Source organism: Pantherophis guttatus, chromosome 3 (genome assembly GCF_059756535.1).
Source record: "Pantherophis guttatus breed Tessera chromosome 3, ASM5975653v1, whole genome shotgun sequence".
Classification (NCBI taxonomy): domain Eukaryota; kingdom Metazoa; phylum Chordata; class Lepidosauria; order Squamata; family Colubridae; genus Pantherophis; species Pantherophis guttatus.
In genome coordinates, this window is record NC_142065.1 from 8,865,433 (window position 1) to 9,009,611 (window position 144,179).

Consider the following 144,179-nt stretch of genomic DNA (forward strand, 5'->3'; position numbering starts at 1 on the left):
TGTCTCGGCCAAATTGTTTAATTCGGTTTTATTCTGTTTTTAAATTTTGTATTTATGTGTTTTATTTTGTGGCTGTTCACCGCCCTGAGTCCTTCAGGAGTAGGGCGGTATATAAATCCAATAAATGAAAAATGAAAATGAATGAATGAAATGAATGAAGGAGAGAAGCACCCTAGAACTAAGGAGAAATTTCTTGACCGTAAGTCTAATGAAGAGAAGGACCAAGGATGATGAGACAGCTATCTTCCAGGACTTGGGGGGGCTGTCACAGAGAAAGCACCTGAAGGTGATGGAAACTAATAAGGAGAGAAGCAACTTAGAATTATGGAGGAATTCCCTGACAGTGAGAACAATTCATCAGTGGAACAACTTGCCTCCAGAAGTTATGGATGCTCCAACACTGGATGTTTTTAAGAAGATGTTGGATAACCATTTGTCTGAAGTGGTGTAGGGTTTCCTGCCTAAGCAGGGGGTTGGACTAGAAGACCTCCAAGGTCCCTTCCAACTCTCTTATTCTATTCTAAACTCTGGGAAGCTTACAACGTAGGCATGTTACTTAGGAGATGATTTGGGAGGATTTCTAAAAGCAAGAAGTGATGAGGCCAACTAATTCATTCATCGGCGGAAGAGATCCAGGATTGTTTTGTTTTGTTTTTTTAAATTAAAAATCCTTGCTTTCAGGGTTTCTGAAAAGCCCTTCGTGAAAAATTCAGCGGAACCCAAGAGGACCGGATGTGGTCCCCACCAGCCTTGCTATGTTAATTCCGGGTGGAATTTTCTATTCCTGGCCATCCGAGCAGACAAATCCAGCTAATGACAGTGGCGGATTTAGTCAAAGAAAGTATTGAGATGAATGATATTTGTGCATGCGTGTGTGTGTGTGTGTGTGTGTGTGTGTGTGTGTGTGTGAGACTAGCCACACCCCCTGCCCCTTATCTATCCACCAATTCCTACTGAAGAGCCTAAAAAAAGGTCATTCTTTTGACACTCTAAAAATAGAAGCAACATGAAATCACGGCAAATGGCACACAATGACATGCCCTGATGGATTCTTAAGAGACACGTTTGTTTTTCAGCAGAAAGGAAGAAGAAGAAGCAGCGAGAAGAAAACAGATGGGAAAATTGTGGAAGTTGTTGGAGGTCAGCTTTTGACAGAGTAACGGAGTTGGAAGGGACCTTGGAGGTCTTCTAGTCCAAACCCCTGCTCAAGCGGAGACCCTATCTCATTTCAGGCAAAGGGTTGTCCAATCTCTTCTTAAAATTCTCCAGGGTTAGAGCACCATAACTTCTGGAGGCAAGCTGTTCCACTGGTTAATTGTTCTGTCGGGAAATTTCTTCTTCAGCCGGTCTAGCTCACCACTCCCAAGTTCAGAATAACATGATTGGAAGGGATCTTGTAGGTCATCTAGTCCAACCCCCCACCCAAGCAGGAGACCCTACACCATTTCTGACAGATGGCAGTCCAGTCTCTTCTTGAAAGCCTCCAGTGATGAAGCTCCCACAACTTCCGAAGGCAACTTCTGTTCCATCGGTTGATGGTTGATGGTTCTCACTGTCAGAAAACTTCTCTTTATTTCCAGGATGAATCTCTCCTTGTTCAGTTTCCATCCATTATTCCTTGTCCGGTGTTTTGGAACTAACTTGACCCCTCCTCTCTGTGGCAGCCCCTGAGATACTGGAACACTGCTAACGTGTCTCCCCTGGTCCTTTTCTTCACTAGACTAGCCAGGCCCAGTTCCTGCAACCGTTCTTCATATCTTTTAGTCTCCAGTCCCCTAATCCTCTTTGTTGCTCTTCTCTGCACTCTTTCCAGAGTCTCAACATCTTTTTTAGAGTGTGGTGACCAAAACTGGATGCAATATTCCAAGTGTGGTCTTACCAAGGCTTAACAATGGAAATTTTGGGCTCAGTTGTGGTCATAAGTCAAGGACTATACTTCAGCAACATCTGGAACGGCTATAGATTTCCAACAAGTATGTTGGAGACTAAGTAAAAAATTACTATGGGAGAAACAGCTCATTTGACAATAAGGTAGTCCCCAATTTACAACCATTCTTCAGCAACCGTTCAACATTGCAATGGCATTTTAAAAAGCAACTTACAGTACTCGCACAACCATGACGGTAGCCTCATGGTCACCTGATCAAAATTCAAGATGCTTGGCAACTGGCATGTACTTATGACAGTTTCAGTATTCCAGAGTCACATGATCACCTGTTGCAACATACCCGGCTGCCTTCTGATGGGGTGAGCTAGATTCACTTAACAACTGTGTCACCAGCATTGACAGTACAGATTGTATTTGAGGCAGTAGATGGTGTACTGTCCCACGATCTATCCATATTTGTAAAATATGCTCCCTTTCTTTGTCTATTTTAATTTGGTCTCTGACCGCAATAAAGCTTACTTGTACTTGTACTTGTGTGATGCGTTTAACTGCAGTGATTTGCTTAACAACCGTGGGGGGAAAAAGGGTCGTAAAATTGGGCATGTCTCACTTAACAACCGCTTTGCTTAAGAACGGAAACTCTGGTCCCAATACCGGTTGTAAATCGAGGACTACCTCTACTGAATCTGCAGGTCAGTATTTTCTATCCCGCACCTCTGCACCTCTATAACTGTCTGGTTTGGCTCTGCAACCCAACAAGACAGACGCAGACTTCAGAGGATAATTAGAACTGCAGAAAAAACAATGGCTACTAACCTGCCTTCCACTGAGGACTTGTATACTGCACGAGGCAAAAAGAGGCCTGTGAAAATATTTACGGACTCCTCGCATCCTGGACATAAACTGTTCCAACTCCTACCCTCAAAACAACGCTATAGAGCACTGCACACCAGAACAACGAGACACAAGGACAGTTTTTTCCCGAATGCCATCACTCTGCTAAATAAATAATTCCCTCAACACTGTCAAACTAGTTATTAAGTCTGCACTACTATTAATCTTCTCATTGTTCCCATCACCCATCTCCTTCCACTAATGACTGTATGACTGTAATTTTGTTGCTTGTATCCTTACGATTTATATTGATATTGTTTCCTGATTGCTTATTTGTACCCTATGACTATCATTAGGTGTTGTACCTTATGATTCTTGATGAACATATATTTTCTTTTATGTATACTGAGAGCCTATGCACCAAGAGAAATTCCTTGTGTGTCCAATCACACTTGGCCAATAAAAATTCTATTCTATTCTATTCTATTCTATTCTGTTCTGTTCTGTTCTATTCTATTCTATTCTATTCTATTCTATTCTATTCTATTCTATTCTATTCTATTCTATTCCTCTTTCCACATTTATTATGTCCCTTGAACGAGTGTCTTAACTTCAAATAACAATCACGTCATCAACCTTCGTGCACGCTGTTCCGTGGTCATGGAGAAAATTAAAGAAATATCACATTACAAAACGCTTTTAATTTTATTTTCCCCCTCGGATTTCGGGTGTCAGTTGAAAGACAAGACAATGTTCAGACTTGAAATCAAGAGCTGGAGATGTGAAGGGCAATATTTTGATTCTTGCTACGAAGCCAAGTTTCCAAACTGTGCTTTGTTAGTTGAAAACGATCCAGGGATTGACAGAACGGTATGTTGGTCCAAATTCCTATCAATTTCTCTGGGCCAGGGGGGGAAAAATAATAATTTCATCAGAGGTGAGTTTTACATAATTTTACCACCGGTTCGCCATGCACCAAAAATGCCTTCCACGTATGTACCAGTGATGGGTTTCAAAATTTTTTACTACCAGTTCTGTGGGTGTGGCTTAGTGGGCGTGGCTTGGTGGGCATGGCAGGGGAAGGATACTGTAAAATCTCCATTCCCACCCCACTCCATGGGAAGGTTGCTGCAAAATCTCCATTTTCTCCTGACCAGCTGGGACTCGGGAGGCAGAGAATAGATGGGGGCGGGGCCAGTCAGAGGTGGTATTTACCAGTTCTCTGAACTACTCAAAATTTCCGCTACCAGTTCTCCAGAACTGGTCAGAACCTGCTGAATACCACCTCTGGTATGTTCGCACCAGTGGTGAAATCCAAATTTTTTTTACTACCGGTTCTGTGGGCATGGCTTGGTAGGCGTGGCGTGGCGTGGCGTGGCGTGGCTTGGTGAGCGTGGCAGGGGAAGGATACTGCAAAATCCCCATTCCCTCCCTACTCCTGGGGGAAGGATATTGCAAAATCCCCATTCCCTCCCCACTCCTGGGGGAAGGATATTCCAAAATCTCCATTCCCACCCCACTCTGGGGCCAGCCAGAGGTGGTATTCACTGGTTCTCCAAACTATTCAAAATTTCCGCCACTGGTTCTCCAGAACCTGCTGGATTTCTCCCCTGCTTGAGTTCCTCTTCTTTGTTCCTCACTTCCTCAGTGTATCTCAACCTTGGCAACTTTAAGATGTGTGGACTTCAACTCCCAGAATTCCCCAGCCAGACATGAAGTCCATACATCTTGCTGAGGTTGAGAAGGTAATAGATATAAGTGGGGGGGGGGAACCCATCCAATGTTTTTTAGGGTTCAAGGACAAGGATTGGATCTTCCACAGCTGGCAAAGTGGATGCTGATCTCAAAATGTTGGGGAGACAGGGAGGAGGTGACTTCATTCATCTCCTTCCATAACTTCGAGCACCAGAGTCCGAGGTCCTGTCACAATGAGGTTGCTCACAGTCTGATAATCCAAATGTAAAACATACATTCCATTCACTGAGTAGACAAATTGGCAGACCTGAAAGAGGAAGAAACAGAGACGAGTAAAACACCCCTGAACTAAACAACACTTTATCTATCATCCCTCTCTCTCTCTCTCTCTTCTCTCTCTTTCGCTCTTTCACTCTCTCTCTCATCTCTCTCGTGTATCTATCTTATATCTATCTACTAATCTATCATCTATCTATGTCTCATCTATCTACAGTAGTGGCCAAAATTGTGGAAACCTTTTGGGAAAAGTGTATTTTTGAGGTTTGATGGCTAATAACACCACTTTTTTTTTTTTTTTTTTTTGGGGAGTTTCAAGATAATCCTATTCCACTGCTGGAATGGCCTGGGAATAGCCCAGACCTTAACCCAATTGAAAATCTGTGGAGCAGACTAAAGAAACTTGTTAGTCAGAAGTGACTCAGCAATAAAACCCAGTTAATAGGAGCCATCATTCAATCTTGGTTTCACATTATAACAGCTGCAGAACTCAAAGACTTGGTTCACTCCATGGGAAGACATTGTAAGGCCATAATTCATGCTAAAGGTTACCCAACTAAGGATTAGCTGACATGGTGATCATTTTTGCATATCTGATTTTTTCCATGGTGATAATTTTTGTATATCTAATTTTTTCTACATGTTTCACTTTTCTTCTTTATACTGTAACTTCTATTCTAAAAGTAAATCCTTCATAAAAGTGATTGCATGACATTCTTGATTAAATTATCTTTCCATTGATATATAATTTTATGGTACTACTCCCCCCAAAAAAGTGGTGTTATTAGCTAGTTTTAGAAAATACACTTTTCCCAAAAGGTTTCCACAATTCTGACCACTACTGTATCTACGTCTCATCTATCTCTCTTCTACTTCTATCTTCTACTGCCCCCCAGTAGTAACAACGTTCCGTCAGCTAGTAGAATACTCAGCATTCCTTGGAAAGATAATCCTTAAACTAAGGATGCTGGGAAGTGCCCCAATCAAGGAACTCAAAGAAACAAACACTACACAGGCTAATCCTTGAGGGAGATGGGCAGTTTAGACATACGATAAACAAACAGACAGACAGACAGACAGACAGACAGACAGACAGACAAGAAACTACCAGGAATCTTCTCACCAACACTGACAGGGCAAGCCACTTGTACATAAACAGAAAGTAAACCCCACTCCCTTCTAGCACTGATGATGTTATCTAGTTGGGTCATGAAATGTTTGCAAGAAAATAACCATGAAACCCATAATTCTAGGCAAGCTGGAGATGTCTGGGATAGTAAAGATTCCAGGCGCTAGTATTGAAAGTAAAGATTTCCCAGGCGCTAAATTCATTTGAGTTTGGATCACTGGAGCATGGCTGGCCCGGTCCTCCAAGAGAAAGGGCAATATCAGCTTCCTGTCCATGCTAGGAAGTTTTCCACCTCCCAATCTGATAAAACATGATGGATGGAAGGTCCTTTGTCTGGGAAAGGAATCAGAGATGAAGATCCTATATACCTAATTCATGAGACTCAAATGTAGTACCTTCATGCCAGCAGCAGCAGCTGGTCCTCCTGGATCTACGGCTTGGATGTGGCATGGCTGACCTCCACGGACTACAAAACCCCAGCCAACTGCATCCCCTACAATCTGCAAATGAGAAGGTAAACAAGGAGGAGGAAGGAGATGATAGAGGAGGAGGAGGAAGGGATGAGAAAGAGGAGGAGGAGGAGGGGAGGAGGGAGGAAGAGGAGGGAGGAGGAGGGGAGGAGGGGGAGGAAGGAGAAGGAGATGGAGGAGGGGAGGAGGAAGGGAAGAGGAAGAGGAGGGAGGGAGAGGGGGAGGAGGGGGAGGAAGGAGAAGGAGATGGAGGAAGAGGAGGGGAGGAGGAAGGGAGGAGGAGGAGGAAGAGGAGGAAGGAGGAGGAGGAGGAGGAGGGAGAAAGAGGAGGAGGGGAGGAGGAGGAGGGGAGGAGGAAGAGGAATAGGAGGAAGGAGGAGGAGAAGGAGGAGGAGGAGGAGGGGAGGAGGAAGGGAGGAGGACGAGGAAGAGGAGGAAGGAGGAGGAGAAGGAGGAGGAGGAGGGGAGGAGGAAGGGAGGAGGAAGAGGAGGGAGGAGGAGGAAGAGGAGGGAGGAGGAGGGGAGGAGGGGGAGGAAGGAGAAGGAGATGGAGGAGGGGAGGAGGAACGGAAGAGGAAGAGGAGGGAGGGAGAGGGGGAGGAGGGGGAGGAAGGAGAAGGAGATGGAGGAAGAGGAGGGGAGGAGGAAGGGAGGAGGAGGAGGAAGAGGAGGAAGGAGGAGGAGGAGGAGGGAGAAAGAGGAGGAGGGGAGGAGGAGGAGGGGAGGAGGAAGAGGAAGAGGAGGAAGGAGGAGGAGAAGGAGGAGGAGGAGGAGGGGAGGAGGAAGGGAGGAGGACGAGGAAGAGGAGGAAGGAGGAGGAGAAGGAGGAGGAGGAGGGGAGGAGGAAGGGAGGAGGAAGAGGAGGGAGGAGGAGGAAGAGGAGGGAGGAGGAGGGGAGGAGGGGGAGGAAGGAGAAGGAGATGGAGGAGGGGAGGAGGAACGGAAGAGGAAGAGGAGGGAGGGAGAGGGGGAGGAGGGGGAGGAAGGAGAAGGAGATGGAGGAAGAGGAGGGGAGGAGGAAGGGAGGAGGAGGAGGAAGAGGAGGAAGGAGGAGGAGGAGGAGGGAGAAAGAGGAGGAGGGGAGGAGGAGGAGGGGAGGAGGAAGAGGAAGAGGAGGAAGGAGGAGGAGAAGGAGGAGGAGGAGCAGGGGAGGAGGAAGGGAGGAGGAAGAGGAAGAGGAGGAAGGAGGAGGAGGAGGAGGGGAGGAGGAAGGGAGGAGGAAGAGGAGGGAGGAGGAGGAGGAGGAAGAGAAGAAGAAGAAGAAGAAGAAGAAGAAGAAGAAGAAGAAGAAGAAGAAGAAGAAGAAGAAGAAGAAGAAGAAGAAGAAGAAGAAGAAGAAGAAGAAGAAGAAGAAGAAGCAGCCAACTTTATCTATATATCCACAAAACGTTATTGCTTGATTCTTCCTTTGGCCAATACTTCTACAGACTTTGTCTGTGTTTGGAAACTCAACATGGTTGGGCCTGGATGGACTCAGACAGGAAAGCCTAGGAAACCCCAGGCTACAGTAGGATAGGAAGTCAAGATGCATCTTGGAAAAAAGGCCAATGGCAAATGACTCTGATACCCATATTGAGAAAAATATATGGGTGTTTCCACAAAGTCCTCCAAAATTAAGGATGGGAAACTGGGTAGGTCATCCTTGGTTGATTCTATGAAAAAGTACCATCATTACAGCGGTGAAATCCTCTGAAGTCTGCTACCGGTTCTGTGAGTCTGCTACCGAGCGCACGCTTTGCATGCATGCGTGCCTGAGGCGTGCCCGCGCAGCACTAAAAAAGGAACATTTTGAAGCCTTCCGAGTCTGCAAAGGTAAGTAGAACAGCGAGAGGGGGGTGGAATCCGCTGTGCCACGCGATTTAGATTAGCTAGAAAGCAGGAAATCCGACGATTCTAGCTAATATAAATCACACGTCAAAGCTGATCGTCGCCCAGCTGATCGTCGGAAATACAGGTTCGCCCGAACCGGTAGCATTTTTTACTACTGGTTCGGGAGAACCGGTCCGAACCGGTAGCATTTCACCCCTGCATCATTACCACTTGGGTGCAGTGGTGGGTTGCCCCCGGTTCGGACCGGTTCGCAGGAACCGGTAGTAAAACCAGAGGGAGGCCCCGCCCACCACCCCGGATGTCGTCATCAGTGATCTGTGCATACTCAGAAACCCAATCCTGTTGCGAACCAGTAGTAAAGGTAAGTAGAAATACCCACCACCCCCCGCTTGGGTGGCAGACCACCAGTCTTAAAATAGAGCAGTATTTCTCCACCTTGGTCTCTCTGAGAGGTGTGGACTTCAATTTCCCAGCTGGCTGGGGAATTCTGGGAGTCGAAGTCCACACTTTTTAGAGCGGCCAAGACTGAGATAGACTGAGAAATCAAAAGCCCTGCTGAAATAAAAGAATGGAAGATGATTGATCCCACCATTTGTCAAAGACGTGACATGGATGTGTCCATCACTTCAGTAGGAAATGACCTGGCAGTGAGGTGAAACTTTTATCTACAAATACCGACAGTAAGGCATGTTCTGAGTTACAACTCACAGCCAGAAAGATGGATTTCTGCCACAAAGCTAACTTGGTGACCTATAGACTCACTGTCAGTGTTTTCTTGATATAAGGTGCTCCGGGTGTCAGAAGTTCTTCATTGGTGACAGGTTTCTTCAAGACTTGCGTGGAAAGGGAGAAAAATTGAAGATTGGATTGGATTGGATTGGATGAGAGAGATATTCTAGCTTTTCAAATAATCACATTTGACAATTTATTCTCAGTTGCATTAAGATTAAGAGAAGGAATATGGGTATTTTAGAAAGTTGATTATTACAGTAGTATTCTAAAAATATTGGTATTATTTGCTTAAATTTAGAAGGTGGTTGTTGAATCTCTAGGCGAGATAGACAGCACATAAATTTAATGAACAAATCAATAAATCGTTACTGATTATCTTTAAAACTAAAAGAAAGTTGCAGACCCTTCAAAATGTTGGTTGTAATTATTGGTCACTTTTATAATTTGTTTTGATCAATGGTGAAATGTAAAATCTGTTACTACCGGTTCTGTGGGCGTGGCTTGGTGGGGGGGGGGTAATGTGACTGGGTGGGCGTGGCCAACTTTTTTTTTTTACTTTTAAAACCATTTTTTTTACAACCTCTTAAAGAGGTTGTAAAAAAAATGCTTTTAAAAGCCTCTGATGATCCCAGCTGAGCCATGCAATCATCAGAGGCTTTTTTTTTTTTACTTTTAAAAGCATTTTTTCGGCCGAAGAGGTTGGAGAAAAAATGCTTTTAAATTTTTTTTTAAAAGCCTCTGATGATCATGCAGCTCAGCTGGGCATTGGGGGGGGCAGGGATTTTTGCTACCAGTTCTCCGAACCACCCGCCTCCATCGCTACCGGATCGGTCTGAACCGGGAGCATTTCACTCCTGGTTTTGCTATTCCCTTTCCCTGTTATGTTCGCTTGTATTTTAACGTTTGACTTTGAAATTTAATAAAGATTTTTTTAAAAAAAAGGAAATGGGAAAATATCATAGGCAGATCTGTTACCTGTCTACCTGTTACATTACAGGTAGTCATCGACTTACAGCCCAAAATTTCAGTTGCTGAGCCAGACACTTGTTAAGTGAGTTTTGCCCCCATTTTATGACCTTCCTTGACACAGTTGTTAAGTGAATCACTGAGGTTGTTAAGTAAGTAACACGGCTGTTAAGTGAATCTGGCTTCATCCCAGTGACTTTGCTAGTCATAAGGTCGCAAAAGGGGATTCCAGATTTGGATCATGTGACCGTGGGGACGCTACAAGGGTCATTCAATGTGAAAAATGGTCATAAGTCAGGTTTTTTTCAGTGCTGTTTTAACTTTGTGCCTTGGTGGCGCAGCAGACTAAAGTGCTGTTAAGTAGCACGAGCTGCCTGCAATTACTGCAAGTTCGAATCTCACCAGGCTCAAGGTTGACTCAGCCTTCCATGCTTTTGAGGTAGGTAAAATGAGGACCCGGTTTGTGGGGGCAACAAGCTGACTTTGTATAAAATAGAACACCGCTTAGGGGGGGGGCGAAAGCCCTACTAAGCAGGTATATACAAAAGTATGAAGGCTTTCTAACAATTCCAGTTTCAGAGCATCATCAAGTTTTTGATATAGTTCTCCGGGGAGACCATCAGGGCCTGGGGTTTGTTTGTTAGAAATTCTAAATGATGTTATTGCTGGCATAACAATCCCAGACTCCTGGAGGGAAGCGTACCTGACGATCATTTTGAAAGAAGGTGCCGACCCGAAGCAGATCTCCAACTATAGACCTATCTCACTGCTTAACGCAGATTACAAATTATTTATGACTATAATAGCGGAGAGATTCAAGAAAATTCTAAACCGATGGATACATAAGGATCAAAATGGTTTTCTCCCAGGGAGACAGATTAGAGACAATTTGAGAACAGTCCTAAATACCATTGAATATTATGAACAACACCCTGGAAAACAGATGGCTTTAATGTTTGTCGATGCCCAAAAGGCATTCGACAATCTGAATTGGACCTTCATGATAAACCAAATAGATCTAATGGGATTCGGGACTAATTTTAGGAGGATGATAGAGAATATTTACCAAAATCAGAGGGCAAATATATTAGTTAACGGAGACAGAACCCAGACATTTCAGATCCAAAGAGGAGTTAGGCAGGGATGTCCCCTATCCCCCTTACTTTACATTCTAGCATTAGAGGTCTTACTTAGAAGGATTAGAACTAATGAAAATATCAAAGGCTTGAAGATTAGGAAGGAAATATTTAAAACACAGGCTTTTGCGGACGACGTTGCCTTCATAATAGAAGACCCATTAGACACCGGCTCAAAAATAATGCAGGAAGTTCAGAATTATAGAGAAGTCGCGGGCCTTAAACTTAATAAGAACAAAACCAAAATAATTGTGAAAAATATGACAAACCTACAAACGAAAGAATTAGAAGATTTACTAGGCCTCCAGGTAGTTAAGAAGATAAAATATCTGGGAATATGGATTACGGCGAGACTTTCTTCATTAAAAGATGATAACTATATCCCTTTATTGCAGAAAACTAATCAAGACCTTGATAGGTGGAGGAGGCTTAAATTGTCCCTGACTGGTAAAATTGCGGCGATCAAAATGAATATTTTACCGAAATTTCTATTTCTATTTCAAAATATACCGATATCACTAGATAAAAAAATTTTTTTGGATCTGAATAAACATATCAGGAATTTTTTGTGGGAGGGTAAGAAATCGAGGATTTCTCTCAAGACACTTCAAGGGAAAAGAAATTTGGGAGGGTTCGGGCTCCCTGACTGGGAATTATATCAAAAGGCGGCAAAAATAATTTGGATAAAGGAGTGGATCAAATTACAAGAAGGTAGAATTTTGACACTAGAAGGACACGATCTCCTTGAAGGATGGCACGCTTACCTCTGGGATATAAAGGATAGGAAGAAAACTCATTTCTATAAACATAAAATTAGAGAGACATTGATCCGTACGTGGCTGGAAATTAGACAGAAGATATATATTAAGGTTCCTAGCTGGTTGTCGATTATGGATGCTCTAGTGGCCCCAAATAGAAGAGCGAACTATAAAATGGGCACATATAAGGATATCTTGGATGAAGAAGGGAAGCTCAAACCCTTGGAAGTATTGAGGGACCAGGGGTTTATTCTGGATTGGTGGAAATATCTTCAGATTAAGTCTAGATTTCAAGAAGATAGAGATAAATGTGGTATTGAAATGAAATATGGATACTTTGACAAAATTATTTGGGGACCAGATAAGAAAATGCTATCGAAAATCTATAACTTTATATTAGATGAGGATAGAGCCGAGACGATAGCTAAAAATCAGCTAAGCATTTGGGAGAAAAACTTAGGATATGGCCTTAATTTCAATGACTGGGAGATAGCTTGGAACAGAAATCTCAAAATAACGAAATCGGTAACATTCAGGGAAAATCACTACAAAATGTTGCATAGGTGGTACCTAGCCCCGGACAGGCTGGCCAAAATATTTCCAAATTCCTCTGCTTTATGTTGGAAATGTGGAAAGACGGTCGGCACCTTTTACCATCTGTGGTGGACTTGCCCTGAGACCAAAAAGTTTTGGTTAAAGATTCGACGCTGGCTCTCGGAAATAATGGGACAAGAGATAGCCCTGGCCCCGGAATCCTTCCTCTTAGGTATGATTGAAGATGGTCTCGACAACAATAAAACCCAACTGGCAATTCAAATTATTACTGCGGCTAGATTAGCCTTTGCGAAACTCTGGAAATCCAACTCTACCCCCTCTGAAGAAACATTAATAAATAAAATTCTAGAGTGCGCAGAGATGGCCAAATTGACGAGCGAGCTAAAAAATGAAGAGAACTCTAAGTACTACGAAGTATGGGGAATTTGGTATAACTGGTTAAAGAATAGGATAAAAATATGATAATAGGCTACGATTTGTTAGACACCCGAAATAGACTTAATTGAATAGAAATGTAGAGAATTGTATAGAACTGTATATTGTATAGTTATGGATGGAATCCACTTAAGGTTTGATCTATGAAATGTGTAAACATTGCACCTCGGATCAAGATTGTGATTGTACATTGTCTTTTAAAAAATTGGAAAATTCAATAAAGTATTTATAAAAAAAAAAAAAGTATGAAGGTAAGTATTGCTTAACGCATTGTAAGCCCCCCTGAGTCTCCGGAGAAGGGCGGCATATAAATCGAACCAATAAATAAATAAATAAATAAATAAATAAATAAATAAATAAATAAATAAATAAATAAATAAATAAACTTTGAACAGACACTAAACAAATGGTTGTAAGTCGAGGATTACCTCTATACAATCACCACCTGTGAGGCCGCCTCTTCTTTCATGTTCCACTTTTTTAAAAAAGAAAAGTAAACGTAAGGAAGAATGAAGAAGCTTCTTGGGTGACAGAGCTGAAGAAGCTTCTTGGAGGGGAAGCGAAACGTCTTCAAAGAAAAACCAGAAAGTCCGGTTGCCTCTTGGAAAAAAAAAAAGCACCTTTGGGACAACCAGGACCTGGAGGACTGAGAACCTCCGTAGACATAAGGAAGAATGGCTCACCAGATTTAGGATTGCACTCCACAGCAGGCACCAGTCCCAGGTTTGGGGAGAGGTTGTAATAGAGACTGGATCCTCCAGCCAAGGAGGTCACACTGCTTCTTCGGACAGCCGAGACAATTTTGATTTCCTTATTAGTTTGGACTGAAAAATAAACAGTGTCATGCTTAGTGCAGAGACATTGACCACTGGACAATGCAAATGGATTCTCCACAACAGGGGTGGGTTCTACTTAGCTTTACTACCGGTTTGCAACGGGATTGGGATCCCGCTCGCGCTCGCGAAGCTTCTGCGCATGCACAGATCGCCGATGATGACATCCAGGGTGGTCGGCGGGCCTCCTGCCGGTTTTACTACCGGTTCTTGTGAACCGGTCCAAACCGAGGGCAACCCACCACTGCTCCACACCCTTATTATGGCTAAAAGACTAATATGCACGGTAAAGATAGGTCTATGGTCCCCTATGGTTTTTTCCATTCTACTTTTTCACTTATTTTTAAGCACTTATTACGCATTTTTATAACCTATGTTATACAGCCTTCTCTGTGGGGGCTCCTGCCCTCTGGAACGAATTGCCCCCCCGAGATGCGGAGGATTCCCGACTTACGCACTTTCCGCCAGGCCCTCAAGACGCTTTTATTCCAACAAGGCGGGCTGGCCTAATTTTTTAAATTTTTTAATGGTCAATTCTTAATTTTTAAATGTCTAAATCGGGTGGTTTTATTTTAATTAGATATGGGCCAAACTATTTAATATTTTTTTAAATTGTTTTTAAATTTTATATTTGTGTGTTTTGTGCTGGCTGTACGCCGCCCTGAGTCCCTTTGGGAGAAGGGCGGTATATAAATAAAATAAAATAAAATAAAATAAAATAAAATAAAATAAAATAAAATAAAATAAAATAAAATAAAATAAAATAAAATAAAATAAAATAAATATTTGGATGTTGGGTTCCTGTATTGTTTTTTTCTTTCTCTTGGGTGTGTCTGTCTCTCTGTCTGTAAATTTATGCGGCATTTGACCAAAACTGCAGCATTTCACATTCTGCTGTGAAACGAGTTTTATTTCTTTAGCCTTTCCAGATTAATAAATAGCATTCTTTTCTGAATCTGGGCAAATTGTAGTCATAGCAATAAGAGCACAGGGTGAAAATATAAATGGATTTGTTGTAGCTCAGGCCTTAGAGCCTAGCCTGCCTTGCTATTCTAAGCAAATTGAGGGCCAGGAGCTGAGATAAGGGAGAATTTGTCCCGATTTCAAATTTTCGTGCAAAAATATATTCAATTGACATCTGCCCGGCATGGTTCCTTAACCACCAGCCACCTGCCTCCTGAAAATCATTTTTTTTTCCCCAAACTGTTTTGTTGACATTCACAGTTCTCTTTTCTATAGCTATTCAAGGAAATATATTCAATAAAATGTATTCTGGAATGCATGCCTTGAAGAAAACCTGCACAACCTCTATATGATATTACGGCAATTTGTTTGGCCCAAATGTGTCATTATTAAAAAAATTTTTAAAAAGTAGGAGCAAAATCGAATACTTTGGGTGAAACATGTTCAAACAAGCATGCATATTTTCCGCAGGCCGTTAATGGAGAAAGTATACAAGCCCAGGCTTTGGCAGATTCTCCTTTATTTGGAGAATACGATTTGCAAAGCAGGAAAAAACAAACAAACGTGAGAATATTAGGAATGTGCAGTTTTTCCAAAATTGGTTTTTCATGCATGTATATGCATGTATGCATTTATGTATTAAATAAATGGGTATTCCAGCCCAATTCACACATAGGTGATGGCAGGTGTCTTACAACATTTAATTATTATTTTTTTTAAATCCATCATCTAAGGAATGCCAATGATAGCAGAATTGTTTTCATGGAGAGATAAAATAGTCATTCCAGAAGTGCTGGGGTAAATGAAGAGGTAGAGCTGGATAAGGGAACCAGAGGGATGTCTTATTCAAGGGATATTTGTCCTTCTCTATTCCTCCTTCCTTCTCCTTCCTTCCTTCTTCTCCTTCGCCTTTCTTTTCCTCACTCCTTCTCCTTCCTCCTCCTGCTCTTTCCTTCATTTTCTTCTATTCCTCCTTCACCCTTGCACCTTCCTCCCCACTTTCCTTCCTTTCTTCTTCCTTTCCTTTCCTCCTATTTTTCTCCCTCCTTTCTTTTCTTTTCCTTTCCTCTACTTCTCCCTTCTCTTTCTTTCCAACCCTCTCCCCTTCCCTTCCCTTTCCTCTACTTCTCCCTTCTCTTTCGTTCTTCTTCCTTTTCTTTCCTTCTTCCCTCTACTTCTCCCTTCTCTTTCCTCCCTCCCTCTTTCCTTTCCTCCTATTTTTCTCCGTTTCCTTTCTTTTCTTTTCTTTTCCTTTTCTCCTATTTTTCTCCCTTTCCTTTCTTTTCTTTTCCTTTCCTCCTATTTTTCTCCCTTTCCTTTCTTTTCTTTTCCTTTCCTCTACTTCTCCGTTCTCTTTCTTTCCAACCCTCTCTCCTTCCCTTCCCTTCCCTGTCCTCCCTTCTCTTTCCTTCCTCCTCTTTTCCTTTCCTTCTTTCCTCTACTTCTCCCTTCTCTTTCCTTCCTCCCTCCCTCCCTCTTTCCTTTCCTTTCCTCCTATTTTTCTCCCTTTCCTTTCCTTTCTTTTCTTTTCCTTTCCTATTTTTCTCCCTTTCCTTTCTTTTCTTTTCCTTTCTTCTGCTGCTCCTTTCTCTTTCCTCCCTCCTTCCCACTTTCCTTTCCTTTCCTCCCTTTCCTTTCTTTTCTTTTCTTTTCCTCTACTTCTCCCTTCTCTTTCTTTCCTCCCTCCTTCTTTCCTTTCCTTTCCTTTCCCTTCTTTTTTCTTCTACTTCTCTCTTCTCTTTCCTTCCTCCCCTCTTTCCTTCTTTTTCCTCTCCACTCCTCCCCCCTCTCCTTCCTTCCTTCCTTCCTTCCTTTCCTCCTTCTCCTATTTCCTTCCTGCCCCACTCCCCCTCAATATCTTCAGATGCAGGTACCTGACAAGAAGCTGGAGGGGTCTTGCTCGGGGTTGAGCTTGCGGAGACAGAAGGGGCTGTCGGGACTGTCCGAAAGTGACCTGTGCAAACTTTCACTGAGCAGTTCTGTGAGTCGCCTCCTACGGCGGAAATTGATACGAAACTGGTAGAGGAGATCCCGGTCATAAAAATGGCACTGAGCGGAGACTGTGGAAAGAAAGAGCATACCGGTAGTCCTTGACCTCCAGCCATTCGTTTAGTGACCATTCAAAGTTACAGCGGCACTGAAAAAATGACCGTTTGTTCACACTTAACGTCCATTGCAGCATCTCCATGGTTGCGTGATCAAAATTTGGCAACTGGCGTTGGTTTTCCTTGTAAGAAGATCCTGGGAAGGTCACAATAGCAGCCACATGACCATGGAGATGCTGCAACCTTCAGAAATACATGCTGGTTATCCAGCGCCCGAATGTTGATCACATGACTGTGGGGATGCTGTAATGGTCATAAGCAGTGGTGAAATCTAAGATTTGTTACTACCGGTTCTGTGGGCGTGGCTTGGTGGGGGGTGGGGTAATGTGACTGCGTGGGCGTGGCCAAATTTTTTTCTGTTTTTTACTTTTAAAACCATTTTTTTATACAACCTCTTCGGCGAAGAGGTTGTTAAAAAAAAATGCTTTCAAAAGGCTCTGACGATCCCAGCTGAGTTGCCTGATCGGCAGAGACTTTTTTTCTTTTAAATGCCTCTGACGATCAGGCAACTCAGCTTGGATCGTCAGAGGCTTTTAAAAGAAAAAAAGGGTTTTTTTTCTTTTAAAAGCCTTTGATGATCCCAGCTGAGCCGCGCGATCATCAGAGGCTTTTTTTTTTTTACTTTTAAAAGCATTTTTTCGGCCAAAGAGGTTGTAGAAAAAATGCTTTTAAAGTAAAAAAAAAAAAGCCTCTGATGATTGTGTGACTCAGCTGGGCATGTGGGGGGAGGGGCAGGGATTTTTGCTACCGGTTCTCCGAACCACCCGCCTCCATCGCTACCAGATCGGGCGATCCGGTCCGAACCGGCAGCATTTCACCCCTGGTCATAAGTGCAAGAACTGGTTATCAGTGCAAACCCCATTCCCTACTAACCACGGGTGCCATTCAGCAGATTCTGACAGCTTCTGGAGAACCGGTAGCGAAAATTTTGAGTAGTTCGGAGAACCGGCAAATACCACCTCTGGCTGGCCCCAGAGTGGGGTGGGAATGGAGATTTTGCAATATCTTTCCCCTGGAGTGGGGTGGGATTTTGCAGTATCCTTTCCCTGCCACGCCCACCAAGCCGCACCCACCAAGCCACACCACGCCCACCAAGCCACGCCCACAGAACCAGTAGTGAAAAATGTTGAATTCCACCACTGCTACTGATGATATTACCTAGTTTGGTAAAGAAATGTTTGTAAGAAAACCACCCAACTCAGAGAGGACCAAGAAACCTACAGTTCAATCCTCAGCTACAAATATTTTCTTCTATCCCTTATTCAGTCTCGTGCGGCAACTTCTCATGGATATTTCCGGTGGCGTATACCTTGCTGGATAATCCCATGTTCAAGGAGGGTTTGGCAGAGCTCCGTAGCTTCTTTCCGGTTGGCAACCTCCCCTTCCTCCACCAGCCAGTCAACCATCTCACACCCCAAAAAGCTCCTCTGGTATTTAACCAGGTTCTCTTCTCTGGCTTTGAGAATGGAGTTGTCCATGCCAATCAGCCTACAGTCAACAGACAAGAAGACACCGAAACAAGGATAGCTCCTGAGTTAAACAAACCACAAATCCTATTCAGACATGCAGCAAATCCAGGTCCAATTGGGCAGTAGTATGTGTGGTCCTCAATTTACAGCAGTTCATTGAGTGACCATTCGAATTTACTACGGCACTGAAAAAAGTGACTCATGAGCATTTTTCACACTTGATCAAAATTCAGACGCTTGGACACTGGTTCATATTTATGACGGCTGCAGTGTCCCGGGATCACACGATCCCCTTTTGCGACCTTCTGACGAGTTAATCAATCAGGAAGTCAGATTCCCTTAACAGCTGTGTGTTACTAATTTAACAGCTGCAGTGATCCACTTAACAACTATAGCAAGAAAGGTCATAAAATGGGGCAAAACCCGCTTCGCCAAGGTGTCACTCTAACCACAGAAATTTTGCACTCAATTTGTGGTCGTAAATCGAGGACTACCTGTACTTTAGCAGTCAGGTAAGGAAGGATAAAGGAAAAAAAAGGTAAAGTTGATTCTGACTCTAGGGGGCACTGCTCATCTCTGTTTCTTAGCCGAGGGACCAGGGGTGAAATGCTCCCGGTTCAGACCGGATCATCCAATCCGGTAGCGATGGAGGCAGGTGGTTCGGAGAACCAGTAGCAAAAATCCCTGCCCCCCCACATGCCCAGCTGAGCCGCTCGATCATCAGAGGCTTTTTTTTTCTTTTAAATGCCTCTGACGATCCCAGCTGAGTTGCCTGATCGGCAGAGGATTTTTTAAAAACCCTCTGCCGATCAGGCAACTCAGCTGGGATTGTCAGAGCCTTTTGAAAGCATTTTTTAAAAACCTCTTCACCGAAGAGGTTGTAGAAAAATTGTTTTAAAAGTAAAAAGAAAATAAAAAATGGAATCATAGAGTTGGAAAGAATCTCAGTGGCTGGCTGGGGACTTCTGGGAGATGAAGTCCAGACAACTTAAAGTTGTCAAGTTTGAGCAAAACTGGCCTAGAGGCCTATCACTTTTTTTTTCAGTGCCATTATAATTTTGAACGGTCACTAAACGAGGACCACCTGTAATTCCAAGCAGTGTCAAATGAAAAAACGAGGTGGCAGAAATGAGCTTGTCTATAAAGAGTTTCAGAAGGATTCTAATTCATCTATCACCACTGGAGGGCAGTGCAGGCCTATTTTATTCCTCTATTTATTGCTTTAATTTTTGGGCCTTCCAGTCAGGCTTTTTGGCTCCTGAAAAAGTGCCTGAATTAGTCCTCAGATCAATGCTCCGAATGCTACCAAAGTGACTAGTCCCTGCCGTTTTCTTCCCTCAGTGACACCAATAATGACAATGACTGAAGAGTGGGGGGGGGGGATAATTGCCAGCTCTGCAGCAGCAAATTTTGGCATTTCGTCCTACCTTTGCATAGTCACTTAGAGATTTTTTAAAATTATTTTTTATAAATAATTCAAGGCAGTGAACAAGCCTAATGCTCTTTCCTCCTCCTATTTTCCTCACAACAACAACCCTGTGAGGTGGATTGGGCTGAAAGAGAGGATGGCTGGGCCTCAAATCACCCAGCTGGCTTGCGTGCCTAAAGTGGGACTAGAACTCATAATCTCCTGGTGATTGGCCCAAAGTCACCCAGTCAATTTTCATGCCTTCTTTCTTTCTTTCTTTCTTTCTTTCTTTCTTTCTTTCTTTCTTTCTTTCTTTCTTTCTTTCTTTCTTTCTTTCTTTCTTTCTTTCTTTCTTCCTTCCTTCCTTCCTTCCTTCCTTCCTTCCTTCCTTCCTTCCTTCCTTCCTTCCCAAAAAGGGAGGGAAGAAGGAAAGGTGGAAGGAGATAGGAAATAAGGAGGGAGGGAGGAGATGAGAGGAAGAAAGGAGATGAGAGGGAGGGAGGGAGGAAAGGAAGAGGGGGAGGGAGGGAGGAGATGGGAAATAAGGAGGGAGGAGATGAGAGGAAGAAAGGAGATGAGAGGGAGGGAGGATAGGGAGGGAGGGAGGGAGGAGATGGGAAGAGCCTTAGTAGTACAGTGGTCTAAAGCACCCTGTTATTAAGAACAGCTGCCTGCAATTACTGCAGGTTCGAATCTCGCCAAGGCTCAAGGTTGACTCAGCCTTCCATCCTTTCTAAGATAGGTAAATTGAGGACCCAGTTTGTGGGGGCAATAAGCTGACTTTGTATAAATATACAAAAGCATGAAGGCTATTGCTTAGCGCATTGTAAGCCGCCCTGAGTCTCCGGAGAAGGGCGGCATATAAATCAAATTTAAAAAAAAAAAGAAAGAAAAGAAGAGAGGGAGGGAGAGAAGGGAGGAAATGGGAAGAAAGAAGAAAGGGAGAGAGGGAGGGAGGAAGGAAATGGGAAATAAGGAGGGAGAGAGGAGATGAGATTAAGAAAGGAGATGAGAGAGAGGGAAGGAAGGAAGGAAGAAAGGGAGAGAGGGAGGGAGGAGATGGGAAGAAAGAAGAGAGGGAAGGAGGGAAGGAGGGAGGGAAGAGATGGGAAGAAAGAAGAAAGGGAGGGAGGGAGGGAAGGAAGGAAGAAAGGGAGGGAGGGAGGAAGGGAGGAGATGGGAAGAAGGGAGGGAGGGAAGAGATGGGAAGAAATAAGAGAGGGAGGGAGGGAGGAAGAAGGAAGGAAGGAAGGAAGGAATTCCCATTTATCTCCTTTCCTATCCCCTCAAAATTAAAGCCCAGGGAACTGTAGTTCATGGGTCTCCACCGAAACCTCCGGAGACCAGGAAGGCTGGAGGGCTCACGTACGTCTCGTAGAGGCTTTGTCCTCTCAGGAACACCTTGACTTCCTTGTTGAGCGGGAAGGTCCCATCATCCTTGCGGAAGCGATAGAGCAGCTTAGCGTCCTTGTAGTCCGAATGTTCGTCACACACTGAAAAGCGTTTAAGACAAGTCTTAGCCCCTTCCAAGCTTTGAGGCCCAAGTCAGACCATTCGCTCCCCCAAAAGCAGGCTGGCCTCCAACAGAGACAAAAATGCCAGGTTACATTTGGTATGATACAGGGAGTCCTCGACTTACAACAGTTCATTTAGTGACCGTTGGAAGTTACAATGGCACTGGAAAAAGTGACTTATGACCGTTTTTCAGACTTGCGACCATTGCAGTATCCCCATGGCCATGTGATCAAAATTTAACCGCTTGGCAACTGATTCATATTTATGACGGTTGCAGTGTCCCTGGGTCACATGATCCCCTTTTGTGACCTTCTGACAAGCAAAGTCAAGGGGGAAGCCAGATTCACTTAACAATCAGGTTACTAACTTAACAAATGCAATGCTTCACTTAATAACTGTGGCAAGTAAAGTCGTAAAACGGGCCAAACTCATTTAACAAATGTCTCACTTAGCAACAGAAATTTTGGGCTCATTTGTGGCTGTAAGTCAAGGACTGTGTGTGTGTGTGTGTGTGTGTGTGTGTGTGTGTGTGTGTATCTATAGACAGATAGATAGACAGACAGACAGACAGACAGATAGATACTATCTATCTATCTATCATTTATCTATCTATCATCTATCTATCATCTAACTACCTATCATTTATCTATCACCTATCTATCTATCTATCATTTATCTATCTATCTATCATCTTAACTATCTATCATTTATCTATCACCTATCTATCTATCATTTATCTATCTATCTATCATCTATCTATCTATCATCTATCTATCTATCATTTATCTATCTATCATCTAACTACCTATCATTTATCTATCACCTATCTATCTATCTATTATTTATCTATCTATCTATCTATCATCTATCTATCTATCATTTATCTATCTATCATTTATCTATCTATCTATCTATCTATCATTTATCTATCTATCATTTATCTATCTATCTATCATTTATCTATCTATCTATCTATCATTTATCTATCTATCATTTATCTATCTATCTATCATTTATCTATCTATCATTTATCTATCTATCATTTATCTATCTATCTATCTATCAGTTATCTATCTATCATCTATCTATCTATCTGAGATGATAGATAGATAAATGATAGATAGATAGATAGATAGATAGATAGATAGATAGATAGATAGATAGAGTGATGGGTTGCTCCCGGTTCACACCAGTTCGCAAGAACTGGTAGTAAAAATTTGTAGTAGTTCGGCGAATCAGTAATAACATTGGCTGGCCACGCCCCCAAATCGATCCCCGGCCCAGTCGCCGCTCGCTTACCCCGCCCATCTCATCAGAGGCTTTTTTTCTTTTTTACTTTTAAAAGTATTTTTTCTACAACCTCTTCAGCTGAAAAAATGCTTTTAAAAGTTAAGAAAAAGGCCTCTGATGATCGCGTGTCTCAGCTGGGATCTTAGAGGCTTTTAAAATCATTTTTTCTATAGCCTCTTTGGCCGAAGAGGTTGCAGGGGGGAAAAAATGCCTTTAAAAGCCTCTGGCGATCCCAGCTGTGTTGCCTGATCGTCAGAGGCTTCTAAAAGCATTTTTTTCAGCAACCTCTTCAGGTTGTAGAAAAAATGCTTTTAAAAGTAAAAAAAAAAAAGTTGGCCACGCCCTCCCAGTCACATTAAACCCCCCCCCACAAGCCACGCCCACAAAATAAGCTACATCCACAGAACCGGTAGTAACAAAATTTAGAACCCACCCCTGGATGGATGGATGGATGGATGGATGGATGGATGGATGGATAGATAGATAGATAGATAGATAGATAGATAGATAGATAGATAGATGATAGATAGGTAGGTAGAAGATAGAAAGATAGAAAGAAAGATAGATAGATAGACAGACAGACAGATACTATCTATCTATCTTTCTATCTATCATCTATCTATTAGATAGATAGATAGATAGATAGATAGATAGATAGATAGAAAGACAGACAGACAGACAGACAGATAGATACTATCTATCTATCTATCTTTCTTTCTTTCTATCTATCTATCATCTACCTACCTACCTATCTCTATCTATCATCAACCTACCTACCTATCTATCTAGCCATCATCTATCTATCTATCATCTGATAGATAGATAAATGATAGATAGATGATAGATAAATGATAAATAGATGACAGATAGTAGATAGATAGAGAGATAGAGAGATAGATAGAGATAGATAGATAGATAGATAGATAGATAGATAGATAGATAGATAGATAGAGATAGAAAGATTAGATGCTTTCACTAAAAGATAAGACAGAGATTATGATGAATCAGTTCATTTTATTTTGCTTTAATTTGGTTTATCTTATATATGTATCCAAGGCAGGATTAGAACTCACTGTCTCCCAGTTTCACGCCTGATGCTTTCACCGCTATGCCAAACTGGCTCTGTGAGTGTTAATAATTAACCCTAAACCAATTGCACTTCCCTTAGAGCCCCATAGCAGCATTTCATTTATTTGCAGATGGATCTGCAGCAGGCTGAATAAAACTTAATGTTTACCGAGCTGCGGTAAATTCAGGCAGGAGGGACAGATCTGCAAACATTCCCCCCATTGGAGAACAGATGGCCCCGTCCATTAAATCGCCCTCCTTGCTCTTTTTATCTACCAACTCATTACTGAACTTGGAAAAGGGTTTACAGTACATATGACGCTTTTGAATGTACAGGTAGTCCTAAACATACGACCACAATTGAGCCTAAAATTTCCGTTGCTGAGCGAGACGGTTGTTAAGTGAGCTTTGCCTCATTTTACGTCCTTTCTTGTCGCCGTTGTTAAGTGATTCGCTGCAGTTGATATGTTAGTAACATGCAGTGGTGAAATGTAAAATTTGTTACTACTGGTTCTGTGGGCGTGGCTTGGTGAGGGGGGTGTAATATGACTGAGTGGGCGTGGCCAACTTTTTTTTTTTTTTTTACTTTTAAAACCATTTTTTCTACGACCTCTTCGGCTGAAGGGGTTGTTAAAAAAATGCTTTAAAGCCTCTGACGATCCCAGCTGACTTGCCTGATCGGCAGAGGCTTTTTTTCCCCTTTAAAAACATTTTTTTCTATAATCTCTTTGGCTGAAGAGGTTGCAGAAAAAAATGCTTTTAAAAGCCTCTGACAATCCCAGCTGAGCCGCGCGATCATCAGAGGCTTTCTTTTTACTTTTAAAAGCATTTTTTCGGCCAAAGAGGTTATAGAAAAAATGCTTTTAAAAATTTTAAAAAAAGCCTCTGAGGATTGCACGGATCAGCTGGGATCATCAGAGGCTTTTAAAAGCATTTTTTCGGCCAAAGAGGTTGTAGAAAAAATGCTTTTAAAAATTAAAAAAAAAGCCTCTGAGGATTGCACGGATCAGCTGGGCAATGGGGGGGGCAGGGATTTTTGCTACTGGTTCTCCGAACCGCCCGCCTCCATCGCTACCGGATCGGGCGATCTGGTCCAAACCGGGAGCATTTCACCCCTGGTAACACGGTTGTTAAGTAAATCTGGCTTTCTCATTGACTTTGCTTGTCATAAGGTCTCAAAAGGTGATCCTATGATGATGGGATAGATGGTATGGATTTGTGACATTTGCATTGTCCTGGGGTCATGTGATCTAAGAGGATGCCACCAAGAGGAGGGGGCTTATTATTTATTTTCCAAAGCACCAGAGGCCAGGAGAAGAAACAATGGATGGAAACTAATCGAAGAGAGAAGCAATCTTGAATTAAGGACAATTAACCAGTGGAACAGCTTGCCTCCAGAAGTTGTGAGTGCTTCATCACTGGGAGAAGACAGCTACTTATCTGAAATGGTATAGGACTGTGATGGCGAACCTATGGCACGCGTGCCACAGGTGGCACACTGAGCCATATCGGTGGGCACGCAAGCGTTGCCCTAGCTCAGCTATGGTGCGCATGCGCGAGCCAGCCAGCTGATTTTCGGGCCTTTTGGGCCCACCGGAAGTCAGGAAACTGGCCATTTCCTGCCTCCAGAGGGCCTTCGGAGGGGTAGGGAAGGCTGTTTTTGTCCTCCCCAGGCTACAAGAAAGCAGGGAGCAGGGAGTTGGACTAGAAGACCTCCAAGATCCCTTGTAGCTCTATTCTGATTGATAGGTTACCATTTGTAACCTTTCCAGATGGCTTCTGACAACCAGAGGCAATGAGGGAAGCCAGATTCTCTTAACCATCCTATGATTCATTTAACAACAGTGACAAAAAAAGGTCGTAAAATGGAGCACAAACTACTTAGCAAGTGTCTTGCTTAGCAATGGAAATTTTGGGCTCATTTGTGGTCGTAAGTCAAACCTGTAGTGCACCAGAAAGTATTTAGAACAGTGTTTCTCAACCTTGGTAGCTTGAAGATGGGTGGACTTCAATTCCCAGAATCCCCCAGCCAGCAGCGCTGGCTGGGGGATTCTGGGAATTGAAGTCCACCCATCTTCAAGCTTCCAAGGTTGAGAAACACTAATTTAGAATTCTTTATTGGCCAAGTGTGATTAGACACACAAGGAATTTGTCTCCGGCGCATAAGCTCTTAGTGTACATACAACAATAGTGATAGATCATTATCATAGTCGTTGTAAAAATACATTCATCATAAAACATGAGATACAACACTTAGTGATAGTCATGGATACTAAATAAGCAATCTACACAGAAGAACTTATATAGAAGTTGATATAGTTGTATATAGAAGAACTTGATGTATCTGCTGTGGTCATCAAAATAGGGATGTCCCATGGACTGCAAGGGGATCCAATCAGTCAATCCTAAAGGAAATGAACCCTGGCTGTCCTTTGGAAGGACAGATCCTGAAGCTGAAGCTCCAATATTTTGGCCACCAAATGAGGAGGGAGGAGAAGCCCCCTGATGTCAGAGAAGATGGAAGGCAAAAGGAGTAGAGGACGGCAGAGGATGAGATGGTTAGATGGTCTCATCAACACAATGAACATGAATTTGGGCAAACCACAGGAGACGGCAAAGGACAGGGTAGGGATGGGGGTGACATGCTGTGGTCCATGGGGTCACGAAGACTTAGCAACTGAACAACAATAATTGTCAAAAGATGATGGAAGCTGTAGGCAAGTCCTAAAAGGTGGAATTAAGCATTGGCTCATGGACTCCACCTCAAACAGCAAGCTCTGTTCAGAACAGACAAAGAGGTGGACTCCATCCTCATCTAGAAGTCTAGGAAGATTCTCAGTCATCCAGGCCATGAAAACCAGCTGTCTTCTCTGTCCAAAATGTGGACCCCTCTTTGTTGAAAGAGGGGTCAAAGAGGCCATCCATGTCAAAATTGAACAGCCCTCTCTCAACAGAGGGGGAGGGATACAACATCATCTATCTCCAGTCTACGACACAGTCCTTTCAACAGTTCCAAGAAGACTCCACACTCATTTTCACCACTCAGGTGACCCTGAGGACACAGATAAATCTCCAAGTGGCCTCAATGACTGGCTAAAAAGGATGCTAACGACCAGCTGTCTGCAAGGAGTATAAATCCTTCCATTCCCCACCATCCAGTCAGAGCTGAAGAAGCTTCTTGGATAAGAAGCGAAACATCTTCAGAGAAAAACCAGAAAGTCCAGTAGCCTCTTGAAAAAGAGCGGGACATCCTCACCTAGGTACCATTTATGAAAACCATCCCCAGAGCAGGCTGACTATCCTATTCAGGGATTGTCTGGGGGTTCGCAGGGGTTCGGGAGAACCTCTAGCTAAGATTCTGTGCAGTTTGGAGAGCCCCCAAATCCCACTCCTGGCTGGCCCCGCCCACCCTGCCTTGCCCCTCCCAAGCGGCCCATTTTGGATGCAGGTAAGGGCAGGGCGCGTGTGGACGCTCAGGGAGGGCAAAAAACGGGCCTACTGGAAGTTCGGGAAGGCCGGAAACAGGCCCGTTTCTGGCCTCCAGAGGGCCTCCGGAGCCTGGGGAGGCCATTTTCGCCCTCCCGGAGGCTCGAGGAAAACCACTGGAGCCCAGGGAGGGAAAAACACACCCTCCCGCCATGGTGCAGGAGGTCGACTAGGCCACGCCCACCATGGCCACACCCACCCAGCAACCAGGCAGAGAACCCCTTGCCAAAATCTTTGAACTCCGCCCCTGGTCCTATTTGCTAACTGCCTACAGCCCTGAAAATATGCATAGGTATCTGTGGAATGTTTGATTCCTGTCCGTGAAGGAAAATCCATCAAGGAAGACTTCAGTTCCTCAGATTTGGGGTTTGGCCACTCCACCTACATGAAATTCTCAGATACACAGAGAGCTGTTGGTCCAAGCTTTTGTTGACTGTTCCTGCTCGGCCCCAGAAAGTCGTGAGGAAATATCCCACAACCTTCATATTTGGATTTTGAGCCACCTCCAAATAGTTTGAAGCGTATTTGGAGATGGGGATAGACCCAGGCTTTGTGGAGGGGCCTCTGCCAGATAAATCTTGAAAAGGGGATATTCATCAAGGAAGAAACACCTAAATTTGTTTCCAGTGAGCATTTCTACCTCAATGGTTGACTTCTTCATGGTGGGCTTGTTGAGAAACCGAAGTCCCGTCTTCCCTTTTAAAGAAACAAACTTTTACCCCTTCAAGAATTTCCAGCTGTCTGCAAAGAAAACCCTCCTTTCCCAAAAGAACAAGATTTTGTTTTAAAATTTTCTTATTTTATTTTTTATTTTATTTTATTCTTGGTTCTTCACTCACATCCTTAAGGACTCGAGGATCTGTTCCCCCAACTTCCTAGGATAGACCAATTTATGCTTTTCAGAAAACAAATAATAAAAAGACGCGTACAAATCTCTTTAGCAGGAAGAGATTTGTAAGTAAAGTAGAAATATAAAGCAACTTTTGAACGCTTTACAAAGAAGACTCAGAAATGCAAACTCCCAAATGATTAGTGAGAATCTGTTGCATTTCACCTAATAAGGAAGTAATTACGGAGCATATTTGTGTATTTTATTTGGTGTTTGTTTATTGTTTTTACAAATAATTCAAGGCAGTGAACACACCGAATATACCTTCCTCCTCTTATTTTACCACAACAACACTGTGAGGTGGGTAGAGCTGAGAGAGAAGGACTGGTCCAAAGTCATTTTTCATGTCCAAGGCAGGACTAGAACTCACAGTCTCCTGGCAACTGGCTCACAGCCATCAAGCTAGCTTTCATGCCTAAAATGGGAGCAGAATTCAGTCTCCTGGTGATTGGCTGAAAGTCAGTCAGCCCTTTTTCCTGGCTAAAGCAGGACTAGAACTCACAGGCTCCTAGTGATCGGCCAAAAGTCAGCCAGCCCACTTTCCTGCCTATATCAGGACTGGAACTCACAGTCTCCTGGTGTTTGGCTCAAAGTCAGCCAGCCCTGTTTCCTGCCTAAAGGAGGACTAGAACTCACAGTCTCCTAGTGATCGGCCAAAAGTCAGCCAGCCCACTTTCCTGCCTATATCAGGACTGGAACTCACAGTCTCCTGGTGTTTGGCTCAAAGTCAGCCAGCCCTGTTTCCTGCTTAAAGGAGGACTAGAACTCACAGGCTCCTAGTGATCGGCCAAAAGTCAGCCAGGCCACTTTCCTGCCTATATCAGGACTGGAACTCACAGTCTCCTGGTGATTGGCTCAAAGTCAGCCAGCCCTTTTTCCTGGCTAAAGCAGGACTAGAACTCACAGGCTCCTAGTGATCGGCCAAAAGTCAGCCAGCCCACTTTCTTGCCTATATCAGGACTGGAACTCACAGTCTCCTGGTGTTTGGCTCAAAGTCAGCCAGCCCTGTTTCCTGCCTAAAGGAGGACTAGAACTCACAGGCTCCTAGTGATCGGCCAAAAGTCAGCCAGCCCACTTTCCTGCCTATATCAGGACTGGAACTCACAGTCTCCTGGTGTTTGGCTCAAAGTCAGCCAGCCCTGTTTCCTGCCTAAAGGAGGACTAGAACTCACAGGCTCCTAGTGATCGGCCAAAAGTCAGCCAGCCCACTTTCTTGCCTATATCAGGACTGGAACTCACAGTCTCCTGGTGTTTGGCTCAAAGTCAGCCAGCCCTGTTTCCTGCCTAAAGGAGGACTAGAACTCACAGGCTCCTAGTGATCGGCCAAAAGTCAGCCAGCCCACTTTCCTGCCTATATCAGGACTGGAACTCACAGTCTCCTGGTGATTGGCTCAAAGTCAGCCAGCCCTGTTTCCTGCCTAAAGGAGGACTAGAACTCACAGTCTCCTAGTGATCGGCCAAAAGTCAGCCAGCCCACTTTCCTGCCTATATCAGGACTGGAACTCACAGTCTCCTGGTGATTGGCTCAAAGTCAGCCAGCCCTTTTTCCTGGCTAAAGCAGGACTAGAACTCACAGGCTCCTAGTGATCGGCCAAAAGTCAGCCAGCCCACTTTCTTGCCTATATCAGGACTGGAACTCACAGTCTCCTGGTGTTTGGCTCAAAGTCAGCCAGCCCTGTTTCCTGCCTAAAGGAGGACTAGAACTCACAGGCTCCTAGTGATCGGCCAAAAGTCAGCCAGCCCACTTTCCTGCCTATATCAGGACTGGAACTCACAGTCTCCTGGTGATTGGCTCAGAGTCAGCCAGCCCTTTTTCCTGCCTAAAGGAGGACTAGAACTCACAGTCTCCTAGTGATCGGCCAAAAGTCAGCCAGCCCACTTTCCTGCCTATATCAGGACTGGAACTCACAGTCTCCTGGTGATTGGCTCAAAGTCAGCCAGCCCTGTTTCCTGCCTAAAGGAGGACTAGAACTCACAGGCTCCTAGTGATCGGCCAAAAGTCAGCCAGCCCACTTTCTTGCCTATATCAGGACTGGAACTCACAGTCTCCTGGTGATTGGCTCAAAGTCAGCCAGCCCTGTTTCCTGCTTAAAGGAGGACTAGAACTCACAGGCTCCTAGTGATCGCCCAAAAGTCAGCCAGCCCACTTTCTTGCCTATATCAGGACTGGAACTCACAGTCTCCTGGTGATTGGCTCAAAGTCAGCCAGCCCTGTTTCCTGCCTAAAGGAGGACTAGAACTCACAGTCTCCTAGTGATCGGCCAAAAGTCAGCCAGCCCACTTTCCTGCCTATATCAGGACTGGAACTCACAGTCTCCTGGTGATTGGCTCAAAGTCAGCCAGCCCTGTTTCCTGCCTAAAGGAGGACTAGAACTCACAGTCTCCTAGTGATCGGCCAAAAGTCAGCCAGCCCACTTTCTTGCCTATATCAGGACTGGAACTCACAGTCTCCTGGTGATTGGCTCAAAGTCAGCCAGCCCTGTTTCCTGCTTAAAGGAGGACTAGAACTCACAGTCTCCTAGTGATCGGCCAAAAGTCAGCCAGCCCACTTTCTTGCCTATATCAGGACTGGAACTCACAGTCTCCTGGTGTTTGGCTCAAAGTCAGCCAGCCCTGTTTCCTGCCTAAAGGAGGACTAGAACTCACAGGCTCCTAGTGATCGGCCAAAAGTCAGCCAGCCCACTTTCCTGCCTATATCAGGACTGGAACTCACAGTCTCCTGGTGTTTGGCTCAAAGTCAGCCAGCCCTGTTTCCTGCCTAAAGGAGGACTAGAACTCACAGGCTCCTAGTGATCGGCCAAAAGTCAGCCAGCCCACTTTCTTGCCTATATCAGGACTGGAACTCACAGTCTCCTGGTGTTTGGCTCAAAGTCAGCCAGCCCTGTTTCCTGCCTAAAGGAGGACTAGAACTCACAGGCTCCTAGTGATCGGCCAAAAGTCAGCCAGCCCACTTTCCTGCCTATATCAGGACTGGAACTCACAGTCTCCTGGTGATTGGCTCAAAGTCAGCCAGCCCTGTTTCCTGCCTAAAGGAGGACTAGAACTCACAGTCTCCTAGTGATCGGCCAAAAGTCAGCCAGCCCACTTTCCTGCCTATATCAGGACTGGAACTCACAGTCTCCTGGTGATTGGCTCAAAGTCAGCCAGCCCTTTTTCCTGGCTAAAGCAGGACTAGAACTCACAGGCTCCTAGTGATCGGCCAAAAGTCAGCCAGCCCACTTTCTTGCCTATATCAGGACTGGAACTCACAGTCTCCTGGTGTTTGGCTCAAAGTCAGCCAGCCCTGTTTCCTGCCTAAAGGAGGACTAGAACTCACAGGCTCCTAGTGATCGGCCAAAAGTCAGCCAGCCCACTTTCTTGCCTATATCAGGACTGGAACTCACAGTCTCCTGGTGATTGGCTCAGAGTCAGCCAGCCCTTTTTCCTGCCTAAAGGAGGACTAGAACTCACAGTCTCCTAGTGATCGGCCAAAAGTCAGCCAGCCCACTTTCCTGCCTATATCAGGACTGGAACTCACAGTCTCCTGGTGATTGGCTCAAAGTCAGCCAGCCCTGTTTCCTGCCTAAAGGAGGACTAGAACTCACAGGCTCCTAGTGATCGGCCAAAAGTCAGCCAGCCCACTTTCTTGCCTATATCAGGACTGGAACTCACAGTCTCCTGGTGATTGGCTCAAAGTCAGCCAGCCCTGTTTCCTGCTTAAAGGAGGACTAGAACTCACAGGCTCCTAGTGATCGCCCAAAAGTCAGCCAGCCCACTTTCTTGCCTATATCAGGACTGGAACTCACAGTCTCCTGGTGATTGGCTCAAAGTCAGCCAGCCCTGTTTCCTGCCTAAAGGAGGACTAGAACTCACAGTCTCCTAGTGATCGGCCAAAAGTCAGCCAGCCCACTTTCCTGCCTATATCAGGACTGGAACTCACAGTCTCCTGGTGATTGGCTCAAAGTCAGCCAGCCCTGTTTCCTGCCTAAAGGAGGACTAGAACTCACAGTCTCCTAGTGATCGGCCAAAAGTCAGCCAGCCCACTTTCTTGCCTATATCAGGACTGGAACTCACAGTCTCCTGGTGATTGGCTCAAAGTCAGCCAGCCCTGTTTCCTGCTTAAAGGAGGACTAGAACTCACAGTCTCCTAGTGATCGGCCAAAAGTCAGCCAGCCCACTTTCCTGCCTATATCAGGACTGGAACTCACAGTCTCCTGGTGATTGGCTCAAAGTCAGCCAGCCCTGTTTCCTGCCTAAAGGAGGACTAGAACTCACAGGCTCCTAGTGATCGGCCAAAAGTCAGCCAGCCCACTTTCTTGCCTATATCAGGACTGGAACTCACAGTCTCCTGGTGATTGGCTCAAAGTCAGCCAGCCCTGTTTCCTGCTTAAAGGAGGACTAGAACTCACAGGCTCCTAGTGATCGGCCAAAAGTCAGCCAGGCCACTTTCTTGCCTATATCAGGACTGGAACTCACAGTCTCCTGGTGATTGGCTCAAAGTCAGCCAGCCCTGTTTCCTGCCTAAAGGAGGACTAGAACTCACAGTCTCCTAGTGATCGGCCAAAAGTCAGCCAGCCCACTTTCCTGCCTATATCAGGACTGGAACTCACAGTCTCCTGGTGTTTGGCTCAAAGTCAGCCAGCCCTGTTTCCTGCTTAAAGGAGGACTAGAACTCACAGGCTCCTAGTGATCGGCCAAAAGTCAGCCAGGCCACTTTCCTGCCTCAATCAGGACTAGAACTCAGTCTCCTGGTGATTGATCCAAAGTCACCCAGTCAGCTTTCACAATCTAGAACTCCTAGTCTCTGGTTTCTAAGCTAAGAATTAATATTGTTATAATAATAAACCTCGTTAAAAAAGACTGGTGAATGCCTCTTGGTTCACAAATGTTTCAGAGGTGTCCTTGGAAAAGGAATTTTTGGGGCTTAAATAAATTTTTTTTCCCCCCAAAACTTGAGAGTCTTCCTTTTGTTTATACCACTCAATCTCCTGGACTTGTGCCTGATTCAATGGCACTTAAACGTAAATATTATTATTCATTCTGTACTTTTATGTTCCTCCTTTATATTTTTACTGGCCTTTGAGATTATCCTCCTGTTTTGTTAAAAACCCTCCTCTTTCATTACAGGTAGTCCTCGACTTACGACCGCAAGGGCAGCCAAAGGGCCAAATGTGGCTGGGGGGGGGCATAAAAGGCCCCGATTTGGTCTAAGACAGGGGTCTCCAATCTTGTCAACTTTAAGGCTTGTGGACTTCAATTCCCAGAATTCCTCAGCCAGCTTTGCTGGCTTAAAGTCTTAAAGTTGACAAGGTTAGAGACCCCTGGTTTAAGAGAACTGCCAGAACATTTGCATAAGGCATTTTCAGGTCATTGGGAAAAGTCCTCAAAGGTAACCAGAATTAAGAAGCTCACCAACCGTGGTGAAGAATGTCATGGTCCATGAGCTTCTGCATCAGCCGGATGCCTGTCTCACGGTCAGGGGCCTCTTTGTGGTCAATCAACCAGTCGATGAGCTCCTTGGCCACGAAGCAATTCGGGTAGGTGCGGAGGTGATAACGGCGATCCTTTATAAGCTTGCCGTCATGAAGACGAAGCCTAGGAGGGAAAAATAGCAATAGCAATAGCAATAGTACTTAGATTTATATACCGCTTCATAGTCCTTTACGGCCCTCCAGAAGTGGTTTACAGAGTCAGCCTATGGCCCCCCAACAATCTGGGTCCTCATTTTACCGACCTCGGAAGGATGGAAGGCTGCCAGGTCACGTCCGAACTCATGGCTATGGGCAGAGTTAGCCTGCAATACTGCATTCTAACAGTAAGTAAGTAAGTAAGTAAGTAAGTAAGTAAGTAAGGAAGGAAGGAAGGAAGGAAGGAAGGAAGGAAGGGCAATAGCATTAGCACTTAGATTTATATACCACTTCACAGTGCTTTACAGCCTTCTCTAAGCAGTTTACAGAGTCAGCCTCTTGGCTCCAACAATCTGGGTCCTCATTTTACCAATCTCAGAAGGATGGAAGGCTGAGTCAATCTTGAGCCGGTCAGGTCACGTTCGAACTCATGGCTGTGAGCAGAGTTAGCCTGCAATACTGCATTCTAAACGTAAGTAAGTAAGTAAGTAAGTAAGTAAGTAAGTAAGTAAGTAAGTAAGTAAGTACAGAAGGAAGGAAGGAAGGAAGGAAGGAAGGAAGGAAGGAAGGAAGGAAGGAAGGAAGGAAGGAAGGAAGGGCAATAGCAATAGCAATAGCAATAGTAATAGCAATAGCACTTAGATTTATATACCACTTCACAGTGCTTTACAGCCCTTTCTAAGCAGTTTACAGAGTCAGCCTCTGGCTTCCAACAATCTGGGTCCTCATTTTACCAACCTCGGAAGGATGAAAGGCTGAGTCAACCTTGAGCCAGTCAGGTCAGGTCCGAACTCATGGTTGTGGGCAGAATTAGAACTGCATTCTAACCATAAGTAAGTAAGTAAGTAAGTAAGTAAGTAAGTAAGTAAGTAGGGAGGGAGGGAAGGAAGGAAGGGAGGGAGGGAGGGAGGGAGGGAGGGAGGGAGGGAGGAATAAAAATAATAAAGGGGGGAAATGAATGAATAAATGAATGAATGAATGAATGAATGAATGAATGAATGAATGAAAAAATAAATAAATAAAATGAAAAACCCATCAGCCAATTACTGATGGAGAAGATGGACTGTTCATTTTAAAATTCCACTATGAAGCAAAGTTTAACTGAAACTTGAACTAGGCAACCTAACCCCAAACCCTCCAGATTTATGGCTCTAGAATCCTGGGTGGAACCTAGGAGCAATGGAGGGGAGCGTCTCCAGGGAACAGGTTCTTCTCCAAAACTTGGCCTGAAGCCCAGAACGTCCCAAGCGATGGCTTTGCTCCGTCAAGGTCTCTCTGAGGACAGAAGAACAGCCCTGACCTACGGTGAGAACATTAAACAAAAATAAATCACGCAATATCTGATTCCACCAAGTTTCTCCAGGGCCATTTTTTCAAATTCTGTTTTGGTTTAAACAAAAGACCGACGCTTCAGAGACTCAGACGTCTCTCGTCCTAGTGGGCTAAAATCTCATTTTGATATTTTTGACCAGAATTTATTCCTCTACGCCAGGGGTGGGCCTCTACGCCAGTGTGTTAATAAGAGTGAGTTTGTAGTCTGGACATAGACTACATAGGCGTAGAGTAGAGGTGGGCAACTATGGCCCTTTTATGACTTGTGGACTTCAACTCCCAGAATTCCTGAGCCAGCCATGTTAGCTCAGGAATTCTGGGAATTGAAGTCCACAAGTCATAAAAGGGCCATAGTTGCCCACCTCCGCTCGACGCCATGTCCAGACTACAAACTCACTCTTATTAACACACTAAAATATTTATCCTTCTTTGCTTGACTGGGAAAAGTGAGGAGTAGGTGAAAAGAGAAGGATACTTTCAGGGAAGTGGTGGGTTACCCCCGGTTCAGACTGGTTTGCAAGAACCGGTAGTAAAACCAGCGGGAAGCCCCGCCCACTGCCCCGGATGTTGTCATTGGTGATCTGAGCATGCACAGAATCCCGTTGCGAACCGGTAGTGGTTCAGGAGTGGGTTTCACATATTCTTGTCACCAGTTCCCGTGCGCATACGCCTTCCGTGCCCTCGCTTCATGCACTCATGTGCCTTCTGCGCAAAATGTGGCTAAATAGGACAGCATTACATCCGGGTGGGTGGGTGCCCACTCGCAGTCTCCGCTATCAGTTTGCCCGAACCGGACAGAACTGGCTGAATACCATCTCCCTGAGTCTTCGGAGAGGGGCGGCATATAAATTGAATTAATTAAATCTCTGGATACATTGCCTCTTTACTTTTAAGATTTGCTGAGGGTATTCTAAAAATAAGCCCGCGGTGTCCATTTGCTTTCTAAACCAGCATTTCCTTAACCCTGGCAGCTTTAAGATGTGTGGACTTCAACTCCCAGAATTCCCCAGTCTCCTTGATAAGTTTCCATCTATTGCTTCTTGTCCTGCCTTCAGGTGCTTTGGAAAATAGGTCGACTTCTTCTCTGTGACAGCCTCTCAAATGTTGGAAGTCTGCTGTCATGTCTCCCCTGGTCCTTCTTTCTCTCTCTTTTTTTTTAACAGTTTATTTATATATTTTCACATTACATATCTAAGTACTTAGTGAACAGTGTATTGTCTGGATCAATTTATTTATATATAGTAATACGTTTCCCACTCCTAATTTCTACCTCTGCCATCCAATCATTTATAAAACAAGCCCCATGTTCGAAAATACTCTCTGTATCTTCTTTTTTCTTTTATTTTTAGTGTCAATCTGTCCATTTCTGTACAATCTAAATTTTTTTTTAATTACATCGTCCTCTGTAGGTGTTCCCTCATTTTTCCAGTACTCTGCAAATACAATTCTTGCTGCTCAGCAGTGGGTTTCACATTATGCTACTACCGTTTTGCCCCGCATGCACTCACCTCATGCGCACGCCTGCCTTCCACGTATGCGCCTGGCCTCAAAAACATGCCTAAATAGGATGGCTAGAGCCGGGGTGGGTGGGTGGAGCAGGCCCACCTGCGATTTCCGCTACTGGTTCAGATGAACCAATCTGAACCGGCTGAACACCAGCTCTGTTGCTGCTGTCAAAACCAGAGGTGCATTTCAGTAGGTTCTGACCAGTTCTGGCGAACCAGTAGCGGAAATTTTGAGTAGTTCAGAGAACCAGTAGTAAAAATTCTGACTGGTCCCACCCCCATCTATTCTCTGCCTCCCGAATCCCAACTGATCAGGAGGAAATGGGGATTTTGCAGTAACCTTCCCCTGGAGTGGGGAGGGAATGGAGATTTTACAGTATCCTTCCCCTGGCACGCCCACCAAGCCATGCCACGCCCACCAAGCCACCCACAGAACCCACCACTGGTCAAAACATGTAATATTAAGTATAGGTTCCCTTTATCATACTTTTCAGGTACTATGCCTAGCAAAATTATTTCTGGCTTCTCATCTATATGTTGTTTTAATGTTTTTTCCAACCATGTATCTATTTTTGTCCGCTTCTAGTCCTTCTCTTCATTAAGTTAGATATACCCAGTTGCCGCAACACATTTTCGCATCTTGCTTCATTCTGTGGAATCTCAACCAGGAACTATAAATGTTCTTTGTAAAGGACAAATATAACCAGCTAAGAAATCTGGTTTGACAAGAACTGGTTTTTCTCTCAGAAAAACCCATTTAAACCAAAAGTGACTGTTAATTTACAATGAACCCCGATTAGCCTCAAATCCAGATTGTCAGAGATAAAAACGAATGGGTTGGCAAAAGAGAAAAAGTGTCTATGTGAAAAAGAGTTCAGCGGAATTTATCAAAATAAAGGAGATAAAGCAAAATAAAGCAAAGGAACTCTGGTGGCTCTGCAGACTAAAGCACTGTTATTAACATCCACTTACATCTGCTGCCTGCAGTTACTGCAAGTTCAAATCTCACCAGGCTCAAGGTTGACTCAGCCTTCCATCCTTTCTAAGGTAGGTAAAATGTGGACCCAGATTATGGGGGCAATAAAATGACTTTATAGAAATATACAAAAGTATGAAGGCTATTGCTTAACGCATTGTAAGCCGCCCTGAGTCTGCGGAGAAGGGCGGCATATAAATCAAATTTAAAAAAAAATGTCAAACTGAAAGTCATTGATCCACAGATTCCCCTATGGAAAACAAAGACAAAGATTCAAAGAAGATCCCACTTATATATAGTCCCGGAGAATTCCTGTAGAGGTAGCCCACGATGTTCAACCAGAATTGAGACCAGAATTTCCATTGGTAAGCAAAGTGGTTGGTTGTTTTTTTTTTTTTTGAAAAAATAGTTTTTATTAAACATTTTTCACCTTTAAAAACAAAAAACAACAGAAGAAAAAAAAACAAGAGAAAACAAGACAAACGTAACCATGTAGAGTCGTTTTACAGCCTTCCGTATCAGCATATATGTTCTGTTTTTATAATTCGTACTTCCGATCAGTTATAACAACTATAATGATGTAATAACAATTAGAACAATACTAATTACTCATATCTACATTATACTTACGTTATAACCAGTAATTTAGATTTAATAATAATTGGTGATTTTGGTTAATATTTAATCAATATTAATTTAAAACTCCTACTTCTTGTTTTGGCTTCTGTTCTCTAACCACTTATACATTCTATTCCAAACTTTAGAATAATCCGATTCTTCTCTTTCTTTGAATCCATGGTCATTTTGTCCATTTCTGCACACTCGAGTATCTTTCTAATTACTATTTCATCTGGGGTGAAATGTAAAATTCGTTACTACCGGTTCTATGGGCGTGGCTTGGGGGTGGTGGTAATGTGACTGGGTGGGCGTGGCCATTTTTTTTTTTTTTTAACTTTTCAAAGCATTTTTTCTAATGCTTTGAAAAGGCTCTGCCGATCAGGCAACTCAGCTGGGATCGTCAGAGACTTTTCAAAGCATTTTTTTTACCACCTCTTCGGCCAAGAGGTTGCAGAAAAAAATGCTTTGAAAAGCCTCTGACGATCCCAGCTAAGCCGCAGGATCATCAGAGGCTTTTTTTTTTTTTTTTTACTTTTAAAAGCATTTTTTCGTCCGAAGAGGTTCTCCGAACCACCCGCCGCCATCGCTACCGGATCAGGCGATTCTGTCTGAACCGGGAGCATTTCACCCCTGATCTGAGGGTGTATTAATCCGTTTCCAATTTTGCGCAAAGGCGATCCTAGCAGCAGTTAGTATGTGTACTGTTATATATTGAAAACTTTTATCCATTTTTAGATCTAATATTCCTATTAAAACCATTCCGGTTTCAATTCTATCTTTTGTTCCATAATTTCTTCCAGCCATTTCTTGATTTTGCACCAGTATTTCCTTGTATTGGGGCACGTCCACCACATATGGTAGAACGTGGTTGTTAGGTGAGTCACTCCTGATTGCACAAAATTTTACCACGGTCATTAAGGGAATCATTGAAATTGTTAAATGAATCGTGCGGTTATTAAGCCAATCCAGCTTCCTCCATTGCTTGCGGGAAGCTTTCTGGGAAGTTCGCCCAGGGTGAATCATCTCACGTGACCCTGGGATGCTTCAATCAAATTTGGATCCCATCATCATGGGAATGCTGCAACGGTAGTAAGTCACTTTTTTCAGGGCCGTTGTAAGTTTGGTCACTAAACGAACGGTTGTAACCCGAGGACTACCTGTATATGTCATGTTCCTTCTGCAGGCAAAAATTCTTTAGTGCAAGAAATGGAAGAGGCATGAAGACTGTACATAGTGCATAAAATGAAACTATGCACAGTCTTCATTTCATAAAATGAAATGTGGGGTGAAAAAAGGAAGGTTCTACATTGAGGCAAGAAAAACCAAATGCCCAGGTATAGTATAGGTCAGTGATGGCTAACCTTTTTGCCATCGTGTGCCAGGAAGGGGGAGGTTCACGTGCGTGTGGGCCCACACGCATAATTCTATGCACCCCACCTCGTGCATGCACACGTGACCCTCCCTCCCCCCCCCCACTCCTGGCACGCGATGGCCCGGTAGGCCCATTTTTCTTTCTCACCTGGCTCCAGATCCTTTCTATGCATCTGGGGAGGGCGAAAATAGCCTTCCCAGTCCCTCCGGAGGCCCGAAATGGCCCGTTTCCCGACTTCCGGTTGGATAGGAAGTGATGTTTTTTTGTCGTTCCCAGCCTCCAGAGACTCCTAGAGAGGCTGAGCTGGCGTGCCATAGGTTTGCCATCACAGGTATAGGTGGTACCTGGCTCAATAGTAGTAACTGTGAGAGAGATCTTGGAGTCCTAGTGGACAACCATTTAAATATGAGCCAGCCTTGTGCAGCAGCTGCCAAAAAAGCCAACACAGTTCTAGGCTGCATAAACAGAGGGATAGAATCAAGATCACGTGATGGAGTTAATATCCACCTTATAATGCCTTGGTAAGGCCACTCTTGGAATACTGCATGAAGTTTTGGTCGCCATGGTGTAAAAAAGATGTTGAGACTCTAGAAAGAGTGCAGAGAAGAGCAACAAAGAGGATTAGGGCAGTGGTCCCCAACCCCCGGTCCGCAGACCGGTGCCGGGCCGTGGAGTACCTGGCACCGGGCCGCGCAGCGGCCGGGGGACATGAACGCTGCAGCGCAAAGGCTCCTGGGCCGTGCGCAAAAGCTCCTGGGCCGTGCGCAATGGGCCGTGCGCAAAAGCTCCTGGGCCGTGCCCCCACCCCTGCGCGCGCTCAGCGGGCCGCAGCGATAAAAAGGTTGGGGACCACTGGATTAGGGGACTGAAGGCTAAAACATATAAAGAATGGTTGCTGGAACTGGATACGTCTAGTCTTATGTAAAGAAGGACTAGGGGTGACATGATAGCAGCGTTCCAGTATCTCAGGGGCTGCCACAAAGAAGCTATTCTCCAAAGCACGTGAGGGCAGGACAAGAAGCAACAGATGGAAACTGGTCAAGGAGAGAAGCAACCTGGAACTAAGAAGAAATTTCCTGACAGTGAGAACAATTAACTAGTGGAACAAATAGCCTCCAGAAGTTGTGGGTGCTCCAAGACTGGACGTTTTTAAGAAGAGACTGAACAGTCATTTGTCTAAAATGGTATAGGATTTCCTGCCTAAGCAGGGGGTTGGACTAGAAGACCTCTAAGATTCCTTCCAACTATGTTATCCTGTTATTTGGTTGAGAAACACTGGTATAAACCATTTTCATTATTTACAGTAGGTTGAATGTTATTCTGTTATTACCTTTGTACAATTACTTTTGCTGCCTAGGCAGGGCTGAGGGAACAAACTAAATCCATTTTCCCTGGCTGCATACACACGCAATGCTGGCACAGCTTTTCGCACCCTGCCCCAATCAGGAAGATAAGCTTGGCTAAGACACCTGTTCTCAAACAAGAGGTGACCTTTTACAGCTGGCAGTTCCTTATCAGAATCTGAATTAATTGTCCGTTCATTGGCTCATTTGTGCCTTTATCTTCAGATGAAAGAACAGGGCATGTAAGATCAACAGTGGGACCCTGGATGGCTTTAGAGAAGGACACAATTCATAGGCCCTGAACCAGGGGTGAAATGTAAAATTTATTACTACCGGTTCTGTGGACGTGGCTTTGGGGGGGGGGGTGGGTAATGTGACTGGGTGGCCATGGCCAACCTTTTTTTTTTTTAACTTTTCAAAGCATTTTTTCTAATGCTTTGAAAAGCCTCTGCCGATCAGGCAACTCAGCTGGCATCATCAGAGAGGCTTTTTAAAAAATATCTCTCTGCCAATCAGGCAACTCAGCTAGGATCGGCAGAGACTTTTCAAAGCATTTTTTTTTACCACCTCTTCGGCTAAGAGGTTGCAGAAAAAAATGCTTTGAAAAGCCTCTGACTATCCCAGCTGAGCCGCGCGATAATCAGAGGCTTTTTTTTTTTTACTTTTAAAAGCATTTTTTCGTCAGAAGAGGTTGTAGAAAAAATGCTTTTAAATGTAAAAAAAAAAAGCCTCTGATGATCCTGTGGCTCAGCTGGGCAGGGAATTTTTGCTACCGGTTCTCCGAACCACCCGCCACCATCGCTACCGGATCAGGCGATCCGGTCCGAACTGGGAGCATTTCACCCCTGCCCTGAACCATATGGAATTGGGTACACCACATCTGCATTAACACCTTTGGCCTCCATAGGGGGCACCTGTTATAGGTTTGTGGTGTCATAAAAATATCCCAATAAAAGAAAACAGGAAACAGTAATGCAATAAATAAGTCTTACTTTAAGATTTCAGAGGTTTATTTCATGAGCAATTTAGAACATGAATAGCCATCATAACACAACTTACATTAATTTCTTGTTGTTAGTTGCAAAGTCGTGTCCGACCCATTGCGACCCCAGGCCTTTCTGTCCTCTACCATCCTCTGGAGTCCATTTAAGCTCATGCTGACTGCTTCAGTGACTCCATCCAGCCATCGTTCTGCCCTTCTTTTGCCCTCAATCGTTCCCAGCATTAGGCTCTTCTCCAGTGAGTCCTTCCTTCTCATTAGGTGGCCAAAGTATTTGAGTTTCCTCTTCAGGATCTGGCCTTCTAAAGAGCAGTCAGGGTTGATCTCCTCTAGGACTGACCGGTTGGATGGCCTTGCAGTCCAAGGGACTCACAGGAATCTTCTCCAGCACCAGAGTTCAAAGGCCTCCATTCTTTGGCGCTCAGCCAAACATTGCATTAATAACCCATTGCAATGAGGTCCAGAGACGATAGCTAGGTCCAGCAAGGAATAGCTACAGCCAGTGGCCCTGAACTCATCCCAAGACATTCTTTTTATACTTTTCTGCACACATTTCAGAACTTACTTCCTTGTACTTTCTTACTGACAGACAATCCTCCACATATACCCGTGTACATCTCAAACCGCTATCCATCGACTACTTTCAGTTCCCTATTTTCTCGCAGTTTCAACGTTCTGATTCCAAATATATTTCAAAACTACGTACTTTGCAAAATCCCATTTCACAGCAACAGCTCAGCAAGGTTCCAAATAGTTCTGATACACTTTGAAATCTTTCTATCTAAAACTTTGGTTCATGAAGCTTTTTAGGGCCTGCTATATCCCTATGGACCTGGTAGTCCAATAGGCTATTTGTCCGTTTCTCACAGTGGGCTCCTTTCAGATCCAAAGAGAAAGGTACGGGGCCAGGTGATTTGATGGATCACCTCTCCCCAATTACATCAACCTGGCCCTTCAGAGCCAAAAGGCAGGGGAAGTTGTGGGTGCCCACCATTAAGGAGCCTGGTTTAGCTAAAACAGACAGAAGCACTGTAATTTAACACCAGCTGTCTGCAATTAAAGTAAGATCGAATCTCGCCAGGCTCAAGGTTGACTCAACCTTCCATCCTTTCTAAGGTAGGTAAATTGAGGACCCAGTTTGTGGGGGCAATAAGCTGACTTTGTATAAATATACAAAAGTATGAAGGCTATTGCTTAACGCACTGTAAGCCGCCCTGAGTCTCCGGAGAAGGGCGGCATATAAATCAAATTTAAAAAAAAAAAAAGGAAGGAACATCTGGTGGGATCGAGGGAAAGGGGCCTTCTCTGTGGTGGCTCCTTACCATAGAGTTCTCTACATTTTTGGATTTAGCCTGTTCTAGGATGCTCAGACTTCCCCATTTGAAACTATGGCGAAGTATGTCCAACAATCGAGCTCACAGAGTAGCGAGGACCCCACCGTTCAACCCTGAGCTACAAATATTCTCTCCTATCAGTACTATCTCTTGTACTGGTGATTCATGAAGGGACCTGTGGGCCTTCCATATCTGGTTGCTGGAGGACATGAACATTTTACACTAACTTCTAAGGTCAGAGGAATTTTTATGGCCTCCGTTGCTGAGTGCCTTGACTTGCAGTCATGAAATGGAGATGTCAGGAGGGGTGGGGGAAAAAAACCCCAAGGCTTCCATAAGGACAGAGATAATAAGTCTCTGCATATTAAAAAAAGCCACTCAGGAGCCTGAGTGGCGTAGGAGACTAATGCCTCCTAAGGCAGCATTTAACATCCAGCTGCCTGCAATTACTAGGAGTTCAATTCTCACCAGGCTCAAGGTCGACTCAGCCTTCCATCCTTTCTAAGGTGGGTAAATTGAGGACCCAGTTTGTGGGGGCAATAAGCTGACTTTGTATAAATATACAAAAGTATGGAGGCTATTGCTTAACGCATTGTAAGCCACCCTGAGTCTCCGGAGAAGGGCGGCACATAAATCAAATTTTAAAAAAAAATTGTGGGATGCTGAACATTAGAAAGCCAGCTGGGGAGAATATTCATTTTTAATTATTTTATTTATTTATTTTGTCAAGCATATATAAGATTACAGATAAAAGTATAAACATGGTTGTGAATACATGAAATGTATGAACATGATTATGAATACATGAGATGGTTGCGAATAAATGGGGACAGTAGGACAGAGACGGAAGGCACGCTGGTGCACTTATGCACGCCCCTTACAGACCTCTTAGGAATGGGGTGAGGTCAACAGTAGACAGTCTAAGGTTAAAGTTTTGGGGGTTTGGGGAAGAAACCACAGAGTCAGGTAGTGCATTCCAGGCATTGACCACTCTGTTGCTGAAGTTGTATTTTCTGCAATCGAGTTTGGAGCGGTTTGGAGCAAAAGTTGCATAACATTCTCAGAGACTCTTCCCATCCTGCTTACAATCTTTTTGGACTGTTGCCTTCTGGCAGAAGATACAGAACAATTAAAACTCGGACCACACCTTTTCTGAATAGTTTTTATCCCAGAGCTATAATTGCACTCAACAATGAACTAAAGGGCCACCATCAGTGAGCTGTTGGACAGCATTATTTGGTCTGTTGTGTGGATGTTTGGGTGGTTCAGGGGTGGGGAATTGTGGGAGTGGGAGGGAGGGAGTGTGTTTGGGGATTGTTATGTGTGTTGGACCTGGTCTTTAGGTGTTAAGTGAATTTCGTTGGATGGGTATACTGTGTATACACGTACAATGACAATAAAGTTATTATTATTATTATTACCTTAAGTTTGTATTTAGTGTGCGTTCGTGTATTGTTGGGGTTGAAGCTGAAAAAATCATTGACAGGTAGGACGTTGTGGCAGATAATTTTATGTACTTTATTTGTTTGTTTCTTTATGTTTGGTTTGGTTTGGTATCTTTACTACGTTATAGGTAACTCAACGTGGCAAACATACATAGTACTCCTTCCTCTTTGTCTTTTCCCACCAAACCGGCCTGGTGAAATGGGATAGACTGAGAGAGAAGGACTAGCCCAAAGTCCCCCAGCCAGCTATCATGCCTAAGGCAGTACTAGAATTCACCATCTCCTGGTGATTGGTCCAAATCACATAGGCAGCTTTCATGCCTAAAGTGGGATTCGAACTAGAACTCACCATCTGCTGCTGATTGGTCCTAGTCACCCAGCTGGCTTTCATGCCTAAGGCGGTACTAGAACTCACCATCTCCTGGCTTCTAACCTTGTGTCTTCACTACAGAGATCAAACTGGCTCTTATTATGAGTCATTAATCATATAAGATGCTCAAAATCCTAACAGTGTTTGCCCTTCCCTCCTTCTCATATGAAAGCGAGTAAAGGAAGGTGGCTCAGTGGCTAAGACACTGAGCTTGTTGATCGAAAGGTCGGCAGTTCAGTGGTTTGAATCCCTAGTGCCGTGTAATGGGGTGAGCTCCCGTGACTTGTCCCAGCTTCTGCCAACCTAGCAGTTCGAAAGCACGTAAAAAATGCAAGTAGAAAAATAGGGACCACCTTTAGTGAGAAGGTAACAGTGTTCCGTGCGCCTTTAGCCTTTAGTCATGCCGGCCACATGACCATGGAGATGTCTTCAGACAGCGCTGGCTCTTTGGCTTTGAAACGGACACGAGCACCGCCCCCTAGAGTCGGGAACGACTAGCACATATGTGCGAGGGGAACCTTTACCTTTAAAGGAAGAGCAATTTCTTTTTTTAGTGAAATCTTTCTTGTTTTCCCAAACTGAACTCATATTTTGCTCCTGGTCTTGAGTTCAGATTTTGATAACATAACTTCTTCAATGACATTTCAGAATAACAGAGTTAGGAGGGACCTTGGAGGTCTTGTAGTCCAACCCCCAATGTTAGAGCACCTGCAGTTTCTGAAGGCAACCCGTTCCACTGATTAATTGTTCTCACTGTCAGGAAATTCCTCCTGAGTTCTAGGTTGCTTCTCTCCTTGATTAGTTTCCATCCGTTGCTTCTTCTCCTACCTTCAGGTGCTTTGGAGAATAGCTTGACTCCCTCTTCTTTGTGGCAGCCCCTGAGATGTAGCTGCATAGCAGAGAGCTTCTGGGCCTTTGGCTCTGATCTCCCTTTGGAAGAAAAAGTGGAACCTGGAATCTTTCTCAGCTAGTTCCGAAAACGTAGGTTTCAAATTCCACCAAGTCTGGAATTTGAAACGGAGCTTTCATTAAAGACATTAAACAGGCTTTTTGGGGTCTTTGACTCTCTGGTTGAATGTGTAGACTTGGAGACTTTCCTTGCAAAAGGCAGCACAGAGGCATTGCTTGTTCAGAATGAATAGCTGTTCAGAATTAAGTATTTGGTAGACGCTGTCTACAAGGTATGAAAACGATGGAACTTCTAAATGAACTTCTTTGATTAGAGAAAAAAACTATTTACATTTATGGTGTAATTTATGGTATAGGCCAGGGTCTCCTGTTTGAGCAGGGGTCTGGACTAGAAGACCTCTAAGGCCCCTTCAATCTCTATTCTGATTCTGATTCTTATCCTGCCCTCAATGCTCTCTTCCCTGTGATAGCCCTTAAATATTGAAAGTTTACTATTGTATCTCCCCTGAGCTTTCTCTTCACTGGGCTAGCCTATGTCATCGGCAGGAGAGGACTCCGAGAGTGAAGGAGAGGAGTTGGCAAGGCCTCCCTCTCCCTCGGTGTCCGCCGAAGGGCAAGAGATAGGGCCGGGGCCAAGCACGTCCACGCAGCCACAGGTGGACAGTGATGAGGGAAATGAGTCTTGGCTGGATCCTCGACAGCGTCGCAGAGATAAGCGTGCACAACAGAAGAAAAGGCGTGACAGAGATTAGGCTGAGTCACTGAACCACACCCCACAGGGTATAAAAGGGAGCGTGGTGGCCAGTCAAGCCTTGTGACAAACAAAGCTGAAAGCTTCCACGCCATTCTGCATTGCCAGACTTTTGCTATAGGCTTTGCTGGATTATATTTGGACTTGATTTACTCTGTAATTATTGAACATTTTACTTTGATGTACCAGAAGCGGAGAGACGTTATCTCTTCCCTTCGTGAGTAATAAACTTTTGGCAGGCAGCCACTAGGTTGCTGCCAAGTTCCGTTATCATAAGGAAAAGGGTTTTGTCGGCTGGTTTGGTTTTTAACTCTTGGACGTCTGTTGGTGTGTGTGCGTGTGGGACGGGGACAGAACAACTTCGTTCCCTTAACCGGGCATTGAACGGTTTAGCCTCTAAACCCCCGATATCTTGGCTGCTCTTCTCTGCGCTCTTTCTAGGGCTATGATGGCGAACCTATGGCATGCGTGCCACAGGTGGCACGTGGAGCCATATCAGTGGGCACACCAGCTCAGCTCTGGAGTGCATGCGTGCGCTGGCCAGCTGATTTTCAGGCCTTCTGGGCCCACCAGAAGTAGGGAAACAGGCTGTTTCCTGTCTCTGGAGGGGTGGGGGGGGGGAAGGCCCGTTTTTCTTTCTTACCTGGCTCCAGATCCTCTCTGTGTATCTGGGAAGGGCAAAAACAGCCTTTCCCACTCCCTTGGAGGCCCTACGGAGGCTAAAAGGGCCCATTTCCCGACTCCCAGTGGGACAGGAAGTGACGTTTTTTCCTGTCCCCAGCCTCCAGAGACTCCTAGAGAGGCTCCTAGAGACTCCTAGAGAGGTTCTGGAGGCTGGGGACAGCAAAAAATGTCACATCCTGTCCCACCGAGAGTTGGGAAATGGGCCCTTTCAGCCTCCGTAGGGCCTCCAAGGGAGTGGGAAAGGCTGTTTTTGCCCTTCCCAGATACACAGAGAGGATCTGGAACCAGGTAAGAAAGAAAAACGGGCCTACCAGGCCATCATGTGCCAGGAGCGGGGGGGGAGGGGGTTGTGCACTCATGCGTGTGGGCACGTGCGCGCGCGACCCTCCCCCGCCCCCCCCTCTCCTGGCACGCGATGGCAAAAAGGTTAGCCATCACGGTTCTAGGGTCTCAGCATTTTTGTCCCGTGGTGACCAGAACTGGATGCAGTGTTCCAGATGTGACCTGAACCAGTGCAGTACAAAGCAGTACTATCGCTTCCCATAATCTTGAAACTATCCTTCTATAGATGCAACCTAGGATTGCGTTGGGCTTTTTGGCAGCTGCACCACACAGCTGGCTCATACCTAAGGGGTGGTTTGACAGGACGCTTCGATCCTTTCTCACAGGAAATAATATTGAGCCAGGTACCGTCTACTCTGGAATTTTCAGATCTGTGCAAACAGCAGAACCTAGAATAGAATAGAATAGAATAGAATAGAATAGAATAGAATAGAATAGAATAGAATAGAATAGAATAGAATAGAATAGAATAGAATAGAATAGAATAACAGAGTTGGAAGGGACCTTGGAGGTCTTCTAGCCCAACCCCCTGCTTAGGCAGGAAACCCTACACCACTTCAGTCAAATAGTTGTCCAACATCTTCTTAAAAACTTCCAGTGTTTTTAAGCATTCACAACTTCTGGAGGCAAGTTGTTCCACTGATTAACTGTTCTAACTGTCAGGAAATTTCTCCTCAGTTCTAGGTTGCTTCTCTCCTTGATTAATTTCCATCCATTGCTTCTTGTCCTGCCCTCAGGTGCTTTGGACAACCTGTGTTTGATTTCTCCTGCCTAAGCGCCCTTATTTCATTCTTTTTGCACATAAACCTTCACGAAAGTATAATGTGGAGCCATTCTGCATGACAAAACGTTAGAATTGGAACGATTCCAATGGCTATGCCCAAATCTTGCTAAACCGGCACTGTTCTCAAATTTAGGACTCACGTTTAATTACAGTAAGAAGTAAGAACATTGTTACGCAACTTGGATAGGTAAATATCCAAGTTTTCCTTCTTTTTCGGCTCTTTGTGTTTTTTGTTTTTTTTTAAATTTGATTTATATGCCGCCCTTTTCCAGAGACTCAGGGTGGCTTACAGTGCGCTAAGCAATAGCCTTCATACTTTTGTATATTTTATACAAAGTCAGCTTATTGCCCCCACAAACTGGGTCCTCAATTTACCCACCTTAGAAAGGATGGAAGGCTGAGTCGACCTTGAGCCTGGGGAGAATTGAACTCGCAGTAATTGCAGGCAGCCGGATGTTAAATGCTGCCTTAGGAGGCATTAGCCTCCTATGCCACTCAGGCTCCCTACTTTACTCCCTACAGTAGTTTCTCCTACTGGGGCTTCTAGCTTCCCATGTTAACTTCAACATTTTTTCTAGCTAGGAAAAGGAATTTTTTGGGGAACATGTTAATCAGCAAATGAACTTTTATCACTCCCCAGATTTATCTATCCTGCAAGACACTTGAACCCAGAGCTAAATGCATTATGTGGCAGATGTCCAGCAATTCATTATAGAAACACAATTTTCTTACTTTGCCAAATAATAAATGAATAGAATGCTTTGCATAAGATTTTTTTTTTTTTTAAATCAACGGCATATCTCTTTTGGAGTCTGAATGCCAGGTCAACTACACTAGGAATATTATTAACACTGTTTTCTCCCACTCTGAGTAGATCTACTTTTAGATCTACTCAAACTTTAAACAGCGTTCCCCAGTCGGTCGGATGCCAACTATGCTAGAAATTCAACTTCTGGCATTCCTGAGCATGGTTAGCCAATGCTCTTGGGAGCACCAAGTTGAAAAAAACTGCTTTTAAAAAGAGAAGCCCTTCTTTTCATTGTCAAATTAACTTTGGCATCCCCACAATCTCTTGCAAAATTGAGTTTTCCTGTAAACTACTTGAATGTAAACAATCAAAATAGCCTCACGCCAGAGAGAGAGAGAGAGAGAGAGAGAGGGAGGGAGGGAGGGAGGGAGGGAGAGAGAGAGGTAGAGGTAGAGGTAGAGGTAGAGGTAGAGGTAGAGGTGGATGGATGGATGGATGGATGGATGGATGGATGGATGGATGGATGGATAGATGGATGGATAGACAGACAGATAGATTGATAGATGGATGGATGATGGATAGATAATAGATAATAGATAGATATTGATAGATGATAGATAGATAGATGGATGATGGATAGATAATAGATAATAGATATTGATAGATGATAGATAGATGGATGATGGATAGATAATAGATAATAGATAGATAGAGATAGATAGATAGATAGATAGATAGATAGATAGATAGATGATAGATAGATATAGAGAGAGGGAGAGGGAGAGGGAGAGAGAGAGAGGGGTATAGATAGATAGATAGATTAAATAGACAGAGATAGAGATAGAGATAGAGATAGATAGATGATAGATAGATATAGAGAGAGGGAGAGGGAGAGGGAGAGAGAGAGGTATAGATAGATAGATAGATGATAGATAGATAGATAGATAGATAGATATAGATGATATAGATATATAGAGAGAGGGGAGCCAATCATCCTTAAAACATAAATTAGAGAAGTTTGCAATTTCCCCCCTTCTTTAAGGAAGGAGTCCTTTGCTTGATGTTGCTCAAGTTGGACCTTTTCCAAAAGGAAAACGGGAGAAAAAGAAAAAGCGAACCTTGATCAGAATAAAAGCACAACAGAGTTGGAATTCAATATAAATCCTTCCATTCCCCACTATCCTGTCAGAGCTGAAGAAGCTTTTCGGCTGAGAAGCGAAACATCTTCAAAAGAAAAAAACCAAGAAAATCCAGTTGCCTCCTGAAAAAAAAAAAGCACTTTTGGGACAACCACGACCTGGATGACTGAGAATCTCTACAGAAGGGAGTTGGAAGGGACCTTAGAGGTCTTCTAGTCCAACCCCTCTCAAGCAGGGGGCCCTATGCCATGCCAGACAAATGGTTGTCCGATCACCCAACGTACCTGAGCTGTTCTCCTGCGATCATGACCTCCGCTCTGTGATGCTGCTCGGTGGCCTTTTGCTTGAAGAGGTTACTCAAGTTCTCCATCCCTGCCTGTCGGTTAAGCCCAGCTCTGGTGCAGAGAAACAGCTGTGAGTTGCGAGCCAAGAGGCAGCTACGTCTGGCTTTCCACCAGCGTGTTTGCCTTTCTGGACAGAACGGGGCGCCGTGCCAGAAACTTCTTGTTAGCACTTTTAACAGGCGATAAGGGCAGGCTGCTTATTTTGCCTGGAAAGGTGGAGGAAAGACCGAGAGGTAAGCGAAGAGGGTGGGAGAAAAAGGCCGTCCTTAACGCCCGAGAGGTGGAACTGGTTCTGCCTCTTGCCTTCCAGGGCTGCTCCGCCTTAGCTGGAAGCCACTAGAACTGAGGGTCAAGGGTAGATTCCCTCTGAAGGAGGAGGACAAGCTCGAGATCAGTTGTGTTGGAACATGTTGGATCTTCTCACCATTCGACACAAGATAGTCCTTGTCTTAAAAACCACGATCGATCCGAAAATTTCCGTTGCTAGTCTGATGAAAAGAAGGACTAGGGGAGACATGATAGCAGTGTTCCAATATCTCAGGGGCTGCCCCAAAGAAGAGGGAGTCAAACTATTCTCCAAAGCTCCTGAGGGCAGGACAAGAAGCAATGGGTGGAAACTAATTAAGGAGAGAAGCAACTTAGAAATAAGGAGGAATTTCCTGACTGTGAGAACAATGAATCAGTGGAACAACTTGCCTCCAGAAGTTGTGGGTGCTCCAACACTGGAAGTTTTTAAGAAGAGATTGGCCTACTTGTCTGAAATAGTATAGAGTTTCTTGCCTGAGCAGGGGGTTGGACTAGATGATCTCCAAGGTCCCTTCCAATTCGGTTATTCTATTCTATTCTATTCTATTCTATTCTATTCTATTCTATTCTATTCTATTCTATTCTATTCTATTCTATTGCCATGGTGGCACAGTGGTTAGATTGCAGTATTGCAGGCAAATACTGCCCACTGCCAGCCGTTCGATTCTCACTGGCTCAAGTTTGACTCAGCCTTCCATCCTTCCAAGGTTGGTAAAATGAGGACCAAGATTGTTGGGGGCAATAGGCTGATTCTGTAATCCACTTAAGAGAGGGCTGACTTGTTGATTGTTTGTATTGTGTATATTGTTATATATTATATATTATGATTTATGTATGTTAATAAAAAATATTTTTAAAAAAGAGAGAGAGAGAGAGAGAGAGAGAGAGAGAGGGCTGTAAAGCAGCGGTCTCCAACCTTTCCAGGTTGGCAGCCCGGCCCGGAGCTGGGCACGGGCCCGCGTGTGAGTGGCAAGTGAACTTGTGCATGCACAGCTCAATTTGTGAATCACATGAATGGAGCTTTGTGTGCGAGCGGAGGGAGGGTGTTTGTGCTTGCACACAAAGCTCCAATCGCGGAAGCAGCAAGCACTCGCGTAAGTGGAGGGGGCTTGCGCTCGCGTGCAAAGCTCCACTCACGCAACTGATAAAAGTCCACTTGCTGATGTTCCCCTAAATCTCTTGTTTTTCCTAGCTGTTTTGAATGGGGTGTAAATGTGGCTTATCTCTATGTGCCTGTTGATAGAAATACCAACTTAGGCAAACATCAAGCAGGAAACAACAGCCAAATCAAGGAAAAAAACAACTTCCCACCAACACTGACAGAGTAAGCTATTGTATATAAGTAAGGAGCACACCCCCACATACAAAAACACTGATGATGTTACCTAGTCGGGTAGCGAAACGTCTGCAAATAACCAAGCTCAGAGAGCACCAAGGACTCCGTGTATCTTCTAAACATTGAAGGGTGGACTTCATAGTGGGATGGGTAAGTTCAGGAAAGCTTTTTGGCTCAAACTCAGCCCATTAGGAGCCAATGTGTATGTCATTGTGATAGCAAGAGCCAAAACAGCATAAAACAGTAGAAACAAATGAGATGATGAATGCACTAATTACGTTAAGGGCGGTAGCTGTCAAAGCCAGCAGGATCTTGTTGGTGTGATCCTTGCCAGAACACTAATATTAACAGATCACAGGCCTCCACCAGTAAGGACAAAACCACACTTTTTATCCAAGCAACACAAAATACTCCGGATGAACTGGAGACTAAAACGCAGGAATCGGAATAGGCAATGAAAAATAGTTGTTCCTCATCCTTCAGGTTGACAAAGCACAGCTATGAGTCAACCAGGTGCCACAGCGACAAAGACAGCAGTTCTGATGACCGTGGTGGGTGGAACCCACGTAGTGGATGGTGATCCGCTTGGCCTAGTGGTGAAGGCACCAGGCTAGAAAGTGGGAGACTGGGAGTTCTAGTCTTAGCCCAGGGTGACTTTGGGCCAATCACCAGGAGGCTGGGAGTTCTAGTCCTGCCTTAGTCATGAAAGCTAGCTGGGTGACTTTTGGCCAGTCACATTGGTCTCAGCTGAACTCACCTCACAGGGTTGTTGTTGTGGGAAAATAGGAGACAAAGGTATGTTGGATATATTCGCCATCTTATTTGTAAAATAAAGGTGGTATAGATAGATAGGTAGGTAGATAGATAGGTAGATATAGATAGATAGGTAGAGATAGGTAGATAGAGATACTATAGATAGATATACTATAGATAGATAGAGAGGGAGGGAGGGAGGGAGGGAGGGAGAGAGAGAGAGAGAGAGAGAGAGAGAGAGAGAGAGAGAACATAACTGCCAAGGCCCTTCTGTGCCATTTGAGTGAAACTTATGATATCACGATTCTACCACCCACTATGATTTTATCCTCAGCCTCATTTTAACAGGATTGGCTTATCCCACTTAACTGGTGGGCCTCCATGTGTTCCTAAAAGTAAAGATAAATTTAAAACAATGTATGAATCCCCTGATGTGAACCTAGAATAACAGGGCTGAAACGGTCCTTGGGAGGTCTTCCAGTACAACCCCCTGCTCAAGCAGTAGACCCTCTACCACTCCATGGATGTCCAGTCTCTTCTTGAAAACCACCAGTGATGGAGCATCCACAACTTCTGGAGACGAGCCATTCCGCTGATTGTTTTGACTCGAGTTCAGGGGTCTTCCTTGCAAATTCCAAACATGCATCAACCCTTGGCCACTTTAAGACTTGTGGACTTCAGCTCCCAGAATTCCTCAGCCAGCTTTGCTGGGTTGAATTCTGGGAGTTAAAGTCCACAAGTCAAGGTTGGAGACCCCTGACATAGACTTATGTGACTTAAGACTAGAGGAAGCGTTAAGATGGTAAAGAGACACCCTCTTGTGGCTAGAGGAAAAACTAAGTTTGTTTCTTTCCAGAAAAACCTTCATCGATGGAGCACCCACCACTTCTGGAGGCAAGTTGTGTTCATTGTAAATTGGTTGATTGTTCTCACTGTTAGGAAAATCCTCCTGAGTTGTAGATTGCTTCTCTCCTTCATTGTTTTCCATCAATTACCTTCTCCCTTCAGGTGCTTTGGAAAATAGGTCGTCCCCTCCTCTTTGTGGCAGACACTCAAATTCTGGAATACTACTATCATGCCTGCTGCAGTTAATTTTATTACTTTTATTTCACAATTAATCTTATTTCACAAGTTAGGATTGCTACTTTTTTTTTATGGCCTTCTCTACCATTAAAAATAAGCACTCTCTAGTCCACCAAATGTTTATTGAATATAATCTGGGGAAATGTGTTTGTTTTCACAAAGCTTAGACTAAGCCAACGTTTCTCTACCTTGTGTGGACATCTACTCCCAGAAGTCCAGACTAGCAAGTCCACACATCTTATAGTATAGCCTTTATTGTCATTGTACATCATCTATACAACAAAATTGGTTTTAGACTCACTGGTGCAATCCATGACAAAAAAAAATACAAACAACATAAAATAGTATAAAGAATAATCCCTATGCAAGTCATTAGGGAAAAAAGAAAAACTAGTCATACATTTCTGCGTGTGCGTGGAGTGATTGTGGCCCAAGGATAGATACTATTATTAAACCTATTTGTTCGGCTGGCTATGCTTCGATGTCTTCTGCCTGATGGTAGAAGTGCGAAGAGACACAGACCAGGGTATGAATCATCTCTGAGTATCTGCCTTAGTCTGCTAAAGCAGCGAGAGACCTGGCGATGTCATCCAGTGGTGTGTTAAGAGTGCGACCAATGATTTCTTGTGCCGAATTGATCACTCTCTGTAGTGCCTTCCTGTCCGCAGCAGTTAAACCAGCGTACCGTACTTCAATGCAGTACGTGAGGACGCTTTCTATCGTGGACCGATAGAAAGAGGTCATCAGCTGTTGTTCCACTCTAAGGAAATGAAGTCTCTGTTGAGCCTTGCCAATCACCAAGGGACGTGTTGTTTTTCCAGGTGAGATTTTGACTAATAAGCACCTCCAAGAATTTAAAAGAGGAAACCCTCTCCACACAGCCCCCCTCGATATATAGTGGGGTAGGTTCATCTTATAAGTTGGTCTAAATCAGTGTTTCTCAACCTTGGCCACTTGAAGATGAATGGACTTCAACTCCCAGAATTCCCCAGCCAGCTATGCTGGCTGGGGAATTCTGGGAGTTGAAGTCCATTCATCTTCAAGTGGCCAAGGTTGAGAAACACTGGTCTAAATTTTCAGAACAGGTTGAATTATCCATCCACCAACTTTTAGAAACCATCGATGGTGTTTGAAAGCGGGAGGCATATCGTCACCTTGCGATTTTATTTTATTTTTTAGTGGATTTTTTTTTTTTCAAATTCTCTTCGTAAGCCGATCTTCTAACGTCTCCTCAGTTTATGGTCTGCAAAATCTCCCAGAGCCTGTCCTCAACTTGGCATACAACCAACACTACATCTTGTAAAGTTGCTTTGAGGTTATTTTTTTCCAATGCAAGACAATTGTTTTATTGGAGAACATCCCTTCCTTCTCTAATACCCCGTATTAATGCTAGAAAGTGGGAGACGGTGAATTCTAGTCCCACCTTAGCCATGAAAGCCATCTGGGTGACTTTGGGCCAATCACCAGGAGACGGAGAGTTCTAGTCCCCCTTTCGTCATGAAAACCAATTGGTTGACTTTGGGCCAATCACTTGGAGAGTGCAAGTTCTAATCCCGCTTTAGGCATGAAAGCCGGCTGGGTGACTTTGGGCCAGTCACTCTCTCTCGGCCCCAACCCACCTCACAGGGTTGTTGTTGTGGAGCAAAGAGAAAGGGGAAGGTGTGCTGGATACGTTTGCCACCTTGAATTATTTGGAAAAATAATAAAGTCAATACCCAAAAAACAAACAAACAAAGGCCTAATGCATTAACCAAGATTGAGGTTAGGGACAAGGTAAAGATAAAGGTTCTCCTTGCACATATGTGCTAGCTGTTCCTGACTCTAGGGGGCGGTGCTCATCTCCATTTCAAAGCCGAAGAGCCAGCGCTGTCTGAAGACGTCTCCGTGGTCATGTGGCCGGCATGACTCAATGCCAAAGGTGCACGGAGCGCTGTTACCTTCCCACCAAAGGTGGTCCCTATTTTTCTACTTGCATTTTTTACGTGCTTTCGAAGTGCTAGGTTGGCAGAAGCTAAGACAAGTCACGGGAGCTCACCCCGTTACGCAGCACTAGGGATTCAAACTGCTGAACTTTCGATCGACAAGCTCAGCGTCTTAGCCACTGAGCCACCGCGTCCCTTCTTAGACACAAACCCAAACCAAAAAGAACATGGAAGCTCCCACCGATACCACTCACATTTCTGTGCAAAATGCAAACGTGAATGTCAAAGCAACATGAAGCCACTTAAGAGGATGTTGGAATGGCTTTGTTCCATTTCTCTGACTTTATTGTTTCTCTTTGAGATGACACTGTTGGCTCAGGTTCAGTACCGTTTTGCAAAACAAAGGAACGTAACTCAGCAGCCCTTTGCGAAGGACTGTCAAAACTGTACAGTCGGAAAGAATCGCATATATCCCACAACCCAGCTTTCTTCTGAAAAAGAAACAGAACAAAAAAAAAATCTACTGACCAGTTATTCCAACCAGGAGAGGAAGGAGGTTAAGATCCAGTTACATTTGTCAAAAGCTTTGACCCTTGAACATCCTGCATCTTCTAGAGATGGAGGCCTACCATTTCCATTCATTTAAACCAGAGGTCTTCAAACTTGGCAGCTTTAAGACTTGTGGCCTTCAACTCCCAGAATTTGCCAGATTTAAACTTTAGTGCGGAAAATAGATTTGCCACCACTGTGCTTCTATGAAGCGTTTCTGATTTCCCAATCAAGCCCATGGATGTGATATTCCCCTGCAGGTCTCCCTTCCAAATACAGCTCGGGTTTGATCCTGCTTAGCTTCCCAGAAAAGCTCAATAGGTACACTTCAATATCTTCCTTTCGGGATTCAATTAAGTGGAGGACGCTCCCTGACATGGGGAATTATTGTACGAATGACTACAGCCATACATATAAATGCCTACCATGGAAGACAGGGAAAAGATGGGAGAATTTTAAGGGAAATTAAAGAGACCGCAGCAAGAGTATAAACGAGAGATCTCAAGTCATTAACTCTAGAGCTATGTACAGGGTTGCATTCTCAGCAACGTGCAATGGAAGAAAACGGTTCGGAAACATCCCAATGTCGGGTTTTGGTTTCAGCCGAGTTTGACGGCAGCCTTCCGTAATTTAACGCCTTCTGGCAGAGTTAAACCAATTTCCGCTACAGCCCAACGAACACCGGATAGCTATCTGGAGGGCGTGAGGCCGGGGAAGGCTGAATCAGAGTTTCCTTACTGTACTAAACTGAAGATATAAATCGCGAACCATGCAGAAGGGCTCCGCAGCGTCTATTTCTTAACTCCAAGGTAGCTGATCCTACTTAAATTGCTCTCTTTACTACATAGCAGGGGTCTGCAACCTTAAACACTCAAAGAGCCATTTGGACCTGTTTCCCACAGAAAACACGGTGAGCTACAAAACCTGGGTGGGCGTGGCCAACTCAATGTCATTCATTTCCACCAGTCACATGATCACTCCCTAGCCACGCCTACCCAGCTTGTCATTAGGGCAGAGAACTGGTTGTTAAAAAACACCGAGAACCACAAAACCCTTTTCACATCTCTCTCTCCCTCCCTCCCCCTCTCTTCTGTAATCTCTCTGTCTCTGCCTCGCCTGCTTCTCCATCCCCCGCCATCGCCCTTACCTCAGGCCAGGCGAGGAGTGACTGGGAGGGGAGGGGCCAGCCAGTGGTGAGATCACCCGACAGGGAGCCACAGCAGAGGGCCCAAAGAGCCACATGCGGCTCTGGAGCCACAGGTTGCTGACACCTGCTACATAGAATTATAGTAGCAAAAACCCCTAGGTTTTTTTTTTTTTCTCTCCTCCAATAATGTCACAAAATAAATAAATAAATAAGATAGGTTCAAATACATGTCACTTGGTTATGTAGGCCACTTGGGAAATCCCGTACGATTAAATTTGAAATTTGATAACTCTGATCTCTGGTTTATCTATTTATAACTCAATTTCTTAAAAAGATTTTGTTGATCGAAGTGTTGCTATGGTAGGTGGCTATGAAAAAGAACTATCTTGGAAACCCATGATGCATTTCTTATGACATCAAGAGTGGTGCCTTTTCTTCCATAGAGGCAGCAAGCTACAGAACTGAGAAACCGCTAGCTGTAACCAGGATGGATTTGATTTAAATCAAGTTGATTTAAATCACAATTTAAATCATTATTTAAATCACTAGTAAAAAGGCTTGATTTAAATCAACTCGATTTAAATCATAATTTTTAAAGAGCAGCTGTCATCTCTGCTACTCCTTTGACCCACTGTTGACTCACCGATAGTCCCAGTGTTGCAGAATATACAGCCTCCTGCTACATAACTAAGCTCCATTTCATGCTGAATAAACTAAATTATTTATGTATCTTAAATAGAAAACTATCTTACGATAGATTTTGACCCCAAAAGTTTTTTATTAAAATAAATTCGATAAAAATCAAAAAAATCCAATTTAAATTAAAAAAATCTGATTTTTTTGATTTTTTTTTAAAAAATCATTGATTTTTATCCACCCTGGCTATAACCCAGAATTGGGTGCTTTAAAAATAAATATGTTTTTATGCAAGGAGTTTAGGACAATGTTTCTCAACCGTGGCAAATTTAAGATGGGTGGACTTCAACTCCCAGAATTCCCCAGCCAGCTCTGCTCTCCTGGGAGTTGAAGTCCACGCCCATCTTAAAACTTGCCAAAGTTGAGAAATGCTGGTTTAAGGAGATGAAGAAAACTTCTGTGAGGTAAAATATACATTAAGAGAGACAGAGAGTTCAAGTATGTCCTTGAATTCCATAGCTCAATGATTTTTAAACAGCACATAGAGTGAAAAGAGCAGATGAGCAAAATTAAGGTAGAAACCGATGCTCGCTCTCCCACGCAAAATACACGATGAAGTTTCTAAGAGAAATCCAGGGAACAGAAAATGAAGAAAAATAAAAACTCACGTGCCGCTAGGAAAAACGGACAAATCAGCCAAAGAAATAGCCAACTCTATGCTGAGACACACTTTTTTAAAAAAGAAAACAAAAAGTAAGGTGCGGTTTTTATGAGGTCACAAAATCTCCAAAGTTTGGCAGAAAAAAAGAAAGCATATTCTTGAAAAGAGAGGCACAGACAACCTAACCACCTTAGTCTGATTAGAAAGCCCAAAGGGAGTGAAAACTGGGACCAGAGACCGGGGAAGCAAAAATCACCAGAGAAGAGGAGAAATTTTGCTAGCAATTAAAAAAAAAAAACCAGCGAAAAGTACCACACAATCAGATCAAGTACTTCATATTTCTTCACAAGATAAGATACTGACATATTGAACATTACATAAAAATTGTAGGAAACTATTAATACTTCATGATCTCCGTGTGTTTACCCATGTGCCCTGATATACACACACACAGTTTATATACAGCAGACGATTTCAGCTAAATTCTGAGAAACTGGACGTTCCAAGTATCCAGCCGCTCAGAAATCACACAGTTCATTAGCCAAGCCAAAGGTTTTTCTTAGATAAAGACGCCAGATTTTCATCCTGGTTCCTGAAAAGCCTCGTTGTGACATCCAGCCAATTATACCACGATTCAGTGTTTCCTGCGTCTTAGTGGTCTAACACTGCAGTATTTAAATACACATAGATTATTTTTTTTAAAAAAAACAATCTAACTGATCACAAGCACCAAAAACAGAATTGACATCAGACCTTGTAGAAAAGGATACTGGATACTTTTTTTCTTCTTCTTCTTCTCAAATTCATGCAGCATAGCTCAGAATGATAAACATTGCAATCGGGTTATTTTTCAGTAGTCTCCTTCCGGGCAGAGGGGGAGCGGAAGGGAAAGAGTAAGCTGGAAATCTAACGCGGAATCTTATAAACGAAATTTTATAAGAGCGAAGTTCCAAATTATTTGTTTGGTTATAAAAAAATGTTCGCTTTTGACATTGACGGGTCCCGTTTTGAAAAATTGTCACCTATCCTGTCTGTTTTTCCTTCACTGTTTGTATCCAGCAATTATGCTAAAATTGAGGAACGTATGGAACCTTAAATGGAGAAAAAAAAAATACAGGAGATTTAATTTAATGTATAAGGGTGTGGGGGAAAAAAGAAGAAAGGATGAGGAATCTTACACACACCTGTTGAAAGCAGCTAAAGCTAAGAACGGGATTTTTTTTTTTAAAAAAAAGCTTTTAGAAATGCTGTTTGTTTCCTTCTAAGTAACTGAAGTTATTAAGCGGACAGCGTCCTTAAAAACAAACAAACAAAAAAACACCCTTAAATAAACTTGGATCCATCTACAATTTCTTCTACAATATCTTAAATAATATATTTTGGCTCAATTGCAAGCCATCCCATCTCTGTCACAATATGTTACTTGGCTAAAATAGCCCTCCCTACCCACCCACCCCGCCCCACGTATCAAGACTACCCAGAAGTCCTCCGAAACATCAGCCGAAGTCCCCCCCCAAAAGATGTTGTGCGAGTATGCCGAACGACACATGCGAACGTTGTGCTGGGATGGTAGGCTGGCATGGAGTTGCTTCTTCCAGAAGATTCTCGGGTTTTAAGGAAGCTGGGCAAACCCCACGGCGAGGATATAACTGACGCGACGGTCATTTCCGTGACGGTGATTTGGCTCTTCGTATGGTAATTACAAGAATCCGCAAACTCACGTGGTTTTTTTTTTTTTTGATACGACGGTGGTTGTAAACAGGAAGTGGAAAGAGAATGGAACAGCAGGCGCGGGGTTTAAAGAGGCTCCCGTCGAAGGATGTCGGTTAGTCCAGTTATGTGGGAGATTCTTCCATCGGAGGTGTGATATTTTCCCCTCCCCCCACCCCGACTTCCGCTATACTGGTGAGAGAACGAGTCCTACCAGTTGTGATTGTCCCATTCGTCTTCAGGAGCTGAAGTGGCTTCTTTAGGGGTCTTCTTGGCAGTCTTTTTGGCTTTGCCCTCCCCGGCGGCGTTCTCCCAGTTGGTCTCCCAGTTTTCCCAGCTGTCACCATTACTGTTCTTGTTGTTGGAAACGGTACCTGAGCCCCAAACATCCCAGCTGTCGGAGCTCTTCTTCTCCATCGAATTGTCCACGTACGTCCAGCTATCGCTGCTTGGGGACTTGTGGGTTTTGGGTGGGTCTGAATTGCCGAAGGTCTCCCAAAAGCTCTGCTCCGCGGTGTTGTTCTGGTAGCCGTCGCTTTTACTGTTCTGGTAGCTCTCTGTATCCGGGGGCCTTTCGGAAAAGGAGAGGAGAGAAAAATAGGGACTTAGGGTTAGTTCAATGGAAAGTCATCAAGGAGAGAAGCAACCTAGAACTAAGGAGGAATTTCCTGACAGTGAGAACAATTAATCGGTGGAACGATTTGCCTCCAAAAGTTGTGAATTTTATTTTTTTTTAAAATTTGATTTATATGCCGCCCTTCTCCGGGGACTCAGGGCGGCTTACAATGCGTTAAGCAATAGCCTTTATACTTTTGTATATTTATACAAAGTCAGCTTATTGCCCCCACAAACTGGGTCCTCAATTTACCTACCTTAGAAAGGATGGAAGGTTGAGTCAACCTTGAGCCTGGCGAGATTCGATCTTACTTTAATTGCAGACAGCTGGTGTTAAATTACAGAGCTCTGTCTGTTGAGCTATCCAGGCTCCCTGAATGCTCCAACGCTGGAAGTTTTTAAGAAGAGACTGGGCAGCCATTTATCTACAATTGAGCTCAAAATTGATGATGCTGGGACATTTGTTAAGTGAGACATTCGTTAAGTGAGTTTTGACCCATTTTGCCAGCTTTCTTGCTACAGTTTCTAAGTGAATCACTGCAGTTAAGATGCAAGTGAATCACTTAACAGTTGTTAAGTGAATCTGGCTTCTCCACTGACTTTGCTTGAAGGAAAAGGTCGCAAAAGGGGATCACATAACCCCGGGACATTGCAAGCGTCATAAAGATGAGTCAGTTGCCAAACTTCTGAATTTTGATCCCGTGACCACTGGGGATGCTGCAGTGGTCGTAAGTGTGAAAAATGGTCCTAACTCACTTTTTTCAGGGCCGTTGTAACTTCGAACAGTCACTAAACAAATGGTTGTAAGTCGAGGACTACCTGTACAGGTATTTCTTGATTTTACGATCACAACCAGGACTAGAATTTACTCTGGTAATCAAGATAGTGACTCAAACCCTATGTTACAGCCTTTTTTTTTGCCGTGATTATTAAGTGAAAAAATGTTAATTGAATCCGAGTTCACTCCATGACTTTGCTTGTTGGAAGCCAGCTGGGAAGGCCACAAACCGTGATCGAATTATGCTGGGACGTTGCAACCATTTTAAATATGTGTTGTTTGCCAAACCGCTACCCAAATTTTGATTACATGACGGTGGGGTTGCTGTAATGGTCAGAAGTGCGAGGATCAGTCACTTTTTTCAGTGGTATTGTAACTCTGAGTGGTCACTAAATGAAAAAAATTAAGTCAAGGACTACCTCTATTTGGAGATAAAGCTTGTGAAAGTAATCTGGATGTTTTGAAAAAAAAAAACCTGCATTTTTTAAAAAAGTAATATTTATAAAAATGTGATCCCAGGATATTTTAGGTTGTTATCAGATTTGCTAACCTCCTCCCTAAATTGTTCTCTCTCCAACATGGCTCAGGGTTTGCACAGCTTCAAAATCTGATTAAGAAATGAACCAGTTTTTCACAGCGAGTATAAACTTCCTGTTTGCTGCTGGCCGCCGCCAGACGTTCCTTAGGGATCGTCAGCTTCCACTGCCTGTTAGAGCCGCCTTCACAACGGAACGGCGGCTCGAAAAAACTCCGTTCCCATGAGGAAACGGAGATAGAGCCGGCAGGGGTGGGTAGAACTCTCTGCAGAGTCCCAAAAGTTTTTCTTTTACTTTTGGGATGGAGCGGATGAGATGCCCCATATCCCCAGCCGTTGCTCCGGGCTTTGGGAGACCTCTGCTAATGCAGAGCCAGGCGTCAAAAGCAAGCTTGCGAATTTGACAGATTACCCAAAGAAAATGTGAGCTGGACCTGTAATACTGAAGCGCAAGTATTTTACTTATCTTTTAAAAATTACTTAAGAGAATAGAGGAAGAGAAAGAGGAAAAAAGTTTCTTTTTAAAATGGCGTCTGCCGCGGCTGGAGAAGAGTTTGAGAGGGAAAGTTCTTCCGTTTTTTATTATTACAATGTAGCGGAATAAATACCACTGGCTACATTTGTAGACAAAACTCCGCTCCTGTTTTTGTTTTTCTCTTTTTTCCCTGGAGGCTTGAGTGTTGCTGGCTGGAAGTCTTTTGTCTTGTTTTTTTTTTTTTCTTCTTCTAACAAAGCCTGCTTAGGCGGAAACATGGCACTGAGGCTTGTGAAGTCAGACAAACAAATAGGTGGGGGGGATTCCCCCACCAAGAATTTAAAGCAATATGTTTTAACTCTTCAGTCCCAGAAACCTGATTTTAATATAATAGAATTTCTCTTAGAGGAGATTGAAAGAAGGGATGAGATTGTGAATCAGCAACTTGAAAAATTTAAGCAGGAAACTAAGGAATTGGTGAAATCCAAGTTTGACTTTTTGCAGCAAAAAATTTTAAAATTGCCAGAATTCATGATTCGGTTGGATACAAATACTAATTTACTAGAGTCAAAAATGGATGAAATTCAAGATAAATTGGACAATAGAATTCAAAAAATTGAAAATGATTTGTTAAATATTCAGGATTATAGTTCAGAAGAAAAATTTAAAATGGATGCTGACCAAAAGTCTGGTAATGTAGAATATCTGGAACAGAGGATTCAAAAAGAGGTTCTAAAGATACAATATAATTTCACAGAATATGCAATAAGACTTAGAGGTTTGCAGGAAAATAACAGAGATGACTTAAGGAAAATATCTTCTGAATTTCTAGCTGGGATTTTAAAGATTCAACCTGAGGAAGTGTTTTGTAGGATTGACAGAGCTTATCGAATAAACTCTTGGACTGCCAAGCAAAGGCAATTGCCTAGAGATGTGGTAATCTATTTTTCAGATAAAGAAATTAGGAATAAAATTGTGCAAAATTCCTTCAATTCTAATTTGCAATTGTATGGAAGAAAGATTTGGATTTACAAGGAACTCCCACCTAAGATATTAATGGAAAGGAAGAAATTTGGCTTTCTGGTGTCTGAGTTAAAAAGGAGAAATATTCAATTCCGGTGGGACGTCCCAGTTGGTATTATATTGAGATATCAAGGAGAAAGATACCAGTTAAATACTGTTGAAAGGGCGGAAGAATTTTATCAAAATAGGTTGAAAATGAATTTAACGTCTTCAGATATAATACAGGATAAGCAGAAGGAGCTGGAACTAAAGACAGAGACTGTACCAGATAAATTGCCTTTGGATTTATCGGATACCCCAGCTGGATTATCTACAAATTTGAGAGAAGTGCCATCTGATTTTAATGTGATGACTTATCAAGGCAAGGACAAGCATGGAAACCAATTAGAGGATATACAAGGGATAAAAAAGAAATGCGAGACACAAAAAATTAGGATGGAGGTCAAACCCACAAAAAGAAAACAAAAAAAGAAATAGGTTGTACAAAAATAGAAATTTCTAACCCAAGCAACAGTGAAGCCAGTGATTTTAAAATATGAATGATTATGTGAAAACATAGAGGAGGCGACATATTGGTCAATATCATCCTGAGGATAGTGGCAGATCTCTGCATTGCCGTAATTTTGGGACATGGAAAGAGCCTCAAATTGATGGTTTTGAATTATCTATTTTGAAACTTCTTTTTGTGTTGATAAATATATTATAATTATCTTGAATTATAAGGCAAGAGAATCACATTGGGACATGCAGAAGATCGGGTTGTTACCCAATACGATGATGGAAATTAATAATCCTGATGAAACCCACAATTATTATTATATGGAATACAATTATAATGTCACTCGGGTGGTTGTTTTTACTTTTATATATATAAGAAGATGTTTACTACTGATGGGGGCAGATATGATTGGAGATCTTGAATAAACTGTTGCATCCGCAAGCTATGTCACCCTATTATGGATGTTGGTTTTAACAATCCAGTGGAAAGACTTCAAGAAGATATTATATGGACTATAAATTTAAAGTTATTGTCTTTTCTTTTTTTTATTTAGATATAATGGAATATATATATATATATATTTTTAAGTAGTGTGGGCAGTGAATTAAAGATATCAAGAATTGTTGTGTATGGTAAATTTGTAAGATAGTGGGTGAATAAGCTAGCTACAGACTGATTAGTTTAAGAAAAGGGATTTTTAAGTGATACATTTAGGGGAGTGGAGGAAATGGATAGAGTGGAATAAATGTTAAATTAGATTTTATGGGGAGCCCGCTTTGAAATGTTATTAAAGTAGGACTTATTGTATAGTTTTAAAGTGGAAGGTGGTTTTGAATTGTTGCAATAATGCATAGATATAAAACACTATTATGCTAAATTAGAGTTATTTTATAATAGTTATAGTATAATGTGTTTGTTTTTTTTTGTTTTGTTTTTTTTTCTCTTCTTCTTTTCTGAAATGTATGGATAAAGGGGGATTTATAATACTTTTAGTAAGTAAAGGTCAGTATTTTGAGGAGGGAGTAAGTAATCTGTTATGTATTAGGGTTTTTTTTTTGTTACGAAGAAGTCACAGGGGGGGAAGGGTGGGGAGGGGGGGTTAGGGAGGGGGGGAGGGGGGGGAAAAAGGGGGAAAAATTTGTATTTGAAAACCTTTTCAATAAAAAAAAAGAAATGAACCAGTTTTTAATGGTACCTAAATCAGTTTTTAATGGTATCTTAGCTGGAAACCTTATCCTCTAGAACACAGGTGTCAAACTCGCTGCGTCACGTTGCAGTCATGTGATGTTTCGCGACGTTTTCCCCATTCACGGAGCTGGAGTGGGCATCATGACAACATTAGAGTGAAATAATTTCCGTGACATTGAAGGAGACGAGCAGTCAGAACCCGAGGGCAGCTTCAAACGCATCATTAGTTTCGTGTCACTATGTTCCCACCAGAAACCCAAGTCCAGTCTCCCATGAATTCCATTGACTCTTATCTTAGCACCAATTTGGTTTCATAAGATCAGATTCTTATGTACAGGTTGCACGTAATAAACTTTTGATCAGGGCCAGGTGTCGAGGGAAATCAGGCAGATCAAATGGGTATAAAGGCTTACTGCAAACTTAAGCTCTCGACAAGAATCTGACCAACTAGAAGTCAAGGGAAATGAGCGGGAGATAAGAAGGCATTCAAAGTAAACTGGACTTAGATCAACTGCAGGTCCACCTGGACTCATGACATGTTTGACCTCTCCCTCGGGCTCAGACTGGTTATCTCCTACATCAGGCACAAGTAACCAAGAACAGGAGTTGAGTTCAAAGCACTAAAAGTTTATTTTTAAAACCAAGCTGGCTGGGGAATTCTGGGAGTTGAAGTCCACCGATCTTCAAGTGGTCAGAAACACTGACCTAGGTTCATGAGGGAACATAGTCTTTTTGAGATCGCCGGGACCTTATTTACAAGTAATATGTCAGAGAGTTGTGTATCTAGTACAAAACCTGAGCAGACACATCCACCATACCTTTCAGAGGACCCGTCTGGTTTTCCAGAAAAAAAAGTGGTCATATCTCGCCAGCTTTTAGTACTTACTCCCTGGACCTGTGGGGTGGAGGAAAAGATAATAAGGCAAAGAGAAAAATTACAAAGAGAAAGAACAATGGTGCACAGATATCAACCCTTTCCTTTATCTGTCTTTGAAGGCAAGAAAACAAAATGGGATTTAGCAAGCAGCTATATCCTTACACAAGATTATAAAATGTGCCCTGCTGGATTAACCTGCTGGTCCATGTAGTTCAGCAGCCTGTTCTCCTAGCGGCCGACCAATTTCCCAACTAAGTCCCCCAGCAAACTGCCTGCAAAGGGAGTCCTCGAGACTTAACCACCAATCCCCATGATTTTCACAAAACAGAAGGAAGCCCATGTTGTGGCTGTAATGTTTAAAACAACAACAACTATTATGCTCTGTTTGCATTTTTGTTCTAGGTTTCAACATATAATTTAAACATATATAGGAGGAGTCGGTTTGCCTCACTGAACTACTCTCTTAGGTTATCCCAAAGCCACTTCTCAAGAAAAGGAGTGGACCATATTTCTATGGAGTTAGCAAACCTTTGAGGTACAGGTAAAGGTTCCCCTTGCACATATGTGCTAGTTGTTCCCGACTCTAGGGGGCGGTTCTTATCTCCGTTTCAAAGCCGAAGAGCCAGCGCTGTCCCAAGACGTCTCCGTGGTCATGTGGCCGGCATGACTAAACGCCAAAGGCGCACAGAACGCTGTTACCTTCCCACCAAAGGTAGTCCCTATTTTTCTACTCACATTTTTTACGTGCTTTCGAACTGCTAGGTTGGCAGAAGCTGGGACAAGTAACGGAGCTCACCCCGTTACGCGGCACTAGGGATTTGAACCGCTGAACTGCTGACCTTTTGATCGACAAGCTCAGCGTCTTAGCCACTGAGCCACCACGTCCCTCTAAAGCAAACCTTTATATGCATGCAAATACATTTAATAAAATAGACAAGGCTCTCCCCTCCCCTCCCCGCTTTCCTTTCCCTAATTTTTCTTTCTTCTTTATTTCCTTCCCTTGCTTTTCTTCTTCCTTTCCTTTCCTTCCCTTTCCCTTCCCCCACAAAGAAACCTGATCAAATGATCAGGCTGCTTTTGAAAAAATATATATACACATTTAAACCTACAACCATTTGGCTAAAACATATTTAAAACTAAGGAGATATTAGCACTTACCAGTTTCATTGAAAATGGCAGCAAGAAACAGGAGGAGAGGGAGAAGACACAATTAGCGTTTTAAAAGGATTTGTGCTCATATTAAGCCGTTTCCATATTCCTTTGCAATACAGCTCCTCAATTGTTCTGCTCTATAGTTTTTTTTTCAGTATGGCCTTTATTAAGAGGCAATAAAGATAGTAATCCAGACTATTTTAGGAGACAGCAGAAAAAATTATTTTGATTCTCACATCAATGGCATGGAGGCCGACTTTTTAATTATTTTTATGAAACACTGGCTTGGAGAGTCACTTGATCGAAGGCCCAAATCTGATTACAGGTAGTCCTCAAGTTACAACAGTTTGCTTAGCGACTGTTCAAAGTTACAACAGCACTGAAAAAAAGCGACCTGACCGTTTTTCACAGTTATGGCCTTTGTAGCATCCCCAGGATCATGTGATCAAAATGCAGGCGCTTGGCAACTGCTTCGTATTTATGCTGCTGTATCCCGGGGTCACGTGATCCCCTTTAGCGACCTTCTGACAAGCAAAGTTGATGGGGATGCCGGATTCACTTAACAACCAGGTTAACAACTTATCCACCGCAGTGATTCGCTTAACAACTGAGGCAAGAAAGGTGTCGTAAAATGAGGCAAAACTCACTTAACGAGTTTTGGGGGCTCAATTTGGGGGATGTTTTTTAATTCGTCTTGGGCCAAATTGTTTAATACGTTTTTACACTGTTTTAAATTTTATAATCTGTGTGTTTTATCTTTTTGGCTGTTCACCGCCCTGAGTCCTTCGGGAGTAGGGAGGTATATAAATCTAATAAAATAAAAATAAAATAAAATAAATTGTGGTCGTAAGTCGAGGACTACCTGTAATATTAAATAGTGATAGAAGTCTGGACATGTCTCAACACCTATTTTTTCATAATCTTTCACGACTGAGTGAAACATGACAGTCCCAGTAGCTATTGCTACATTAAAGGAACTTTCAGGTTTATTTGCCGTGTAAAACAGATGTGACTTTGGAGTTAGACATAAGAGATGAACTGGGACTCCAGTGATTGGGGGAGTGGCGGGGGGACCACAGAGAGAACTGCCTAGAAAGGCTGCCTTGCCGCCAGAGAAGCCGTCCTCGCACTGGAGCTCCGTGTGCCAAACCGGAATATGGAAACTGGCTTAACGCAGGGCCTCCTGATTGCCAGGCAGGCCGCTCCATACCTTGGAAGCAAAATGCGAGACTCCCTGGGAAACGTCGTCCAAAATTTTTCCATCTTTCACCTATATGAATCAAGTGGTCCAGAGTTAGAAGTAGATCAAGGCAGCCTGTGAGAAACGCTCATCACGCAAACGTCAAAGAAAGGGTTTCTCACGCAATGAAGCCGGGTTGGGAGAGAGGAGGGAAAAAAAAAAAAACTACCACTGCCCAGTCTAAAGGACGACTCTTCACCGTACTGCCAGGGGAATGCCAAGGTTTGGGGTCCAACCCACTAAAAGTATCCGGAGGCATTTACTAAATTAGATAGATAGATAGATAGATAGATAGATAGATAGATAGATAGATAGATAGATAGATAGATGGATGGATGGATGGATGGATGGATGGATGGATGGATGGATGGATGGATGGATGGATATGTATATATAGCAATAGCATTTAGACTTATATACCGCTTCACAGTACTTTTACAGCACTCTCTAAAGGTTTTCAGAGTCAGCCTATTGCCCCCAACAATCTGGGTCCTCATTTTACCCACCTTGGAAGGAGGGAAGGCTGAGTCAACCTTGAGCCTGGTGAGATTTGAACTGCCGAACTGCAACTAGCAGTCAGCTGAAGTAGCCTGCAGTACTGCACTCTAACCACTGCGCCACCTTGGCTATGTATGTATGTATGTATGTATGTATGTATGTATGTATGTATATGTTTTTCTTTCTTTTTCATAGGTTTTATGTGTATTTCTCTTTAGCCAGGTTCTACCTACGTAAACCAAGATATTATGAGCTCTAATTCAGTGAAATCACAATTCACTAGTTTCTGGGCTTTTTTTCTTCTGGAAGCCAGCAGACCCTTTGCTGCCCATTGGGAGACCAAGATAGATCTATTTCGGCCTTATAAGGCCTCATCAGTTAGCTACACCCTCATCTCATGTATCCTCCCTGTAAAGGTACAATATTTGTTTTTCTTTCTTTTTCGCAGGTTTATGTGTATTTCTCTTTAGCCAGGTTCTTCCTACGTAAACCAAGATTTTTATGCAGCCCTACTTCAGTGAAATCACAATTCACTAGTTTCTAGGCTTTTTTCAGGCAGCCAGCAAGCAAGCACCCATTAGTCTCCCAATGGGCAGCAGGGTGCTTGCTTGCTGGCTGCCTGAAAAAAGCCTACAAACTAGTGGATTGTGATTTCACTGAACTAGGGCTGCATAATATCTTGGTTTACGTAGGAAGAACCTGGCTAAAGAGAAATACATACATACATATATATACATATATACATACATACATACATACATACATTGAGAGAGAGAGATGGATAGATGGATATCTAGATATAAATACCGAGAGAGAGATAGATGGATGGATGGATGGATGTGTGTATTGAGAAAGAGGGAGGGAGAGAGGGAGGGGGGAGAGAGAAGGAGAGGGAGAGGGAGGGAGGGATGGATGGATGACTCTCTCTCTCTCTCACTCTGTGTGTGTGTGTGTGTGTGTGTGTGTGTGTGTGTGTGTCTCAAGAAAGAGAAAGAGAGAGAGAGAGAGCTCTTTATTAAAGAATTGAGACCAATATAAAGCAGGAGGTTGTGCCTCTTAAGAGTGTCCCTATGTAGAACTTTGCATGCAAACAAAGTTCATTGTACTCTCTTTGGTATCCTGATGTCCAGATTTCACCCTCAAACACACAAACTGAATGGGACGATTCATTCTGTATCTAATTTGCCTTTCTAGAGGGCATCGGTCATATTCAGTTATTTCCCATTGACCATTCAAAGACTGAACATTTTTCTTGGGGTTTTTTTAGGGATACAGAAAGGGGACCCAATCCTTGGGGAAGAGTACAGTCATCCAAATATGCTTTTATCATGAAAATTTGCAGAGCCCTCCAACCAAGTAAATAAGCTTCCAACTCGAAGGGTCGCAAAGGGATGCGATAAACCGGCAGTTCCCTGCATACATTCATTCTCCAGTAATAGTCATGCAACCCAGCGGTATCCGAAGAGAAACGACATACTGCCATTTGCTTTTAATCCATACTACAGAATCCTTGTCTATGGAGATTCTCAGTCCTCCAGGTCATGGTTGTCCCAAAGGTGCTTTTTTCAAGAGGAAACTTTCTGGTTTTTCCTTGAAGGTCTTTCGCTTCTTGGATGAGAAGAGCAAAACCAGTTAAGTCCAGTTGCCTCTTGAAAAATACAGAACCACTGATATGCTCCATGATCGTTCTACAAAAGTAAAGTTATTCTTTGTTTCACTTGGGCACAGGGTCATCATTTGCTGATGGGGACATATGTCAATTGGCAAAAGAGGGTTGGATGGAGCTATTAGGAGTGACTAGGAAAGTCGAACCAAGGTACAAGCTGGTTTAACCCAAATGTCATTGGATGGACATTGGTCAAACTTGGGCTGTGGGGGAGAAGGAAAGGAGAGACTGGATTCCACCTTGAGTTTCTTTCTAGGAAAATCGACATTCTGGCGCAATAAATGAATCTGGAATTTGAGACAGAAGGGCTCAGCAGGAGGGAAAGACGAATGGGAAAAGCAACATGGCACACTGACCTGAACCAGCAAGTCAGAATGTTGGCTATAAATTTACTGGGGTGCTCTCTAAACTTGGTTATTTTCTTGCAGACATTTCATTACTCATCTAGGTTAACATCATCAGCGCTAGAAGGAAGTCCCACCAACACTGACAGGGCAAGCGGCTTGTATTGAAGCAGAAAGCAAATCCCACTCCTTTTGGCACTGATGATGTTACCTAGCTGGGTAATGAAATGTCTGCAAGAAAACAACAACCAAACTCAAAAGAGCAACAAGGACCCTCACAGTTCAACCCTGAGCTAAAATATTCTCTTCTATTGGTAGATATCTTGTAATTTAACCCGGGAAGGTTTGGACAGGATCTATAAAGTGACAAGATTTGGGATCGTAGGTTTACACGGAGGTTACAAATACACGTAATTCATACTGCGTAAGCTTCCTAGGTTCAGAAGGAAAGTTGCATTTTAAAAGGCATGAGTCATGTACTTAGTTCCAAAGTTACCTTTTCCTGTGCAGGTTTGAGAACATTTTCACTTAAACTCTGACCTAACTCTGAAGCCTAGTTAAAAGCAAACAGAACAAAAATCAGTTAACACTTGTTGTTTTTTCTTTCCCAGCAGGTCACACCTGACACATACCACTGCACAAAATATCCCGTAGAGATTCATATTAAAAAGAAGACCAAGTCCTAAGCATTGTCCAAGACAAAGCAACAGAGTCAGCCTGAAGCACAAGACACGAGAACACAAAGGGACACGACACTGAAATACACAAGACAAGAGAGCTGTGGTTACTTATCCTTGGGTTGGGGCTTTCAAGTGAGGTCAAAGGGTAGACATACAGATAGTCCTTGACTTACAACCATAATGGAGCCTGGCTATTAAACGAGACGTCCACACTAAGGGACCAGTTGTAAATCAAGGACTATCTGTATATTCAGGAGCCTTATTCTGAATCAACTACAATTGAAAAGAGGAATACTGAGTCCCTGGCGAATGAAAGGGAAGATTATTAACTGAAATTGTAAACTGAGGAGGGGGGAAAATAGTTACTTGCACCTTGATTTTCTAGAAGATACAGGGTAGTCCTCGACCTACAACCATAATTGGGATCAGAATTTCCGTTATAGAAAGCGAGGTTAAGTGAATCACTCATTTAAGTTAATGTTATGGTCCGCCAGCTGCCAGCAGAGCTGGCAGAAGACTCAGATGATGAGGAGGTTGGGGAGGAACTTGAGCCAGGTGCTGGAGTCTGGGGAAGGCTCTGATGGAGGCTCTGCGTCGGACGCAGAGATAGAGCCAGGGCCGTCCGACATTTCCCAGCCACCGGAGAGGCAGCTGCCTTTGGAGGCTTGAGATGAGGGAGGAGGAGGAAGAACAGCTGGGGCCTGTTCCAGATGCACGTATGCGCAGAGCGGTTAGGAGAGGTGAGCAACGGAGGACAAGGGAAGCAAAGCACACATGGATGCTGAATGGCCCTTCCCTGGCTGGGGAAGAAATAGAAGGAAAAGGGAGCGGTGGTCGTAGGCGACAACCGTTCGTATTTCTGGAGATTTTGCACATGGTGTTTCGTGCCTCAAAGACTGCTTGCCAGAATTTAATTTGCAATCTTTGGGATGGGAGCGCACGGCCTGGCAATTATCGCAAGGGACCGATAAGGTCTGTTACTGCAGTTAACTCCTTGAAGGGCTCTTGCCTGGACTTTTCGGTGGGTGAATGCCATGAATTCACAAGAGGTAAATAAAGAGGGGTTTTTCGTGACAAGGAGTCTGTTTCTTGCTTCTACTAAGGCTGGGTCAGAACAGTTAACCCTGCGGTCATTAAGCATCTCCTGCTTTCCCCCACTTATTTTGCTTCTCTGAAGCTGGCTGGGAAGGTCGCAAATGGTCATCACACGACCCCCAGGATGCTTCAACCATCGTAAATACAGGTAGTCCTTGACTTACAACAGTTCATTTTGTGACTGTGCAAAGTTACTACTATTAATCGTCTCATCATTCCCATCACTTCCACTTGTTACTGCATGACTGTAACTTTGTTGTTTGTATCCTTACGATTTATATTGATATTGTTTCCTGATTGCTTATTTGTACCCTATGACTATCATTAAGTGTTGTACCTTATGATTCTTGATGAACGTATCTTTTATTTTATGTACACTGAGAGCTTATGCACCAAGACAAATTCCTTGTGTGTCCAATCACACTTGGCCAATAAAGTATTCTATTCTATTCTATTCTATTCTATTCTATTCTATTCTATTCTATTCTATTCTATTCTATTCTATTTCTATTCTATTTCTATTCTATTTCTATTTCTATTTCTATTTCTATTTCTATTTCTATTCTATTCATTATGACGTCACTGAAAAAAGTGACTTATGGCCATTTTTCACACTTACAATCCTTACAGCATCCCCATGGTCACATGATCAAAACGAAGATGCTTGGCAAACTAATTCACGTTTATGACGGTTGCAGCGTCTCCGAGTCATGCGATTCCCATTTTGCGACCTTCTGACAAGCAAAGTCAATGGGGAAGCCAGATTCACTTAACAACCGGGTTACTCATTTACCAACTGCAGTGATTCCCTTAACAATTCTGGCAAAAAAAGTTTTAAAGTGGGGCTTAGCAATACGTCTGTTCCTAAGCAACAGAAATTTTGGGCCCAATTGTGGTTGTAAGTCGAGGACCATCTGTATTGAGTCCCTGGTGAAGGGAAGATTATTAACCGAAGTTGTAAAGAGAAAAAAAACTTGCATCTTGATTTTCTAGAAGATATCAGCAGTTCTTGACCTACGACCATAATTGGGACTGTAATTTTGGTTATTAAGCAAAGTGGCTGTTAAGAAAGTTGTGTCTGATTTTATGATTCCTGCCATAGTTGTTGAGAAAATCATTCCATTAAGTGGATCACATGGTTGTTAAGCAAATCCAGCTTCCCTCAATGATTATGCTTGTCGGAAACTGGCGGTAAGATTTGAATGGTGCAGTGGCCTAGAGGTGGAGCTCTCGCCTCACTATCAGGAGGCTATGAGTTCGATCCTAGGTAGAGGCAGATATTTCTCTCTCGGCACAATGAGAATATATCTGCCAAACAAAACTCCACATTGGCAATGGGAAGGGCATCTGGCCATTAAACACTCTGATAGCTCCATTCAGTTGCCCAGACTCCACCCCGCAAGGAATTATGGGGTTGTTAAAAGAAGGTGATGATGAAATTGGTGGGAAGGTTGCAAGTGGCAATCATGTGACCCTAGGATGCTGGAACTGTCATACATACATGCCAATTGTCAAGTACCGGAATTTTGATCACATGACCATAGGGATGCTGCGAAGGTTGTAAGTGCGAGGACGGACTGCAAGTCCCTTTTTTCAATGCTGTTGTAGCTATGAATGGTCAGAAATGTTGGGCACGAGTGTGATCATACGTTGAGGGCTACCTGTATACCCACCTTAATTAGTGTCCTTAATTAGGGCAAACATGCCCACCGCTGATAAAATATGAATTTCTTGTCTGAGAAATGTTAAATGTTGCAATCCCTGATCTACAGAAGAGAAGGCACCCTGAAGTCCAGCAGAAGTTTGACTTCTGGCTCCTGTTGTGGCCCGCCAGCAGCCAGCGGATCTGCCAGCAGATTCGGACAGTGAGGAGGTTGGGGAGGAACATGGGCCAGTCCTGGAGTCTGGGGAAGGCTCTGATGAGGGCTCTGCATCGGAGGCAGAGAGTGGGCCAGGGCCATATGCCAGGTATCAGCTGCCTTTGGAGTCAGACATCAGTTAGGCAGACGAACAGCTGGAGCCTGTTCCCAGTGTGCGCATGCGCAGTTGCCAAACGAAGGGAAAAGCTAAAGAACAAGGGTCGACTAGGGAGTAAGGCCACAGGTGGACGATGAATGGCCCCTCCCAGAGGGAATAAAAGAGGAGCGAAAAGAGGAGTGGAGTTTGCAGGAGACAATTAGTTCATTTCTGCATTCTTGCCAATTATTGCGGTGTCTGAAAGATATCAGCCTGGCCATTCTCCAAGCCTGATAAAGGTCGGTAATTGTGAACTATCTTGAAAGACTGTGGGAGAGGAAAGACTTTGCTGGAGAGGAATTCACTGTAAATTAAATAAAAGGGGTTTATCGGGACGAGGACTCGGCTTCGTGCTGCTGGGGAAGCCTAGGTCAGAACAGCTCCTGCCACCTTTTCTCTCCCACTAAGGTGGTCTTTTGAGAAATATTCCTCACTGAGCCCAAATCAGAAGCTTCAATAAACCTGGCTGCAATTCACTTGTGATCCCACTTGCCATTCGCATGACAAATGAATTCTGGGTTTTCAACGTGAACAAAAACACTGTTGGGTTTAAATATATATATAAATCTATGTATATTTAAGACTCCGGCAAAAGGCAGCCGATTTGAAGCAAGCTGACGGTACAGAAAAATGGAGACGATGCCGTTGGGACAAAAAGATGGCGGTGGCTTTGCCCAGGGTGTGTTTGGGGGAGGAGAAAAAGGGAAAGTGGGGAAAAACACAGCTAGCAGCAAGAATGTACAAACTCAGCACAGTTACAAAGCACCCATGCATGAGGAAGGTAGGGCTTTACCGGCTCTGCCTGCTGTCTCTGGCCCCAAAACTTTACACAGCCGGGCAGCACAAGAATGGCAGCAGAGGAAGTAGAAGAATCAACTTTTAGCAAAAGATCTAAAAGCACTCAGTTTATCCTAGGCAAGAAAGCAAGATACATATATATATATGTATGTATATATTTTGTCCTACGTACTAGTGCCTGGCTAACCGAAGTGGCAAATTTGTTCATCTAACGTGCCAAGCTGACTTGCCACATACATGTCACCGCCGAAGTGAAAGCAACAACTCAGCTTGTTAATTTGACAAACTGGTTTTTGTCATTTAGGATATATGCACTTGTCACCTCCCGTATTGACTACTGCAATGCCCTCTACATGGGGCTGCCCTTGAAGACCACTCGGAGACTTCAGCTGGTGCAGAATGCAGCCGCGCGGGTTGTGATGGGAATATCCCGACACTCCCATGTTACACCTCTCCTACGCGACTTGCATTGGTTGCCGGTTGCCCTCCGAGTGAGATTCAAGGTGCTGGTGATTACCTATAAGGCCCTACATGGGTTAGGCCCGGGATATTTGGGGGACCATCTGCAGCCAGCAACAGCTTCCCATCGCCCGGTGCGTTCCCACAGAGAGGGCCTTCTCAGGGTGCCATCGGCCAGACAGTGTCAGCTGGCAACCCCCAGGGGGAGGGCTTTCTCTGTGGGCGCACCTACCCTTTGGAATCAACTGCCCCTGGAGCTCCGGGTGGCCCCCGACCTCTGCTCTTTCCGCCGCGACCTGAAAACGTGGCTGTTTCGTTTGGCCGGCCTGGACTGATGGGGTTTTAATTCTAATTTAATTTTAACTTGTTATTTGAGATTTGGATTCAATTTTTTAACTTTTTATTAGATGTTTCTTAACTGTTGTGAGCCGCCCTGAGTCCGGCTGGAGATAGGACGGCATATAAATCTCATTAATAAATAAATAAATAAATAAATATATAACCCAATCTGAAAAAGAAAGAATGACGGGCTGCGGCTTGTGAGGAAAGCTGATAATGGGAGAATTGCAGTTGAAATGCTTGCTCATGGAGTGCGAACTGTTTCAACCTGGAGGGTTTAAAAATTCAAAATGCTTTGTTTCAGGTACGGAATGGCACCCTTCTCCTAATGTATAAAACAGACAAAGATGATCCGGAGGGGGGAGAAAAAAAACATTACACGCTTCAAGTGCTCGTTCCTCGTTCAAAACTAAATGGCTTATGTTGAAGACACGGCGTTTTGAATCCAAATCGGTTGGATTCGAAATGTTGTGAATGCCTCTAGTGCAGCATTTTTCAACCTTGGCAAGTCTAAGATGTGTGGACTTCAACTCCCAGAATTCTCCAGCGGGCATGCTGACTGGGGAATGCTGGGAGCTGAAGTCCACGGATTGTAGACATGCTGAGGTTGAGAGTTTTGAATAAATACATGCATAACTACTAATATTACTTAACAAGATTTTAAGATAGCAGCCACGGAGGCAACTATGACTTCTGTTAGAAAGCACAAAAGAAAAAAAACAAGTTAATACTGTAACAATCCTATTCTGTTCAAGAAAATATCTTCTTTAAATTCAGAGAAAGGTTTAAGGCGAGGGTTGCAATTTTTTCTGGCCTTGGGTTGGAGCTTGCATTGGAGCCCAAATATTTCCTTCGCCAAAAGCAAGCACTGTACGTGATTATGGTGTGCTTACTGTCAAAAGCTTATCTTACTACACTGTCTTCATTGTCAACTTCTGGCTTAAGATCTCCCAGAGTTCATTTATATTTATGTAAAGCCTGAACTTGATGTATAATGAAGCTGATTTATTTTTTACTGGATACCTGCTTGTTTCCAAATTAAACACAGACCTCAAAAAGATTCTAAATTTTCTTTTGCACAGTTTGGGAGAAATTTATACCAACTTCGTACCAAACAGGAAATTCTAGCAAAAGTGCATTACATATTATCGGCACAAATATGACCCCAGGTAGCTGAGCTTTTCACTTATGATGAATATATCATAATATACTGAATATAAACAGTGGTCCTGAGAGAGAAGCTAAACAGAAGTGATGCTTATATGAACTGGTTCTCTGCACATAACCTCCAACACAACACCCACTTGAAGGAAGATCTACACAATCACAATGTGGAGTGTGCACTGTTCATCTGTGCCACTCCGTATGTGGACAAGTCAGTTCCTACAAATGGCACCATGAAGGTATGACATTTTCTCCTTCTGGAACTCCAACATAATATCCCTAAGCATCAAGGAACAATATTCCAATAATCTTCTTTAAGACACTATTTCATAAACTGAACATTTGGAACTGGCACATGATAATAATAAAAAAAACCCTCACATGGCAATAATACTTTCAGTAGTTGTCAGATAAAACATAAAGTACGCATTAAACATGTGATGTACAAGAAGACTATAAACTGAACCTAGATCCTGTTTAATCGTTTCACACAATTATCCCAAGATTTTCACCCTATGTAATCTACATCTATCTATCTATCTATCTATCTATCTATCTATCTATCTATCTATCTATCTATCTATATTCTATCTATCATCTATCTATCTATCTTCTATTTATCTATCATCTATCTGTCTTTTATCTATCTATCTATCTATCTATCTATCTATCTATCTATCTATCTATCTATATTCTATCTATCATCTATCTATCTTTCTATCATCTATCTTCTATCTATCTATCATCTATTTATCATCTATGTCTTCTATCTATCTATCTATCTATCTATCTATCTATCTATCTATATTCTATCTATCATCTATCTATCTATCTTCTATTTATCTATCATCTATCTGTCTTTTATCTATCTATCTATCTATCTATCTATATTCTATCTATCATCTATCTATCTATCTTCTATTTATCTATCATCTATCTGTCTTTTATCTATCTATCTATCTATCTATCTATCTATCTATCTATCTATCTATATTCTATCTATCATCTATCTATCTATCTTCTATTTATCTATCATCTATCTGTCTTTTATCTATCTATCTATCTATCTATCTATCTATCTATCTATCTATCTATCTATCTATCTATCTATCTATCTATCATACATCCAGCCTGCCTGCCTGCCTATCCATTCACATATGCAATGATTGCTTTTGCGTAAGATGTAGGTTCAATGGATAATACCAAACTACACAGCTTACAAACTGTGTCCAGACTTACAACTGCTATCTAAATGCAGGGGCTAGAAATACAACACGGCATATCTTCCAACCTGTTGTACTCTGGACAGTTATTTCCAACTGCATTTGGAAAGGATAAGAAATAGGATGTGCCTTACTACTGAAGTCTAATCTTAGAGGATGTGCCTTGCTGGCTTATTTCAACAGCCTGAAATTGGAGTGTACAATTTACTGCTAATACAAGCTGATGCCAAGGACAAAAACAACAGGGTTTCATTGTTCAACACTGCAGTAAATAACTAATTAAGCAACTAAAGAGTCAATGGGTTAACCCCTTACTTTCATTTGTAACAGTTAAATAACACTATTCACTAAGTGCTATTTCTAAGATTCAGGAAAACAAAAATTGCAAGGAAAAGAGAACCAGTGAGATATTTTTAGTGTTCAGTAGTTTGCAAGGGTTACCTTTTGAGTTGCTTGAGATCCAAACTTGCTAGCCTGTTGACAAAAGCAAAAATGGCTTGTTTAGATTCTATTATTTCTTTTAAAAATCAAAAATTCAAACACTCTGCAAATTCTACAATTCTTTTTCAATTTTTTTAAGTAGGCCTACCTCCTACCATCTTAAGGAACTGGCAACAATTATGCCCCCACATCCCAAATTATGTGTACAACACAAAAGGTTTTTAATACTACCTAAACACATTCCATTCATTTCTTCCTTTTGAATGAGTCTAACCATCTTTCATACTTCTCTGGAACAATATTACGAATCTATCGAGTCTGAACGCTATAGAAAAAAACACACACAGATGCACAGACAAGAAAAGGCAGGGTACAATGACAAGTATAAATGCTATTATTACAGACACGATCTCAATCATAGCATTCTTGGTGGGTAACAACAATTTATAGAGCTTTGCTTTGTGAGCCTTCGTGTTTAACAGCCTGAGCAATATTTTTATACATTTGTAAGAACCGTGCTTACTTAATACCAGAATAAGAAAATACCAGAGCCATTTTACATTTAAACAGCAGATAGTCTAGAACAGCGGTGTCAAACTCAAGGCCTGCGGGCCGGATCCGGCCCACAGGGTGCTTAGATCTGGCCCGCAGGGCCACCCTGGAAACAGCGAAAGACCAGCCCGCAGTGACTCTGCCAGTTAAAATGGAGCACAGGAGAGCTGCGTGCAGCCCTCCCGAGCTCGGTTTCACTGGCAGAGGGTTGCAGGAGGCCTTTGCAGTAAAAAACGGAGCTCGGGAGCCCGTTTTCGCTGGCAGAGCGCTCGGGCCTCCACAGGTGCCCCCTATCCAGTAACAATTTTAATTAGCAATTTTATGATGTTTGTGTGTCTATATTTTTCTTGACAGTACACCGCCTTGAGTCCTACGGGAGAAAGGCGGTATAGAAATATAATAAATAAATAAATAAATAAATAAATAAATAAATAAATAAATAAATAAATAAACGAGTGACATTGAGCTGGCCACACCCACCCTGCCTCCCCAAGATCAAACACAACCCTGATGCGGCCCTCAATGAAATAGAGTTTGACACCTCTGCTCTAGATCCAGTCAGAATGTTTACTTACACCCTCTTTAGCTGCTGAAGCGAACTTGCTTGCTCCAGATGTAAAACTACTCCAGCCCTGGGGAAAAAAAATATGATGGAAGGTCAGAGATCCTGCTTTGTGGAGATACTTCAGTGTCTAAAAAAACCAATCTTACATATTTGGGTATGGCCTAGGCCTGAAATGCGCACAACATAGCCACTGCTGTTCACCAGTGCAGAGTCCATATACGCGTTAAGAGAGATGTGGGAAATTTGCAAATGGAGCAAAGGGAATTTGAAAGAGATTCTCTACGTTTCAGGTCTTGGGTTATCTGCCACTTTCAGATCCTCAAGTCTACTATCAAGTAAAATGTGACTCTATTATTTATACAGAATGAAACCTGGAGGAAAAGTTGGTTTCACTCCTGCTTCATTTTAGATCAGCTTCAGGAAGTAAGGTTTTCCTGTCTGATCCCTTCACCCAAAGTTTTACAGCAATACTTTTGTCCAAACATGGCTCTGTGAAGATGTGTGGACTTCAATAATCTAAAACTGTAAATCTGTTGTGGTCTGTCAGGCTGCCGGCCCCTCCAGCAGCTGAATCAGAGGAGGAAGAGGAGGAGGCATGGGAGTCAGGGCCAGCATCAAGGCAACCTGAGAGCTCTGAGGGGGAAGAGGGAATGGAGCTGGCAGAGAGAGAGAGACAGAGGCAGAGCCTGGGCCGTCCATCATTCCTCAGATGGAGAGTCAACAGCCCCCAGGTCTGGAGGTGGCTGGTGAGGAAGAGGAGGAACAGCTGGCTCCAGTGCCTGATGCGCAGAAGGCAGAGGAGAGGAGAGCAGTGGAAATCCATGGGCCGATCCTGGGGAAGGAAGAGCCACCGCTGCTAGAGAAGCCCCACCCTAGCTCTGGGGATAAAAGGCAGGGGGCAGAGATGAATAAATGTGGCAGACAACTATTCATCTCCCTGCCAAACAGACTTGTTAGCCTGTGGTGAAAGAGAAACTTTTTGCCGGGGCTGCTGGCGCTCCTAATAAAGGAATCATGGCTTCAACTACAGAGGGTTTGTCGTGTTTGGGGAGCTGGGTCAGAACAAAATCCTTTAACTTCTACTCCAGACAGGAGTAAAATCATCCAATCCTATTAGAATGCCTAATTTTATTCTTTTTTTTTTTTTTTTAAATTAGAAATGACAGGACAGCAAAGCGGTATCTTGAATTAGCACGCCTCCAAACAATTTCGACTTACCGAGTAAAGAGAAGACATGGCGTTGTTCAGGAAGTCATCTTCCTTTTTTGGAGGAGTGACTGTGTTCCCAAACCCGACATAGCGATTTTCTTGGCCGCTGAATTGGAACCCAAAAGGAAAGAAGGATTAAGCTATTTATAATCAAAATACATTTGCTGGTCTTTAAAGTGCTGCAAGAGCCACTTAGTGCCATACAATGTTTCCCAATTTGGGCAACTTTAAGCTGTGGTGACTTCAACTCCCAGAATTCTGGGAGTTGAAGTCCACGCAGCTTAAAGTTGTCGAGGTTGAAAAACATTGGTATAGTGGCTAAAGGCAACAGATGAGAAACTGGGAGAGCTGAGTTCTAGTCCCACCTTAAGCCAGTTACTGTTTCTTGGCCCTAGGAAGGAGGCAATGGCTAACCGCATCCAAAAAAGTTGCCAAGGAAACTGCAGGGACTTGTCCTGGCAGTTATTCTGAGTCAAAACTGACTTGAAGGCATTAAAAAAAAAAAAAAAAGATTCTTCAAGGCCTTTGGCTGAATTCCATCTAAAATGCTTACCTTTGATAGGAACCAACGTCGTCGTTCAACCAGTCTTCAAATGCTTTATCAGAAGTGGGGCCAGCATTCTGCGGTTGCCCTCCAGAGCTTCTGGAAAAAAAAACACATATCAAAAATGAAACTACAGAAAGACAACATCTATTACCCTGTTTCCCTATCGTATATATAAGACCTATAAGACCTATATATAAGACCTATCCTAAAAATAAGCCCTAGCATAGTTTTTATGTGCCTAATATAAGTCCTACCCCAAAATAAGCCCTAATTAAGAGCTTGCACAGCCAGCCTCCTGCCCCACAGTGAGCAGAAGTGGGCCTCCTGTACATGGGGGGTGGGGGGGAAATAAGATACCCCCTGAAAATAAGCTCTAGTGCAGGGTTCCTCAAACTTGGCAGCTTTAAGACTTGTGGACTTCAACTCCCAGAATTCTCCAGCCAGCTGGCTGGAGAATTCTGGGAGTTGAAGTCCACAAGTCTTAAAGCTGCCAAGTTTGAAGACCTCTGCCCTAGTGCCTATTTTGGGACCCAAAAGAAAATAAGACTCAGTCTTATTTTCGGGAAAACACAGTAAATTACAAACACTGTGGGTTGTTGGGTTTTTTTTTGGTCTTACAGTACAACACGCAACATGCCAAAGTTGGGCCCAAACGCGATCTCTCTCTAAGCAGACATTGCAAATCCGCCCTTTGCTCACAAATGCATTCATTTTTTTTAGTTAATTGGCTTATTTTCTCTTTTGTCAGATTTATATTCTATTCTTTCTGTTCAGGAGAAATGAGTGACGTAAGCCCTCGCTGACACGTGCACGCTGACACGTTCTCGAAATGTTCAGCTGCATTCCTCAAACGACTGTGCTTTTGGGAGTAAAAAAATGAAAGCTTTAAATTAGAACCTAAGCCAAGGAATGTTTACCGATGAGCTGAGGACAAAGCAACCTTGGGCTGCGGAGGACTCCAATTCCGAGCAGCAGAAGTTTCAATGGACCATTCTTTACCTTCAGCTAAGACGGCCACCTGAAGAAAGAAAGGACTTTAAAGAAATTCTTTAGCGCGGAGATGGCCCCCTTTATGACTTGCGGACTTCAACTCCCAAAATTCCTGAGCACGTGTGGCTGGCTTGCGGACTTCAACTCCCAGAATTCCTGAGCACGTGTGGCTGGCTCAGGAATTCTGGGAGCTGAAGTCCACAAGTCATTAAAAAGGCCGTAGTTCCCTATCGTTTGCTTTAGCACAACAAGAACAGGGTAGGTTGAACACAATTGGACTCTAAGGTCTATAAAATGTTTCAGACTCTTTTCTGAGATAGAGACAGACAAGTTTTCTTACTCTGAGTTGATATTTCCTCTTTCTATCTTGACTGATTATTCACGTTGCCTGGTATTCTTGCACCAGTAGAGGCTAAACCAATTTTGTTGTATACATGATGTACAATGACAATAAATGTTTTGAACTTTGAACTGGGACTCTGGCCAGTGACACGAATAGAATAGAATAGAATAGAATAGAATAGAATAGAATAGAATAGAATAGAATAGAATAGAATAGAATAGAATAGAATAGAATAGAATAGTTGGAAGGGACCTTGGAGGTCTTCTAGTCCAACCCCCTGCTTAGGCAGGAAACCCTACACCATTTCAGACAAATGGTTATCCAATCTCTTCTTAAAAACTTCCAGTGTTGGAGCATTCACAACTTCTGGAGGCAAGTTGTTCCACTGGTTAATTGTTCTCAGTGTCAGGAAATTCCTCCTTAGTTCTAAATTGCTTCTCCCCTTGATTAGTTTCCACCCATTGCTTCTTGTCTGCCTTCAGGTGCTTTGGAGAATAGTTGACCCCCTCTTCTTTGGGGCAGCCCCTGAGATATTGGAACACTGCTATCATGTCACCCCTACCATTAAGCATTAAGATGTTATCAATGTTATCAGAGATAGTGAGATGGGTGGCAAACCGAATGAATGAATGAATGAATGAATGAATGAATGAATGAAACATTCTCTCACTCTCTCTCTAAGTGACAAAATGCATCTGCTCCTTAGATGTCAATGAGACTACTAGGCCAATTTGGGGAAAACCGTTCTTATATTTACTACTTGGGGCAAGGCTTTTCTGTTTATTGTTATATATTTCTTCGCACAGGATAGTAAGTACCTCGACACGCAACAATAACGGAGCCTGCCGTAACAGTCGTAAAATGGATCGGTCCTGTGACTGAGCGGATTTTACATCTTTTTTTTTTTTTGCAGCGGTCATTCAGCAAGGCCCGCGGACATTAATCAAATTGATGTTTTGCTATGGGTGCATTTTGCCCAAATCTCAGCAAACATGTTGTAAAATGTGGTCACGTGACCACAGCAAATGGCTGTATATGCAGCCAAGTGGCTTGAAATTCGAGCATCTTCAAACTTTGGTTCCAGATGGTAAGTAATTCCAAGGTAAGCTCCATTGTAATTAAGTGGCCAGTCTTAAGTCGAGGACTAGCTGAGAGAGTAAGTGTGTCAGCTTCTACTTAATACTCCTGGCTTCCTATTTTCCCCACAACAACAACAACAAGCCCAAGGTGGAGTAGGCCGAGAGGATGTGACTGGCTCAAAGTTATCCATCCAGCTTTCCTGTCTAAGGTAGGACTAGAACTCACACTCTCCTGGTGGCCCAAAGTCACCCAAGCGGCTTTCATGCGTAAAGCGGGACTAGAACTCCCGGTTTCTAGATGAACACATTCAGCAAATGGGCTCTTTAGCCACCGATTTGCCCCTCATCCTTCTACCGCCTCCCAAAAACAGATCTAAAATGTTCAAATCGGTTTACGCTTAGAGCAGTGATAGCTAACCTTTTTGCCATTGCGTGCCAAAAGCAGGGGTCGTGGGGAGGGGGGGTCACGCACATGCATGCCCACACCCATAATTCAATGTGCCTCCCCATGAATGCACACACGACCCCCCATGTGCTCTCCCTGTTTTTGGCACGTGATGGCACAGTGGGCCCGGTAGGCCCATTTTTCGCTCTCCCCAGGCTCCAGAGTCTTTCTTGGAGCCTGGGGAGGGTGAAAACGGCCTTCCACACCCCCCAGAGGCCCGTTTCCTGACTTACAGTGGGCCCAGAAGGCCCAAAATTCAGCTGGCTGGTGCACATTTGCACACTGGAGCTGAGCTAGGGCAACGCTCGTGTGCCCACAGATATGACTCCGCGTGCCACCTGTGGCACGCGTGCCATAGGTTTGCCATCACGGGCTTAGAGGTTCTCGGGCCACAAAGGATGTTCCAGGGGGAATGTATGCCTCACAAACCACCCACACTGATTCTGGGAGCTTGGACGACCAGCTACACAGGGAGTAGAGAGAATTGCAAGGATGCACAGAGTTCTGTCCCAAGGCCTTAAATTAGGGAAACGGCCATGGGCTTGCTGACAACTCATAACAAGAGAGGAACCACAGTCATCAGTTAAGACAGCCTGAGAGAGAAAAATAAAAATAAACAGCCAGTGTCAGTAAGAAACCTCAGTGCTAATGGCAATGACGGCTGGGTGAATTTCAAGAAGAGAAAGTTTCTGACAATTTCGGATCAGCCACAAGGAATGCTGATCTCAGCAGGTTTTTACCACATAGCCTCTTACTATTTTTGTGGTTCAAGGAATGGCACACGGCTTATTGGGGCAGGTGATGGGAATTTGCAGAACCGCAAAAATTGAGCAAGTGCTGACAAAACACAGTCATGTTCACTTTTCTGCTAAAAAAAACAACACCCCACTACTTTCCTGAAAAAGAGGCACTCTTCAATAATAGCTCAGGCAAAGGTTCCTCTCGCACATACGTGCTAGTCGTTCCCAACTCTAGGGGGCGGTGCTCATCTCTGTTTCAAAGCCGAAGAGCCAGCGCTGTCCGAAGACGTCTCCGTGGTCATGTGGCCGGCATGACTCAACGCCGAAGGCGCACAGAACGCTGTTACCTTCCCAAAAAGGTAGTCCCTATTTTTTCTACTTGCATTTTTTACGTGCTTTCGAACTGCTAGGTTGGCAAAAGCTGGGACAAGTAACGGGAGCTCACCCCGTTACGCGGCACTAGGGATTTGAACTGCTGAACTGCCGACCTTTCAATCGACGAGCTCAGCGTCTCAGCCACTGAGCCACCGCATCCCTCAATAATAGCTAGGGATACACAAAACGTTGTGGCTGTGAAGTGTGGTGAGTGCAAAACAATCAAACCTGTTTTGATGGTTCTGAGAATGAAATGGAACACCTGCATTTGGCTGAGAGCTTTTATTCTGGCATGAGCCAAATCTTGGCTGTTTTTGAGTGGTGTAGATTTGAGTAGGGATGTGCAAACTATTCCTCCTTCAAACTGTTTCAGTCGAAAAGGGTACAGTTGGGATGTTTCAAGTGTGAAAGTTGAACTGTGGAGTGTGAAAAACAATACACTTTTTTTCCTGTTTCCTGCACGGCATTCATAACACCTTAAACTACAGGTACCCTGACATGGAGTTTTCAAAAAAAATAAAATAAAAATCTAGGTCCAAGAATGTTGAAATTGCACTGAATCGGATTTACCTTATCTCTGAAGAGTGCCGCAGCTCTGCTGTTGTACTTCTCTTGCAACGACCAGCAAGGATCATAATCATCTTGAGACTCTAAAAATTCTCGGTATTTAAGGTTACCGCCAGCCTTCATTTTCTCCAATTCGATGTCTTTCCATTTGTCCATTGTGACAGAGCGCACAAAACTGTAAATGACAATTCAGCGGCTTCTCAGTATGCCAGTATGGCCATCAGCATTGAAACAAAGATGTATTTATTGAGAAATGTTATTCATTTAGAAGGTTTATTGGCCGCCCATCTTACATCAGGGTAGCTCTGAGCAGCTTATAATCGTTAAAAAAAATAAAAACTGTACAAAGATAAAAGCATAAATAAAATACTACGCACAGCCAAATATAAGTAAAAGGTGGCCCAATTAAAGGCCCAATGAAAAGACAGAGGGTGGGAGAAGGATCGGGGGACGTGGTATCTGTTGTTCATCGATCAACTACTTCCCCCTCCCCGAGAATTTCCAAAATTCTTGGAGCAAACATAGCAAAAATGAATTTGCACTCAAGCAAAATTTAACCCTTAAAATCCTGACTGCCGGTTGGTGTGGGGTCCTGATGGAGAAACTGGAAGCTGTAGGTGATTGGAGCAGTAACAGAGAAGGTGTCAAACCCCAGGGGAATCAGGAAATCCAGGCAGTTCAAGTGAGTATAAAGATTTATTGCAAGTTTAAGTTCTCTACAAGAATCCGAACTACTAATGGTGCAAGGAAATTGGCGGTAAATAAGAGTCAATGAAATTCATGGTGGGATGGACCTAGATCTCGAAGGGACTCGAGACTGATGACACATTTAACCCCTCCCTTGGGCTCAGTCTGGTCATCTCCTACAGAAGGCATCACTGCCGCTCTGCTCTAAACTCATGGTCTTTTACTCTTATATTTAATAGTAGCTGGATACCCGTGCTCTGCTACGAAACTATGTGATCAGGCTTGATAAATCGACACTTACAGCTTGAAAATTAATGAGTAGTTGCAATCGACCTCTCCTCTCCCCTTCTCTTCCTCAGGCTTGCCCCACAGAGGCCTCTCCTATCTTATCCCCTTCTCTCCCTCAGGCTGGCCCCAATGATCCCCTCCTATCCCCCTTTCTCCCTCAGGCTGGCCCCACAGAGGCCTCTCCTATCTTATCCCCTTCTCTCCCTTTCAGGTGGGGAGTAGAATGTCTAAACTCCCAGCCCGCAGGCCGGATGAATCACACGCTGGCCACGCCCACACCCAAGTGGCAGTTGGAACAGAGTTCTTTTCAGGTGGGGAGGGGAAGTAGAATGTCTAACTCCTTAGCATGAGAATGTGTTAATAATAATATAAGAAATACTAATGATCTGATGATCATTTCGAAAAATCCTTTCTTAGCAAGCACCTAGAAGCCAAGAGGAACATACATGCCAAATTTCAAGTTTGTAGGCTTTACAGTTCTGGAGATTTCGTGATGATGCATGAGTGGTATTTCGCTTTTATATATATAGATTTTGCCATTTTAATCTGTTTTTATATCTATTAAATATTTATTTTTTATTATATTGGAAGCCGCTGCCCACCATCACCCCAAACAGCAAGATGGGTGGTACGTACATTTAATACATAAATAAATAAAGAATTTACATAAATCAAAAGCTATCCAGGATAGAAAGTATAGGAGGGAAGAGAGCCACCTGTCCTTTGGGAACACCTTTTATCCCGAGATCCGGCAGGCCACTTTTAGAAAAGCCTTGAAGACCTGGTTTTTTCCCACAAGTCTTGGCTAGCATGAGGTTGAAGAGCAGTGAAATTGTTTGGACATGTAAGGAATATGTTTTGTTTTTGGGGGGGATGCCTGAAATTTTGAGGCTGGTTTTATGGTTTTTATTATTGTTTCTAATCCAACAAGAGCTACATTATAGAAGATAAGCAGCTGTATAAATCTGTTCAGTCAATAAATAAAAACAAGGAAATTAATAGGGCGCAACCATTTCTTGTATTATTAATGCATAATCAATGACCAACCTCAGGTGAACTCCCAAGCCTCTATGTTTTCCCGAGCACTCCAGACAGATCCAGATTCCATAGGTCACACTCACCCACTGGGGGTTAAATGCACCACACTCAAAACAAACCTGTAAAGAGAGGTGGGGGGGAGAGATAATTATGAGTTTTCCACAGTAAATCTAGGGCTTTTAGTCCCACCTTGAAAGTCAGCTGAGTGACTTAGAGTCAATCACCAGGAGACTGAGAGTTCAAATCCTGCCTTAGGCATGAAAGCCGACTGGGTGACTTTGGGCCAATCACCAGGAGACTGAGAGCTCTAATCCAGCCTTAGCCATGAAAACCAGCTGGGTGACTTTGGACCAATCGCTGTTTCTCAGCCCAACCTACTTCAAAAAGGATTCTTGTGGGAAAATTAAGGGGAGGAAGGAGTATTAGATGTGTTTGCCACACTGATAAAGTAACAATGGCAGGATAAAAATCCAATAAAAATGAAATAAAAATAAAAATAACAAGCAGCGTTCATAAAAATGTTATTAGGCAAAATCAAGCTTAGGTATGCCCATTTAACATAAAGGCTTTCCCAGGTGATCATCACCTTGAAATAATGAATCACAAGAGTGTACGGAGGGAGAGACAGACAGACAATTTGGTATAACAGTGAAAGTAGTGGGACGGGAAAACCAGGATTTCTGATCCATCCTCAGCCACCGAAACTGAATGGGTGGCTATGGCTATCTCTCAGTCCAATCTATCTCTCAAGGTTGTGTTCTGACCTAGGCTTCCCCAAACCACGAAGCAGACTCCTTGTCCCGACAAAAAACCCTTTTATTTAATTTACAGTGAATTCCTCTCCAGCAAAGTCTTTCCTCTCCCACAGTCTTTCAAGATAGTTCACAATTACCGACCTTTATCAGGCTTGGAGAATGGCCAGGCTGATATCTTTCAGACACCGCAATAATTGGCAAGAATGCAGAAATGAACTAATTGTCTCCTGCGAACTCCACTCCCCTTTTCGCTCCTCTTTTATTCCCTCTGGGAGGGGCCATTCATCGTCCACCTGTGGCCTTACTCCCTAGTCGACCCTTGTTCTTTAGCTTTTCCCTTCGTTTGGCAACTGCGCATGCGCACACTGGGAACAGGCTCCAGCTGTTCGTCTGCCTCACTGATGTCTGACTCCAAAGGCAGCTGATACCTGGCATACGGCCCTGGCCCACTCTCTGCCTCCGACGCAGAGCCCTCATCAGAGCCTTCCCCAGACTCCAGGACCGGCCCATGTTCCTCCCCAACCTCCTCACTGTCCGAATCTGTTGCCAGATCTGCTGGCTGCTGGCAAGCCACAACAGTTTGTGTAGGAAAAATGGGGGTTATGTTCATTTTCGTATGCTACCTTGAGTGGTAGAAAGCATAGCTGGGAAATAATACTGAAAATGATGGTGATTGATGATGATCACGAGGAAGTTTGGATAGATGCAATGATGAAAGAAATAGATTTTGTAAAGACAATTCAGTGTTTATAGTGGAAAACTGCTTCCAACAACATAAAAGCAGGCACTACATCTGGACCCCATCTGAATCAAACCGACAATTTAACAGGAAACAGAAGATGGAAAATCTAATCCAATCAGCCATCACATATACAGATTCTGAAACAGACTATATGCATTATTAATATGGAGTAAAACTAGACAATTGAAGACAACGGGCAAGATTTTGAACTAGAAATTTATTTATTTATTTATTTATTAAATTTATATACCGCCCTATTCCTGAGGGACTCAGGGCGGTGAACAGCGAATGATAAAAATACATGTAATACAAACGTTAAAAAAAAAAAAAAACCCAATTAAAATATACTAAACACTCTGGTCCTAAATCATACGGTCAGAGAAGATCAATCCAAAAACACTTTATATGTCCGAAAAAGAATCCAAAGAACTATAGAGAAAGACAAGAGAAGCTGTAAAACCAAAACCAAAATAAAACAAAACACCATAATGATTAAGAAGTGGGATTAGGACTGGAGAAATTCTGGTTCAAGCTCATCTTCTACCTTCCTTAATGGCTTTGGACCACTCATTCACTCACTCACTCTCAGCCCTTTGAAAGATAAAAAAGATTTAAGTGGTTTTTTCCAAAGAAATTATCACAATGGTTAGGAAAAGATGGAAGACGAAAGCTTTGGGACAATAAGAGAGAGAACTTAGTTTAACACCTAGGAGGAAAACAGCATGGAAAGATTATTTCAATAAGAATGTTGGGAAAGCGAAGAAGGCAACAAAGAAGGGCAAAAATAAGTTTTGAAAGAAGACTGAGAAATCAGAAGAAAACTTACAGCTGGGGTAATCATGAAAGAGATTTAAGAGAGGCATAATATGTTCCATGAAAGTACAAAAAAAAAAGGTTATATTGAACTTTTAATAAGCAGGATTAAAGAATTATGAAAACATCTGTAGAGAGAGAGACCGCACTGGAAAGTGAAAAGGGGAAAAACAACACAAGCAGCTGTCAAACAGCAAACTGCCAAGGGCAGACAAAATAATCACATAAAAGTGTTTAAAGCTTCAGGAGAATAGGCAGTTAAAGCACAAACTGTTCTATATCAGCAGGGCAGGAGACTGAAAAAGGTGTGTATGCCCATACTGAAGGAAAAAAACAAGACAATTACAGCTAGTCCTCGACTTACAGCAGTTGGCTTAGTAACCGTTCAAAGTTAGAATGGCACTGAAAAAAAATGAGCTATGGCCATTTTGCACACTTATGACCATTGCAGCATCCCCAGGGTCACGTGCTTTACATTGGGATGCTTGACAACTGACTCACATTTATGACGGTTGCAGTGTCCCAGTCTTGTGATCCCCTTTTGCGACCTTCTGACAAGCAAAGTCCATGGGGAAGCAGATTCACTTAGCAACCATATTACTAACTTAACAACTGAAGGGATTCACTTAACAAATGTGGCAAGAAAGGCTGTAAAATGGGGCAAAGGTCACTTTACAAATGTCTCACTTAACGACATAAATGTTGGGCTCAATTGCGGTCGTAGACTGAGGACTACCTGTATAAAAATATTACCAAAAAAATACAGCCATGCATGGAAAAAGAAATGTCAAACAAATATGGATAGTCTTCAGCTTGCAATCATTTGTTTAGTTCAAAGTTACAATAGCACTGAACAAAGTGACTTATGACCGTTTTTCACACTTGCGACGACTGCAGCATCCCCATGATCACATGATCAAAATTCGGGGCCTTTAGCAACCCAGCATTTATGATAAACTGCACTGTCCCGGGGTCCTACGATCACCATTTGTAACCTTTCCAGCTGACTTCCAAGAAGCAAAGTCAATGGGTGAAGCCGTTTGCTTCATGACTGCATGACTCACTTAGCGACTGCCGTGATTCGCTTAACCCCTGTGGCCAAAAAAAGGTCGCAAAATGGGGCAAAGCTCATTTAAACAAACTGACTTCTTAGCAATGGAAACGCTGGGCTAAATCATAGCCATAAGTCGAGGACTACCTGTTTGAAATGACCATTCTCTTCCCCCCCCCCCCCCCCGCCAAGCCCACAGCTTCAAGAGAGATGCTCATGGAACAGTGAGGGAGGAAAGAAATGAGCCGAGGTGGCGCAGTGGTTAGAGTGCAGTACTGCAGGCTACTTCTGCTGACTTCCGGCTGTCAGCAATTCGGCAGTTCGAATCTCACTAGGCTCAAGGTTGACTTGTCCTTCCATCCTTCTGAGGTTGGTCAAATGAAGACCCAAATTGTTGGGGGCAATAGACAGACTCTGTAAACTGCTTAGAGAGGGCTGTAAAGCACTGTGAAGCGGTATATAAGTCTAAGTGCTATTGCTAATGCTGTCCCCTCAGCCAGCCAGATCAATTCCGGAGTGACAGATGTGGCAGCCAGATCACTCTCATGCCCTGGAAATCAGCTCAGGCCAGATAAAATTATGGAAACACGAGATGGATGCTCAAGCCAGAGAAAAGGACAGACACAAGGCCACTGCATTGAAAGGGCAAATGACAACAATCTATGATTTAAAACCCAGGAGTTATTTAGCTATATCAAATTCCGGAATCTTCCAATGCTTTTCAACTGTGAGTTGAGTTTCTGGGGAATCAATGCCATGCCTGCTTTGTCTGCATATTAATAACAATTCTGGCAAGGGTTTTAAGGAAGCATCTGTGGAAATCAATTTGACATTTCGGAAAAAAATCAGAAGAAAAACCACAATTAATGGTAGACGAGAGGAGGAGAAACAGAAAGGAATTGTTCAACTGATTAGCAGGAAGATTAATCCTCCTGCAAGGAAGTATTAACTTTCCATTAACATTTTCAGAACCGGTAAAGACTCCTCAGGAAATTCAATGACATATTATCAAAAGCTAATTTCTAGACTGCATGTAAAGGTAAAGGTTCCCCTCGCACATATGTGCTAGTCGTTTCCAAATCTAGGGGGCGGTGCTCATCTCCGTTTCAAAGCCGAAGAGCCAGCGCTGTCCGAAGACATCTCCGTGGTCATGTGGCCGGCATGACTCAACGCCAAAGGCGCACGGAACACTGTTCCCTTCCCACCAAAGGTGGTCCCTATTTTTCTACTCGCATTTTTTAATGTGCTTTCGAACTGCTAGGTTGGCAGAAGCTGGGACAAGTAACGGGGGCTCACCCCGTTACGCGGCACTAGGGATTCGAACCGCTGAACTGCCGACCTTTCGATCGACAAGCTCGGCGTCTTAGCCATTGAGCCACCGCGTCCCAGGCATCAAATGTAGTATACTATTAACTCAAGCCACCCACAAAAATATTATTTCCACTCTTGCTATTCTTCGGTAATTTTAAATAGCCTCTAGATTAGCCATAGGTATGCGCACCGATCAAAATTGTTTTCTTTGGAGTAGTGCCAGGAGGTTATTCAGTGAAATACAGTGAATAAGTGATTCATATTTAAAAATGGAAAGTAAGCTATACTTATACCCGTTCAAGACCGCACATTCCAAAACAAATCTCGCTAAAGGATCAAATGTTTTGACAGGATGTATAAAAAAACACTTCACTCAGAGATACTTTTCTGAAGACTGAAACATGCTTCAGGAACATTTTTCCCGCCTCACAGTATGGGCGGCCACGAAGGGAGCAAACAAGTGTTGTGATGCTGCCACACAAACGCCACCCATAGTAAGAAGCAAAACCTGCAGAATGGTGTCAAGATAGGTCTATGGAGATTCTCAGCCATCCAGGTCATGGTTGTCCCAAAAGTGCTTTTTCAAAAAGGTAACTGGGCTTTGTTTTTCCTTGAAGACGTTTCACTTCTCATCCAAGAAGCTTCTTCAGTTCTGACTGAATGGTGGGAGGATGGAAGGATTTATATTCCTTGCAGTCATCTGGTCATTGACATTCTTTCTAAGAGTCGTTGAGGCCAGCTGGAGGTTTGTCTGTGCGCCCTTAAGGTCACCTGAATAGTGCAAATGTGTGTGGAAGTTCTTCTAGCACCGTGATGGTGAACCTATGGCAGCCATATCAGTGGGCACGCAAGCTCAGCTCCAGCACACGCTAATTTTCAGGCCTTCTGGGCCCACCAGAAGTCGGGAAACAGGCTGTTTCTGGCCTCTGGAGGTCAGAAAGTGGGGTGGGGAAGGCCGTTTTCATCCTCCCCAGGCTCCTAGAAAGCCTCTGGAGCCTGGGGAGGGCGAAAAACGGGTCTACCGGACCCACCATGCCATCACATGCCAAAAGTGGGGGGAGCATGGGGTGGTTGTGCACGGGGGGGTGGGCGCATAGAATTATGGGTGTGGGCATGTGTGCACGCAACCCCCCGCACTCCCCCCACTTTTGGCACATGATGGCAAAAAGGTTAGCCATCACTGTTCTAGCAGTTCCAAGGCGGTCCCACACCCATTTGCACTATTCAGGTGACCCTGAGGGCACAGATAAACCTCCAAGTGGACTCTCAGTAAGTCGTAAGTCGAGGACTACCTGTGTTTATAAACAAGAAATATTTGGCGTTTTCAGGAATAGTCTTGCAAACAATGCGAGTCATACCATTTAGTTAGAAAAACTGACACTTTGCAGCAAATTGGTCCAGTAATTTGCATGTGTAATATAATAAACACATGCATTCATTATCTAAGACGAGCTGGAGCTGACTCATGGCCACTTAATCATATGGGGCTGAGAAGTTAATCCAAGTTACTTACATTGTTTTCATCTTGCACTCTGACTTCTTTAAGGACTTTCCTTGTTCTTGGACTTGCCATGGTCCTGCAGGAGAAAAACAATCGATGCAAACAAAATTCAGACAACAGAGGAGTTTATGTCAGGCGCAAAGAAGTCAGGACCACACATTAAGTTAAGGTGATTTATTGCTCCTGCCTACAAGGATTTAGTCAACTAACGGTCAGCACTAAATTGACTGTAGATAAGAGTCAATGGCTGTCAACTGTCCCATTGGCGTGCACAACAAAAGAAACTCTAGATTATTTTTATTACCAAGAGTAAAACTTTACTGACAGATCCATTCAGGCACAGAAGAAGCGAAGTCAGTTCTGACGTTTTGGCACGAAGCGCGGTATAATCAAACCTGTGGGCCCTGGGCCGCCCAGTGTCCACCAATCCATGTTAGGCATTTTGTTTTGGGAAAAGTCTTCACCTTTCAAAAGTCTTCAGCTTATGACCTTGATTTACCAAGATTTTTTCAGGCAGCAAACAGCTCATATAGATTCCTTCTCTCCCTCTCCAATCACACCCCTCCCCCTTCCCTTAATTTCTTTGTCAAGCTGCAAGTAGAAAGAGACAGGTTGTGAGTCACCCTTGATGTGGACCTTCAAGAAGGATTGGACTCTTAGACCATTTGTGAGAACATAAGGATTCCAGGCTGATTCCTCACTTGACTCCTCCCCCAGGCTCTGCCTCTCCTCCTACAGTTTAGCAGAAAATGTTACTGGGATTCCTGGTTTGTCAATCTGAAAGCAACTGGGAGATCAAATATGAACTCTTTCCCATTAATATCACAGCATTAATATCAATAAGGTTACCTACTATCGCAGCTTGAAGTAGTACTTTTGACCATGATCTACTTGCAGTAACAAAACACAATTAATGCCAGATAGGAACGGGGGCGGGGGGGAAACAGGCCACGTTCTCTAGCTTGGATCATAATCTGCAAACCATGCTTTGAAAGGGAACCAACATTTAATAAATATTGTCAGGGAAATGTTCTTTCCGCAATGAAAAAGATGAAGAGAATAATTCTAGTGGAACATTATGAGAAATGCTTGAAACATGAACAGTTTTTATAGCTGCCTTTGCGTTTTTCAAAAAGAATGAACTTTTATTTAACAGACACCATTCTGAAGGATGCATAGTCACAACTGGGAAAATCCAAAATATTTTAAGCTTTAGCTGGTAACTCAACAAAATATTATTTTTTTAAAAAAGCCATATGCTTTTCTGGCTTTTATCATTTTTTGTCGATAAAAAACCAGCGTTGCAGCAAACGTTTTAAGGAAAACCAGAACATCTGTTGGAGACTTCTACCCCACATGAGAAAAGGTGAGAGGAGACTTGAAAGCAAGGATTTTCTTTAAAGATTCCCATCTGGTGGGACTAATAGAAGTCCATTCCTAATATTTAGGAAATTAAAAAACCTGTTTTTTGAAATTGTGGCTTGAGAAGTTATTGCACTTGAGGTGACTGGTTGCACTATTTATCTACTATATTAATAATGATCTGATTTATTTATTTATTAGTTTGATTTATTTATTTATTAGTTTGATTTATATGCTGCCCTTCTCCGGAGACTCAGGGCGGCTTACAATGCTTTTAAGCAATAGCCTTCATACTTTTGTATATACCTGCTTAGTAGGGCTTTTTGGGCCCCCCTAAGCGGTATTCTATTTTATACAAAGTCAGCTTATTGCCCCCCCAAACCAGGTCCTCATTTTACCTACCTCGGAAGGATGGAAGGCTGAGTCAACCTTGAGCCTGGTGAGAATTGAACTCGCAGTAATTGCAGGCAGCTGGCAGCTAAATACTACTTTAACAGTAGTTTAGTCCACTGCGTCACCAGGCTCTTAGTGATGAGGAGGTTCCTGTGGAATTGAGGTTATTAAGATGCGCTTATTTATTTACATGTCAATTTAGATGCTGCTGATTATTGTTGCTATTTTTTGCTGCAGGCTGCTTAGAACTTCCCCAACTGAAGCTGCAGAAACCTAAAATCAAAATAAACCTGGGCAGCCAATCGGTATTTCACAAGGAAACCTGTACAATCTGAAAGAACAGGCGATGGGGTCGGTTCAGAAAGGTGAATTCTTGGGCACAACTTGCCCATGTTTCTGATTTGAAGCCATCGCTTCTTTTAAATGACTGCTATAATCACAGCGCTGTCAAGGTGCTAAGCTTCGTGGAATACATGGAGGCTTGCTAAAAACAGAGAAAGAAAAAGAACAGAGAGGGCGAGATGAAGAGAGTTAGACTGCATTATTTTTGGCTATCCCTCAGAGGTATCTTTCTTCTTTTAACGAAACAAAGCAATTAAAACTTTGCAAAACAGGCTACAGTGAAATGAAAGGGAAGCCCAAATCTTTGAGGAACGTGCACTTGCAGTAATTAAACCTCTTACAGGTTTAACACCTAGGTAGCCTAAACAGAAGCATGGTTACCGTACCTCTTTGTGAAAGGTGAAAAAGTAACACAGATAGTCCTCACCTTATGGCCGTTTAATAAATTTTCAGAGTTACGGAAAAAATGACCAGTCCTTGCACTTACGACCACGAAAGTGACCCAGCAAGAAGGTAATAAAAATTTGGCCATGTGATAATCAGCATTTATTTGTGACAATTGAAGCATTCCAGGCAATCAGAATTTCACTTTTTGATGTGTGCTAGTGTGTACACAGAAAAAGTGATAATAAAGGTTACCTTATCTCTCTCTCTCTCTCTCTCTCTCTCTCTTATCTTTAAGAATGCTGAAAGATGGACATGAATTGAACATTTAATAGGCCTGAAATTAATAGAACAAAAGAAAATATATTATCTATTCCAATAATAAATTATAGTTCATAAAAAAAAATCTATGGTTGATTAAATCCAAGTTAGGATCTAGATACTGTATCATACATTACAAGGGCAATTTGAAATTGTACGCTTGAAGGAACTCTGTGGGTGGGTTGCTAAGCTGCTCTTACCAGATGCCCAAAGACAGTGAAGCACAAAAGTGTAGCAGAAAGAGAATTATGGCGATGGGGTTAAAAGGAGAATCTTAAATAAAATAAAATAAAAATCCTATTTCTAAGCAGTGTGTGAGGTGAATTTACAAGATGTTTAATTAACACCACAATACTGTACAACAACAAAGGTTCCTAAAAACCGATTCCAGATCAAAAGACACTGACAGCTAATCCAGAAAAACGCACACAGCTTGGACTACAGTAATGCTATTTTTAGTTAAAACGTTCTTTGTCAGTTTTTCCTGAATACAGGTAGTCCTCAATTTATGACAATATTTATGTTGCTAAGTGAGAAATTTGATGGGTGAATTTGCCCCATTTTACAATTTTTCTCACCACATTTGTTAAGTGAATCACTGCAATTCTTAAATTAGTAACACAGTTGTTAAGTGAACCTGGTTTTCCCCGTTAACTTTGCTTGCCAGAAGATTGCAAAAGGGGATCACATAACTCCAGGACACTACAACCGTCATAAATGTGAGTCAGTTGTCAAGCGTCCGAATGTAAATCACATAACCACAGGGATGCCGCCATGGTCTGTATGACATGTATGAAAAATGGGCGTAGGTCACTTTTTTTCAGTGCCATTATAACTTTGAAAGATCACCAAATGAACTGTTGTAAATCGAGGACTACGTGTATTTAGTCCGGTATGAAAACAGAAAATAATTTATTCTCACATTTTTTAAGAAGGAAGAATATGCAGTAGAAATAGTACTCAACTTACGATTACAATTGGGAGCCAGAATTTCCATTGCTAAGGTAGGTGGTTGTTAAACGAATTGTGCCCAAATTTACACTTTTGTGCCACGATTGCTAAGTAAATCCCTGCAGTTCTTAAGTGAATTACACGGCTGCTAAGTGAGTCTGGCTTCCCCATCGATTTGCTTGGTGGAAGGTAGCTGGGAAGGTCACAAATGGAGATCATATGATTCCAGGATGCTGCAAACATGGTAAATACATGCCAGGAGTCATGTGCCTGAATTTTGATGACGTGACTGAGGTGAAGCTGTGACGGTTGTGTGAGGACTGCTTGTAATTCACATTTTTCAGGGACATTATCACTTCAAACAGTTGTTAAATGAAAGGTTTTAAGTCAAGGACTTCTTGTACTTTCAGAATAGTTAGTGGCTTTTCTATGAAGTACCTTCCCAAACCTAACAGGAAAGGGTTAATTTCACTTTTAGCTAGTTTAACGCTTGTGTTGATCTCCACTGAATGTGGCTTAATAGCAATAGCACTTATATACCCCTTCACAGTGCTTTACAACTCTCTCTAAGCGGTTTACAGAGTCAGCCTATGGCCCCCAACAATCTGGGTTCTCATTTTACCGACCTCGGAAGGATGGAAGGCTGAGTCAACCTTGAGTCGGTGAGATTCGAACTGCTAAACTGCTGGCAATTGGCAGTCAGCAGAAATAGCCTGCAGTACTGCATTCTAAGCACTGTGCCACCACAGCCACCCCGGAGTCCTGCCAAATTTAAAAACGATAATCAATTGCAGTCTACTAGTGTAGAAGAATTGTTCATCCATGTTCTATGGGATTGCCAATCACGCTACTTGGTGCTAATTACCCCCAATTTAAGAACCATTGTTCTACAGCAACAGAAATCTAAAGTTAGCCATAGCAATATCTACTGGCATATATCCCAAAGATGCTTTTTTTCCAAGCAGCAACTGGACTTTCTGGTTTTTTCTTTGAAGATGTTTTGCTTCTCATCCAAGAAGCTTCTTCAGCTCTGACTGAAGGATAGTAGGGAATGGAGGGATGTATACTCCTTGCAGACAGCTGGTCATTTGCATTCTTTTAGAGAACCATTGAGATCATTTCGAGGTTTGCAATAGTGTGGTCAATGCCTGGAATGCACTACCTGACTCTGTGGTTTCTTCCCCAAGCCCCTAAAACTTTAACCTTAGACTGTCTACCGTTGACCTCACCCCATTCCTAAGAGGTCTGTAAGGGGCATCCATAAGAGCACCAGCGTGCCTACCGTCCCTGTCCCACTGTCCCCATTTATTTGTAACCATCTCATGTATTCATAATCATGTTTATACTTATATCTGTTATCTTATACATGCTTGACAACATAAATAACTAAATGAATATATATAACTCGGGTGTAGAATGAGAGTGAAGGTTCGTTCACTGAGTTTGTGGGTTAGTTTAGGAACATTTCGTTACCAGGCTAGTGGTAAACAGTGTCCGTGTTCTTCTGTTTATAAGGGCTTCAGGTGTGGGTGTGTCAAGTGAGAGTCTTGGAGCTTTATCTGTGTCCTCAGGGTCACCTGAGTGGTGCAAATGGGTGTGGAGCCTTCGTGGAACTTCTGAAAGGACCGTGTTGTAGACTGGAGATAGATGCTGTCATATCCCTCCACCCTCTGTTGAGGGAGGGCTGTTCAATTTTGACGTAGAAAAAAAACCCAGAAAGTCCAGTTGCCTCTTGGACAAAGCACCTTTGGGACAACCATGACCTGGATTGACTGAGAACCTCCAAAGACATCTGCTCACATAGCAAATAGGTTTTCCTAAACAGGTAGGCTTTGACTTACAACAGTGCATTTAGTGACCATTCAAAGTTACAATAGCACTGAAAAAAAGGGACTTATGACAATATTTCACATTTATAACCGTGGCAGCATTCCCATGGTCATGTGATCAAAAGCCAGACATTATGACTGCTGACTCACATTTATGACAGCTACGGTGTCCCAGGGTCACGTGATTCCCCTTTTGAGACCTTCTCCCAAGCAAAGTCAATGGGGAAGCCGGGTTCGCTTAACAGCTGTGGTACTAACTTAACAACTGCATGATTCACTTAATAGCTGTGGCAAGAAAGGCCGTAAAATGGGGCAAAACTCATTTAACAACCATCTCACTTAGCAATTTGAGCTCAATTGCAGTTGTAAGTCGAAGACTACCTGTATACCATTCAGAAGCAAAGTTCTTTATTCTTCACCCTTATCATTCCTGTTTCAAATTAATTGCCAGGTAAACCTGGAGATTAGAATAGAATAGAATAACAGAGTTGGAAGGGACCTTGGAGGTCTTCTGGTCCAACCCTCTGCTTAGGCAGGAAACCCTACATCACTTCAGACAAATGGTTATCCAACCTCTTCTTAAAAACTTCCAGTGTTGGAGCATTCACAACTTCCGGAGACAAGTCGTTCCACTGATGCTTTGTTCTGACTGTCAGGAAATTTCTCCTTAGTTCTAGGTTGCTTCTCTCCTTGATTAATTTCCACCCATTGCTTCTTGTCCTGCCTTCAGGTGCTTTGGAGAATAACTTGACTCCCTCTTCTTTGTGGCAGCCCCTGAGATATTGGAACACTGCTATCATGTCTCCCCTAGTCCTTCTTTTCATTAGGTAAGCATGGACTGATTGCGGGAAGCATGTAATTCTGATGCTTCTATTGGTTACTCTTCATTTTAAGCCACCAAAACTTCAAAGCAGTTATGGCTTTTGGGATCTTAAACCACTGACTAGACATATGAGTAGCTTAAAAACCTCTGCATATGGCGTCATGATTAAGGCATCAGGCTAGAAAGCGGAAGACTGGGAGTTCTAGCCTTAGCACAAAACCCACTAGATGACCTTAGGCCAGTCAAAAGTCTGTAGAGATTCTCAGCCATCCAGGTCATGGTTGTCTCAAAGGTGCTTTTTCAGGAGGTAATTTTTAAATTAATTTAATTAATGTAATTTTTAATTGAAATTTTAAATTACCACCTGTCTGCAAAGAATATAAATCCTTCCATTCCCCACTATCCTGTCAGAGCTGAAGAAGCTTCTTGGATGACAAGCGAAACATCTTCAAAGAAGAAAAAACAAGAGAGTCCAGTTGCCTCCTGAAAAAGCACTTTTGGGACTAAGGCCAGTCACTTTCTCTCAGCCCTAGGAAGGAGGCAATGGCAAACTACTTCTCAAAAACCTTGCCAAGAAAACTTCAGGGTCCTGTCCAGGTGGTCTCCAAGAATTGAACACGATTGAACGGAAGTTTTTTTTTTAAAAAATCCACCGTGCTATCTATTTCAAAAAGAATTCTTGGTTAAGAAGAAGAATGCATGAAAAAGAACCAGCTACAGATACCAAATAGATTATTCACACAATTCCGCTGTATATATATTAAAAAAATCTGTGCTTTGAGTTTCTACCTTTTTGATCCCTTCAAATGCCCCTTAGAACTGGCAAGAGATGGTGCAAATGATTCACACTTACGTCTTAAGCTTTTTGTCAAGAAAGAGAGCAGGCACAGATGTATTGATACAATAACTGAACCGGCACCTATTAACTAAACAATGCTGTACCAAACACTTTAGAAAATGCTCGGTATGGGAACTACATGCCTCAGATTTTCAAAAGATTAGAAGTCTGGGTAAAAGTCAATTGTGTTCTTTTTGCCTTATTCTTAATACTCAGCATGGGACTCAAGTCTCAAGATATAAAACCAATAAATGGAAACAATTTCATCCTAAAAAATGTTACCGACTTTGAGGGTTGAAGTACAAAGCCAACCAGACAGAAAAGGCTTGAAAGCCTTAAGATTATTTACATCAATTTTCCTCCCTCATATCATCTTTGTGTCATAAGTGTCTCAAAAGACAAGTGCACTGACAAATAGTTTGCTTATCTGCAAGGTCATCACATTCCCTTTTAGAAACGTACAACCTGTGTAATAATGAGAAGTTTCTAAGAAATGCAGGCAGGAGGCCACAAACTTTGGCCCAGTCGCAATCTTTCTCAACCCAACACACCTTACAAGGTTGTTGTGGTGGGAAAAAATCAGAAAAAAATTAGGTTATATGTGCCACCTTATTTATAAAAATAGTAATGGTGGAATATGAATGCATACCTAAAATTATTTACATATGTAAATAAATAACTTTTAAAAGCGCAAAGTATATCTAAGGATTTGAATAGTCACTAAGGTAGTGTTTTTCAATCTTGGGGACTTGACGGTGTGTGGACTTCAATTCCCAGAATTCTCCAGCCAGCTTGTATTACGTAGTAATAATGTCATATGTATATTCATATGTATATGACATACGGTCGCAGTAGAGTGACCACGTGTTATATGTTGCACAAATGCAGATAAGCGTATGGCACAAATACAGCCACTTTTTAGCCAGATCTGCCCAACCTTTTCCAACTGGAGATTTTTCAGAAGTTTTGAATTTCAACTCAAGCCAGCATAAAAGCAAGATCCTGAGTAGATAAGGAGGGTGTCCATTCTGATCTCCATTGATAAACTCTGGCTGGGAATGTGCAGCATTGTAGTGGACACCCCCATAGAAAATTTAAATGTACCAATAAAGAAGAAGATTTGTAGCTCAGGTTTGAAACCCCTCAATTATAAATGTCCTTCAAGACCAACCATAACAGTACAGAATAACAGAGTGGAAGGGATCCTGGAGGTCTTCTAGTCCAACCTCCTGTTCAAGCAAGAAATCCTATACCATTTCAGACAAATGGTTATCCAGTCTCTTCTTAAAAACGTCCCGTGTTGGAGTATCCACAGCTTCAGGAAGCTGATGAATTGTTCTAACTGTCAGGAAATTTCTCCTTATTTCTAGGTTGGATATCTTTGGTTTCCATCCATTGTTTCTTGTCTTGCTTTCAGGTGCTTTGGGCAATAGATTGACCCCCTCTTCTTTGTGGCAACCCTTGGAACACTGTTATCATGTGTCACCCCTAGTCCTTCTTTTCATCAAACTAGACCTACCCAGTTCCTGCAACCGTTCTTCATATGTTTTAGCCTCCAGTCCCCTAATGATCTTTGTTGCTCTTCTCTGCACTCTTTCCAGAGTCTCAACATCTTTCCTTTCACCACAAAATGTTTCTTTTCACCACAAAATCAGCAAGAGACATCATTTGAGCCACTGAATTTCACCTCCTGCCTAGTGCAGGAATCCAGATTATTCAATACAGGCAGTCCTCGATTTACGACCACAATTGAGCCCAATTTTTATTGTTAAGTGACTCCTTTGTTAAGTGAATTTTCCCCCCTCCCATCCCATCTCCTAGGGGATATTATCTCCAGAGAAAATAAGTAGGTGAAAAGTCAAGCGTCCCTTTCCAGACGCCTCCGCTTCTCCTTCTTATATCAGCACTAGAGTAAATGCAGCTTGAAGTGCTGACATATGAGTCAGTTGCCAAGCATCTGAATTTTGATCCCATGATCATGGGGATGCTACAAAGGTCATATGTGTGAGAAGCGGTCATAAGTCACTTTTTCCAGTGAGGTTGTAACTTTGAATGGTCACTAAATGAACTATTGTAAGTCAAGGACTACCTGTCTCCAAGATAAATGGTTACCTTGATTTCACTTAGACACATTCAGAGAAGGGATCTGAGCCAGTTCTTTACATTGACAGTTCTGCTCTCAAAGTGCTTCTACGATTAGGATTTATTTCTTCTAAAAGTACCATGAATCAAAATTTACTTTGTTACTTATATGCATTATTAATCCATAACTCTGGAAGGAAAGAGCACAGGTCTTGAGCTTCTGTGGGACATTAATTTATTTAAAAGATCTGTATGGCCAGCCATCTTAAAGCCCACGGGTGGGTGGGGAAGACCTGATACTTTCCCAAAAATATTATCATATTGCCCAACATCTTTTTTCCCCAAAGCTAAACAACTTCAATTTCTTCCATCGCTCTTCACAAAATGTGGCTACTGCAGGTAGTCCTCGACTTGCAATCATAGTTAAGACCCAAATTTCCATTGCTAAGCACAACAGTTGTTAAGTGAGTTTTGCTCCATTTTTATCACCTTTCTTGCCACAGTTATTAAGTGAATTACTGCAATTGTTAAGTTAGCAATACTGTTGTTAAGTGAATCTGGCTTCCCCATTGACTTTGCTTGTCAGGAGGTCGCACAAGGGGATCACATGATCCCAGGACCCCACAACTGTCATAAATGCATGCCAGTTGCCAAGCATCAGAATTTTGATCATGTGACCATGGGGATGCTGCAACAATCATACGTGTGAAAAACAATCATAAGGCACCTGTTTTCAGTAGTGTTGCAACTTCAAACGATCACTAAATGAATGGCTGTAAATTGAGGACTACCTATAGTTTCCTGATCGCCTCTTGTACCCCTTCTCGGAAACTGCTGCAATTTCTTTGGATTCCTTTTTAGCTCACGGCGCCCAGAAATTGGCAAGATCCTCAGGGTGGAATCCAAACCGGGAACCCCAATTTCTCACAATTCAGAAATAGAATGCAGTAGTCCTCGACTTACAACCACAATTGAGCCCAAAATTTTTATTGTTAAGTAAGTTTTGCCCCATTTCACGACATTTCTTGCCACAGTTGTTAAGTGAATCACTGCAGTTAGTGCCTGGTTGTTAAGTGAATCTGGCTTCCCCATTGACATGGCTTGTCAGGCCACCAAAAGTGATCACATGACCCCGGGACGCTGCAACGGTCATAAGTCTGACCCAGTTGCCAAGCATCTGGATTTTGATCACGTGATCACAGGGATGCTGCAAAGTTTGTAAGAGTGAAACACGGGCATCAGTCACTTTTTTCAGTAACTTTGAACGGTCTAAATGAACTGTTGTTAAGTCGAGGACTCCCTATAGCAGTGGTCCCCAACCCCCGGTCCGCGGACCGGTGCCGGGCCGTGGAGTACCTGGCACCGGGCCGCGCAGCGGCCGGGGGACATGAACGCGGCAGCGCAAAGGCTCCTGGGCCGTGCGCAAAAGCTCCTGGGCTGTGCGCAATGGGCCGTGCGCAAAAGCTCCTGGGCCGTGCCCCCACCCCTGCGCGCGCTCAGCGGGCCGCGGCGATAAAAAGGTTGGGGACCACTGCCCTATAGAATAAAATATAAATCTTTTATTGGCCAAGTGTGATCAGACACACGCATAAGCTCACAGTGTACATATAAGATAACTTTGTCATTTTTTTTTACTGTGAGCACTCTGGCCCATCTTAAAAATGAAATTCTGCTGCCTGCTCTCAAGAGAAAGCGTATATCTAGCCAAACACACACATTAACACACCTATACTCATGCTATATACCATACATACATATATACTTGCACCATATATGTGTGTGTATTATGTATGTATGTGTATATGTATGTGTATGTGTATGTGTATGTGTATGTGTATGTGTATATGTATATGTATATGTATATATTTTTCGGTACATAAAATAAAACAGAATAAGAGAGTTGGAAGGGAGCTTGGAGGTTTTCTAGTCCAACCCACTGCTTAGGCAGGAAACCCTACATCACTTCAGACAAATGGTTATCCAACATCTTGTTAAAAACTTCCAGTGTTGGAGCATTCACAACTTCTGGAGGCAAGTTGTTCCACTGATTCATTGTTCTCAGTGTCAGGAAATTTCTCCTTAGTTCCAGGTTGCTTCTTTCCTTGATTAATTTCCACCCATTGCTTCTTGTCCTGCCCTCAAGTGCTTTGGAAAATACTTTGACTCCCTCTTCTTTGTGGCAGCCCCTGAGATATCGGAACACTGCTATCATGTCTCCCCTAGTCCTTCTTTTCATCAAACTACACGTACCCAGTTCCTGCAACCGTTCTTCATATGTTTTAGCCTCCAGTCCCCTAATCTTCTTCGTTGCTTTTCTCTGCACTCTTTCTAGAGTCTCCACATCTTTTTCACATCGTGGCAACCAAAACTGAATGCAGTATTCCAAGTGTGGCCTTACCAAGGCATTATAAAGTGGTATGGATATACACATACACATTAATCACTGTCCATTTTGAATACATGGCGGAAAAGAGGAAACTTCTATAAACCGCAAGTAATAGGTCACAAATCACAGTTACAATCATGAATCATAAGTTACCAACAACAATGGATAAATCCAATGGAGAAGACGACGGTAGGAAAGATGGGAGAGGATGAGAAATTGAAATTGACGCTTCCTTCCAGGCATCTTTGAATGGCCCAGCAACTTTTGCCTGCAGCCCCCCCTCCCCATCCAAGCAGGACCTGAATCTGTCACCCACTATTATTCCAAGGTCTTCGGTCTGCATGTCTGTCTGTCTGTCTGAAGCATGAGCAAGCCAAGGATCTCCCATCTTTCTTCCACCCCCCCTTTTTTTAAAAAAAAAATTATTAAATTTCCAAAGATTAAAATACACAGTACAAAAAGAAACATAATACACAAAAAAGCAAGAAACACACACACACACACAAAATATATATATTGCTCAAAAAAATAAAGGGAACACAAGCAGAAGACATGCGAGATCTGAATGAATGAAATAGCTTTATTAAATACTTTGTTCTTTACATACAATAGTTTATACACTGCTCAAACACCTAAAGGGACCACAAAATTACTATATGTAACGAACAAGTATTTAATAAGGCTATTTCATTCATTCAGATCTCGGATGTCTTCTGCGCGTGTTCTCTTTATTTTTTTTGAGCAGTGTATATAAACAACCGAAAACAAACATATCCAAATTTCAATACTAATAACAACTTTTCTGCATCGGTATCTCTTAGCCTATTTAACCTCTTTACACAAATTCTACTTCTAAATATCTCCCATCTTTCTTCCACCCCTTTTTTTTAAAAAAAATAATAATATTTATTAAATTTCCAAAGATTAAAATACACAGTACAAAAAAGAAACATAATACACACAAAAAAAAACCAAGGAAAAAAAAACCACACACACACACACACACACCCAAAAAATATAAACAACCAAAAACAAACATATCCAAATTTCAATACTAATAACAACTTTTCTTCATCGGTATCTCTTAGCCTTTTTTGTTTTTTTTAATTTGATTTATATGCCGCCCTTCTCCGGAGACTCAGGGCGGCTTACAATGCGTTAAGCAATAGCCTTCATCCTTTTGTATATTTATACAAAGTCAGTTTATTGCCCCCACAATCTGGGTCCTCATTTCACCTACCTTAGAAAGGATGGAAGGCTGAGTCGACCTTGAGCCTGGCGAGATTCGAACCTGCAGTAATTGCAGGCAGCTGGTCTTAATAACAGGGTGCTTTAGACCACTGTACTACCAAGGCTCCTCCTATTTAACCTCTTTACACAAATTCTACTTCTAAATATCTCCCATCTTTCTTCCACCACCACCAACCCTCCCCCCCCCCTTTTTTTAATGCATTGGTGGCAGATTCATGAAGGCAGAACCTGACATTTGCACCCCCACTCCCCCCACCCCCACCCCCAAAAAATAAAAACAAACCCAGGTACTTTCCATTCATTATTCATCCCAGCCTCTTTCTGCAAAAAAAGAGAGAGAGAGAGAGAGAGAGAGGAGCCCAATTTGGATTTCCTGGCTGTCTTGTGGGGGATCAAATCTTCGACCCAACTGAGTGGGGGGGGAGGGGGGACCCCGCAACCCAGCCCAACCCCCCCCCGCAAGCCATTCGAGCATTATAGATCCCTGGGGATCCCATTGGGGTGTGGGGGTGTGTGGAGATCCTTGCCTATCCCCCCCCCTCTCTAGAGGCGCCTGAGGGGAGCCAGGATTCAAAGCGGATTCCCTCATAGGAAAAAGAGGGGGGGGTTAAGTGGGGGAGGGGGAGGGATATGGCCTGAGGGAGAGGGGGGAGGGGAAAACCCACTCGCCCTCCCCCACCTCAGGCTCAGCCATGGGACGTACCCGACTAGGCGAAAAGGGCGAAGCGGCTACTCCGGAGTCGGGCGAGCGAACCACCGTTTGCCGTCAGTCCGTCAACCGGCCGGGGATAAAAAAAACCTCTCAGCCGGCTCTTTTTTTTTTTTTTTTTAATAACGCCTCTCACTGCGCAGGCGCCGCCTTTGCCACGACCGGCTTACGTTGCCACTTTGCAAAGGATGCCGGGTAGCCGGGAGAAAGAGGAGAGAAGGGAGGGGAATGGGGGAAGTAGAAGAAGAAGAAGAAGAAGAAGAAGAAGGGGGGGGGGAAAAGAGAGACCGCAAGACGCTCTACGCATGCGTCAAGGCAGAGCCCGCCTCTCGGCCTGGAAAGGACGCCACGAAGCGCCTCCGCGCGGGGTGACGGACAGGGCCGCGCGCCGGAGGTGGCGGGGGGGGGAAGAGAGGAGGAAGGGGAAGGGCGCACGGATTGGTGGGCTCCGCCGCGAGCCGGTCCGAAAGAGGCGCTGATTGGTCGGGAGGCGCCGGGTGCTTTCGCAGGGATGATGGCCGGGCTGTGAGCGCGTGTCGGATTGGCGCGTGCCCAGCTAGAGACGAACGTGGGAGGAGCAAGAGTTGGAAGGGACCTTAAAGGTCATCTAGTCCAGCCCCCCGCCGGAACTGTAGATGCGGGTGCTGGCTGTGAGTAGCGTAAAGGAAAAGGGAATCAGGACTGGGTAGTGTATATGTAAAGCAGAGGTCTTCAAACCTGGCAGCTTTAAGACTTGTGGACTTCAACTCCCAGAATTCTCCAGCCAGCTCTGCTGGCTGGAGAATTCTGGGAGTTGAAGTCCACAAGTCTTAAAGTTGCCAAGTTTGAAGACCTCTAATGTAAAGAATTAAAATGATTTAAAGCAGGAACCAACTCCTATCTTTCCAGTTTTGCATGAGGGATGCAATATGAAATTTATTTTATTTATTTACTTATTTATTTATTCATTTATTTTATGTGATTTGTATGCCGCCCTATCTCCAGTAGACTCAGGGCGGCTTACAACAATAAAAACAAACCCAATAAAACATAAAATACATACAAAATACATACATGTATAAATATAAATTTAAAACATATATTAAAAACCCATTAAAATAATCAAACCCCCTCAGTCCAGGTTGGGCGATGTAAACAGCCGTGTTTTTAATTCGCGGCGGAAGGTGCGAAGGTCAGGAGCCAACCGAAGCCCCAGGGGGAGTTACAGGTATACCTGCACAGAGAAATGCAAATTGAGCAGGTCGGTTTCAGAAAAGGCTCAGCGAAATGAATCACAGGGCTGGAAGGGACCTTGGAGGTCTTCTAGTCTAACCCCATGCCTGTGGTAGGAGTCCTTATGCCATCTTGGACATGCGGTTGTCCGATCTTTTCTTAAAAACCTCCAGCAATGGAGCACTCATAACTCCGGGAGGCAAACTCTTCCACTGATTAATGATTCTCACTTGTCGGGGAAATTCCTTTTTATGCAATAGTGACGAATATCTGTGGCTCGGGTGTAGGTTGAGGGTAAAGGTTCATACTCCGAGCTTGTGGGTTGGTTTCTGAACGGTTCGTTACTAGGCTAGCTAACACCTTGGGCAGAGTTTAGGGTAGTGATGGGTAACCTTTTCTGGACCGAGTGCCCAAAGCATCCGTGTGTGCGCCCAATCCCCCCCCCACTTGGGCCAATGTATGCGCCCTGCCCCCCTGCACATGCGCATGCGTGGGCCCACATGTTCCACACACACATGCACATGTGGCCCCACACACATGGCCCGTGCATGAATGCGTAGCCCCCCACACGGGCCTTGCCCCTCCCATGCATGCACACACGGATACTGATATCCCCTAAACTCCACTGAAGATGTTACCTAGCCTGGTAACAAAACATTCGGAAATCAACCCACAAGCTCGGAGAATTCCTTATTTCCAGATTGGATCGGAGGAGGAGTTACCTGGTATAGCCTTCCAGTATTAAAAAAAAACCTTAAAACCAAACTATGGCAAACCTAGACAGCATATTAAAAAGCAGAGACATCACCTTGCTGACAAAAATCAGGTTTTCCCAGTGGTACTGTCTGGCTGCCAGAGTTGAACCATAAGGAAGGCTAAGCCCCAAAGAATTCAGGGGTGAAATCCAGCAGGTTCTGACAGGTTCTAGAGAACCAGTAGTGGAAATTTTGAGCAGTTCGGAGAACCGGCAAATACCACCTCTGGCTGGCCCCTGAGTGGGGTGGGAATGGAGATTTTGCAATATCCTTCCCCTGGAATGGGGTGGGAATGGAGATTTTCCAGTATCCTTCCCCTGCCACGCCCACCAAGTCACACCACACCCACCAAGTCACACCACGCCCACCAAGCCACGCCCACAGAACTGGTAGTTTAAAAAAAGTTGGATTTCACCACTGGAAGAATTGATGCTTTTGAATTGTGGTGCTGGAGAAGAGGGTTGAGGGTCCCTTGGGCTGCAAGGAGATCCAATCGGTCAATATTAAAGAAAATCAACCCTGGCTGTCCTTTTGGAAGGACAAATTCTGAAGCTGAAGCTCAAGTACTTTGGCCACCAAATGAGAAGAAAGGACTCTAGAGAAGACCCTGTTATTGAGAAAGACTGAAAGCAAAAGGAGAAATGGATGGCAGACGATGAGAAAGTTAGTGTCACTGACGCAGGGAACATGAATTTGGGAAGACTCGGGGGGAAAATGGAGGACAGAGGGGCCTTGGTGTGTGCCTGTGGTCCATGAGGTTGCAAAGATTGGGACACAACTATCCCAAAGGAGCTTTTTCAAGAAGCAACTGGACTTACTTGTTTTTTCTTTGAAGACTTTCGCTTCTCATCCAAGAAGCTTCAGCTCTGACTGGATGGTGGAGGATGGGAAGATTTATACTCCTTGCAAACAGCTGGTCGTTTGCATTCTTTTTAGAGAGTCATTGAGGCCACTTGGAGGTTTATCTGTGTCCAATTGGCCTCAACGACTCTCTAAAAGGATGCAAATGATCAGCTGCCTGCAAAGAGTATAAATCCTTCCATTCCCCACCATCCAGTCAGAGCTGAAGAAACTTCTTGGATGAGAAGGAAACGTCTTCAAAAAGAAAATCCAGTTGCCTCTTGAAAAAGCACCTTTGGGACAATCATGACTGGATGACTGAGAATCTCCACAGACAACTTAGCGACTGAAGAAAGAAAACTAAAATCTGATAGGGAATGATATATGCTTCATTTAGTAATTTCATACTTACTAGTATTTATCTCTTCCCACTTATTACTATAACCATGTTATAGTATGTTATGTATAGTATGTGTTACTGTGTATACACATACAATGACAATAAAGTTTATTTTATTTATTTTTTATAACCATGTTGCTTGTATCTTTCAATTATATTGTTTGTATTTGTTTCCTAGTATGATTTGATAGCTTATTAGTAACCTTGACTATCACTAGGTGTTGTATCTTTTTATTCTTTTTTTTTTATTAAAAAGTTTTACAAAGAAAATCCCCCCCCCAATATTCCCCCCACCCTTTGTGCTTGCGTAAATTTAACATTTCTAACCCAAATCTTTTCCCATGTTTCTATCATCACGGGTTCCTGAAAGTTTTGTGCCCATTTTATCATGCAATCCTTAACCAATTCCGTTTCTGAATCGATTTCCAGTAGTGCATTATACAACCTTTTAATATGCATTTGACTTTGATCTCTAATCTGTTTTACCAGGTTTTCCTCATTTTGCATAACACCAATTTTTTGATCTTCCCTCCATCTAGCTTGAAACTGACCATACTGAAACCAAGTATAGATTATCCCTTCTTCTTTCAATACATTTAAAGGTTTCAATTGCAATTTACCCCTTTCCATAAAAAGAAGCTCTTTATAAGTAATCACCTCCTGTTTTTGTTCTATACTTATATTTTTATTGCATGTCTGGGGTATCTTTTTATTCTTGATGAATATATTCTCTTTATGAACACTGAGAGCATATACACCAAAGATAAATTCCTTGTGTGTCCAATCACACTTAGCCAATAAAGAATTCTATGCTATTCTATTCATGGAACAATTTCTCTATGTAGCCTCAAGGGGGCACTGTTAGATAGTCCTTATGCAGCATCATCCCTAACCTCTCTTTTGATTTCTTCCTGTGTTTCTATCTCTTTATTTCTCATTCAGCCTTGGGTTAATCCCCAATTTAAGAATATTCAAATGTGCTCCAGAGCCATATTTTTCGAACTTGGCAACTTTAAAGTGGGTGGACTTCAACTCCCAGAATTCCCCAGCCAGCTGAAGTCTGCACATCTTAAAAGTTGCCAAGTTTGAAAAAGGCCGCCCCAGAGAATTCAATTGTGTGTAGTATGATCAAATTACCCCAGGCAATTTGCAAGCTTCAGCACTACTTTGATTTACAGGCTGTCCAAAATAAAAGGCATGTCTTGCTCCCCTTAACATTACACTTAACTGGATCGATGGAGTTGCAAATGGGGAGGGGGAGTTAATTGACTCAGCAAACTAACTTCAATTTAGCTCAATTTTGCATGGAGTTAAACGTTTTTTTATTATTATTAAAAAGTTTTATAAGAAATACAAACATTTTCTCCCCCACCCACCCTTCCCCCCCACCCCCCTCCCTAGACTTCCCAGAACGGGCACAGGGTATAGCATTCACAAACATAAAGCTAAGATATGCTAACAAATTATTGCATTCATATTCTCCCTAAATCTTTAACTCCTTATAACTCAAGAACTATAAATATAAACTACTTAAAAATATTTCATTCATAAGCTATATGAATCTTCTTGTTCGGATACCTTTTTTGCATATAGTCAATCCATCTTCTCCATTCTGATATGTATCTTTCATTTGAATGATCTTTAAGATATGATGAAATTTTTGCCATCTCAGCCAGATGCACAACTTTTAAAGTCCATTCCTCAATGGTTGGTGGATCTTCCTTCTTCCAATACTGTGTCACCAGTAACCTGGCAGCTGTTATTAAATTCAAAACCAACTTAGTCTCTATTACAGTACAATCCGTGACTATTCCCAACAAAAAAAAACTGTGGTGTAAATTTAATTTTTTTCCTTAAAATATTTTGAATAATCCACCATATTTTTATCCAAAAAGCCTTAATGCATGGAGTTAAACTTAACGGCTACCCAGTCTGCTGCGGGATGGAAACACCCAAATCTGGGGGATTCTCCCCTTGGCTCAGAACTCCAAAGAAAGAGAAGAAAAGAAAAAGAGATGGAGACAAATAACAGGTTGACAAGCAAATTTATAGATCTGGCTGCCAATGTGTAGAGAGCATAAAACATACTGTGCCTCCCAACAGAGGTACAGGTAGTCCTTGACTTACAACCATTGGGTTTACTATGATTGCTACAACTTACAATTGTAATTCTGTGCACAGTTGCAGTTGGAAGTTGAGGACTGACTTTATGCTCTGACAATGCTGCATTTGTTGCAGAGGTATAGTATAGGGTGGTACGGGACTCAATAGTAGTGACTGTGAGAGGGATCTTGGAGTCCCACTGGACAACCACTTAAATATGAGCCAGCAGTGTGCAGCAACAGCAGCCAAAAAAAGCCAGCACAGTCTTAGGCTCTATTAACAGAAGGATAGAATCAGTGGTGAAGTTCAAATTTTTTTTACTACCGGTTTTGTGGGCGTGGCTTGATGGGCATGGCTTGGCATGGCATGGCAAGGGAAGGATACTGCAAAATCCCCATTCCCTCCCCACTTCAGGGGATGGATACTGCAAAATTACCTCTCCGCTCCTGGGGAAAGGATATTGCAAAATCTCCATTTCCAGCCCACTCTGGGGCCAGCCAGAAGTGGTATTTGCCAGTTCTCCGAACTGCTCAAAATATCCACTACTGGTTCTCCAGAACCTGCTGGATTTCACCCCTGGATAGAATCAAGATCATGTGAAGTGTTAGTACCGCTTCATAATGCCTTGGTAAGTCCTCACTTTTGAAATACTGCACCCAGTTGTGATTGTCACGAAGTAAAAAAGTTGTTGAGACCCTAGAAAGAGGGCAGAGAAGAGCAACAAAGATGATAAGGGAACTGGAGGCTAAAACATATGAAGAACAATCTGTGAGAGTTGCGTTGGTTGCCGATTTGCATCCGGGTGCAATTCAAGGTGCTGGTTGTCACTTTTAAAGCCCTTCATGGGACCAGGTTATCTGAGGGACTGTCTCTTGCCGGTCACATGGGCCTTCTCCATAGTGGCTCCCTCTCTCTGGAACATCATCCCCTCAGAGATTAGAACGGCCCCCACTCTTAACACTCTTCTGGAAGGCCCCGAAGACCTGGTTCTCCCAGTGGGCCTGGGGAACCCAGAGGGGATGGAGCCCATTAAATGACTCATATGATCTGCTATCGCTGAGGTGGGGGGTGATTTTATCATATTTTATTAATTTATTTGATTCCTTTTATAAGTTTTATTGTTTAAATGAGGTTTTATATTCCTTAAGCTGCTTTGAGTCGCCATGGGCGAATAGGCGGCAAAATACATTCAATAAATAAATAAATAAATAAATTGCAGAAATTGGGTATGTCTAGTTTAATGAAAAGAAGGATGAGGGGAGACATGATAGCAGTGTTCCAATATCTCAGGGGGCTGCCAGAAAGAAGAGGGAGAAAGGCTATTCTCCAAAGCACCTGAGGGCAGGAGAAGAATCTAGAATTAAGGAGGAATTTCCTGACGCTGAGGACAATTAGCCAGTGGAACGACTTGCCTCCAGAAGTTGTGGGTGCTCCATCACTGGAAGTTTTTAAGAAGAGACTGGACGTCCACTTGTCTGGAATGGTATAGGGCAGTGATGGTTAACCTTTTTGCCATCACATGCCAGGAGCGGGGGGGGTGTCGCATGTGCGTGTGCCCACACCCACTATTCTATGTACCCTGCCCCCGTGTATGCGCATGTGACCCTCCCATGCTCCCCATGCTCCTGCCATGCGATGGCACGGTAGCCCCATTTTTTGCTCTCCGGAGGCCGAAAACGGCCCATTTGCCAACTTTCAGTGGGACCAGAAGGCCTGTTTTGTGCTCTCCCCAGCCTCCAGAGCCTTTCTAGAAGTCTGGGGAGGGCAACAACAGCCTTCCCTACTCCCCGGAGGCACTCTGGAGGCCGAAAACAGCACGTTTGCCAACTTCCGGTAGGACCGGAAGGCCTGTTTTTTGCTCTCCCCGGCCTCCAGAGCCTTTCTAGGAGTCTGGGGAGGACGAAAACAGCTTCTTCACCCTCCGGAGGGAGGCCGAAAACAGCCTGTTTGCCAACTTCCAGTGGGACCAGAAGGCCTGTTTTTTGCTCTCCCCAGCCTCCAGAGCCTTTCTAGAAGTCTGGGGAGGGTGAAAACAGCTTCTTCACCCTCCGGAGGGAGGCCGAAAACAGCCTGTTTGCCAACTTCCAGTGGGACCAGAAGGCCTGTTTTTTGCTCTCCCCAGCCCCCAGAGCCTTTCTAGAAGTCTGGGGAGGGCAAAAACAGCCTTCCCTACCCCCCGGAGGCCCTCTGGAGGCCGAAAACAGCCCGTTTGCCAACTTCCGGTGGGACCAGAAGGCCCAAAAATCAGCTGGGCGAGCTGAGCTTACGTGCCCACCGATATAGCTATTTGTGCCATAGGTTCACCATCATGGGTATAGGGGCTCCTGCTTGAAGCAGGGGGTTGGTTTAGAAAACCTCCAAGCATCCCTTCCGACTCTGTTGTTCTGTTATCGGGGCAAAAACCCTGTAATCCTAGAGACACCTTCGCTTCCAAACTCTAGGCTACAGTACCCAAGCCTTGCCTTCTGGCTAACCAGTGGGGGGAAAGAGCTGGCATTATTATGAAGCCTTGACAGTATATCCTGTCTTATGGGATGCTAGAGAAGGAATTAAGTTTAAGCCATTTGTGCTGCTGATGAGCGCTGGACACACGCACCCCATCTTAGGAGTGTGCTGTGAACGCTGCACGAGTTGAATGCTAATGCTCCCCAGAGGATGTACAGAAATACAAGTAGAAGTAATCCTTCAGTAGAAGAGAATATCTGTAGCTCAAGGTTAAACGGTGGAGTCTTTGCTTTGTTTGCCCGCCTTAGTAATACCATCCGTGCTGGAGAAGGTGGAGCTTACTCCCTGTTAACATATAGTAGCTTGTTCTACCAATGTTGATGGCGGTGTGGTTTTCTCCTTGATTAACGTATTGTTTTCTGCTTGATTAGAATAGAATAACAGTTGGAAGGGACCTTGGAGGTCTTCTAGTCCAACCCCCTTCCCAAACAGGAGACCCTATACTATTTCAGACTCTCCAATCTCTTCTTAAAAATCTCCAGTGTTGGAGCACCCACAACTTCTGAAGGCAAGTTGTTCCACTGATTAATTGGTCTGTCTGGAAATTTCTTAGTTCTAGTTTGTTTCTCTCCTTGATAAGTTTCCATCCGTTGCTTCTTGTCCTGCCCTCTGGTGCTTTGGAGAATAGCTTGACCTCCTCTTCTTTGTGGCAGCCCCTCAGATATTGGGTCTGTCATCTGCACCTCTATAACTGTCTGGTTTGGTTCTGCAACCCAACAAGACAGACGCAGACATCAGAGGATAATTAGAACTGCAGAAAAAACAATGGCTACCAACCTGCCTTCCATTGAGGACCTGTATATTGCACGAGTCAAAAAGAGGGCTGGGAAAATATTTACAGACCCCTCGCATCCTGGACATAAACTGTTTCAACTCCTACCCTCAAAACGATCCTATAGAGCACTGCACACCAGAACAACTAGACACGAGGACAGTTTTTTCGCGAATGCCATCCCTCTGCTAAACAAATAATCCCCTCAACACTGTCAAACTATTTACTAAGTCTGCACTACTATTAATCTTCCCATCGTTCCCACCACCCATCTCCTTCCACTTATGACTGTATGACTGTAATTTTGTTGCTGGTATCCTTACGATTTATATTGATATTGTTTCCTGATTGCTTATTTGTACCCTATGACTATCATTAAGTGTTGTACTTTATGATTCTTGATGAATGTATCTTTTCTTTTATGTACACTGAGAGCATATGCACCAAGACAAATTCCTTGTGTGTCCAATCACACTTGGCCAATAAAAAAATCCTATCCTATTCTATCCTATCCTATTCTATTCTATTCTATTCTATTCTATTCTATTCTATTCTATTCTATTCTGAGATATTGGAATACTGCTATCATGTGACCCCTTGTCCTTCTTTTCATTATTGTTTGTCTGGTGTTAATCCCTGCTTATCTGGGTATTGGCTGTTGGTGAAGAAGTATTCTAGTCTTTTTGTTTCCTTTTGTAATGTCTCTTTTCAGTTGATGTGTAAACGTGGTTCATCTCACAGTGCCTGTTGATGGCCGATTTGTCTGAGTGCCAGGCTTCCCAGAATTCCCTAGTGGTCTTGGATTTGGCTTGGTCCAGGATCCTCACAGCTTCCCACTTGAAACTATGGCTGAATCTGTCCACGAGGTAGCATGAGTGCCCCATTGTCACCCAACTGGCTTTGATGCCTAAGGGAGATCTAGAACTCACAGTCTCCTGGGTTCTAAGCCAGCGTTTTTGCCACTACAACAAACGAGCTATAAATTTCATATACAAACATGGACTCTGGGCAGCTTACAAATTATGAGAAACAGGTGAAAAATAAGTAAAAAATTAAAACAAACCAGTATTGAAATATTATTTTTTAAAAAACTGTGCTAAAAACCATGCCTACAAGAGCCAAGAGATGAATGGGAAGGAGATGAGTTCTTCTACCTTGTCAGCCACCTCTGAGGGTGAGTGATGGTCAGGCCTCCTCTGTGGTCACATGACCAAACTTTGGGCACCGGGCAACATGGCTGCTTTTACTGTTGTTTCTGTGGTCACATGACCACATTTTGCAACGGTTTTACAAAACCACCCATAGCCAGACATTACCGTATTTTTCAGAGTATAAGATGCACCAATGCGCGAGCTGCATTGGCTCCCGGTGGTCTTCCGGGTGTGCTTTAAGGTGTTGGTTCTCATCTTTAAAGCGCTCCATGGCTTAGGGCCAGGATATTTGCGAGACCGCCTGCTGCTACCGATAACCTCCCACCGGCCAATTCGCTCGCACAGAGAGGGCCTCCTCAGGGTGCCGTCGGTCAGGCAATGTCGGCTGGCAGCCCCCAGGGGGAGAGCCTTCTCTTTGGGGGCACCCGCCCTGTGGAACGAGCTGCCTCCTTGAATACGATTGATCCCGGACCTCCGGACCTTCCGTAAAGCCCTGAAGACGTTTTTATTCCACCAAGCCGGCCTGGCCTAAATGGTTTTTAATTGGGATTTTAAATTTTATGGATTTGGGGGTTTTAAATTGGGAAGCTATGATTTAATTCTTTTTTAATTATCTTAACTTTTGTATTTGTATGTTTTTTAATTTTGGCTGTTCCCCGCCCTGAGTCCCCTCTGGGAGAAGGGCGGTATAGAAATTAAATTAATAAATAAATAATAAATAAATAAATAAATAAAAGGGGGTGAAAATTTGGGTGCGTCTTATATACCAATCCACGCACTGGCCCCCACCCTTTGGCCTCTGCCTCCCAGCAGTTTACCTCCTTGTAGCAAGCAGCAAGAAGAAACAGCCCGTTTCAGCTTCAGCACAGCCTAATTAGCACAAGTTGATTGTCCCTTGGATCGGCCTCCCGACTCTCAGTTGTTTCAGGCTGCAGGGATTGCCATTGCCTATTGCTGCGTGGGCCTCTGCTGCTTGCTGCAAGGAGGTAAATTGTTGAGAGCAGATTTTTTTTTTCTTGTGCTAATCAAGCTATGCTGAAAACGAAAATGAAAGTAAAGCAGGCTGTTTGCTGTTTGGTGCAACGAGGCAAAATTGCTGGGAGGCAGAGGCAGATTTCTTTTTCTTGTTTTCCTCACCAAAAAAGGTAGATGCATCTTATAGTCCGGAGCATCTTATACTCCGAAAAATACAGTACCGTATTTTCCGGCGTATAAGACGACTGGGTGTATAAGACGACCCCCGACTTTTCCTGTTAAAATATAGGGTTTGGGCTATACTCACCGTATAAGACTACCCCTCTTCCAACGCACACCAAATAAAAATTAAAAAAAAGATCAATTGGCTCACCCACAATGTAAAAGCAGCTGTGCTAGACCCAAAATGGCCCCTGCAACAAGCAGGAACCTCACACAGCCACAAAAAGCCCAAAAAAACAACTTTCACACTTTACACACACACAACACAACACAACTGGCTCACCCACAATGTAAAAGCAGCTGTGCGAGACCCAAAATGGCCCCTACAACAAGCAGGAACCTCACACAGCCACAAAAAGCCCAAAAAAACAACTTTCATACTTTACACACACAAAATTCCACATACAGCTTGATTGCAGGCAGGGAGTGGCTTGCTGATGGAATGGATTCAAGCAAGCGAAGCAAGGCAAGTGTTGCGATTAGCAGCTAAGGTAAGCAAGCTGGAGGGGGAAAACTTTTTTCTTTTTACAGGGCTCTGGCGATCCCAGCTGAGTTGCCTGATTAGCAGGCAAAGCTGGGATCGTCAGAGCTTGGATCGCCAGAGCCATTTAAGGCTTGTCAGAGCCTTTCGGGCTGGTCTGCCTGGTTACAGGAGAACGACACCCGGCGTATAAGACAACCCCTGACTTTTGAGAAGATTTTCATGTGTTCAAAAGTCGTCTTATACGCTGGAAAATACGGTATGTGTTTAGCGACTGTTTGATGTTACAATAGCACTGGAGAAAGTGATCCAAATTTGGTCCTCACCCGTGCGACCGTTGCAGCTTCCTTGCCATTATAAAATCAAAATTCAAAATGAATTTATGAGGATTGCATTTCCGAGAATCGTGTGACCGCCATTTGCAACCTTCCCAGCCAGCTTCCAACAGTCAAATCTAACGGGGGAAACCAGATTCGTTTAATGATTGTATGCTTCACCCAGTGACTGCTGTCAACTTGCAAAGCTTTGACAAAAGCCTCCTGCTCATGGCAACTTGAAAGCTTTGCAACTTGACAACTGCAATGATTCAATTGTTGGAAGAAATATCCTTCTGGGTTCAGCTCCAAGTGGGGAAAAAGACACTGGAAACATGGAGACTGCTTGGAAAGATGGTTTAATAGTGGACAGGATCACATGGTTTGAAAAAAGGCAAGATGCAGCGAGTTCCCGGGTTTTATACCCTCTCTGGCTTTGAACTTCCTGGGGCCCCGAAAGAGTATCCTGATTGGTTGTCAGACTCCCAGGGGGTGGGGATCTTAGCTAGCCTTGCTGGCTGATGTAATCTTCCCAGGTGCCATGTGGTGAGTTTCTGTTACTAGATGGGTCCTATTGTGTTGCAGATGATGGTCCTTTGACAAAGGATTGGGTTTCTGCCTCTGGCCCATTGATAAAAGGGTGGGGGGGGGGAGGCATGAAGGTGGGAGCTGCTTTGTCTTTAAAACATGCTTCTCCATTTCTCATACAGGGAAACATAATATTCTGTCTTTTTAATATTTCCTAAAATATTTCATTCTTCTAGAAAAGGGGTGGGTGTTAACTTCCTACACGCTTAATGACCATGGCAGAAAAAGGTCATCAAATAGGACGCAGCTCATTTAACAATCACCTTGCTTAGCAACAATGGTTCCGTTCTCAGTTGTCGTAAATCGAGATCTATCTCTATGAGTTTAACAGATGAACAGAATTGGAAGGGACCTTGTAGGTCATCTAGTCCAACCCCCCGCCCAAGCAGGAGACCCTACGCCATTTCTGACAGATGGCAGTCCAGTCTCTTCTTGAAAGCCTCCAGCAATGAAGCTCCCACAACTTCTGAAAGCAACTTCTGTTCCACTGGTTGATGGTTCTCGCTGTCAGAAAATTTCTCCTTATTTCCAGATTGAATCTCTCCGTGATCAGTTTCCATCCATTATTCCTTGTCTGGCCTTCAGGTGCTTTGGAGAATAGCTTGACCCCCCTCCTCTCTGTGGCAGCCCCTCAAATATGGGAACAAAAATAAATCAATAAGGATAAAACATTTATCTTTATTAAAGATGAATCAAAATTTATTAAATAAATAGAAACATGGAGCGAAATGGCTTATCAATTCTACTGTGTTCCTACATTCTACATGTTTCTGGATCTGTTCTGCCTTTATATTTTTGATTCCTTTTGTCATTTTCCCCTTCCAGGGTCTGGTTTTTGCTTCCTTGCTTTTTTTTTTCTGTATTTTTTGCTTGTTTGTTTCTTTGTTGGATATACAATCCTCCTTGCTCTTTTATCTTTTTCTCATTGTATCTTCATTTTTCATGGCCACCCGCAGGTGCAACTACAGGAGTCTGCTTATATTAGTTTGATGTTCTCAGAGTAAAATAAAAAAAAACCCATCTCACTTACTATTCCCCCTCCCACCTTATTTTTTTTTAAAAAAAATATTTATATGCCGCCCTTCTCCGGAGACTCAGGGCGGCTTACAATGCGTTAAGCAATAGCCTTCATACTTTTGTATATTTATACGAAGTCAGCTTATTGCCCCCACAAACTGGGTCCTCATTTTACCTACCTTAGAAAGGATGAAGGCTGAGTCAACCTTGAGCCTGGTGAGATTTGAACTTGCAATAATTGCAGGCAGCTGATGTTAATAACAGTGCTTTAGTCTGCTGCGCCACCAGGGCTCTGTGTAATTTTACTGCTTATCTCAGAGAGAAAATATATTTATTCAAGGAAAGCAAAAGGATTTGTGCTGGAAACGGTAGGCTTTGATTCTTGCCTACGCAAAACTATCTATTTGCTGTTTCATCAGTTCAGGCCATAACAAAATGTTATTATATATCAGACCAGTGCAAAACCTGGCCTTGAACTTATTGGATCTGCATAAGATGTCTCAAAAGAATTTGCAGCTGGGAACAGATGGGCAAATTCTGCTTTCGGGTCATCCATGTCTGGGAGAAATCAGGAAAAAGAGATAAAAGCCAGTATGGTCAGGGGTGGGATTCAGAAATTTTAGCAACTGGTTTTCTGCCCTGTTGCCTGGTGGGGGTGGCCATGGTGGGCGTGGCCTACTCGGCCTCCTGCACCACCAGGGGCGTGGCATTTTTGCCCTCCCCAGGCTCCAGAGGCTTTCCTTAAGCCTCTGGGAGGGCAAAAACAGCCTCCCCCGGGCTCTGGAGGCCGGAAACGGGCCCATTTCCGGACTTTTGGAAGTTCCAGTAGGCCTTTTTTCGCCCTCCCAGAGCCTCCACGCGGGCCCTGCACTTACCTGGCATCCAAAATGTGCTGTGTGGAGACTCCTGGGAGAGAGGGTTGGGGTGGGCGGGGTCAGCCAGTCCTTGCAATTACTGGTTCGGGGAACCAGATTAAAATTGACATCTGATTTGCCCGAACCGGTGCAAACCAGCTGAATCTCAGCTCTGAGTATGGTCTAGCCTAGTGGTTAAGGCACCAGGCTAGCAAGCAGGGGGACTGTGAGTTCTAGTCCTGCCTTAGGTAGAAAGCCAGCTGGGTGACTTGTGACCAATTACCAAGAGACTGTGAGTTCTAGTCCCGCCTTAGGCATGAAAGCCAGCTGGGTGACTTGTGACCAATCACCAAGAGACTGTGAGTTCTAGTCCCGCCTTAGGTATGAAAGCCAGCTGGGTGAATTGTGACCAATCACCAAGAGACTGTGAGTTCTAGTCCCGCCTTAGGCATGAAAGCCAGCTGGATGACTTGTGACCAATCACCAAGAGACTGTGAGTTCTAGTCCTGCCTTAGGCATGAAAGCCAGCTGGATGACTTGTGACCAATCACCAAGAGACTGTGAGTTCTAGTCCCGCCTTAGGTATGAAAGCCAGCTGGGTGAATTGTGACCAATCACCAAGAGACTGTGAGTTCTAGTCCCGCCTTAGGCATGAAAGCCAGCTGGGTGACTTGTGACCAATCACCAAGAGACTGTGAGTTCTAGTCCTGCCTTAGGCATGAAAGCCAGCTGGATGACTTGTGACCAATCACCAAGAGACTGTGAGTTCTAGTCCCGCCTTAGGTATGAAAGCCAGCTGGATGACTTGTGACCAATCACCAAGAGACTGAGTTCTAGTCCCGCTTTAGGCATGAAAGCCAGCTGGGTGAATTGTGGCCAATCACCAGGTGACTGAGAATTCTAGGCCCTCCTTAGCTATGAAAGCCGATTGGATGACTTGTGGCCAGTCACTCTTTTTCAGCCCAACCCCACTTCACAGGGTTGTTGTTGCAGGGAAAACAGGAGGAGGAAGGTGTGTTGGCTAACTTTGTTGCCTTGGGTTGCTTGTAAAAATAATATAGGCAGCATACAAATACAGGTAGTCCTTGACTTGCAATCATTTGGTTAGTGACCGTTTGAAGTTACAACAGCACTGAAAAAAGTGACTTATGACCATTTTTCACACTTACGACCATTGCATCATCCCCATGGACATGTGATCAAAATTCAGACGCTTGGCAACTGATTCATATTTATGACGGTTGGAGTCAGGTGATCAGCTTTTGTGACCTTCTGATAAGTACAGCCAGATTCACCTTAACAACGTTGCTAACTTAGCAACTACAATGATTCACTTAACAACTGTGGCAAGAAAGGTCATAAAATGGGGCAAAGCTCATTTAACAAATGTTTCACAGAGCAACATAAATTTTGGGCTCAATTTAGACATACACGTCTCTATATACAGACATACACATATTGCACATAGGTTTTACATGTGTGCGTGTGTGTTTGTGTGCTACCTATGTACTATATGTGTATATCTGTATACATAGACATGGGTGTGTATAGTATGTATGTATGTGTATATATATGTATATGTGTGTGTATGTGTATATATATATATATATATATATATATATATATATATATATATATATATATATATATATATATATATATGTCTTTTTCTTTTTCGTGGGCTTTTATGTGCATATTCTTTCTAGCCAGGTTTTACCTACGTAAACTAAGTTGTTCTGCAGCTGGCTAGAAAGAATATGCACATAAAAGCCTACGAAAAAGAAAAAGACACATTGTACCTTTACAGGGAGGATATCTGAGAAGTGGGTGTGGCTCACTGAACAACTTAGTTTACGGAGGTAAAACCTGGCTAGAAAGAATATGCATATATGTCTGTGTGTGTGTGTGTGTGTGTGTGTGTGTGTGTGTGTGTGTGTGTTTTCTGAGGTTTTCGTGGGTGTTTGTATGTAAGTCTTTGGTTATTCGGGTTTTCTCCCGCATAAAATTGGAAGTGTCTTGGCGACGCTTTCGTCATCTTCAGGGTGGTGTTTTGGGCTTCGTGCTTCTAGGAGCAATGTGTGATCGCAGCTGTTTCTTCCTTTTAACTGCCAGTGGGGGTGTGAACTGATTGGGTGGGAGCCTGGCTGTGTTCTGATTGGGTGGAGGTGTGTTCTGATTGGTTGGGGGCTTGGCTGTGCTCTGATTGAATGGGGGGTTGACTGTGCTCTGATTGGCTGGGGGTGTGGTCTGTTTGGGTGGGGGCTTGGTTGTGCTATATTGTATATATAGCTTTATTGTATATTGTGTATATAGCATATTATATATACTATATACACACATACACGTCTATATACAGACATACACATATTGTACATAGGATTCAACCCTGCTTGAGGATGGACTAAGTCGTCAATTCTCCATTATTTGCACACCTATATTTTAGCGTTCTTATGAAACATTCACTATAATTTGGAAAAGAAGCGGTCTGTAGGAGACCCTGCCAATTTCCATCCTACTCTCTCATGGGGATTGACTCAAATGTTGCTATCAAATCTCTGAATGCAGCCTAGAGCCTAAAGCCCCTTGTTAAACTGGGTGACTTCATGAACCGGTGATACAATAGAATTCATTAATTCGCTGTTGAGAAGCCTGCTCTAAAACCTGCTTATTCCACCGCTAATTTTTTTTTTCTCGGCTCAGCCAATCAGGGAGTTTTTGAGAGGGATGCTTGACATGTAATGCAATGATTATTCAGAGCCAGGTGATAGTAATTGGATGGGTGGCTCTTATCCTGGGGTTTTGTGTGTGTGTGTGTGTATGTGAATTGGAATTACTACATAATTTGTCCATGCTATTAGGAATTTGCAGGGAATTATCAATCCAGACAAAAGAGAGGATGGCAGAGACCTTTGTGGTAAGATTTTTGATGATCTTGAATATGGGATCATATCTCAGCAAGTGGGATTTTTGGAGCAAAATGCAAACAATTTTTCCAGTTTGGCTTCTGTAAACAGTCCAGAATTTTTTTATTTTATTTTGAGAGCAAAACTTAAAGAAATTATAATTCCTTCCTCCCTCCCTTCTTTCCTTTCTCTTCTTTCTTTCTTCCCCTTCCTTCCACCCTGCCTTCTTTGTCTTTCTTTCTTTTGCTTTTTTTGCTCTTTTTTCTTCCTCTCATTCTTTCCCTTCCTTCCTTCCTCCCTCCCTCCATCTCTTCCTCCCTTCCCAAAAATCTTTTTTTTTTCTTTCTTTCTTTCTTTCTTTCTTTCTTTCTTTCTTTCTTTCTTTCTTTCTTTCTTTCTTTCTTTCTTTCTTTCTTCCTTCCTTCCTTCCTTCCTTCCTTCCTTCCTCCTTCCTTTCTTCTTTCTTTCTCGGTCACTCTCTTTCACTCTCCCTGTCTTTTTCCTTCCTTTTGCAGTTTTTTCTTTCTTTCTTTCTAACCCTAACATCAAAAACGTCATGAACAAAGCACAACAAAGAATGTTTTTTCTGTGCCAACTCAGGAAGCTCAAACTGCCCAAGGAACTGCTAATACACTTCTACAGAGGAATTATTGAGTCTGTCATCTGCACCTCTATAACTGTCTGGTTTGGTTCTGCAACCCAACAAGACAGACACAGACTTCAGAGGATAATTAGAACTGCAAAAAAACAATTGCTACCAACCTGCCTTCCATGGAGGACCTGTATACTGCACGAGTCAAAAAGAGGGCTGGGAAAATATTTACATACCCCTCACATCCTGGACATAAAACTGTTTCAGCTCCTACCCTCAAAACGACGCACTAGAGCACTGCACCCCAGAACAACTAGACACAAGGACAGTTTTTTCCTGAATGCCATCACTCTGCTAAACAACTAATTCCCTCAACACTGTCAAACTAGTTACCAAGTCTGCACTACTATTAATCTTCTCATCGTTCCCACCACTCATCTCCTTCCACTTATGACTGTATGACTGTAATTTTGTTGCTTCAATCCTTACGATTTATATTGATATTGTTTCCTGATTGCTTATTTGTATCCTATGACTATCAAGTGTTGTACCTTATGATTCTTGATGAAAGTATCCTTTCTTTTATGTACACTGAGAGCGTATGCACTGTCAGGTATAAATGCCCTACCCGTGCCTAGGGTCAGCTACAGTTCAGTAGTGCAGGGGTTAACCCAGACACCCACCTGGTCAGCTCCTCCCATAGACCCCTCCTTACCTGAATCCCCGCCCACAGGTATAAAAGGTGGGCACAATCCTCCATGTTGTTCAGTTCCAGATGTAACCAGTGATGATGTGCAGAACCTGTAAATAAAAGAGATATAATTAACCTGATGACTCAAGTCTCTTCATTGGGCCTGATCCATCAATCCTCGTAACATGCACCAAGACAAATTCCTTGTGTGTCCAATCACACTTCGCCAATAAAAAATTCTATTCTATTCTATTTTGCTCTTTCTTTCTGTTTCCCTCAGTGTTTCCCTCCCTCCCTCCCTCCTTTGTCTGTCTTTCTTTTTCTTTCTCTCTCTCTCTTTCACTCTTTCTCTTTGTCCTTCCTTTTCCACTTTTTTCTTTCTTTCTCTTTTGCTCTTTTTTCTCTTTCTCTCATTCTTTCCCTTCCTTCCTTTCTTCCTCTCTGCCTCCCTCCTTCCTTCCATCCCTCCATCTTTTCCTCCCTCTCTCCTCTTTTCCCAAAAATCTTCTTTCTTTCTTTCTTTCTTTCTTTCTTTCTTTCTTTCTTTCTTTCTTTCCTTCCTTCCTTCCTTCTTTTCTTTCTTTCTCTCTCACTCTCTTTCTCTTTGTCCTTCCTTTTGCACTTTTTTCTTTCTTTCTCTTTTGCTCTTTTTTCTCTTTCTTTCATTCTTTTCCTTCCTTCCTTCCCTGCTTCCTCTCTCCCTCCCTTCTCCAGCTTTTTTTTTTTTTGTATATCTCTGAATTTTCCTACAACGAAGTCTTTCGATCCAGAGACTGCTGAAAAGTTATTGATCTGGGATCATTTGAAGAAGTTCCAGCCCTCTTTAAATTTAATATTTGTGAACTTCATTCTACTAGAAATAAAAAATGTTGAAAGAAACACCTGCATGCAAAAAGGGCTTACCTATTATTTTCCCATTTTATTTTAATAACAAGAAAAAGAAAAAAGGAGGAAAAAACATGGTTTAAAAATGTGAAGGTGTATCTGAATCTATCTAAAATACCTAGAAATATGATATAGATTGTTAGTATGATTTATGCATAAATAACGTATAAGGTTAAAGAATTATATTATAATATTAACATTAATATAATTTGTATTAGTTTGAACTGTTGGAAGATGTTTAGAACCAGTGATGTCATATCTATGTCCGATATTTTTAATTTTGAATGATTAATAAAAAAACTTTTTAAATAAATAAATAAAAAAGAATCTACCTAAAATTCAAAATTCATCAAACTATAACAAGTATGGCTTTGCACGCTAAGGGCTAGCAAAAAATTAATAATATTATTTTAGAAAGATGGTGTTATCCTGGTTCAGCAAACTTGGATTGATGAGATCTGTTCAATTCCTGCTTATAAACTGGCATTTTATCAGACTGGTCAATATTCTGGTATGTATCTGTATTTTGTATAAGACAAAGGATTTATTTGAGTTTTTCTTTCAATGGCTATTAGACAAAATGCAAGCACAGCAAATGTGATCAGTGCAATAAACCGGGGACAATTGCAGAAGATGTTTGGACAACTTCAAAACTGTGGGTGCTTTGTATTCAAAAACATGGTGAATATGTGAAGAATTAACCTTCTCCAAACAACTATGCTAACTCCTAAACAATTTTCCCTTTCTGTAGCATTTCACAAATTGTGTATATCTTATACACAAGTGAAGTTATTAAACATTAAAACTGAGCAAGGATTTTTGTGGACGCTCTGTATATATAAATGCCAAAATATAATTTAGAAATAGATGGTAAGCACATGTTGACTGCAACCGCATTCATTATATTACCTCCCCTAAAAATGTGAATCCTCTTAAGGGCAAAAATGTTGGAAAATGTTTGGTTTGCTTAATGGGGCAATCCCTGCATGTCCTAAATATTTACTTACTACGCCATGATTACAGAAAGTTTGAGAAACATCGGTTTAGGTCCTGTGGACTGAAAAGCCTTGTGGCTTCTCTCTTTGGACAATGGCCATGGGTTTTGCGTTAAAAGGACTTTAAACATAACATCCTGTTCGAAGAAAAATCTGGTCTACTTCAGGGGTGGGCTTGAAAAATTTTAGCAAGGGGTTCTCTGCCTGGTTGCTGGGTGGGTGTGGCCATGGTGGGCGTGGCCTAGTCGGCCTCCTGCAGCATGGCAAGGGGGGGTGTTTTTGCCCTCCCCAGGCTCCAGAGGCTTTCCTTGAGCGTCCGGGAGGGCGAAAACTGCCTCCCCAGGCTCCAAAGGCCCTTTGGAGGCCAGAAACAGGCCCATTTCTGGCCTTTCTGAACTTCTGGTAGGCCTGTTTTTTTTTTTTTTTTTTGGCCTCCCTGAGCCTCCACGCGTGCCCTGCACTTACCTGCATCCAAAAAGGGCCGTGTGGGGGACTCCTGGGAGGAGAGGGGCGGGATGGGCAGGGCCAGCCAGGAGTGGGATTTGGGGGTTCTCTGAACTGCACAGATTGACATTGAAACAGAAAGAGAATATTACCAAACATAGAATTTATTTGACCAATGGTTGGAAAAGAGGGGTGGCAATTAAGAATGCAATATGTATTGTTAAGACAGGGGTATCAAACTGAAGGCCGGGGGGGCAGGATCTGGCCCATAGGGTGCCTAGATCTAGCTCACGGGGCCACCCTAGAAACAGCAAAGGACCGGCCCGTGGTGCCTCTGCCATTGAAAACGGAGCGTGGCCCTCCCGAGCTCCATTTTCAATGGCAGAGGGTTGCAGGAAATGCAACCGGAAATGCATGAGCCCTGGTAGCGCAGCAGACTAAAGCACTGTTATTAACATCAGCTGCCTGCAATTACTACAAGTTCAAATCTCACCAGGCTCAAGGTTGACTCAGCCTTCCATCCTTTCTAAGGTAGGTAAAATGAGGACCCAGTTTGTGGGGGCAATAAGCTGACTTTGTATAAATATACAAAAGCATGAAGGCTATTGCTTAGCGCATTGTAAGCCGCCCTGAGTCTCCGGAGAAGGGCGGCATATAAATCAAATAAATAAAAAAAAAAGGATCCCGGGAGCCCGTTTTCGCTGGCAGAGCGCTCAGGCCACCATAGGTGCCCCCCGATACAAATGACGTTGAGCTGGCCATACCCACCCTGGCCACGCCCACCCCAGCCTCCCAAGGTCAAATGCACCCTTGATGCGGCCCTCAATGAAATCGAGTTTGACAACCCGGCATTAAGCAAATTAAATACCCAGACTGTATGATGTTTATTAAATACTCTAAGAAATGTATTTACAGAGTTACAGATTAACAGAGTTGGAAGGGATCTTGTAGGTCATCTAGTCCATCCCCCACCCCCCACCCCGTGGTGGGTTGCTCCCGGTTCGCACCGGTTCTATAGAACCGGTAGTAAAACCAGCGGGAGGCTCCGCCCACTGACCCTGACGTCATCAGAACGCTTCTGCGCATGCTTTGCTCCCACGCGCACATGTCCCCGTTGCGAACGGGTAGTAAAGGTAAGTAGAACCCACCCCTGCCCCCACCCCACCCAAGCAGGAGACCGTACACCAGTGTTTCTCAACCTTGGAAGCTTGAAGATGGGTGGACTTCAACTCCCAGAATCCCCCAGCCAGCGCTGCTGGCTGGGGGATTCTGGGAGTTGAAGTCCACCCATCTTCAAGCTACCAAGGTTGAGAAACACTGCCCTACACCATTTCTGACAAATGGCAGTCCAAGCTCTTCTTGAAAGCCTCCAGTGATGAAGCTCCCACGATTTCCGAAGGCAACTTCCTTGTTCCATTGGTGGATTGTTCTCACCATCAGAAAATTTCTCCTTCATTTAATAGAAAAATCAATCAATCATAATCATAATAAAAAGAAATGGTGTAAGGCAGTGGTGAAATCCAATTTTTTTTACTGCCGGTTCTGTGGGCGTGGCTTGGTGGCTTGGTGGGTGTGGCTTGGTGGGCATGGCAGGGGAAGGATACTGCAAAATCTCCATTCCCACCCCACTCCAGAGGAAGGATACTACAAAATCTCCATTCCCACCCCACTCCAGAGGAAGGATACTGCAAAATCTCCATTCCCACCCCACTCCAGGGGAAGGATACTACAAAATCTCCATTCCCACCCCACTCCAGAGGAAGGATACTACAAAATCTCCATTCCCTCCCTACTTCTGGAGGAAGGATATTGCAAAATCTCCATTCTCATCCCACTCCTGGGGGGAAGGATATTGCAAAATCTCCATTCCCATCCCACTCCTGGGGGGAAGGATATTGCAAAATCTCCATTCCCATCCCACTCTGGGGCCAGCCAGAGTGGGGTATTTGCCGGTTCTCCGAACTACTCAAAATTTCCGCTACCGGTTCGTCAGAACCTGTCAGAACTTGCTGGATTTCACCCCTGGTGTAGGGTCTTCTGCTTGGGGGGAGGCGCGGGGTGTGGGAAAGGTGAGGCAGGTTGGACTAGATGACCTCCCTGGCACCTCTGTTAACCTGTTAGGTGGCTTAAGCAGCGAAGACACTGAGCTTGCTGAAGAAGGACTTTTTGCCTACTATTGATGATTGGATATTGAAAGTAACTAATTTAGCTGAAATGGCTAAAATTTCAGCATATCTGAAGGATCACACACAAGAAAGGTATATACAGGACTGGAGAAGATGGATTGATTATATACAAAATAAGTATCAGACCAAAAAATATCAAATAGCTTATGAATGATCTCTTTTATTTGTATAAGCGCTACAGAAGTATTATGTTTAAGAAATAGGCTTTTATATATGGGGGGTTAAGAATTTTTTTTTTAGGGGGTCTTAGTTTAATGATTGGTTATGCAATTTAGTTTATTGTTAAAGGCCAATAGAAATACCTTGTGTTCTGCTCTGGGAAGTCGGGGAGGGGGAGGGGGGGTTGGGAGGGAGGGTTGTGGGGAAATTGTGTTTGTTTTAAAACTTTTTCAATAATAATAATAAAAAAAGACACGGAGCTTGCCGATCAGAAAAATCGGCAGTTCGGCGGTTCGAATCCCTTAGTACAGGTCTCCTGCCTGAGCAGGGGGTTGGACTAGATGACCTCCAAGGTTCCCTTCCAACTCTTGTTACCCTTACTAATCTGTTCTCTCGGGCGGGTGGCCCACCTGTAGCCGGCGTCGCCCTTTTAAGAAGCGCTCGCCCACCTACCCACCCACCCCTCCCTCCCCTCCTTCCCTCCCTCCCCTCCCTTTTCATCCGAGGAAGAGTTTGCGAGCGGAGCTCTTCCCCAAAGCGTCACCCAGCAGCAGCTGTTTAGCGGAGCGCAGCCCCGGCTGTTCCCTGGGAAAGAAGAGCGGCCGCTCCTCCGGCTCTTTCCCCTTCTCTCTCTCGCCCCCCAGCCGAGCCAACGCCGGAGCCGAGCGATGGTGGCGGCTCTTTCGGGCTCAGCTCGGTGAAATCCGCGGCCGGAGCCAGCCCGGGTCGTTGTTTCCCCCTTCCAGAAGGCAAAATGGGATGTTGCACCGGGCGCTGCACTTTGATCTTCCTCTGCACTTTACAGCTGGTAAGCACGGATGCTCCTGAGGCAGAGCGTTCCGCAGGCGCGCCGGATTATTCATTCCCATCACCGGGCGACTGGGATTCGAACCCGCGTCCTGCGAGTCTGTCTGTCTGTCTGATTTACGGTTTGGCGAAGCTTTCCCGAGTTCCCCCCCCCCCCAACTCTTTGTTGTGACTCTTTCGTGGTTTGGGGGGTTCACACGACATGCTGAAAAGGGTCTACTCTACTTACTCGCGGGGCAATTCGGCCACTGGTCCTTAAACGAGTCTGGCGGAGGATGGGAGTGGGGGGGGAAAGCTGGGTTCGCATCGCGCCTGAATTCTCTCCCCTTTTAACCGACTAAATCGCGGTTTATATTAAGCTTAATATGAGTATCGTGTGAACGCGGCCGGTTGGTCCTTTCGGAAAGCGGTGCGGTGCGAATAGGAGCGCTGGAAAGGTAGCCCAGGTGGGGTTTTGACTTTTTTGCCCCCGTTTTGGGAGCCCAACACACATTTTGGGGGCCTTTTCAGGAGGCAACTGGACTTTGTTGTTGTTGTTGTTGTTTGTTTGTTTGTTTGTTTTGTTTTCTTTTGAAAAGAAGCTTTTTGGATGAGAAGCCAAACGTCTTCAAAAGAAAAGAAAAGAAAAGAAAAGAAAAGAAAAGAAAAGAAAAGAAAAAAGAGAGCCTTGGTAGTACAGTGGTCTAAAGCACCCTGTTATTAAGACCAGCTGCCTGCAATTACTGCAGGTTCGAATCTCGCCAGGCTCAAGGTTGACTCAGCCTTCCATCCTTTCTAAGGTAGGTAAATTGAGGACCCGGTTTGTGGGGGCAATAAGCTGACTTTGTATAAATATACAAAAGGATGAAGGCTATTGCTTAACACATTGTAAGCCGCCCTGAGTCTCCGGAGAAGAGCGGCATATAAATCAAATTTAAAAAAACAAAACAAAGAAAGTCCAGTTGCTTCCTGAAAAAGCACCTTTTGGGACAATTGTGATCTGGATGACTGAGAATCTCTTAATAGCAGGGGTGAAATCCAGCAGGTTCTAACAGGTTCTGGAGAACCGGTAGTGGAAATTTTGAGCAGTTTTGGAGAACCGGTAGTGGAAATTTTGAGTAGTATGGAGAACCAAGCAAATACCACCTCTGGCTGTGAAACACCAGACTGGGGTGGGAATGGAGATTTTGCAATATCCTTTCCCCCCCAGGAGTGCGGAGGGAATAGGGATTTTGCAGTATCCTTCCCCCAGGAGTGGGGAGGGAATGGGGATTTTGCAGTATCCTTCCCCCAGGAGTGCGGAGGGAATGGGGATTTTGCAGTATCCTTCCCCCAGGAGTGGGGAGGGAATGGGGATTTTGCAGTATCCTTCCCCCAGGAGTGCGGAAGGAATGGGGATTTTGCAGTATCCTTCCCCCAGGAGTGCGGAGGGAATGGGGATTTTGCAGTATCCTTCTCCCAGGAGTGGGGTGGGAATGGAGATTTCACAGTATTTATTTATTTATTTGTTTGTTTGTTTGTTTGTTTATTTATTTATTGGTTCTATTTTTATGCCGCCCTTTCTCCGGAGAGTCAGGGCAGCTTACCATGCGTTAAGCAATAGTCTTCATACTTTGGTATATACCTGCTTAGTAGGGCTTTCGGCCCCTCCCTAAGTGGTGTTCTTTTTTATACAAAGTCAGCTTATTGCCCCCACAAACCGGGTCCTCGTTTTACCTATCTCGGAAGGATGGAAGGCTGAGTCAACCTTGAGCCTGGTGAGATTTGAACTCGCAGTAATTGCAGGCAGCTGGTGCTACTTAGCAGCACTTTAGTCTGCTGCGCCACCAAGGCTCATCCTTCCCTTCCCTTGCCACGCCCACCAAGCCACGCCCACAGAACCGGTAGTAAAAAAAATTGGATTTCACCAACTGTCTTATAGACACATTTCGGATGCATCAATCCTCATTTTTAAAAAAATCTGACCTGCCCCTGAGACTTTGGGATGGGGCGTCGGTCCCACCTTTTCTCTCTATTCTGCGAATGAAAGATTAAAACTAAAATGCACCAACTCCTTGAAATTGGCTTGCGCATCCAAAAGCGATCCCAAAAAAAAAACAAAACCTTGAGGATTATTTTTTAAAAAAACAAAAACCCCAATGCTAGTGTTCCAATTTAGTTAGAGGAAACAGATGGAAATCAAATTGATCGAACTGTTCACCAGCTGTGCGTTTTCCTTTGGGGGAAGTGAACTGTGGAATAGCCATCCACCCACAGATTGGGGGGGCTGTTCCAAATTTGGGGTACACAACTTTGCCTTGGAAAGGAGTTGGGTGGTTAAGAAATGTTTCAAGTGGAATTAAAAGATCTTTCAAACTATCACACTACATATAATTACGGCGGCCAGACTAACCCTAATCCAATCCTGGAAATTAGAACAGTTGCCCACAGAACAACAAATAATTCAAAAAATATTTACCTGTGCAGAAATGGATAGATTAACTTTAAAATTAAACAACAAGGAAGACTCACAGTATTACAAAATATGGGACAGATGGTATGAATGGATCAGTCGAAAGAAAAAAATTAAAGTCAAATACAGTAAGAAATTAAGGCTAACAAAATTACACCGTCATTAAGGAATCAAGGTTAATGTATATATATATTTACAAGTTCAAATATTATAGATAGATAATCCTGTTTGTCAGTTTTAGTATATATGTATATTTAGTATATTTAATATATATAAGTAATTTAGAATTATATCTTCTTTTTTAGAGTTAAGAATGTTTTGTACAATCTTTTATCTCTTTATATTGAATAAAGTTTGTTTTTAAAATAAATAAAAAAAAAGATCTTTCAAACTACAGGTACCCCTCGACTTAAATCAGTTCATTTACTGACTGTTTGAGGTTACAACAGTACTTTAAAAACCCGACTTATGACCATTTTTCAGACTTACGACCATTGCGGTCACACAAACCAAATCTAGATGCTTGGCAACTGACTCATATTTATGACGGTTGCAGTATCCCGGAGTCATGTGATAACCCTTTTGCGACCTTCTGACCAGCTAAAATCCATGGGGAATTCACTTCACAACCGTGTTACTAACTTAGCCAACCTCAGTGATTCGCTTAACAACCGTGGCAAGAAAGGTGGTAAAACGGGGCGAAACTCGCTTAATTGTCTCGCTTAACGGCAGGATTTTTTTTTTTTAATTTGATTTATATGCCACCCTTCTCCGGAGACTCAGGGCGGCTTACAATGCGTTAAGCAATAGCCTTCATCCTTTTGTATATTTATACAAAGTCAGCTTATTGCCCCCACAAACTGGGTCCTCAATTTACCTACCTTAGAAAGGATGGAAGGCTGAGTCAACCTTGAGCCTTGGTGAGATTCGAACCTGCAGTAATTGCAGGCAGCTGTCTTAATAACCAGCTTAATAACAGGGTGCCTTAGACCACTGTACTACCAAGGCTCTTTTTTGGGGGACTGAATGGTGGTCGTAAGTCACTGGTGGTCGTAAGTACTTTGAGATCAGCAAAATAGTTAACCTCAAAACATGTTCCTTGCATCACCCAATTTTTTTTCAGTTTATTTTGTAAGGTTGGAACAACGGAGAGATTCCTTAACAATGGATGCAAATCCGTAGCATGTCCAGGCGGATTGAAAAAAGGGGATTGTAGCTTGCAAACAAACACCGTGTGTTTATATCTCCCACGCAAGCAATTCAATGTGGGCTTAGTCCCGGTCAATCATTGTTTCTGCCATCCGAAAGCCAGTTCTGAAATTCTGGCATTGCATTTTCCATTTGTTCATCTTTCCTGTTTAATTTTTTTTTTAAAAAAAAATCTTTGGGTTAACGGGAAAATAAAAAAAAAAACCCTCAACCCTACCAGTAGAGTTCATAACACCCTTTAGAAACTTTTAAAGAGGGGTCAGCTTCTTCTCCCTAGAATATTCCGGCTGTGCCAAAAATATTCCAGCCACCTTTTCATTCGGGCTCATTTTGCATTCGCCTCCAGTAGCTCCAAGAAGGATAATTTGGACTCTCCATTGTTAAGGGAAAAGCTTTGTGCTTCTGGTGCAAATCGGAAGGCAAATCAATTGATTGCGGGGAGGGGGGGATTAATACCCTGCCCTCGAAGAAAACTAAAGCAAGAAAATGCACACAGCCAAACAAAGGACACGAAGTTGCCAAATTTGTAAACCCCCCCCCCCCTTTTGCAAATACATAGAGCCAACCAAATCATTGCTTACTTTTTTTTTCTCCCTATCTTATTGTTATTACATATATGGGGATATTTTGGAAGTGTTTAAAGTAAAGAAAACCTCTCTCTTTCTTTCCTCTTTTTCTTTCCTTTCTCTTTCTCTCTCTTCCCTCCTTTCCTCTCTTCTCTCACTTTCTCTCTCTCTCCTTTCTCTCTCTTTCTCCTTCTCCTCTGTCTTTCCCTCTCTCTCTTCTCCTTCCCCACCCCCTCTTCCTCTCTTACTCTTTCTCTCTCTCTTTTCCTCTTTTTTAATTTTTCTCTTTCTCCCTTCCTCTCTCTCTCCTCTCCTCTCACTTTCTCTCTCCTTTCTCTCTCTTCTCTTTCCCCTCCCCCATCTTCCTCCCTTACTCTTTCTCTCTCTTTTCCTCATTTTTAATTTCTCTTTCTCTCTTCCTCCCTTTCTCTCTCTCTCTCTCTGTTTCCTCTCTTCTCTCACTTTCTCTCTCCTTTCTCTCTCTCTTTTTCTTTCTTCTTCTGTTTTTCCCTCTCCCTCTTCTCTTTCCTCTCTCCCTTCTTCCTCCCTTACTCTTCTCTCTCTCTCTCTCTCTTCCTCTCTTTTTAATTTCTCTCTCTTTCTTTCTTCCTCCCTTTCTCTTTCTTCCCCTCTCTCTTTCTCTGTCTCCTTTCTTCCCTCCTAGAATAGAATAGAATAGAATTCTTTATTGGCCAAGTGTGATTGGACACACAAGGAATTTGTCTTGGTGCATATGTCAGTGTACATACTCCTCTAGCTTTCTCTCTGTGTGTGTGTGTGTGTGTGTGTGTGTGTGTGTGTGTGTGTGTTTCTCTCTTTCTCCTCTGTCTTTCCCTTTTTCTCTTTTGCTCTGTCTCTGTCTCTCTCTCTCTCTCTCTCTCTCTCTCTCACCCCCATGCTCAGGGAGGGGCGAGAAATACGAATCTGTTCCCCTTTTGTCTTGGAAAAGGACGGGCTTAGTTATTCAGCTCGATAGGATTTTTTTAAAAAAAATCTTTGGGGTTTTGTGTTTTCAAACAGGGCTGGTCCTTTTTTCTGTCAATGCCCTGCGAACTGTTGGACTTTCATTTGCATTCCCGGGGAATAGCTAAAATGGGATATTGCCAAGGGTCATAATTTATCCTGAGTAATGTATAAAACTCCATTGAGCGTGTTAATTTTTTTTTTAAAAAAAATTTGCTGCTAGATTGTACAACGTGCGCTTGGCCAAACGGCCTGGGATCTCGGCCAGCTACAAACAACTTAAACACACACATGCACACACACACACAGAGAGAGAAAGACGCACACACAACATTAGGGATTGGAAACGCAGAGCAGTGGATGCTTGTCTGAAGAGGGTCTGGAAGGGCAGATTTCTGCAAAAAAAAGGGGGGGGGAGTTAAGGATTTTCTTTCCCTTTAGGCAAGTTCTTCCTACTTGGTGATCAGGAAGGAACAAAGATTTGGCTGTTTTTCAATTGTAGTTGTGTCTGGTGGCCAGAGGGTCTCTTGCCTCTGTCCATTTCTGGTGGGAATCAGGATCTTTCCCTCTTTAAAAGGGCAACGTCTGCTCGCCTTTCCTTGGGAAATCTCTCATCCAAAAAATGTGTGTATGTGTGGGAGGGGGGGGAATGAGGGGGGAAAATTATGAAACTTTGATTTTGGATTTTGCAGATTAGATAGATTTGTGGTTCTAGAAACGGACGGTATACTAGGTAGTCTTTTATTTATTTTATTTTATTTATTTTGTCAAGCATGTATAGGATAACAGATATAAGTGGAAACATGATTATGAATACAGGAAATGGATACGAATAAATGGGGACAGTAGGACAGGGACGGTAGGCACGCTGGTGCGCTTATGCACCCCCCTTACAGACCTCTTAGGAATGGATTGAGGTCAGGGGTGAAATCCTGCAGGTTCTGACAGGTTCTGGAGAACCGGTAGCGGAAATTTTGAGCAGTTCGGAGAACCAGCAAATACCACCTCTGGCTGGCCCCCAGAATGCATGGGAATGGAGATTTTGCAATATCCTTCCCCCAGGAGCGGGGAGGGAATGGGGATTTTGCAGTATCCTTCCCCTGCCATTCCCATCAAGCCACGCCCACAGAACTGGTAGTAAAAAAAAATTAGATTTCACCACTGGGTGAGGTCAACAGTAGACGGTCTAAGGTTAAAGTTTTGGGGGTTTGGGGAAGAAACCACTGAGTCAGGCATTGACCTTGCTAAAGTCATATTTTCTGCAATCGAGTTTAGAGCAGTTTACCTTAAGATTGTATCTATTGTATGCTGGTGTGTTATTGCAGTTGAAGCTGAAGTAGTCATTGACAGGTAGGACATTGTAGCAGGTAATTTTATGAGCTACGCTTAGGTCAGACTGAAGGCGGTGTAGTTCTAAGTTGTCCAAGCCCAAAATTTCAAGCCTGATGGCATAAGGGATTCTGTTGTGAGCAGAGGAGTCACAGAGGAGCCTGGTGGCGCAGCAGACTAATAGCCTGTTATTAACATTCAGCTGCCTGCAATTACTGCAAGTTCGAATCTCCCCAGGCTCAAGGTTGACTCAGCCTTCCATCCTTTCTAAGGTGGGTAAAATGAGGACCCAGTTTGTGGGGGCAATAAGCTGACTTTGTATAAATATACAAAAGTATGAAGGCTATTGCTTAACGCATCGTAAGCCGCCCTGAGCCTCCGGAGAAGGGCGGCATATAAAATAAAAAAAAATAAAAATAAAATATTTTCCATCTCTTTTCCCACTTTCTTATCTTTCCACTGTAAATCTCAGTGTAATCATTTAAGTTTTTTATATTTTTCCTGGACTCGCTCAATTGTATTAATGTCCAATCTGCAGTGTGGGTTCCAGAGAGATGAGCTGTATTCGAGAATTGGTCTAGCAAAGGTTTTGTATGCTCAACTTATAAGTCCTCAACTTATGACCACATCGGAGCCCAAAATTTATGTTGCTAAGTGAGACATTTGTTAAGTGAGTTCTGCCCCCATTTTATAACCTTTCTTGCCACTGTTGTGAAGCGAATCACCTGCAGTTGTTAAGTTAGTAAGGTGGTTGTTAAATGAATCTGGCTTCCCCATTGTCTTTCGCTCATTAGAAGGTCATAAAAGGGACACTGCCACCGTCATAAATAGGATTCAGTTGCCAAGTGTCCGGATTTTGATCATGTGAATGTGGGGATGCTGCAATGGTCGTAAGTGTGAAAAACGGTCACAAGTCACTTTTTCCAGTGTCGTCGTAACTTTGAACAGTCATTCCATGAACAGTCATTCCATGAGCCTGAGTGGCGTAGGAGGCTAATGCCTCCTACTAAGGCAGCATTTAACATCCAGCTGCCTGCAATTACTGCGAGTTCAATTCTCACCAGGCTCAAGGTCGACTCAGCCTTCCATCCTTTCTAAGGTGGGTAAAATGAGGACCCAGTTTGTGGGGGCAATAAGCTGACTTTGTATAAAATATACAAAAGTATGAAGGCTATTGCTTAACGCATTGTAAGCCACCCTGAGTCTCCAGAGAAGGGTGGCATATAAAAATAATTTTTTTAAAAAAATGGTTGTAAGTTGGGGACTGCCTGTAGAAGAAAAATTGCTTTTTTTTCCCGTAAATTGAAGGTCAGTAGTATAACATGGAAGATAATAGCCACTGAAATACAGATAACCTCAACTCACTGGTTTAATTTTGTTTTACAAGAAGAGAAGAAAGGCAGATAAAGAACATTATTGGGTATATTACCCGGCCTTAAAGGCTTTAGAGATTTGCTATGAACCACAAAACCCTACAAAGATCTAATATAAGTTAGACAATGACCATCACCTTACAGGTCAAACCGTACAATAATTTTATACGCTTGTGCAGTCACTAAAGGAACTATTAAGAGCTGAGGTGGTGCAGTGCTTAGAATGCTAATTCTGCTGACTGCCAGCAGTTTGGCAGTTCTAGTCTCACCAGCTCAAGGTTGGCTCAGCCTTCCGTCCTTCCGAGGTCGGCAAAACGAGGACCCAGATGGTTTTGGGGGAGGGGGCATAGGCCGACTCTGTAAACTGCTTAGAGAGGGCTGGAAAGCCCTGTGAAGCGGTATATACGTCTTTAAGTATTTTATTATTATTATTTATTTGATTTGTACGCCGCCCTATCTCCATAGGACTCAGGGCGGCTCACAACAATTAAAATCAAACCAGATAAAACATGTTAAAATACACATATTAAACATATTAAAATAATCCAAACCCCATCAGTCCAGGCTAAGTGCTATTGCTATGGCTGTTGTAAATTGAGGATTACCCGTAACTTCAAAACTGGAGCCTTTTAAGAAAGGACGTAAGTGACTTTTCATCCGCATGTAAAAATTGAGAAAAAGAAGGAATAGTAAACTGTATAAAGGTGGGAGGAAGGGAAAGAGATTACAAGTATTTATTTATTTATTTATTTATTTATTTATTTATTTACTTACTTACTTATTTACTTATTTATTTATTTATTTATTTATTTATTTATTTATTTATTTATTTATTTATTTGTTGGTTCGATTTATATGCCGCCCTTCTCCAGAGATTCAGGGCAGCTTACAATGCGTTAAGTAATAGCCTTCATACTTTTGTATATACTGTACCTGCTTAGTAGGGCTTTCGGCCCCCCCTAAGCAATGTTCTTTTTTATACAAAGTCAGCGTATTGATCCCACAATCCGGGTCCTCATTTTACCTACCTCGGAAGGATGGAAGGCTGAGTCAACCTTGAGCCTGGTGAGATTTGAACTCGCAGTAATTGTAGGCAGCTGGCAGCTAAGTTCTACTTAACAGCACTTTAGTCCGCTGCTCCACCAAGGCTCCTTGGTGGTATTGTCCTAATCCATATTTTGCCTAAACCTACTTTACTGAATAAACTATAATGGGCTGCGTTTATGTAAATAAACATAAGGTAAAGGTAAAAGTTCCTCTCGCACATATGTGCTAGTCGTTCCCGACTCTAGGGGGCGGTGCTCATCTCCGTTTCAAAGCCAAAGAGCCAGCGCTGTCCGAAGACGTCTCCGTGGTCATGTGGCTGCCATGACTAAACGCCAAAGGCACACAGAACCCTGTTACCTTCCCACCAAAGGTGACCCCTATTTTTCTACTTGCATTTTTTACGTGCTTTTGAACTGCTAGGTTGGCAGAAGCTGGGACAAGTCACGGGAGCTCACCCCGTTACGCGGCACTAGGGATTCGAACCGCTGAACTGCCGACCTTTTGATCGACAAGCTCAGCATCTTAGCCACTGAGCCACCGCATCCCTAAGAAATAAACATACTAAGCCTTTAAAAAAAAAAATCCACAGTGACTGGGAGGATCCCAGTCAAAATCAAACTAATCCTATCTTGGCTTGATATCAGGTGTCGAATATTGCTGGCAGAGTGGTGTGTTTGCTTAAACGCAAATACATTTTTATTAAAGAAACACGCCTTTTAGACCAATAGCCCTTCGCTCCAAAAGAATGAAGGATCCCACTACATTTCCAATTGTAGGAAATGAGGCTTGAACTATTTCAAAAAGGAAAGAAAAGAAAAGAAAAAAGAAAAAAGAAAAAAGAAAAAAGAAAAGAAAAGAAAAGAAAAGAAAAGAAAAGAAAAGAAAAGAAAGAAAGAAAGAAAGAAAGAAAGAAAGAAAGAAAGAAAGAAAGAAAGAAAGAAAGCTGGGGCCAGGGCATTGTTTAGTGTTATAGTTGCTCTTTGTCCTCTGATAGCTATAACTCCATCATTTGATTTAGTGCTCTGATGTGATTTTTTCCCCCTCCTTTCCCAAGCCCCCAGTAATTGTTGTAGCAGGTTGTGTGTGTGTGTGGGGGGGTTGACAAGCGTGAGAGGTCCTTGGTATCCAAGATACTAGACAAAGAACTTCAGGAATGCTTTTTCTTTTTTAAAAAAAAAATGGAAAAAGAAAAAAAATTTCTATGCGTATTGAGGGCAGATGAATCGTTTTGAAACCTGAGTCTGCTTCTCTTTCTGGAGCTGCCATCAGTGTAGAAATCTGGCCCCTCACTTTGTCTTAACGGGAAAAAAAGACACCCCAAAAACTCTGTAGAAAGAGTGCAGAGTGTCAGGGTTTCCAAGTAACACCCTCAACGAAAGAAAACTCCGAGGCTTGAGTTTCCTTAAAGTTACTTGGAACCCTGACCGAGAGAAGAGCAATGAAGGTGATTAGGGGACTGGAGGCTTCATCTTCAGGCTGGTGTTTTCGGCTTCGTGCTTCTAGGAGCAATGTGTGATCGCAGCTGTTTCTTCCTTTTAATTGCTAGTGGGGGTGTGAACTGATTGGGTGGGAGCTTGGCTGTGTTCTGATTGGGTGGAGGTGTGTTCTGATTGGTTGGGGGCTTCCAAGACACTTCCAATTTTATGCGGGAGAAAACCCAAGTAACCAAAGTTATATATATATATCGTGCTCCTAGAAGCACGAAGCCGAAAACACCAGCCTGACGATGACGAATGAGACTTTGTCGAAACGTCGCCAAGACACTTCCAATTTTACGCGGGAGAAAACCCGAATAACCAAAGACCTACATATATCTATATATCTATATATCTATATATCTATATATATCTGTCTTCTTAAGTTTTCGCGGGTGTGTATATGCAAAAAATTAAAATCTCGGGTGTTTTCCCGCGTCATGTTAAATAAGTTAGTTAAAATGTTTAAAATATGTAAAAGTCTAGTCTAGTGAAAAGAAGGACTAAGGGTGACAGGATAACAATGTTCCAATATTTGAGGGGCTGCCCCAAAGAAGAGGGGGTCAACCTATTCTCCAAAGCACCTGAAGGCAGGACGAGAAGCAATGGATGGAAACTTAGCAAGGAGAGAAGCAACCTAGAACTAAGGAAAAATTTCCTGATAATTAGAAGAGTCAATCAGACTCCAGAAGTTGTGGGAGGTTTTTAAAAACCATTTGTCTTCAGTGGTACAGGGTTTCCTGCCTGAGCAAGGGGTTGGACTAGAAGACCTCTTAAGTTCCCCTTCCAACTCTGTTATTCGGTTATTCTAAATAATTTGCTCAACGCCCGAGTTGGAATGTTTCTCCTTTCCTCCACTCCCCATCTTCCAAGCGAGATCATAAGCATTTTGGCCCTCTCCCAGGGAGTTCCTGGCTAAAGTTTTCACATCCTCTCCCTTCCCACTACCCTGGGGCTTGGCCTGCAGCCTTCTCCAACTTGTTCTCCTTCCAGATGTAGTCCACTCAGGAATACTGCAGTTGTGCGGATTGAGCACATCTGGAGGCCACCTGGTTGGAGATGTTTGCCCCTGTCAGTTTCCAGTCCCTCCGGCAATTGTGTGACATCATGTGTCAGGATGACAGTA

General features: G+C 43.2%; 3 protein-coding genes across 11 annotated transcripts in view; 1 reads left to right on the top strand and 2 right to left on the bottom strand.

Moving 5' to 3' along the window:
• Nucleotides 1-3,413: 3,413 nt before the first annotated feature.
• LOC117679393 (DEP domain-containing mTOR-interacting protein-like) lies at nucleotides 3,414-50,580 on the bottom strand. Its single transcript, XM_087889018.1, has 9 exons — nucleotides 50,273-50,580; nucleotides 33,126-33,304; nucleotides 20,852-20,975; nucleotides 17,915-18,093; nucleotides 16,375-16,560; nucleotides 13,388-13,528; nucleotides 8,885-8,955; nucleotides 6,218-6,322; nucleotides 3,414-4,724 (listed from the first exon to the last, which is right to left on the bottom strand). Exons 1-9 carry the CDS (start codon nucleotides 50,356-50,358, stop codon nucleotides 4,599-4,601), a joined length of 1,197 nt encoding a protein of 398 aa, XP_087745144.1. The 5' UTR covers nucleotides 50,359-50,580; the 3' UTR covers nucleotides 3,414-4,598.
• A 3,468-nt stretch (nucleotides 50,581-54,048) lies between these two features.
• ARFGAP1 (ARF GTPase activating protein 1) lies at nucleotides 54,049-109,027 on the bottom strand. 8 transcript variants are annotated; one of them, XM_060684353.2, is made up of 14 exons: nucleotides 108,804-109,027; nucleotides 95,151-95,214; nucleotides 88,975-89,084; nucleotides 86,956-87,127; nucleotides 83,331-83,431; nucleotides 82,420-82,506; nucleotides 81,876-81,972; nucleotides 80,668-80,724; nucleotides 79,541-79,573; nucleotides 75,910-75,939; nucleotides 71,822-71,878; nucleotides 68,788-68,847; nucleotides 66,367-66,443; nucleotides 54,049-61,006 (listed from the first exon to the last, which is right to left on the bottom strand). In XM_060684353.2, the coding sequence occupies exons 2-14, from the start codon at nucleotides 95,208-95,210 to the stop codon at nucleotides 60,646-60,648; spliced, it is 1,302 nt and encodes a 433-aa protein (XP_060540336.2). In that variant the 5' UTR covers nucleotides 95,211-95,214; nucleotides 108,804-109,027; the 3' UTR covers nucleotides 54,049-60,645. The 8 variants fall into 8 exon arrangements, with proteins under 8 accessions (XP_060540336.2, XP_034297192.2, XP_060540338.1 ...); XM_034441301.3 differs by having other exon boundaries at nucleotides 82,420-82,509; nucleotides 108,804-109,024; XM_060684355.2 differs by lacking the exon at nucleotides 75,910-75,939 and having other exon boundaries at nucleotides 108,804-109,025.
• Nucleotides 109,028-132,135: 23,108 nt separating this feature from the next.
• NKAIN4 (sodium/potassium transporting ATPase interacting 4) overlaps nucleotides 132,136-144,179 on the top strand; it is a 153,860-nt gene continuing 141,816 nt past the window's right edge. Inside the window, exon 1 of one of the 2 annotated variants that reach the window (XM_087889019.1) lies at nucleotides 132,136-132,661. In XM_087889019.1, the coding sequence (XP_087745145.1) occupies nucleotides 132,608-132,661 (54 nt within the window). In that variant the 5' untranslated portion in view covers nucleotides 132,136-132,607. The remainder of the gene's footprint in view (nucleotides 132,662-144,179) is intronic. The other variant, XM_087889020.1, reaches the window with a different exon arrangement.

Coding starts and splice junctions, on each gene's coding strand:
- ARFGAP1 (XM_034441301.3), bottom strand. CDS start 95,210: ATGGCAAGTCCAAGAACAAGGAAAGTCCTTAAAGAAGTCAGAGTGCAA. Junction 80,725..81,875: donor CCATGTCTTCTCTTTACTCG/GTAAGTCGAAAT, acceptor TTTTTTCCCCAG/GGCTGGAGTAGTTTTACATC. Junction 79,574..80,667: donor CTTCAGCAGCTAAAGAGGGT/GTAAGTAAACAT, acceptor TTTTGTCAACAG/GCTAGCAAGTTTGGATCTCA.
- LOC117679393 (XM_087889018.1), bottom strand. CDS start 50,358: ATGGAGAACTTGAGTAACCTCTTCAAGCAAAAGGCCACCGAGCAGCAT. Junction 18,094..20,851: donor GGACAAAGCCTCTACGAGAC/GTACGTGAGCCC, acceptor TGTTGACTGTAG/GCTGATTGGCATGGACAACT. Junction 16,561..17,914: donor ACATGGGATTATCCAGCAAG/GTATACGCCACC, acceptor TTCTTTCCACAG/TCTCCGCTCAGTGCCATTTT.